Source organism: Schistocerca nitens, chromosome 3 (genome assembly GCF_023898315.1).
Source record: "Schistocerca nitens isolate TAMUIC-IGC-003100 chromosome 3, iqSchNite1.1, whole genome shotgun sequence".
Lineage (NCBI taxonomy): Eukaryota > Metazoa > Arthropoda > Insecta > Orthoptera > Acrididae > Schistocerca > Schistocerca nitens.
Window position 1 is genome coordinate 57093597 of NC_064616.1, and position 121896 is coordinate 57215492.

Genomic DNA, 121896 nt, shown 5'->3' on the forward strand with positions numbered 1-121896 from the left:
CAATCATAATGTACGCTGGGTAGAGAGTAAGGATGGCATTGTACAGTTTCTAGAAACACTGCTGAAAATATGTGATGTCATCTATATCACTGATGGAAATACTTTTTACTGAAAATATCTTATTCTTATGTTTTTATGGTGGCGAATCCAAATATGATGCTTAAAAAACTGTATCACCCACCATTTCTTCACATTTTACAGTTAAATTTATTAAATTAAGCAATTTTTTAAAGAAATTAACAGCTCTTATATAGTTAAAATAATTTAAAAAGGAGGTGTAATGAATGTAGATCATGATGGTAGCATTGCCAAAAAACATTTGTGGGCAAAAAGGGTAGATTCTATTTTTGTGTTAACAGATGGAGTTTTGTTTACTGTCAACCTAACCTCACTTTCCCGTTTCCTGTACATGTGCTCAGTACAATGTCTAATCGTGATTGTAAAAACTATCCTGACAATTTTTGTTATATTTGTGGTGTATTTGTGATTAAAAATACCAAAGAAACATTACAGACTTTGTGAAAAAGGTTTATCTATCATACTTTGGATCTAAACTTGGCAAGATAAATCTTCGGCACCACATAAGCTATGTTGTATGTGTTGATCTGAGAAAATGGTCCAAAAAGGAGAAAAAAGCCTTTAGATTTGCTGTTCCTAAGATATGGAGGAAGCCAAGAAATCATTCCAATGAGTTCTACTTTTGCAGTGATGATATTACTGGGTATAATTCAAAAAACAAGAAGGTAATAAGCTACCCTAACCTTCCACCCGCAATCCAACCAGTAGGGCATGGTGTAGATTTTCCGGTTCCTGAACCACCAGATGATTATGAATTCCACTGTAAAAGTCTAGAGCCCAAATTGTTTACTCAGGCAGAGCTTAACGATTTGGTTAGGGGTCTGGGCTTAATGAAAGAAAAAGCTGAACTGCTTGGCTCTAGATTAAAAGAAAAGCAGTTGGAACAAGCATATACATGTATAGAAAGAGAGAGCAGCAATTTTCCAAGTTTTTTCAACAAGAAGGTGATTGTGTGTGCTGCTGAGACATTCCCAGTCTGATGGAATGAGTCTGGTATTGAATACAAAAAGGGTGACTGGAGGCTGTTTATTGATTCATCCAAAAGTAGTTTAAAGGCCATTTTATTACACAATGTATGCATCTATACCTGTTGGACATTCTGTAGATATGAAAGAAAGCTATGAAAACCTAGAAATAGTGCTAAATAAAATAGGCAATTCCGCTCATGGATGGTATGTGGCAATCTAAAAGTAACATGCATGCTCCTTGGTCAGCAAGGTGGCTATACCAAATTTCCATGTTTCTTGTGTGAATGGGACAGTAGGGCTAGGGATCAACACTGGTGCAGAAAGAACTGGCCTGTGAGCGAGTCTTCAAAACCTGGTGAGGAGAACATTCTACGCAAAAACCTTGTAGATCCGAAAAACGTACTCCTACCACCTCTACATATAAAGTTATTCGTAATGAAACAGTTTGTAAAGGCTTTGCTTAAATATGGACCATGTTTTAAAGTATCTTTGCTAAACGTTTCCACACCTTTCAGAAGCTAAACTAAAAGAAGGCGTCTTTGTCGGACCCGACAGAAAATTGATGTTTGATGTTTATCATTCAAGCAAGTTGTTACAAAGTTCTTAGGACATAACAAAGACCCAGAATGTGCTTCTGTTATAGCTACAATGTTAAAGAAGTTTAAAATTTTAGGATGTTTAATGAGCCTGAAAGGTCACTTTTTGAACAGTCACCTTGATTACTTCCCAGACAATATGGCAGATGTTAGTGAGAAGCAAAGAGAGCATTTTCACCAGGACATTAAAGTGATGGTAAAACACTACCAAGGCCACTGGAACAGCAACATGATGGGGGGACTACTGTTGGTCACTTCACTAAATAGTTCAGCAAGTGAGTCATTGTAGAAAAAGCTACAGCAGAAGCTTCAATGAAAAAAGAGAAAGAAAATACAAACCAATTCCAGCTGACAAGTGAAACCTCTATTAACATGTATCATTGTTTTAAGTAGGTTACTGTAAATAGAAATCATGCTTATGTTGTAACAAAGCATTTCATCAATTTCCCCGTTTACCATATAGCATAGGATTTTTATAATATATAATAAAAAACATATTGTTACGAAACTATGGGTGATACAAAAAAAACTAAGGCTAGATTTGGATTCAGCTCATAAAAATCTATAAGACCAGCTATCAAAATGAAGTTTCAAAAAGAAAAAATTCGTTGGCCTGTGTATTTTATCATGGCAACAGCATGGCTCTGAATTCAGTATCACTGCAGTCTGCCTGGGTAATGTGTTATACAATCTTACATGCCTTACCTATTACAGGAGACCTGAAAAATTCCCATTTTCAATAAATGCAAATTAAGATGCAAATATTGCCTCAAAATTCAAAAGGGAAAATTACTCAACTGTAGCCAGATTAACTATTGTAACAGAGATAGTCTGAAATAGACTTATTTTCTGTATACAAATATTGAAAATGTAATTTGTTTTCGGTTACTGGTATGGCACACAATCTGGAGAAGTCCAATTTGGTAAGTAATGTGCGTAAGAATGTGTATGTAAAATAAATGCACAAATGCAATACCTTATCAGCAGACTCAATGCTCTGGTGCCACACCAATTGTGGCCACTAGAAGATACACAGCATGTGATGCACTACAGGACAGTAGTGGGACCTATTGTCTTACAACAAAGAAATATTAGCTAAAGATCAAAAGTTGGTAGCGTGTGGACACTAACATGGCTGTTTTAGGGTGTGTGTGTGTGTGTGTGTGTGTGTGTGTGTGTGTGTCAAATACCAGTAGAGGTTGGGCCTCAACTACCTCATTCACGACATTGCCAATACCAGCAAGCAATTATACTAGAGCCATTGCCAAATACTTTGCATTGTGCACTTCTTAGTATTCTTTTATTATTTTGATAATACTAGTTCCTTCATGTTCACAGCTGACAAAGACTTAGTATCCTCATTCAGCACTATAGCAAACCAGAAAATAAAACCTGTCAAAATACTTTGACCGCACCAAGAATTCCCATAACATGGACTGGGAGTTATTTTTGGTTCTAATTCTATACTAATTGCCTTCTCAGTTCTATCTGCAGCATTATCAAATACAGGTCGCACGGCTATGAATTACAACTGTAGCTCAAAAATCAATTCTGCTGATTTTGTGGTTATTGAATCGGATGGAGAAAGAAAAATAATACGGAGAAACTGCATAAATCAGAGAGCCACACTGTTCACTGGAGGGGAAATGCTGCTGCTGCTTCTCAACAGAAACAACATTTGTTGAAAGCTTGAGTACAGCCAAAAGAAGAAAATGAGCAAAGACCATTTTGGAAAAATGTTTCAAGTTTTGACAAAAGCAAACATTCCAGTCAAACAGCTTCCCAATCATTTCCCCCTTTTTAAAGTCAGCTTCAAAGCACTAAGTCTTCAGTCATGTAGCATGAAAACCTTTTAAATTTTTACACTTACTCATTTACAGCCAAAAAAGTTTAGATGCACATTTCACCAAAAAATAGATGCTACATTTTCAGTTTCCTACCTATTATATAAGATTACTGCTGTCTTAGGTAGTAATTATTACCAGACATACCAAGCAATATTCTTCAGTCCTCAACTAAAGATTTAAAGAAAACACTGGAATGCCATAAAAGGATCTGCCATGTTCTTATGGTAAATTACATGTGGAAATGAATAAGCACTGAACATTGTTCCTCAAGTGATATACAGAGATAAATGCCAGACCTCTCATTCCACTACAAAATATTTTTAAACATCCTTGTATGGTGTCCAGTTACAAAATTTGACCTGAAAAAGAAGCTCTTCCCAGATGTAATGAATCAGTTCATTTACTATTGTATTGCTATTGACTGATGCAGCTACCACCATGTGGGTACTGGGTGGCAAAATAGGAATGACTCATGGGGACAGATCTCCTCTGGACAGAGAACCCCTCAAAAACAAATGTGAAACTAACAAAGTGAAATCTTCAAAATGCAATGCCGTTATTATATTCTCTCATTTTTTACATATACAAAGTTAATATCCCCTTGCAAGTAAAGGTACACCTCACCTGAAATAGCACACAACAGACACAGCAGTAAAATTAGATCTTTAATTGACCAATTAATTTTTCTGTAACGTGCTTATGAGATTCTCAACACTTCGGGACCGAAGTTTATACAATCCATGGATAGGCACAGACTAAAAATACAAAGGTGAGGGATTAGAATGTCAGTCAGCCCAAGAATTTTATCCATCACTTATCACCCCTGGCAATAAATTGTTACTGACTCTGGAGGGAATATATATATATATATATATATATATATATATATATATATATATATATACAAAGATGATGTGACTGACCAAATGAAAGTGCTGGCAGGTCGACAGACACACAAACAAACAAACACAAACATACACACAAAATTCAAGCTTTCGCAACAAACTGTTGCCTCATCAGGAAAGAGGGAAGGAGAGGGAAAGACGAAAGGATGTGGGTTTTAAGGGAGAGGGTAAGGAGTCATTCCAATCCCGGGAGCGGAAAGACTTACCTTAGGGGGAAAAAAGGACGGGTACACACACACACACACACACACACACACACACACACACACACACACACACACAAGCAGACATTATATATATATATATATATATATACCACTACGAAAATAACAGTCAACACAAATGTGTTGAGGAACGAGACCACTAACCTATGTCAGCAAAAAAAATCAAGACTCTAAAATTGGTATCTCCTCAATAGATACAAAAAAGGTCCTGCATCTAGAAGTGAAATACAATGCATTTAACATCATTAGGTTGGATTATATATAGCCAATTTCCAAAACAAGAACGTATTAATGATGGGTGGGGGGTGGGGGGTGGGAATAAATAAATAAATAAAAAGAGCAGCTGTGTATATCATTCAATCATTCAGATTGCTAAATGGAGGTAGTTCCCAGAGTGTCCTAAAGTGTATGGGTGAGATAAGGACACAAGGTCTTTTTTTTTTTTAATTTTTTCTTTAATTCTTCTAAGTCATACACAGTACCACTGGGTGGTTTAAAAGGCACTTTAACACAATCTTTTATGAATTTTCTGAGGCACTGGTATAAAAAATTTTACATTAGCCTATCAGTTCTGACTATTATATCCATGTGTCAACTGCAAGCAAACAATGCTTAAGTTCTGAAATATTGTAGCAATAAATTTACATTTCTCCTTAACTTCTTCAGCTGTGAAGGACATTCCATGTGTAATTACAGCTTAGAATTTTTTGTATCACTAACGACAAAATCTCCTGAAAGTAGAAAGCTTCTCAGTTATTTTTAAAATTAAGTATCAACACCCTTTTCTCATTTTTTTTAAAAAAAATTAGAAGTCAGTCAGTGATAGAAAAAGTAATGAAAGGGAAATAATACTTCCTTATTACTGATCCTATAAAATAGAAATAATAAGTATCAAATATGAAATAAATATATCAGTCATACCTTTAAAGTATGTCAAAACACAGTGTGGTACAATGACAATAAGTAACAAAAAATACTTGCCATATGAACTTAATATTTAAAATACAAAATTAAGAATAGAGAAATAATATGTTAGATTAGGACTTTTATTCAGCACACGCAAAGAGGAATACTTCAAGACAGTATCGCTTCACCACAACCCAGAAGAAAAGCCTCCCGGAGGGACACGGCTTCGCTGTGGGGCAGTGGCAGCTCGTGCAGGAGAAGATGTAGCAGTGGAGGCAGCAGGAGCCGAAGCAGCAGGGGCCGAAGCAGCAGAAGCAGAGGCAGCAGTGTTTTCATTGTTGACATTGGCATTAATGTTGGTAGTTTCATTTGCATTATCATTGCCATTTGCAACAGATGCTTCTTTCACGCCATTGGTAGTGGTGCCCTCTCCTGTGAGAAGATTACATCTAATAAGAAATGATGAAAAATCCAACAGATCAACACATCTCAAGTGTACAAAAAATTTCTTAACATCTCTTACTTTACTGAGCTTCTGTATAAATTAACTAACAATATTCACTAACATGTGTATTTACCATTTACTATACCAGGCACTGTAAGTAAAAAATATTTGAATACTTAAACGATACTTAAAAAATGAAAGGTATAAATAAAAAGTTGCAAACTACACTGAAGAAGAATGTACTTACCCAAACTTAGGAGGGCTGTTGGGACTGACAGAACAAGAAAAATATGACCAAATTTTAGCCTTCAGAACAATTTACTTGTTTAGGTGCTGAAGAGAGAAATTAAGAAAATAAAGGGAAATGGCAAATGCTGTAGAAGGAAGGCTACAACTATCATAACATTATTCAAAGGGCACAAAGAGGTAACATAACTGACATTGCCCTTAAACCTGGGATAAATTACTTGTATCAATCACAGATCAATTTATATAGGTTTCTGTTAATTGTATGACAGCTGTTTTACACAATAAGCTGCCCTTATGATAGCGAAGTTATGTGAGAGTTTAAGTGCTTTCTAGTACCAAACACTAACCAATGTTGTAATAGTTGCGTTTGTGTATCTTGAAACAGTTACACACTATGTGATCGAAAGTATCCAAAGACCCTATGTAATGCGGAATTGCCCATTAGATGTCATGGGAGGCAGACCCACCAGTACAAAAGGATGTGAGGAGTACTGTGTTGTCAATGCAGTAGCAAAAATAGTAGAATGATTTTGTCAGGTGACCTCAGTGGCTTAAGAGTATGGATGTCACGTGAATAACAAATCCATCAAGAATACTTTAACCCCGCTAAAGCTGCCAAAGTCAACTGTTGGTGATGTGACTATGGTGGAAATGTGAAGGAACAATCATAGTTAAACCAAGACCAGGCAAAACGTCCTGTACTGATGGACAGAGTCCTTAAAGCACTAAGGAGGGTGGCTGTAACAAATCGCACGAAATCAGTCAAGGAACCATTTGAGTTCTGAAGTTCTACGAGCAGTCCACCTAGCAGAATGACTGTGCAAAAGGAGTTGAAAATAATGGGGTACAATGGTCAGTTAGCTCTTTATAAACCACAGATTTCTAATATCAGTCTGAATTGATGCATTGTAAATTGGCGATACTGGACAGTGGGCGACTGGAAAGAAGTGACTTGGAGTGACGAAACACATCATACCCAGTGCAACTCGATGGAAGAGTGGTTTGGTGAATGTCTGGAAAACTTTTACCTCCCATCATGTGTAGTGCCAACAGTGAAAACAGTGAAAGGGGGGGTGGGGGTGGAGGAGAGGAACAGTAGAGGGTATTTTTCAGTGTTAGGGCAGTTTGGGGTGCGGTCCCCTTATTGAACTCAAGGAAATGCTAAATGCAGATGGATATGATCACATTTTACATCTTTGTGTGCTTTGTGTAGTAGAGAAACAGTTCCGAGGCAACGAGTGTATCATCATGACAATATAACTTCTCATAAAACAGTATCAGCAAGGTAATGGCTTGTGGATAAGAAACTTCTTAAATGGAACGGTCAGCCCCGAGTCCAAATCTGAACCCAAGGCAACGTCTTTGGGACTGTTGGAATATCAACTTAGTGATGTTGGATGCTCGAGTCTGGAGCTATGTTCTCTGGTTTCAGTTCTTGAGAAACAATTGGCTGCCATACCTCCACAGACTTTTAGACACCTCACTGGAAGTGTCCCCAGCAGAGTTCATGCTATCAAAGGCAAAGGGTGGACAGACCCTGTATTAACGTCCACTAATGGGTGTCCAGATACTTTCAATTACATAGTGGATTATTGTAACATAGTGTTCTCACAGAGGAATATTCTGGAAAGATATTGGAGAATTTTACTGGAAGGAAGACAGAAGCAAGTTTATACTTCTGATAATTAAGAACTCTCGTACATGGAAGACAAAGAGACATGCTACGGGAGTCAGGCTCTACACAATGTTTGATCATGCTGCTCTTCTGGCCACATGTGGACTACTTATTTATCTGTAGTTGCAAACAGAGGCGGCTTTTTGCACCTCCAATTGATGGAAGTGCTTACTGTTAAATCACAGATACATCTACAGAGAAAAATCATTAATGATATTTTTATGGATGTATTCAACTACTTGCCACCAACAGATATCCTTCAAAGTTTGAAAGACCATAGTTAATAATCTCCCTCACTACAAAGGTCAGTGAAGAACATAATATACCAGCAAGAAATAAGTCACCAGATAAAGAGTCAAAATTTGTCACAAGTATACAGTGACTGAAATTGAAGGAGGAAGTGGTCCAAATAAAGCTGCTAGAAACATTATTTTTAGATACTTTTGCAAAAAGATAATAGCGAACTACAATGCATTTGGTATATTTTAATTCATCAGGGAACAGCAGGATTATATTTTGGGGAGGGGGGGGGGGGGGAGAATACATCTACACTTTTTGTTAAAGTGTAGATTCTGTACCACAGAATTTACATTATGTTACTGTTCACCAACATCAATCTTTCAATAACTTAAACAAGAAACTGGAAATAATTATAGGTTCATACTATATTAGCTCCACTAAAACCAGCTAACCATATAGCTTGAGAAAAATTATGTTAAAAAGTACAATACTAGGAGGAAATATGAGCTACACTAGTATACTATTTCACAAATTGAGCCCACAATGGCATGAAGTACAAAGCTATAAGACATTCTGATAACCTCCTCACAGAAATACAACTATCAACAGCAGCAGACATGCACTTAATTTAGATTAATATCTATTTTCTTTCCAAGTTCCAAAAGTGTGAACAAGTTCTTGTATTGGAGTAGTTAGACATGTGTAAGTGGCCAGCAAGTAATAATATTTATTCAAGCATGAAACTGTTTTACAGTTGACTCCTCCCATACTAAAACCTTTATTGTGAATGTGATTTACAAAATATTTAACCAGCAACTTGAAGATGTCACACCGTATGGAATGAGTTGGGGAATCTCATGGTCAAACCTGGTAATTTCTAAATAATGTAATAGCAATGTGTGACTGCAGTGAAATTATCATGCCATCAAGCCATTATCTGGATATGCACTTCTCTCTTTCATAATAATCATGCAATTTGTGCTCTACAAATGTACTAGTACTATATAAAGCATGCACTCACCTGAAAGGAAAAGCATGTGGTCAACTAAAGTAACTACTGAATGTAAGGCATACAGAAGTGCATGAGCAGCTTGGAGTCTGAATTGAACACAATACTTTCCAAGTAACACAGTCTAGAAAAATATACTGCAGTTGTTAATGATTATTCTATAAGATCTAACAAGTATCTATTTCTGAAAAGTATTTAGTACTGTTCAACACTGCATATGAACAACACTATTTTGAACATCAAAATAAAGTAAGACACTACACTGATATGAACTAAAAATGAGAATAATTTACACATACGTTTCCTGTATTTAGCAGTCTGTTTTGTAGAACTATGCAGTAGTTATACAAATATATTTATCTACTGTCCTGACTGCTTCACTATGTTGAGATGTGTGAAAGCTCTATGAGCCAAAGTACTACCTACGGTCACACAGCAGGCAGATTGCTAATCCAAAAACACTACTATGTTATACAACATACCAAGAAATTTATTTATCCTCCTCCGTACATTTCTGTTAAGTCCATCTGCACTCTCAATACCATCACCAGTAACAGGGTTACGACGGACTTCTGCTGAAAACGCAGAACATGCCACACCAAACATGCCATAGATTACAGCCCACAACTAAGTACACTGACACAGTATTTATAAAGCAGGCAAGAACAGTTATTTCAAACAAAGGGGTGGGCAGAAGGAAAGTAAGGTGACTGCACAAAACAACTCTAGTAGAGAATAAAGCTTCAGCAGGAAATATATAGTTTTCAAAGAACTGCAAATAACTTTCTTCAAAGACTTACAATGAAATCCACCCCCCCCATCCCCTTTTCACTCCCCCCCCCCCCCCTCTCTCTCTCTCTCTCTCTCTCTCTCTCTCTCTCTCTCTCTCTCTCTCTCTCTCCCTCCCCCCCCCCTCCACACACACACACACACACACACACACACACACACACACACACACACACACACACACACACACACACACACACACACACACATTGTGTTTTCCTCCAACATTCCCAAGTATTTCCCAGGTGTCTGAATACAAGTCTCAATAAACTGCACCATTCTCATGAGGTATATTCATGATTTATAATATACTTTATAGATGACTAATATTAACACTAAATGTGACTGCTTTTGCTTGTGAAATTTTACAAGCACAATCTGGGAAGATTTCAGAATTTAGCACACTGTAAACCCCCCCCCCCCCTTTCCAGCAACAAGCTAAATGTCAAACGAAACATGTTGAGTTCTACACTTTTTTTGATTAGAATGATTCTAGCAACTCACTCACATCAAAGCCGAGAAAAACATTTTACTATTTACAACACTGAGTTTCAACTGCAATTCTATCTTCTTCCAGAATTAATCCTTCACTTTACAGTGAGATATTCTTGTTAAACTCCCTGATAAGTCAAAACTGTGCACTGGACCAGCACTTTGCCTTGCCTTCATGGCTATGTTCTTACTGACTGAGCTATTCAGTTTGTGACCCAGAACCACAGTTTCAAATAGCAAAATTTAAGCTTGCAGGCAGATCACGAGTTACACTCAGCTTTATCAGTAAAAGCACTGCCTGTGAAAAATAAGGGACCAGGTTGGAGTCCGTGTCTGCATAGACCTAAATCTTTCTGGCTAGTAAAAACAAACAGTCTCCATTTCTCACACACTCTAACCTCTGAATGCTCACAATCCACAAATTTTTCATGTAATTACTCATACATATTTAGTATGCAGACTTTGTACTTTTGTAATTCATTTATTAAAAACATGAAAAATAATTCCCTATAAACCATAACTGAACAGCTAGATGTCTACAACTTTCCAGGAATCATGTCCACCACCGTAAGTGGCAATTATTAAAGAAAAGAAGAAAATGTACTTAACAAACATAAAGCACCCTTAGGAGGTATTGGGCAAGAACTGGAAACATGCTTTCATACCAGATACCTGTTCCAAAATAATGCATGCATGTCACTTACATTGATATCCTTTGCAGAATCAAGAGATATGCAGGAACTTTAAATTCTTTTGAACATTGCATAATGTTGTCTCAAACTGCATCTGTTAACTAAAGGTGAGAACAATCGCTCCAAAACACTATCTCAAACTGTTCAGAGAGAAAACTAGATTTTTCTCTACAGTTTTCAATTGTTTTGACAATATTCATCACAAAACTGGACCAATATTTATTGTTCACAGTCGCTAGCAGCAAGAATCTGGCTTCTAATTGTCACTGGCAAAAATGCTTAAGGTCCCTGATAGATGCCATAGAAACAGATGCAATTTTGAGACAGCCACTCACCTCTGGGAGAGTATATGTTCTTGCCATTAGCAGCAGGTGTGTTATCCAGCTCATCACCAAAGCCAAGGTTAGATTTAGATTTCAATGAATATGGAGTAACAGGTTTCGTGGTCACTTCACCAAATAATCTATTGTGGGTATCATTACCAGACTTTACACGAGCAGGTGTAGTATTAACAGATTCTGGTTCAACGAATAATGATGACTGCATATAATTGGTGCGGCGTTTGGGGCTCTGATCCACAGGTGCAGTCCCAAAAATATCACTTGATCCTCCACCTGGTGGTTTCAGTACCCTGCAATGACATAACAGACATGAATGAAAATTTCAGACTACACACAACATAATTACTTCTGCATCTAAAGGAAAATTGCTTCAATGCACTAGAAATAAAATAGAGCCATGATTTCTCTTAACACATTAATTCAAATATTTTGATTTATCTGAACACGCAAAAGGATACAGAATCCATTAATAACTGAAACTGCTGAATTTTAACAAACAGCAGTTTCAATTTTACACTGTAGTAAAAGCAATAAAATGAATTATGTCATACAAATAACTTCACACTTAAGCACACCTTTGAATTTAGTTTAAATCCTTCATTGCTTAATAATACCTGTCTGTACACTCTTAATAGCTTACACACAGTTGTGGAGTCTTACTCAGATGTCACTGCCAGGTTAAACCTAGGCGTAGAAAGTAGGTGGTCGACAAAAGCTCTTTATTACCAGATCTTTAAGCCACATACTGAACCAAAACCCAAGTCTTTTACCATGTGTCATGAAGTACGGCATGTCAGAATCGCATCTAAAGGATGGATCAGCAGCCTAAACTTTTCAAATACCTTAGTGCTATTTTAAGCTATTAGTTCACATACAGATGCCATGTTTCAGGCTCAATCTCTCTCTTTTGACCTCACTGTCAATGGAATCACATACACAGCACCATTGTATAAAAACCCAGTTTATAGTCAGTCAATTCTAAGCAGCTAAAAGAACATGCCATTTAAAGTTTTGTGCCAAGCAATGAACAACATTAAAAGTAACTAAATATAGGATGTACAGATACCATCACAACTTGGGAAAACAGCGAATGATACTTCTTATTGTTGCTGTGTTTCCACTCCAGCTATGCTTAGCTACAACCATAAATGTTTCACATGAAACTCCCAACAAAATCCTCCTCCAACAACATTGTCACCAGTTTTTTTTTCTCCTTATTATGATCCAAGTATGACATTCCACTGCCTCAAAACACAAATAAATTTTCCATTGTAATGACACATCTTAACATTTTAAAGATTTTTTTATCACACTATCTTATAGAAAGCCATACGAGGAAAGTGTCAAAATATGCTGGACTAATGAACCGAGTGAGAAGACCTGCTGAACTACAGTTTGACCCTTTTCACAAGTAATTTGTTTATAAAATCTATCACCAACTGCAAAGAAAAGCCAAAGGATTCACTTTTAGATAGTAAAAACGTTCTAACAAATCTTATCGTAGCGTTTCCAGCATTATTTTCTTAAGCATTGTACTTGCCTCAGGTGACCTGGTGATCCTTTACAATCTGCTCCAAAGAGATCATGGCATTCACCACCTGGAGGTTTCACTGACCTGGAATATTACACTATTGAAGCATATAGGAATGCAGATAAAATGGCAAATTTTTCAGCTTTATGATACTGCATCACTTGTTGAAGCAGTGTGTTCAGCTGTACCACTTCTGCCAAATTTGGTAGTTAAGCCATCTGCTGCTGCATTTTACAGGTAGTTTCAATTAAGTTTGGAATCCAAAACCTATAGGATTCCCCAGTGTCAAGGACAATACTACTATTATCAGTTGCTCCATATCCCTCTGTCAGCTAAAACTACATATTTTTGTTAAGCCATTCAACAATGTCACCCAACTGTTACTGATATTAGCTGATGAGACAACTGCCTCCAGTCCTTATTACTGTCATGCCACTGTATTATGAGTTACTGCAAGTTCAGTCACATGTGCTGCCACAGCTGTCAGTTTGATCGTGCATGTATTTAAACACACAATTACTTGTTAACAAAGTGTCATGGAAATAACACATTGCATTAATTATGACAGCCAAATGAACAAACATTTCTAAAAATAAATCAAATCATGGTATTCTATTATTGATGCAAACATCCACAATTAGGACTTCAGTCAAAACAGACAGCTGTGATATTAAAAATAGACATCGCACAATAATCGTCATCTCATTAGAAAATGACTTAGTGCTAAGATCCAAATAAGGAAGAAAAATCAAGTAAATGCGCCAAAAATAAAACTTTTACAAGTCTGAATACTTCACGGCAATATTAAGCTAGAATTAGCTAGAAGCTCAAGAGATGAAATATCCAGATGAAAAGGCTTAATGTGTATGTCCCCCCCTCCCCCTCCCCTCGCCCTCTTATTAACAAGAACACCAGCAATTCCAAAACAACTTGTTTTGCATCTGCCATGTTCATGTGCCCAAACGCGAAAACTGTACCTTCTTCTGCTGGAAAGAAATTACCAATGTAACATCTAAAATATCATCCACGTGGAGTCTCTGCAGCCCAAATGTAGCTGCTACAAAAATGTTAGCATAATATTTTGTTGGGGGAATTTGGTTCTGTGTGAAACATGTTGATCACCAGAAGTTCCACATCATAGTATTACTGTGGTTTGAAGTTTAACTACTGTATCATTGTTCGAGATTTTTTGTTCGACAATTCATCAGTAGTTTCAGAATTTTACAGACGTTACACGCCGAACTACTTCCGAGCTCAACAATGGTGTCTGTACTTCGATCCATTCCGTGAGAGACGGAAACGCTCCCCGTACTTGTTACCACTCTCCCCTACCTTGCGTGACGCGGCACCCACCCACCCTGCACCGTAATGGAAGAGGGACGTGAAGACCGGCTAGTCAATGTATTCAGTCTTGGCAACGAACACGCCTTAATGTCTACCGCGTTACGTTTATTCTCTTTGAAAAACTGCCCGCAACTCGTGGTTAGCGTTGCTGCCTCTGGATCACGGGTTCGATTCTCGGCCAGGTCGGGGATTTTCTCCTCCTGGGGGACTGAGTATTGTGTCGTCATTTCATTATTATTCGGGAAAATGGGGAGACTGGGCAGTGTAAGAATTGGCAATTTGTACGGGCTCTGATAACCGATCACCACCATCACCTGAAAAAAAATTCCAATTCTAAAAACAACACACATTAACGCCCATAAAAATAGAGCGAAAGATATTTAGTATTGTCTTGATTGATAGCGTAACAAGTCTATTTGAAAAATGCTATGAATCATCTGGAAGAAACGCTACGGCCTTAAAGAGTCAAAATCTTGTAGCAATGTCATTAGGTTAGTTTCTGAAAATTTCAGTACGAAAATGGAAAGTACATCCAGCAAGTTGCAATCGAGAGTAATGAGTAAAACAAAATCTACTAGCCAGTTGTTGTAGCAAGAATGTGCAGTGTCTACTTTATTACCAAAACCTAACACTTTCCACAGAACCTATCTGAGTAATAATACTTCAATCCAGACGCGATAAACTGACTATGTCGAGGAATTCTGCTATCTTTTAATACAAATTACTAAAGGTACCTTCTACAAAAATATATCGTACAGACATTGAAGTAGAAGGACTGATGCGCAGTCTTTGTAGTCACACCTAGTTGTGATGGTTATTTTAAGTAGAGATATTCTGAGCGATTCATCAGGACTTACGATGAGTTACCAAGATCATCATCGCAAATCAAGCCCATAACAATTGCATTTAGTTTCATTCTGATTATATGGTAGTCACCTTTAACGGTAAATTGCGGTGATGTGGCATCAGAGAATGTTAATGAGAAGTAAACCGCGAACAATTTTACAGGCTCAGAGACGAAATTACACTTAATGCGACAAAGCTGAAGATAGCTTTTTCTGTTCTGACTTTTACAATTTGTCAGGCGGCGAAACACTTCTCTAGACGCCGAAACTGACGATGAGACACGAGATGATTTGCTAACGTCTTTACCATACGTACAAGTCTCTATGGAATTCGCGATGCCGGGAAGTGTCACCATGCACCCACAAATGTAATGCGACATCTGGAAAGCGCTAAAGGTGATTAACGTTATATCACTGACAAATTGTAAGAAATTAACCAGCATTTTTCCTTTCTCTGCGGATGATGTCTGACAAGTGTACTACTGTAATACCGCCTAGCAGTACCAACCTCTGTAAAGGCGACAGGTCACAGTACCAACAGCATCTGTCTACACATCTACCACTTTAGCCATGTATTGCTGTTTCAGAGCAAACACTACCGTAACCCAACTTTCTATTCGTTAAACACTAGTAAGTGGCTTCTAAACTGGAACGAAGGACAAGAAACAAATTTCAGCGAAATTTCCTATGAACCAGCAAGGCAGGACCTTGTCGAAATGAGATTACAAGATTTTCTCTGACTTCGTAAAATTTATTAGCGCATTCTATGAACAATATGAATACAAAGCAGGTTGCGGCCATGTGGAGCTGGTCCTTAAAAGAGTGAGGGCAACGTCCGCAAAGGAAATCGACAGGTCCTACAAACCACTATGTCTACAGCAAAGGTATTTGGTAGAAGGTGACCCTTAGTTATATACTTTGTCAGCAAATCGGCATTAGCTGAGCAGCAGGGATTGAAAGTATCCACTGATCTTATTTGGCGAAAACATGACTTCTCTGCTACATTTATTGCTAAAACTAAATCAGTACGTATTGCTAAGGTAATAATCATTGCTCCCACCAGTAATGTAATGTAATCTTGCCATCATGATCGACAGTTATGTTGTGCACCGGTTGCTTGAAACATGAACTTGGCACTATATTACGAAAAGTATCCGGAGGACATGTAATGCGGAACTGGCCACTGGATGTCATGAGGTGGACCAGTCTGTGTAAAAGGAGGCGGAAAGTAGTATGTTGTCAGTGGAGAAGCACTAACAGCAGGGTGCGTCAGCCATGATAGGTCAGCAATATCGAACTTATACCACGTCCTTTAATGTCATCTGAATAACAAATCAAACAGGAACATTTCACCCCTTCTAAAGCCGCACAAGTCGCCTGCTGATGATTATAAAGTGGAAACGCAAACCAACAACCGCAACTAAACCTCAATTGGACAGACCTCTTACTGACCGAAAAGGAGCGACGAGCACTATGGCGGGTGGTTATAAAAATACGGTATGGAATCAGCACAAGAAATCACTCATCAGTTCCAAAATGCTACTAGCACTCCAGCTAGCACAATGACTCTGCGCAGAAAGTTAAAAAGAATATGATATAATATTCGGCCAGCTCCTCGTTAGCCATACGTTTACGTAGTCAATGTTATGCGACACTTAGCTAAAGGTGAAGTACGGAGGAGGAGGACGACGTGGCGTCACGGCAGGGTAGGTGTTTTTCGTGGTTAGGTTGTGGTCCCCTTACGGCGCTTAAAATGCGGAACACATTTTACCGCACTGCGCACAGTAGAGGAACAGTTAGAAGATGATTCATTGTATCAACATGAAAATGCACCCTGTAAACGCAGCATCTGTGAGGCAATGGTTTGTGGACAGTAGCCTTTCTGAAATCGACTGGCATGACCTGTTCAGAGTACTGACCTGAACCCAACAGAACACCTTTGGATCGAGGTAGAACTTAAGACTTCGTTCCAGGCACCAGCGTCCTACATAACTATCTTCTCTGGTTTTGGGTCTTGAGGAAGAATGGGCTGTCATTCTACGTCTACTTAGACACTCCGCAATTCGCACTTACGTGCCTGGCAGAAGGTTCATCGAACCACCTTCACAATAATTCTCTATTATTTCACTGTCTAATAGCGCGTGGAAAAAACGAGCACCTATAGCTTTCCGTGCGAGCTCTGATTTCCCTTACTTTATTATAATGATCATGTCTCCCTATGTAGGTCGGAGTCAACAAAATATTTTTCGCATTCGGAGGAGAAAATTGGTGATTGAAATTTCTTGAGAAGGTTCCATCGCAACGATAAACCACCGCAACTCCTGTCACGTCAGTGACACACACTCTCCCTTATTTCGCGACAATACAAAATGCGCTGCTCTTCTTTGAACTTTCTCGATTTGTTCCGTTAATCCTATATGGTAAGGATCCCAGACCGCGCAGCAGTACTCCAAAAGAGGGCCAACAAGCATCGTGTAGGCTTATTAGTAGATCTGTTGCATTTTCTAAGTGTTCCACCAGCAAAACGAAGTCTTTGGTTTGCCTTCTCCGCAATATTTTCTGCGTGTTCTTTCCAATTTAAGTTGTTCGTACTTATAATTCCTTGGAATTTAATTGAATTTATGGCCTTCAGATTTGACTGATTTATCGTGTAATCCAAGTTTAACGTATTTCCTTTTAGCACTCACATGGATGAGCTCTCACTTTTCATTGTTTAGGGTGAAGCGCCAATTGCCGCATCCCACATATCTTTTCTAAATCGTTTTACAATTTGTTTTTATCTTCTGATGACTTTGCTGATGATGCTGTCGTTCACCATCTAGTAAACAACTTAACACCGCTGCTCAGGTTGTCTCATAAATCGTTTATATATGTTGTACATAAGGAGCATCAGAGGGCCTGTAACACTACCTTGGGGAACGCCAGAAATCACTCCTGTTTTACTCTATGACTTTCCGCCAGTTACCACGAACTGTGACCTCTCTGTCAGGAATACACGAATCCAGTCACATAACTGAGGCGATATTAAATAAGCATGTAATTTCACTACAAGTAGCTTGTGTGGAAATCTAGAAATACGGAATCAATTTGAAATCCTTTGTCAATAGCACTCAACACTTCGTGTGAGTAAAGAGCTAGTCGTGTTTCACAAGAAGGATGTTTTCTAAATCCGTGTTAACCGTGTGTCAATTGACTTTTCTCTTCGATGTAATTCATTATGTTCGAACACAATATATGCTCCAAAATACTGCTGCATGTCGCCGTTTATGATACGGGCCTGTAATTTAGTGGATTACTCCTACCACCTTTCTTGAATATTGGTGTGACTTGTTCAACTTCCCAGTCCTTGGGTGTGGATCTTTCGTCGAGCAAGGGATTGTTTACAATTGTTAAGTATGAAGCTACTGCATCAGCATACTCTGCAAGGAACCTGATTGACATATAGTCTGGACCGAAGACTTATTCAGACACCTCACTGAAAGTGTCCCCAGAAGAGTTCACGCTGGCAGAAAGGCGAAGGGTGGACACATCTCACTTTAATGTCCATATACTTTTCATCAGATAGCATATATTATGCTTCTTAGAATCTATTCGTATTGCAGAGTGGAAAGTCGATCTTTAGCGTCCCAAAGTTTGAGGAGATCCACAGTAGCCTGGTGAAGAGGTCTTATCTAAGAGCAAGCACCAATGAGACGTAAAACTGTGTATGAAAATTACAGGTTATTTAATAGTTTTATACCTCCTCTTACGTATCATTCGAACTTTATGAATAGAGCCTCCCCAAATAAGTCTTCAAGTAGTAATTTAAGTTTCTCGCTAGTATTATGTATAGGTTCCAATGAACACAGTACAGACGCATGATTGATTATTTTCAGCAAATACGTACGAGTGCGTTATCAAAGCGAAACCACCACTGATTCGACACAGACAAACTGAACAGTATCGCCATTTTATTGCTGGAAACATTACGATTTTTAGTGCCACTTAAATGTAGAACTAACTAAACCAACCTGAAATTTAGCGTTAATACCACATGGTGACGTTATACATAGAGGTGAATAGTCTTTTCTGTCTGAAACAGTCATCCAGCTATTTATGGATATCTGTGGGGCTGTACTGAACCAAGGTGGAGTTGTGCAATTTTACATCGACCGTTTTCTTTCGCGCGACAGGTCACAAGCATTCAGTTACAAGCGTTTGAATATCATAACCATGGGTTAAGAACTTCACATTTCATCAAGAACAACTTTGACTCAGTAAAACACGTTTAAAGAAACTGATTTATTTATGTTGTGGGCATTTAGGATCACCAACTTAACAATAATGTACAAACTCTCAGAATATTAGTCTGTACTTCACGTTAGCGTTTCCACAGTACAACTACACGACGACCGGGCTTACATGGTGCTGCTGAAAATCCCTTATGTATAGACAAAAAAAGTTCAAATCGTACTATCTGTAGCTCCATCGTCTGCAAACTACAATCTTCTTTATACCATTCTTTTTAACAACCGCTGTGTAAACTTGGTCGAAGCCGACAAAACGTGTAAATATTGTTACTTTAGACCTTCATACTAAACATTCCTCAACGGAGCCAAGTCAACGTCCATGAGAATGACGTGGCTTAATAAACATGTCGTCTAAAAATCGCAAATCCTTAGCGACCAAATGTAGAAACAGGGATGGGATAACTTGCCTTAATATAACACTATTATATTGGTAAAGTTTAGCGCGAGGCACATGCAATAAAAACAACCACACGCACGAAAACGCATCAGGGTCAACGCAGAACACGCATAACGCGACACATGCGCTGTGTCCGTTTGTTATTTCTTTTCGGAGCGTTGCCACTTCCACTCACTGCACCAATCTAAAACACACGAGAAATGCGCTGAAGATAGGTGTACACCAACTGTGTGACTACTTGCATTGTCAAATGCGATAGGCTACGCAAATTTCGCGTTTTTTTGATTACAAAAATGGTTCAAATGGCTCTGAGCACTATGGGACTTAACATCTATGGTCATCAGTCCCCTAGAACTTAGAACTACTTAAACCTAACTAATCTAAGGACATCACACAACACCCAGTCATCACGAGGCAGAGAAAATCCCTGACCCCGCCGGGAATCAAACCCGGGAATTTGATTACAGTAACAGAAAATTTAAATAATCCGCTTTCTGTGGAAGCAGTTAAATTCTGCACTCTCCTAACTAAAATCCAGTATTTGAACGGAATTCACTAAAGAGAGGAAAAATATCTAGAACAGTAGAGTGACATTCGACGCCTTAATAATGAACCCTACGCATCCAACAGGGGCTGTTCCGGTTCTGGCGCGGAAGTCAAAACAGAATAAGAACAGACAGTCTGGTGGGACCCCTCGCCTGCTGCACTCAAAAGCGCCAACCACGCGTCGCAGCGCACCCCATTCTGCCCCCCACTCTCCCAACACACACTGTGACAATAATACCAGACATAAAAATGAAGCATATGCTGTTTCAACCAGCGTTTCGAATATATAATGGCGAAAGAAACCAACACTTTTATCTGAAAATAACTGTCCGGAAATTATTTCTCCAGTTTTTCTCGATGAACAAATCACACAATGAACTCCTGTCTCAAAAGAGTTATCACTACAGAAAAAATTAGGCTTATACTCTGGATTTAACGGAGACAAAAATTTAGGCACAACACAGCGATAAAATATTAACAATATTGTAGTGTTACATACATACCACTAGACAATCGTCAGCAATTTTTCTTTTTCTTATGACGAGGAATTCAGCGTAGGACAAGAGACGTCCATCGTAAGCACTTAAGTTTTAGTATTTTGGTGGACTAATTAAATTTTTCCTAAAGGTGTTGCAGGATAATTTGAAGTGCGAAGCCTCCCACGTATCTTTGTTGGAGGGAGGGGGGGGGGGGGCGGAATATAAGATATGCAAAAGGGAATTAACACTAGTGTCGCTAGTGGTATTTCGCGCAGTCAGACTATGTAAATTTTCTGACTAGCGCATGCTTGCAGCCTCACCTTTTTTTGCCGTAGCCCACGTTGTCGAGCTCGATATGTCGATATGCCGCGTACACCGCCATGACGCCTGGTAGCGAGCAACTGCGCGCCTGCCGCCTCCCGCGCGCTTATATAGACTGCTTCCCTTCCCTTCCCTTCTCCACCCTTCCACCTGGAAGCGGCGCGGCGCGACGCGGCGTACCGTTCGTTCACCCTACCCAGCAGGACGGCGGGGGGCTCTCGACGTCGATACGCCCAGCGCGCACCAAAACACACACTATATATAGTTAGCCACCACTCTGCCCCAAAAACTGCAAATGAAGTCCTCTGTCAAGAGATGCAATGGCACACAGTCTTTTTCGTCAGTTGCAGTATCACGCCAAAATAAATTCCTAGCGCGCTCCGAAAACGAGATACTATTTTCGTATTTCACGAGGGATGTTCCATGTGCATTCCGAATTTCGCGTAATATACTTACAAGATGCGAGTCATGAATGTGTGTCCAAATTTCATCCGACTAAGGGGCAAACCGATATGTACTTGAGAACTGCCCCAGGAAGATGTAGACATCTATCTGGCTTCATTCACACAGCTGAAGTTAGGTGATAAGCAGGTGGACTAAACAAATTTATTTACAAGAAGACATTTATGCTTCAATACGAACATCCGTGTAGTGAGAGAAGTCGCAAACAACTCTATCGGTAAACCGATTCCCAAACAGATTGGCTAATCTCTTACTTTCCTTCTCCCGACAGGACGTTAAATCTCTCCCCCTTCCTTCCTTGCTCTCGCTTCTAGTGCCGTAGGTATCGAGTTGTAATTAGACAAGAATAATTCATGGAAAGCAATTCCTGCGGCATGGGATTTACAATCCACCTGTAGTATTCCCATAAAATGTCTTGTTAATTCACAACAACCAATGAGAATGGGGTGGAGGTTACGCAGCGATTGAACAAGGAGATACAGTGTCTGTATAACGATTTGTAATTTCCAGCCATACAGAGAATTCGCTGAAAGTACTAAGCTCAACCTTCTGGAGAGGAGATTGGAGGGAGAGAGAGAGAGAGAGAGAGAGAGAGAGAGAGAGAGAGAACTGTTCTTCCATGTAGCTCTATAATTGCGACAAAACAGCTGTATCTCTGCTGAGCGTACACGTTCGTTACTATAGATCGATGCCGAGTGAAACCTACAAAAGTGTAGCAGATTTAGAGAAACCACTGAAGTATCCAGCCAATCATTTCGAAATTCCTCCCGGTATCGGGGGTAAGTAGGCATCTGCTTGCGATAGGGCATCAAAATTTTTCAGGGTTCGTCTATCGTCCACTCCTACACTAAGCAGCGAGCCACTAAAATGCACTCAGACATTCCAGAAGCCAATTCGCAGCTGTCCGCCCGGCGTCTGCATTGGAATGGTTTCTGCGCCTTTTCTCGGTGAAGGTGGCACGGCGAAAGCCGTTCACCAAGTCGCTTTTTTCACTGTTCTCACAATGCAGACGCAAATTTTATGAAATAAACATACTGGATGGACAGCGAAAGCTATAGTGAGAACACAAGAACTACAAGACGCTAACACTTTCCCCAGGGGCCATCTGTTTGCCGCGCCTATGGTACAAATCCAGTAGTCTCGCCTTTCCACTCATAACCTCAAAAATGTTAACTGTTTCAAGGAAAGTGTAAGCCAATAAAGCAAAGAAAAGTGACATTTCGAAGGTGAAAGGTTAAACATCTTATGTATTCTGGTAAAATAATCCAGTACGCAATCACCATTTACACCAACACTACAACATACTCAGACAAAAGAACGACGCACCATGAAGGAATTCATCTAATGGGACGGAAATCAGTAACTGAGATGTAAATGTATGGACAAACAAACTATTACAATTTCAGAAAAGTTGTATGATTAATTCAATAGAAAGAGCTTCACAAACTGAGCAGTTCAATGCGTTGGTCCACCTGTGGCCCTTAAGCAAGTAGAAGCAAATAGTTATTCGGTTTGAAATTAATTGACAGTTGTTGGATGTCCTCCTGAGGGACATCGTGCCAAATTCGGTGTAACTGCCCATTAGATTGTCAAAATCCCGATTTGCTTGGAGGACCCTGCCCATAATGCTCCACACGTCCTCGATTGGGGGTGCAAGGGCGGATTTATCAAGCACGAAGACAAGCAGTAGAAACTCTCGCCGTGTGCGGGTTGGTATTATCTTGCTGAAATTTAAGCGCAGGATGGCTTGTGATGAAGCGCATCGAAACGAGGCGTAGAATATCGTCGACGTACTGCTGGGCAGTAAGGGTGGCGCGGATGACAACCAGAGGGGTTCTGCTATGGATAGAAATGGCACCTGAGACCATCACTCCTGGTTGTCGGGCGACAGTCAGTTTGGTATCCCACCTCTGTCCGGTGCGTTTCCAGACAAGTTTTCGCCCTAAGATCTCGTTGACTGGAGTGGTATTGTCTTTAGTTATGAGTCCAGCTTTGACCGTGGCCCCATGACCAGCCAATAGGTGTCTGGAGACGACCTAGACAGCGGTGGGATACCAACTTGACTGTCAGCCACCACAAATTTGAATGCACAGGTACGTACCACAGTTTGAGCACACTATTTCCGAAAACTTAGGTATTTTCAAGGTCTACATTCAGTGGCCCACGTGACAGGTCTGACTTTCCATACTAGAGCTCGTCGAACCATAAAATCATATCTTGTAGAAGGTTGATACAAGTATCATCAAAGAAGGTTTTACAGTCGGTATTTGAAGCCTGACTGTCGTTCTTTATTCTGAATCAACGAAACTAAAATAGGACTTTCCGTCTGTTTTGATGAAAAATAAAAAATATCTTGATTGGCGACTCCATGGAGTGTTCTGTGCACCACGACCAGATAATGGATGCAATTGGAAGGAGAAACAGCATTGGTCATATTTTTTTTGTTTTATTATCCGCAAAATCGATTTTCGGTCACTTAGTGACCATCCTCAGTGCTGTAAGATACAATTAAAATTGGTAGGCACTAGTAAACTGAGCAAGTTTATGTGATCGCTCTAAGCTTGTTGATACCAGTGCCTACCAATTTTAATTGTATATTACAGCACTGAGGATGGTCACTAAGTGACCGAAAATCGATTTTGCGGACAATAAAACAAAACAAAAAATACGACCAATGCTGTTTCTCCTTCCAATTATATCATAATTATCTGAATGAAACATTAAAAAGGAAAATACTTCCTAATGTCTGCAGAATCTTAGGAAGTTTTTTTTCTTTTCAGTATTATCGAGCACCGACGCAAAATTCAGCCGCAGTTAAATGAAACATTTCCTGTGTTCATTTGGCGAAATGAATTAACCAACTAATGAATATTTCTTTCGGTCTGAATTTATTGTGAAGAGGGAAAAATGCCAATGCGGTTCCCTTACAATCAAAAATAGCACAGAAATCTAACACAAAAGACGGGCGTATACAGTTTAGCACTGAATGAGTGTTACCACGGAAGGACAAAGCCACCCAGACACTTAACAACGTAGTACGCGAGACCAATTGTGTTCTGGAGGGGTAGGTGAAGTTTAAGCGCACTATATGATTCGCCTTTTTAGTGCAACATCCCCGCCGTTTCGTGGGCAAAAATGTTACTGCCAGTAACTATGTTACTAAGGAATATCGCATGACGAGAGCTGAATGCACTGCTACATTATTTTGAACCTCACCCATCAAATGAAGCGTCCACTGAAACTATGCATATTTCATCACTAGTGCTTATTATGTTCTGAATTTGCTCTTTACTTTTCGATAATAGTTTTCTATAGACGATAAACCGATTACTTCTTGACCGTCAAATCGTATAGTGAGGCTCGACTTGCACTCCCATAAAAAAAGCATATAAGAAATTCTGATAAAGATCAACGTAAACATTCAAAAACCTCGACGGCAAGAAGATTAACGTGCAGTCCACGACGGCACCATTAAATACAAGCTATAATTGGTCACAGATGGTACAGGCAACAGGCCGTTTACCTTAGTTAACAAACACAAACCGCAGGAAACCTCAAACTGTCTCGTCGTTTGGTGATCTGGATGCCCCTCCTACCGAACTCTAATCCGTCTGACTGTACAGCTGATAAGAATTACTTAGCATTGAACAGTAGTCAATATCTCAGGAAACGTTCAACGCCTAAATAGTATATTCCTTCAATACAATCAATGTAATTCTGCGCTCCTTATATCCTGTGCACAATATCTAAGCTTCCTTTGTATTACAACCTACCGATTGACGATGAGTCTTCAAACGTAAGGCTGTAACAGTCGGCATAAAACTGCTGTGCACTTAAGTCACTAAAATATGGAATTTAGTCTCTAAAATATGGCAGGCAATAACTCAGCAAATTATCATTCAGTACTACGAAGGACAAGACAAAATACGAGGGTAATCCCAAACGTGTTTTTTTTTTAGGTACATAGACCTGTTTATTTCTACAATGGTTTATATCAGTTTACAGCTTGAACATTTAGCTATTTTTCGACATAATCACCTTTTCTGTAGATGCATTTTTGTAGACGCGATGGCAGTTTTTGTATGCCCGTGTCATACCAGCTCGCCGCCATGCTGTTCAAAAAGTTATGAACCTCTTCTTTCACCTCGTCGTCGGAGCTGAATCGCTTTCTGGCCAAATGTTCTTTTAACGTAGGGAACAGGTGATAGTCACTGGGCGCCAAGTCAGGACTATAGGGTGGGTGGGTGATTATGTTAAACTGAAACTGTTGCAGGAGAGCATCGGTTTGCCGAGCGATTTGTGGGCGAGCGTTGTCATGGAGAATGTGTACGCCCTTGGTCAACATTCCTCTTCTCCGGTTCTGAATTGCCAGTTTGAGTTTTTTCAGTCTCACCGTACCTGTCAGCGTTAATTGTGGTCCCAGCGATTCAGCGCCGACGACGAGGTGAAATAAGAGGTTCATAACTTTCTGAACAGCATGGCGGCGAGCTGGTATGACATGGGCATACAAAAACTGCCACAGCGTCTACAAAAATGCATCGACAGAAATGGTGATTATGTCGAAAAACAGCTAATGTTCAAGCTGTAAACTGATGCAAACCATTGTAGAAATGAAAAGGTCTATGTACTTATAAGAAAATAGGAGACCTTACTTTTGGGATTACCCTCGTATTAATTCTAATGGTTCAACGTCCGGATGGTTCCTGGAAAGCATTCATCCCGCAATCTGTCTCTATCGTGAATATTTTTCATGTACAATTAAACGCCTGTATTTTGTGCAGTACGTCGGCTAAAGCATGCTGACATGTTCTGTAGCAATGTTTGTCATACACTATATTTTGAAACAAAGCAACAGTGACTCACACAGAAATGAAATTATGTTGTCAATCAAAAACTAAATGCCGAGAATCGTAATTGTAGAAAGACATTCTTCACCTCCGAACAGTCTACACACCTACAGAAACCTCATTTATGCTTGTTACTGCAACATTTCGAAATCTGCGAGGGAACGTCAGTTGTATTTCAAAATATCAAGTAATATCCGAAACCACGTTGTACATTCCTGAACAATCACCAGTCGTGAATTTTGTCGGGAACTGTTACTGCTGCTTCTGCTAATCCAAACCGTCAGTAATTACTGATGTTTTAGCAGGACTTCTTTCTTGATCTTCTAGAAAGCTAATGGTTACGATTCTTGCAGATTAAAAAACCTAACCTGCAATACACCAGTGGATGGTGCGTGGTGCAGTGTCAATTTTTAATAAGTACGAACAGGGTTCAAATTAGGAGTCCAGTAATAACGATAATTTTTCTTCAATTTCTCAAAATCACTTCAGAGGAATACTGAGATGGCTCCTTTAACGGACCATAGTCGATTTCCTTCTGTTTCACTATCTAGCTAAGACAGTGGTCTACGACGAGGGGACATTTAATGTTAACCTTCGCCCTGTAATCTTGGGCGAATAATTTTCAAGTCTTCATGTAACAACAGAGAAGATGGCATTTTTTCTTCCTTTCCCTATTCAGACTCAGTCAAATGCACATCTTTGCGCGCATGTTGTGAGTAGGTGGGGACAGCTAAGGATACAGAGAGGAGGTAACGTAAGCAGCGAGGGAAGCCCAGCCCGAGTGATCGGTGTCGAGTTCTCATCCAATAGGAGCCGCTGTGCAAGATCGCGTTTCGCACTCTCCGGCGTCGGCTTCCACACTTAATTTGCAAGATCAACGTTACACAACTCAAGGCTACAGGAGGCGGCGGAAATTGCTTCAACGTTCAGCGCTTCCCGGAAACTCGCGTCTTGGGTGACGCTTTAGTACAGCTGACTTGTTACAAGTTAGCCTTCTTGAACACCTCACAAATTTCAACCTTAGACTTCTTTTCTTATGCTGAAAGTACGAAATATGTAAATGCAACCTTGTGCCGGCGAGTATTTCGGGGTAGCATGACTGACTGTAACCCTATCCGTTTCTATAGCTGACACCGGCATTGTCTTTAGGAGGTAAATTATTTGCGGCCGATACTGACCTGCAATGACACCTAACCATATTTTCCAACAAGGTGACGTCCATCACACTAACGTAAGCACATCCGCGACTGATGCGAGTCAACACCTAGCAGGCCGAAGTATTCGTCGAGCACTGGCCAAAGGAAACACCACCTGCACATGGCAAATCTACACACACAATCCCTTTTTGTATGCGATTTCTTATCGTTAGCTTCAGTCAAAATTTCCAGCAACAGTGTAGGAATTCAGAAGGTGGAAACGGCAGCCATCAATATCATCATGCCAGATTTACTTTAAGCTTTAAAGGATGGAAATGGCACCTGGACTCCTACAGAGTACATTTACGCTATGAGTAACGACTTCAAACTTCGTCCTCAAAGATTGAAAATATTTTTCCATTGTTTCTTTTTTACCAACACTGCTTTTATTACACTGCTCTTATTATTAGTTACAGCTCTGGAATTTAGTTTTTCTATCACAAACTGCTCTACAGTCGCTTGTTCTGTAAGTTCCCAAACCCTATACGACATCAAAAAATTAACATCTTTGGTGTTTTAAAGAAATGAGTCGATGCATCAAATTTTCGAATGGGTGATGGTTTAGATGATACTAACAAAATAGTGCTAGCAAATTTCGGTACAGGTTATTAGCAGCCGCCTCCCATGTTGGCGTTAATAAACTTGCTTTGTCCGTCGGCTAATGAGCGGCAGTCCACTTAGGAAGCGCTACTGCTGGCTAGCCGCGCCGAGCCGGTGCGGAGATTGCACGTTCCGTGGTCATGGCTACGGATGCGCACCGTTCACCGTTAGCTCAGCAACGACAACCAGGCAAGAACCATCAGCCGTGACACGCCGGTTCTGCCTGCTGCTTGTTGGTGAAAACCCTAGCAATAGCAATGCTCCAAAAACGCTGAGGGCCAAATTGCAGGACAGTTAGCATACTACTGACCACAAGCCTCCCCCCATCCACTTATCACCCGATACCGTACTTTTCAACATTAATCGCTACAGTGGTGAAAGAATTTATAGTGTGCATCGAACGATTTTTCCACTGAAAATGTGACATATAGTGTGCATTTCTCAAGATGCATTATTCCAATGACTGTGGATGCTGTAGATTTGCTCATTTTTCACTGTGTGGGACACCACACGAGGATAAAAAACCATTGGTTTCTAAGCATCTGCTGTGGTAAACATAGGCGAGAAACTATTCTATTTACGGAGAGTATTTTTTTTATATGAGCTACTAGTACAATTCTGTTTACATTCCGGTGGCGTAAATTTTAGTTATTTACTATCTGCACACACTTTTCAACCGCTGTCCGGCCTTCAAAGCGGTAGTAGTGCGCTATATGAGAAGCAGACTTCCTTTTAAAGCACCGATTTCCTAGATGGACTTCTTAAGGTCGAGCAGAGCTGAATGCTTGCCTTTGACTAAGTATTTACAGCCACACACAAGCTAAGTACACGCCAACAGTCATGGGCAGTGACAGTAATGGAGTTTTTAACAGTGACCGAGACTGTTTGTGATATCAGCAAAAAGTATTATATAAATGGAAACCCACTACGCACGGTAAAGCAAAGGGTTTTAACGAGTCTGAAACAACACTTTCCATACACAGAATTTATTATAAGCGCGCAATATGCAACAAACTTTAGATCAATATTTTTCTACGTTTAATACATAGTACTGGAATATAACATTACCCTGTCCCTACATACTTCAAAATGTATGTTACTGTTCAAACACCCTGCCGACAGCAGACAATGAGAATAGCCTCTGAAGAATAGTGCTACCCAGGAATCTACACAGGGCAATTTCAAGGACAAACTTTCAGTCACACTGATATTTTAACGTTCTCATTATGGAGATCGTGATGACGTTCTCATTATGGAAATTGTGATCAGCGCAAGATCACATGTCACTCGGTTGCGGTCAAACAGCACGAGTTTAATAGAAAGCTCGCTGGCGGGGGATTTTGCGCGGAAAGAGAGCGACAGGAGAGCGTTACGATGTGCACTTTGCGACGTACAGGCATGTTACCACGCTCATCGGCGCAAGCAACCCGATTTTCACTTTTCGTTCCTCTTCTCCACTGCATCTACCTCTACACTTCCCCACTGTGACCTGCTTGTTCACTAGCTTTCCACACAAGTACTCAGTATTTCAGTTGCACGACGCTCTTCTTCGCTCTACCCGTCAATCCCCCTCCATTAGTCATGCTATGCGAAGCAGGTACGCTGTGCTGCATTACTTTTAATATGTAATGTCCGGGACATTAACGCAGTTTTAAGGCACATTCTAAAAGACAGGAATAGTCAACGTCGAAAGTGCTAGTGCTAGTGCTATCATTTACTGGTACGTGTACATTACGAATATTCTATTACTTGAGGAGAGTAATTTCAACAACCGGGAAAACGACCACAGAACGAAATTCCCCTCCCCAGATGAGGTAAGACAAGGATACTTACGTTGAATGTGCTTGTGTATACGTGCCGTTAAAATACCAAGACAACTGCACGCCAGGCCGAAATAATTTGCTCGGGCAACGGACTGTGTCATCTGGGTCGCGCGCATATACGGCAGCAGTACCTGTACGCCAGCTGAATAACACCGGACGATAACGGTGTACGTTCGGAAGTAACTTGCAGGTCACCCTCCAATAAACAATAATTGTATCAGTGATATATTAAAGTATATATTGCATATAGTTACTACACGGCGATTTTTTGCACAAAGTTCTCTCCTTAAAAGAAACTTTGTAACAATAGTGAGACCTGAAAGAGAAGGCTCAATTTCCGACACGCGAGCTTCTTACATTTTCAGACAGGAAACCTCGAGTAATACGGAAGCCTTACTTTATAGAAGGCTTTTCTATGGACTCTGAGATCCGAGGCTTATTAATATATCTGATGAGCAAAATTTGTTACAACCTGTTAAACATATTAAGTGCAGCAATCGAATTTACACTGTAAGCTGGAGCCGAATAATCTAATCTGGTAGATAAGGAAAGTAAGTGTCATGTTACATAATTTATAGAAACATCAGTATACAGTTCTAAAAACTGAGGTTGCAGGACATGAAATAATTCAAATTTTGTTTCTGGAAATGTGAAAAAGTTAACTCAGGAAAACATTCTTTTTATACATATATCAAAGAATCCGATCGGTGTAATGGAAACGTGACATGTACTAACGTTACCCTCCGAATGTATGCCGGGCATATTTTTCTCCACATCGCACAAAAAAAAAAAAAAAAAACCTACAAGCGCTTATAAATACTGCACAGGTAATAGGGATCATATTGTTACGTTCTCTAACGGAGGGTCACGTCACATGTGAATTTCATCCCGAATATCGTGATTCACGCACGTGACTCCAGAAACTAATCATTAATTGTATGTCCTCCGCTGTGGCTGAGACAAACAGCGGAAGTAAATCTTGCATCAGCCGAGCCATTGTGTAAACGTCCAAAGAGGAAATCAGATCGAAAGATGTTCCAATCTCAATAGTCGAAGTTGCACAATAGAGCCACGCCTGAACGGATTTTAAATTACAGGGTTACACAGCTGCACGGGGAGTCCAAATTAGAGGTATTTTTTTCTCTCCCTTTACCGATGCTGCCGCCATAATTTGACAGACAAGCGGCAAACTAAACTACATGAAACAGTTACCCTGACTATTTTTCTCACAGTAAAGGAGGAGGAAAACTTCGGCATTAAATTACGAAGCTTATTTCTGTCACGTATGTTTCTCACATCCGTTTCAATATAAACATCGTAAATGCATTAACTCCGCATCGCACACATTTTCTAGGACCGGTAACTGATTTCAAGACGAGAGGACCGTAGGTTTTACGAGAACAGTACCTAACCTAGCAACGGCGAGAATTAGCCTTCAAAATAGAATTTTCTTTACAACTGAAAAATAGGGAAAAATGCGATGTGTGACTGCTGGGAACCTTCTCGCCGTCTGTGAAAAACTATAATTTCATACTAATGCGCCTTAGCAATCCGATGCCATCGCCCTCCATGTCGTACTCAAGGTCATAAGAAAATTTTATGAACTGTAACTTTGATCTTACAGTCTACACACCCAAAAGTCCTGTCTAGACACGCAGCCTTTATATCCTTAAGATAAAGAAAGTGAACTACAAAGATTCATCGGCACCAAATATACACTCCCTCGAGCAGTCGGTATTCTGTATCAGCAAAAACCAACAATGTTTTCAAATTGTGCACCACTATTATGGCATCACGTCTGATATGAAGAAGAAGAATTGCACCCAACATACATTTTGCGACGCATTCTATATTTCAGCCCTAAATATTTCTCTTGGACCACTGGTCAGAACGATCTTTAGCTCAACTTTTTTTCCCCCCCTTGTGTGACAATCAGACCGCCTGAAGGAATCAGACACGTCGGCTAGTGTGATCTTCGGAAGCCATGCATACAGGCAAATAAAGATGGCTGTATATTGCCCTAATGACTGCGCACCTCGCTCGCAGGCAGCCTCAAACACCAAGAAATGCTTACCAGACAAACAGAGCTAGGTAGCGCACTTATTACCGCACTGGACCCTCATGACGAGGGTGCAAAACAGCCTCCGGCAATCCAAATTTAGGTTTTCAGTGATTTCCTTAAATCTCTCCATGCAAATGCCTTCCCCATCCTTAACAAAAACAATCCAAGTTTGTGCTCCGCCTTCGATGATCTCGTCGCCGACGGGACGTTAAACCCTAATCTTTCTTTCTTACTTCCTTCCTTCCAAAAGACAAGAAAGGAAAGGAAGAGTAACGTCTCGTTGGCGACGAGGTCAATAGTGACTGAACACGTGTTCGTAATGAAGAAGCAAATCGACTGTGCCCTTTCAAAGTAAACATCCCGACATTCGCCTCAAGTGATTTAAGGAAATCACAAAAAAAAACTATGGTTGAATTGAGGTTTGAACTTCCGCCCTCCCGAATACGAGTCCAGTATCATAGCACTGTGCCGCATCGCTCGATGCAGGACTGCTTTACATTCAAGCAGAACTAAGAACTCATCGGAAAAGTAAGTACTGACAACGGTAATGATCCATAGGAATGTAATGGATGGTAGGTAAGTAAGAATACGTAAGTATTTCGTTTCTCACTACCGTAATTATTATGCTTACAACATTTGAGTTACACACATGGCATGTCTACACACAGAAACCCTGTTCGTATGTGATTTATTTCAGTTAGATTTCGTCAAGTTTCCTGCGACACTGTCTGAATTCGGAAAGTGCACTCTCGCAGCTAACGAGAGTATGACACCAGACTTGCACCAAGAATAATGCATAGAACTCGAGCCAGGCTCTTTACAGCGCATCTACGCTTAGAATAAGGTCTTTATGAACATCCTCCTCATAAAAGGAAAGAGGATTTTCAGTACTGTTTACCGACACTGCCTTTATAATACCGCAAAACCAGCTGTAACTGATTTACTAAACCATTAATACACTGCACTTCATATTTGGTCTCCAATGACAGCAATGATTTGTTGTGCACACTAATGTAGTTTCAAGCTGCGGTGTACGTTCAAATGATAATGAAACAAGTGTTTTGCTACAAGGTGTAAATAGTTCCTCAGCCACAGAAACGAATACCAACGGAAAAAAAACTCATCCATAAAATTTGTCAATGTTCGAATTAAGAAGCTCCTGCTGACGACAGCAACTTTTACAGGCCGATACGATTTAATCACTACAGTACAAGACTGAAAAGGAGCTCTCTCAATTGACAAGGCTGGCTGCTTTTCATTCAATAAAGAAAGTCTGTAAAAAGAGCTACTAGGTGAGCAGCAATTACACGAGACAGTAGAATCTGTCTCAATTAGTGGGCAGTGGCGGGCGTCGTCCACTGGGTGGTGGTGGTCTACGGCAACAAAGAGCTGGGAGGCCTACCGCTCGTGGGGCGCCCGTGAGGCTCTGACAATGGCGGCCCACGTCCGGCCTTTGTTACGGCGGCCCGCGTGGGCGGCGCGACGGGCTCTCCACCCGCCGCGTCTGCCGCCTATTGTCACACACGCTGCGCTCTACACACGACGCTCGAGCCCCTCCCACTGTCGATGCCGATCGATTCCAAAACTACTTCGTTTGAACGCGCTCAAACGGGAACTACGCGCAACATAATAAATAAGAGGAAGACCGTATTTGCGAGTTCCTGGTATCCATTTTACTGTGCTTGTTACTACCTGTACATTTCTGTGGTAAAGCTATGCAGTCTAGTTCATTAGCACCATCATCCTGATTTCGTATCAGCAGCGCCTAAATTTTTATATTGTCTGACATTACCCAGAGCTCAAGTTGCGCTCAAGTGCAGCACTTCTACACAGCGTCAACACACAAAATGGAATTCAAGAAAATACCAAGTCCCAACTTTGAAATACTCGTTTACAACACCCTGGTAGATCCGGAATTGCACGCACAATTTCTTAGTTAGACGATACAAAAGATTATGTGCCAGTTACGCACTGCAGGTGTCAATCATCAGCTTGAGAATATATGTTCGGCACTACGGTGCGTAATGTACATGCCACATATCAGTGATACAAGTATTACAACAATGATAAAGAAGAAGCCATCACTATTACGATCTCCCAGTTAGCAAAACAACGTTGTACCTCCACTGTTGGTGCCATTTAATTAATAATTCATGTTCGGCTGCGTATGTCACAGGGTATACATAATGGAAACGTTCCATTTTATTTATGTTTTACTACTCCAGGGCAGGAAAAAACTAAGTCATATCCGAAAGCATGGCATGATACAGAGAAGAGTTCTAGCGTCAGACTATATACAACGTTCTGAGCATAGATCTCTGGCCGGTCTTATAATTTCATTTGTCACTTATCGGTACTGTCTATTGCAGTAGCTGTGTGTATCCGATGGCGTGCTACGTTCAATGCGTTAACGCCTAATGAAACACGGTGTTCAGCGTAGATTGGTGACTGCTTTACTTTGACACACAGTTTACTATTCTACGACAATCAAGGATTAACGGAGCATTCAGACGTGCACGTAAATAATTACGTGCGCGTCTGAATGTTCCATTGATCTTTAGGTTGTCTGACGATGCAGTCAGAAGAACAGCTGTAAGCGATTGTTCACAATAGGCAGACTGTCAATACAAATATTCATTTCTCATCAAAAAATCTTTAGTGCATGTTGTGTGCATCACGAGAGTAATTTCAACATCGCTAAACGTACGTATTGTGTACTCCATGTATCCAAGAAGGTCCAGCTTGCGGTTATTTGTTCAGTAAGTTGAGAGAGCATTTATGCATTGATATTAAACACAATCTACAGTTGCCAAGACTTGTCCTAATGGTGGAAAGCCCACGTAACCATATTTTGTCAGCAGACCACTGAAACACACACACACACACACACACACACACACACACACACACACACAAATGAAAGCATTTAACGTGCGTTCCAGTCACATGTTTACCATTAAATGCTAATGCGTGCCTATCGCTGGATAAGGCTGGACTGTCGTACGAGTGACTCACGCGTGAACTGGTCTCGTTCCAATGCCTTGTTCAGTAGTGCTATACTGCGCAGCACGGAAGCTCGAGGCTTCTTAGAATAAAAACTCCAAGATAAATCGACAAAACGTAAGAGGAACTGCGTCTTTTATCCTCAACGCTGTAACTCTGGAGGACACTTCTTTAACTTCAGTCACGCATCTTCTCACACAATTGTGAAGCACTTCGGATGAGTGACACAGCCGGAACTGATATAAACAGAAGTTCCTGCCCTCACAGCTTCAGTGCAATTAGAAGAAGTGAATAGGTTTCAATGCCTAAGTTATTCACCTAGGACTCCACTACTCTCCTCACGGTGACAATGATCAACAGGTACTGCGGTTTTTTGAATGCATTCTAAAACCTGCGATGTACATAGCACATTGCGGTGTAGTTTTCCGAACAGAATCGGCAAAGTTATTAAAAACTAGCATTGCTTCTGACTTTCAGAAAGTAGAGCAATTTTGAATTTCGAGCTTGCCGGGCCGAAGATACATTCAGTATTTTTCTGTAGCCATATAGTAGTATGCTTTTGCGACCTACTTCCAATTTAAACCTGATAAATCGTGTGACCCGCATTTTTAAATATCTGACAATTTTTATACAAACGGACCACAAAGAGCAGCAGAGATTCCTAAAAACTTTATATTATGAGAGAAGTTTCCGATGTTCGGAGCACCTAGATAGCCATACTTACATCTATAGCAAGCGTGATGGATGAAGAGCGATTTACTTGTATGGTGGTGGCAATTGAAAGTTTCTTTTTCTGAAAATTAGTAACAGCAAAATGCAATTTAGCCAAAAACCAAAGGTTGCTACCGGTAAATTAAGCCAGATACATAGAAGACCAGCTCCGTCTGTAAAGTACGCAACTCCTGTTGTAGTTCAAAATAATAGCAAAACATCACAAAGATGCAAAGTGCGGAAGCATGGGGTACTTTGAATTAGAGGAACTTATAGCAGTAATATAGATTTTTCAGACTACGCGTAGTGAACAGAAAATTTCTCAGGCGACCGTACTTTCCTTTGTCTCATGTTCAGTTTCAAGTTAGGGTAAGCAATTTTGCCACTCGGGGAGTTTGGAGGAGCATGGAGAAGTGTCCGCCTCTATGAACATCGTAGTATGAGAGAGTACTAATAACACTGCTGGGGCATTTGTAACGTTTAACGGCTCGTCCTCTCCCATGCCCTGAAACTCCACACAAATGCCTCCAAGTATTCCAGTGGCAGAAAGGCTAGGCCGATTCGAACGGTCAGTAGCAATAACCGTAACTAAACGGAGCCAACAATTCTAACTGCAGACGACTGCTAAGACTTGGCTTATGAGTCATGGCGCAAGATAAACTCTTAACTAGTAACAGCACTCGCACTTTTAGACAACTATCATATCTGGAAATGAGAATGTTACTCAGCTCTGTGTAAGAGGGTCGCAGAAACGTAGCACTTGTTATAGAACACAAGAAACAATAACTGATATTCTGCTCAGAGGCAAAGCTGATTAGAAGCCCTTCTACAAAGAGTAAACAAGAAGTAGCTTTACTAAGAAGAGCGACTATCCTGAAGCTTTCCGAGAAGAATTTATCACTTTTGCTACGCCTGTGAAAATCGTTGAAAATTCATTCATCAGTGCCCCGGAGTGCTCCTATGCAAACTAAAAATTTCAGATTACTATGAGGACAGTAGGACCTACCGCGACGCTGGTTGTAGTACCAATGGTTTGCGCCCACTACACACACACACACATGCGCCCGCGGGACGCGCTTCCAGTAGGAGAAGTGTGGGGCGTGGATCCCACGCTGCGAAAACGAAGCCAGCAAGGAGAGCCGGTAACGCAACACCGCAGCTCTGTAATCGGTCTGCAGCACGTGGCCACTGCGGAAGCCCATGGCTCGGCTTTCGGAAACCAGCCAACTCCGTATTCGGTTTCTGCGATCAATACTGCTAAGCCGGATGTCAGCCTCAATGTCTATGCACTCCATGTGCCGATACCACAAATGTGAAGAGAATATACGTGTGTCACATGGCAGGTGTACGCGTGCTCGGTATAATTTATGGCGTACTTTCAACATAGTGGCCACTGCAGCGCAGGGAGCTGATGTCGCAGCTCCCATTCACTTCTCGGTGCCGGAAATGACGTGATGGTCACTGAGCTTCACGGTTCGTCGCCGTCAAAGCCACTAAATGGAAACAATGAAACTTCGTTCATATAAACGTGAAAACGGGAAGTCTATTTCAATGGTCTGCAATGGGTGAACGCCCAAAAAAGTGAAGTACTTACAGTAGCAAATGAAAGTGTACAGTGAAATTAACTTGAGAGCCGACCTCTCAGTATTAAAGATATGATTGTTGTTCTGTGACAGCAAGCCTCGCTTGCATCAGTTAGGGCAATATACAAACTTTTATGGGCTGCATTTTGCCTGCACCGTACGGTGCATGGTGGAGGGTATTACGTACCACTACTAGCTATTTCCTTTCTTATTGATTGAGTTGAGTGTGGTTATGGGAATAAACAGCGAGGTCATCAGTCCCACAATTCAAAAGGTACGTGCGTAAGAGGCGTCAGCGAAAAGTCAGAGTCAAACTATAAAGCGAGGGAGCTACACACACACACACACACACACACACACACACACACACACACACACACACACACACACACACACAGAGAGAGAGAGAGAGAGAGAGAGAGAGAGAGAGAGAGAGAGAGAGAGAGAGAGAACAAGGCATAAAAGGGCAGGTCAAATCTAAAAACTGGAGCAAAAGAAGGATAAGAGAGCACTCATGGGTCCCAGACCCAGAAAACACGAAGAAAGGCCCCGACCACAACCATCCTGTCCCTGCTCCAGGAGGAAAGCAAAACTTTATAACTGAAAATAAAAGTCACTTTCACGAAGAAAACTGAGGACCTGTTCAGTCAACTGAATTGTTCGCTAATATTGAAGACAAGGAGTTTGGAAGGCCATACTTAGCACGAGGGGCCAAAAGAAGGGGCCATTCCACCAAAATATGGGATACCGTCAGTATGGCTCCACAACATTATGGGGGTGGCTCGCTACGCAAGAAAAAACAATGGGTGACCCTAGTACGGCCGATGCGTGGACGACATAAGACGGTGGACTCCTTTCGTGAGGAATGGAAGGAAGAGCGCCAAACTGCCGTAGTCTGATTGTGCGGAGTTTGTTACCGGGAGCAGTGGCGCACCAGACGTCATTTCACGTCTGGGCAAAGAGAGATTTGATGTGTATCCGCATATCTGCACCTGGAATCATGAAAGGAAAGTGGCGGTTAGTATCTGCGTCTCTAGCTAAACGATCAGCCAGTTTATTTCCTGGGATGCCCACATGACTTGGGACCCAGAGAAAGACTAGTGAGCAGCCGGCACGGCCAACAGCAGAGAGAATGTGATGGATAGCAGAGACGATGGGGTGATGAGAGTAGCATCGGTCCATATTAAAACACTGTGGAGTGAAGCCAGAGTAAGAAAATGGAGGGCCCTGTTAATGGGTAGCAGCTCTGCTGTGAACGCACTACATAATCCCGGCAGTATATGGTGTTCCACGCCAGTAGGAGACGTGAAAGAGTATTCCGCCTTATCTGTCGTTTTAGAACCATCAGTGTAGAAGATGGTAGTACCATGGAACTCCTGAAGAGCCGAACGTACAAGACGCTGGTATAAAATGGGGCGAAAGAGACCTTAGGACCCTGAAATAGGTCGGTCCTAATCCGTGGTCGAGGCACCATACAAGGAGGGGGCGCGGGAGGAAATCGACGGGGCACATTCCAGTGACTGGAGATGGAGATCCCGACAGAGGGAATTGAGACTCATTCCCACCGGCAATCCCACCCAAGGGCGGGTGTCAGCAGGACGACATCTCTCTTGCAAAGAGGACGGGGTACGCGGGATTGTCAGGGAACCGTCGAATGGCGAATGCGTAAGAAACCGGGAGTTGGCTCCGTCGTACTTGTAGAGGGGGAATCTCCGCTTCTGCGACGAGACTGTAGACAGGACTAGTGCGAAAAAGCACTGATAGCCAGAGGCACCCCATAATGGTGAACAGGGTAAAGTAGTTTCAGAGTTGAAGGAGCAGCCTAGCCATAAACTTGGCAACCATAATCTACTCTGGACAAAACCAAAGCACGGTAAAGATGGAGAAAAGTCGCACTGTCTGCACCCAAAGATGTGGCGGTCAGGAGGTGGAGAGCATTAAGCTTCCGAATTCATGTAGTCTTCAGGTGACGAATATGGGGCATCCACGTCAGCTTTTTATCAAAAAGAAAGCCCAAGAAACGGAACTGCCCTACATACAGGCGCTGGTCACCTTAAAAGAGTCTTGGATCGGGGTGTAGTGTAGGTCTATGGCAAAAATACACAAACCGCGTCTTAACAGGTGAAAACTGGAAGCCATGGGAAAGGGCCCAAGCGGAGGTCCGTTGGATGGCGCCTTGGAGCTGGCGTTGAGCAGATGCTACCGAGTGGGAGCTGCACCAGATGCAAAAATCTGTCGACATACAACGACGGGGTAACCGGAGGCCAAACAGATGGTACAAGCCCATTTATAGCAATGAGGAAGAGTGTGACACGTAACACAGAACGCTATGGCATATCGTTCTAGGTCCAAGGGATGCTGAGTGAGTTGCCAACTCCATCCCCGAATGCCCGGTGGGATAAAAACTCGCAGGTAAAAATCGAAGAGGGAGGGGGGGGTGTCATAAACAGAGTAAGGGAAAAACCGACTGCATATAAGCCTCCATGCAAGACCGCATTTCATCTTATCTTCGTGATCCTTAGCGAAATGTACATTCGCGGCAATAGTCTGCCTCAACTGCCGGTTCTCCAAATTTCTGCAACAATGTCTCGCGAAAGAGCGTCGTCTTCCCTCCGGCGATTCCCCATTTAAGTTGACGACGTATCTACTTATGAAAAGCATGTATCTTTTCTTTTTACGAGTAAGTCGATGTGTTGTCCAAAAATGTCTACCTTTACTTCAGAAGTACATTCAATAGTTACGAACTGGTAACAGGTAGTAGGAGGAGATTGGCTGGTTGGTTTAAAAGAGGGGGGAAGGGCCCAAACAGCTAGGTCATCGGTCACTTGTTCCGCCTAAATCAATGCCACAAGGGTGAGAATAAAATAATCAAGACTGACAACACAGAATGGAGAGAAAGGAAAAACACAAGAACGACAGAAGGGCAACAAACGCAAAAAACAGGTAGAAGAAAACCACAGAAATGCAAAAAACAGGTAGAGATTAGAACGACAAAACAGATTACCATGGTTGGCTGACCATGAGAATAAAAAGGAGAAGCCAGCCACTCTGCAACACATTAAAACCTCCACCCTAAAAGCACTAGGGTGGAGGACACAGAGGGACAAAGAACATGGGCTAAAATTTAGATCAAATGATATAACCCACCCTCATGAATAAAACGTATAGCTGAATCAGTCAATGAGGCATTATCAGATAAAATTAGCGGAACGAGTCCGGTAACCGAAGATTTCGTCGCACGGCAGTCAAAGCGAGACAGTGCACCAGAATATGGGCCAATGTCAACCGGGCGCCGTATCGACACTGAGGAATGTCTTCACGGCGCAAGAGGTAGCCGTGGGTCGTCGCCCAGAGTCCCGGCGAGAGGCCTGCGTGGATGACTGCCACACATTTGTAGTCTCTTTAATGGCACGCAGTTTGTTGTGCGTACTGAGACTATGCCATTCCGTCTTCCAAAGCCGAAAAACCTGGCGAACGCAGGTCAGTTATTGCAGTGCCGAACTCCATAAGCAGTTTCCGTCTAGCCTGTATGGCCAGCCTGTCAGCAAGTTCGTTGCCTGGGATTCCGGCGTGTCCTGGGGTCCAGACACCACTTTTTTTTGTTTTGGTTTTTTTAGGGCGCAAAACTGCTATGGTTATTAGCGCCCAGCCCGTGACTTAGGAGACAGTAAAAAACCGAAATTGAAAACCAGCAGCAATGGGGACAAAGTCATAAAATTGGAGAAACTAAAAGCAGAAGGAATGCTTAAAAATCCACTACAGAAAGGGGTTGGTTGTCCCCAAAAAAGGCTTCAAATGACTGACGTCATTTCACTGTCACTAATAAACTGGAGAACGCGGTCGGCGGAGCGCGTGTCATCTGCTAAAATCGACGATAGATCAGGCGATAGCTGTAGACGGGAGCGTAACGGATTAAAATAGGGGCATTCAATTAAAAGGTGTCTTACCGTCCACAGCTGAGAGCAGTGGGGACAGAGTGGGGGAGGATCGCCGCTTAAAAGATGTCGATGGCTAAAAAGACAGTGCCCTATCCGGAGTCTAGCTAAAATTACGCGTTCGGGAGGAAGAGGTCCAAGCGCAAGGAAGGGCTTTCACTTCCCGCAATTTATTACGGGGAAGTGTTGACCAATGCGCATGCCATAAATGAGCAACTTTTCGACATAAACCGCTCCGTAGATCGGTAAAGGGAAGCGACTGAATAGCTGGCCTAGGAAGAGAGACTGCAGCCTTGGCCGCTATATCGGCCGCCTCATTCCCACAGATACCAGCGTGTCCCGGGAGCCAGAGGAACGCCACCGAGACGCCCCCCAGGTGGAGCAAGCGCAGACAGTCCTGAATCCGGTGGACCAGAGGGTGCACAGGGTAAAGAGCTTGGAGACTGAGGAGAGAGCTGAGAGAATCTGAGCAGATAACGTACTGTATCCGCCGATGGCGGCGGATGTAGTGGACAGCCTGGAGAACAGCGTAAAGCTCCGCAGTATACACCGAACACTGGTCGGGAAGCCGAAATTGATTTGGGGTGTCGCCAACAATATAGGCACTCCCTACACCTAACGATGTTTTCGAGCCGTCGGTGTAAATAAATGTGGCGTCCGTCATTTGTGCACATAGATCAGCAAATGCCCGACGATAAACAAGTGTAGGGGTACCATCCTTGGGAAATCGACAAAGGTCACGGAGCAGGCAGATCCGGGGACGGAGCCAAGGCGGTGCTGTACCCCAAGTTGTCAAGAAGGTTTTAGGAAAGCGGAAGGAAAGAGAATGGAGCAGTTGACGGAAGCGGACTCCCGGGGGTAGTAGGGAGGAGGAGCGGCCTGCATACCCTACATCAAAGGAGGCGTCGAAAAAAAGGTTATGGGCCGGATTAGCAGGCATGGAAGATAGATGGCTAGCGTAACGACTTAGAAGGACTGCTCGCCGATTGGACAGCGGAGGTTCAGCAGTCTCAGCATAAAGGCTTTCCACAGGGCTAGTGTAAAAAGCTCCAGACACTAAACGTAATCCACGGTGGTGGATAGAGTCGAGACGCCGAAGAATAGACGGCCGAGCAGAGGAGTAGACTATGCTTCCATAATCCAATTTCGAGCGCACTAAGGCGCGATAGAGGCGGAGAAGGACCACTCGGTCCGCTCCCCAGGAGGTACCATTCAGGACACGGAGGGTGTTAAGCGATCGCAGACAGCGAGCCGAAAGATAGGAAACGTGGGAGGACCAGCACAGTTTTCTGTCAAACGTAAGACCCAAGAATTTAGCGACGTCTGAAAACGGAAGGGTGACAGGTCCTAGATGTAAGGAGGGCGGAAGAAACTCCTTACGTCGCCAAAAATTAACACAAACGGTCTTACTGGGAGAGAAACGGAAGCCTGTTTCGATGCTCCAAGAGTGGAGGCGATCGAGACATCCTTGAAGACGTCGTTCAAGAAGGCTGGTCCGTTGAGAGCTGTAGTAGATCGCAAAATCATCCACAAAGAGGGAGCCCGAGACATCAGGAAGGAGACAATCCATAATTGGATTTATGGCGATGACAAACAGTACAACACTCAGCACGGAGCCTTGGGGTACCCCGTTTTCTTGGGAGAAAGTGCGGGAGAGGGTAGTGTTCACCCGCACCCTAAATGTGCGCTCTGCCATAAATTCTCGAAGAAAAAGGGGCAGCCGGCCTCGAAAGCCCCAAGAGAACAGTGTGCGGAGGATGCCTGTCCTCCAACAGGTATCGTATGCTCTCTCCAGATCAAAAAATATTGCTACCGTTTGGCGTTTCCGGAGAAAATTGTTCATGATATAAGTGGAGAGAGCAACAAGAGGGTCAACTGCAGAACGATGCTTTCGGAATCCGCATTGGGCAGGTGTTAAAAGACTGCGGGATTCCAGCAACCACGCTAAACTGTAATTCACCATACGCTCCATAACCTTACAGACACTACTCGTGAGAGAAATGGGGCGATAGCTAGAGGGGAGATGTTTGTCCTTTCCAGGTTTCGGAACAGGAACGACGATAGCTTCCCGCCATCGTCTGGGAAAAGTACTGTCGGTCCAAATTCGATTATAAAGGCGAAGGAGGTAACGCAGACTATGGGTTGATAAATGCAGCAACATTTGGACGTGGATACCATCCGGTCCTGGGGCGGAGGAGCGAGAAGAAGAGAGTGCATGTTGGAGTTCCCGCAAGGAGAAAAAAGTATTGTAGCTTTCGCGATTTTGAGAGGAGAAAGCAAGATGTCGCACTTCCGCTGCACGTTTCTTCGGGAGAAACGCTGGCGGGTAATTTGAAGAGCTCGAAATCTCGGCAAAGTGCTGACCCAACAAGTTAGAAATTGCGACGGGGTCCACTAATGTGTCATGCGCGACAGTGAGCCCAGAGACCGGGGAGAAACTAGGCGCGCCTGAGAACCGTCGAAGCCGACTCCGAACTTCCGAGGAGGGAGTGAAGGTGTTAAATGAGCTAATAAAGAATTTCCAGCTTGCCTTCTTGCTATCGCGGATGACACGACGGCATCGCGCTCGGAGCTGCTTATAGCGGATACAGTTGGCCAAAGTAGGATGGTGGCGGAAAACGCGGAGAGCACGTCGCCGCTCACGTAGTGCATCACGACATGCCTCGTTCCACCAAGGAACTGGGGGGCGCCGGGGCAATTCGGAGGTGCGCGGTATTGAATGTTCCGCAGCTGCAAGAATAACGTCGGTAATATGTGTGACCTCATCGTCGACGCTGGGAAAGGGACGGTCATCGAATGTCGCTAGAGACGAAAAAAGTGTCCAATCGGCTTGGGCAAACTTCCAGCGTCGCGGGCGCATATATTGCTGTTGAGGCTGCAGTCTAAGGACACATGGAAAGTGGTCACTCGAGTGTGTATCATCAAGGGCGAACCATTCGAAGCGCCGAGCTAGCGGAACAGTACCGACCGCAAGGTCCAAATGAGATAAATTTGTCGTGGAGGCAGACAAAAATGTAGGGACCCCAGTGTTGAGGCAAACTAGATCTGCTTGGTGGAAGACGTCTAGCAATAGTGAGCCACGTGGACAAGGATGTGGAGATCCCCAAAGCGGGTGGTGGGCATTGAAGTCCCCAACCAGCAAATATGGGGGTGGAAGCTGACCAAGAAGATGAAGGAGATCAGCTCGTGCCATTGGTGTGGACGATGGAATGTATACAGTACAAAGAGAGAACGTGTATCCGGAAAGGGAAAGACGGACGGCGACAGCTTGGAAGGAGGTGTTTAAATGGATTTGGTGATAATGGAGAGTTTCATGGAGAAGAATCATGAGTCCTCCATGTGCTGGAGTGCCTTCAACAGAGGGGAGATCATATCGGACGGACTGAAAATGAGGGAGAACAAAGCGGTCATGGGGACGCAGCTTTGTTTCCTGAAGACAGAAGATGACCGGCGAGTAGGATTGTAAGAGGATCGACAATTCATCCCGATTGGCTCGAATACCGCGGATATTCCAGTGGATAATGGACATAGGGTGAACAGAAAATGGAGGAATGTGACCAAGGTCGCTGTCAACTCAACGACTGCTCAGAGCTTGCGACCGACAGCATGGAATGGCATTCAGCCGAAGGCAGAAGATCCTGATCCATAGGTTGGTCAGGAGCAGCTCCTGCCACCAGCGACCGGCCGGTTGATCGGCCGCCAGCAGTGCGCCTCGGCGACACAGAAGACGGCCGAGGGAGGGCGACTTCCGCCAGGTGGTGCTGTAGATGGGACACGCCTTGGCGGAGAAGGAGAGGAACTGGGTTTCTTTGTAGCCTTCTTGGAAGTATGATGTTTAGAGGAAGGAGGAACCGATGGTTGGGAATTTGCCGTACGTAAAAACTGTTCACGAGTATGCTCTTTTTTCGAAGACTTGGCGTCTGACTTTTGGGCTCGAGATTTAGCAGAACCCGACGAAGGGTGACCCATAGAGTGGGCAGGCGAATGTGGTGAGGTTGAACGGGCGATCTTTGCGCTGGCCGATCTGACGACCGTGGTACTAAAGGTGAGGTCGCAAGTCTGCGTGGCCGCCTCCTTTGTTGGCCGATGAGAAGCAAGGACAGCGCTGTATTTTCCTTTCTGAGGCACGGTGGGCTGTCGACTGGCGAATAATTTTCGAGCAGCAAAGGTCGACACCTTTTCCTTCACTCTTATTTCCTGGATGAGTTTTTCGTCCTTAAAAACGGGGCAATCTCGAGAGGAAGCAGCGTGGTCACTCATACAGTTGATGCAGCGAGGGGATGGAGGTGGACAAGCACCCTCATGGGCATCTTTGCCACACGTAACACATTTGGCCGGATTGGAACAGGACTGGCTGGTGTGATTGAACCGCTGGCATCGATAGCAACGCGTAGGGTTGGGGACGTAAGGGCGAACGGAAATTATCTCATAGCCTGCTTTGATTTTCGATGGGAGTTGAACTTTGTCAAATGTCAAGAAGACAGTGCGGGTTGGAATGATGTTCGTGTCAACCCTTTTCATAACTCTATGAACAGCCGTTACGCCCTGGTCAGACAGGTAGTGCTGAATTTCTTCGTCAGACAATCCATCGAGGGAGCGTGTATAAACGACTCCACGCGAGGAATTTAAGGTACGGTGCGGTTCCACCCGGACAGGGAAGGTGTGGAGCAGAGAAGTACGCAGCAATTTTTGTGCCTGGAGGGCACTGTGTGTTTCTAACAACAGGGTGCCATTCCGTAATCTGGAACAAGACTTTACAGGACCTGCAATTGCGTCGACACCTTTCTGAATAATGAAAGGGTTGACCGTGGAGAAGTCGTGACCTTCGTCAGACCGAGAAACAACAAGGAACTGTGGCAACGATGGAAGTACCGTCTGTGGGTGAGACTCAATGAACTTACGTTGGTGAGCAGACATAGTGGAAGGTGAGGAAACCATTGCGGAAGAATCCCCCATGATTACCGGCGTCTCCGATGGCGCGCTCCTCCCTTGTGGGGGCCCTCACTGAGGGCACACCCGCCTTAGGTTATTGTTCACACCTCAGGTCACACCTCCCGACAAACAGACGGAGGGACCAATCGGCACTTTCGGAAGGTATCAGCTCGGGTAATCACCCCTCCCTGGGCCTGGCCGTTACCAGGTGGTACGTACGTGTCCTACCTGTCTACCCGGGGCGGGGAATTACGCGTTACCCCGTCAACGGCTACGCATGGGAGTGCGTGGGTCGGCCTTCAGACACGCACAGGGAGGAAAAAAGAGAAAGGGAAAGGAAAGAAGAGAGGTCTCAAACGCCGCAGCGGAGAAAAGGGTAGAGAGAAGAGGTAAGGAAAAGAGAAGGACAAAGGAAGGATGAAGACTTACAATCAAGGAAGGCGAAGAATGTAGTATATTTACAAGCGTCCGTCTCTGGACGTAGGCACAAACCAGAACCCCAGAAGGGGAGAAAGGGAAAGAAAGAGCCAGAGGAGAGGGGGGGGGGACGAAGATGGGGGATGGGGAAGGATGCGGAAAGGGAAGGTATGCAGCCCGGAAAGGAAGGAAGGCCACATCAGCTTGGGGTCCCGTGCTCGCTACACACGTATCCACAAAAGAGTTGTGGATCCCCTGGGGGGCCAGACACCACTGAACGACCGGACCGTTCCAGGGCAAAGATGGACTCCTGGATGGTCGCTACCAAAGGATGACGGGGGTAGCACTGGCCGATAGCTTGTAAGCTGCTCAAGGAGTCAGTACACAGAAGAAACGACTCCCCAGGGCATGAACGGATGTGCTCAAGAGCACGAGATATAGCCACCAGCTCTGCAGTCAAAACACTGCAGCCATCGGGCAAGTAATGCTGTTAAATAGGTCATCCATGAACATACGCGAAACCGACATGAACCTCAGCCATCGAGCCGTCGGTGTAAATCACTTCATGGCCTCGGTATTTGTCAACAGTCGAGATGAAGTGACAGCGGAGAGCCGCGGGGTGAACTGAGTCCTTTGCGCCATGTGAAAGGTCCAGGCGAAACCGCGGCCTAGGTGTACATCATGGAGGTGTACGCGACTGGACCTCGAGTATAGATGGTAAAGGCAAGGACTCCAGTTCAGTTAGAAGGGATCGGAGGCGAACTGCAATTGTAAGCCCTGACCTGGGCCGCCGATGCGGGAGATGAACCGCCGTGGGTGGGAAAAGGAGTCAGTGATGGGACGCGCATGAGAATTAAGAACGTGTGCAACGTAACTGGCGAGTAGCTCCAGCCTCCGCAAGGATGCTGGTCGCCGGACTCGTCCTAAAAATCCCGTCGCTAGTCTAACGCCACAGTGGTGCACTGGGTCGCGTAAACGCAATGCTGAGGGTGCTGTTGAACCATAAACCACACTCCCATATTCGTCTGCATACAGAGAGGGTGAGAAGGATGGCGCTACAGCTGCTGCTAGACCGTTAATTGCCACTAAAAATAGAGATACACTCAATACAGAACCCTGCGGGACCCCATTATCCTGGATATGGGGGGAACTATGGGAGGCACCAGCTTGGACACGAAAAGTACGGAGCGACAGGAAATTCGGATAAAAATCGGGAGCGGGCCTCAGATATCCAACACATATAATGTGCCAAGGATATGATGTCGTCAGGTGGTGTCATACGCTTTTCGTATATCAGAAAAGAAAGCAACAAGGTGTTTGCGTCTGGGAAAGGCTGTTCGGATGGCAGACTTGAGGGACACAAGACTGTCAGTGGTACAGCGACCCAGGCGGAAGCCGCCCTGGCACGAAAGCCAGTAGGTCACGTGACTCCAGGACCCAACCCAACCGCCGATACACCATACGTTCCAGCAGCATACAAAGAACGTTGGTGAGGCTGATGGGCTGATAGCTATCCACATCAAGCGGGTTCTTGCCGGGTTTGAGCACTGGTACGATAGTGCTCTCCCGCCATTGCGATGTAAAGACGCCATCGCACCACACCCGGTTGAAGATGACGAGATGTCGCTTGTAGACAGATGAGAGATGTTTAATCGTCTCACGGTGGATCCGATCGGGCGCAAGTGCTGTGTCGGGCACTGAGGAACTCCCACTCTGTAAGTGGGGCTTTACAGGGTTTACTGCGGCGTGTAGCGAACGAGAGGACTTTCTCTTCCGTCCGCCGTTTGAGAGTGCGAAAGGCTGGGGGGTAGTTCTCCGACGCAGAGGCTTGAGAAAAGCGCTCATGCCGCTGTAGAGCTCGCCGACGCCCCTTAATTGCTTGAGCGACTTCCGGCGACCACCAAGGGACTGTCTTTCGCCGGGGGCATCCTAAAGAACGAGGGATCGCGTTTTCCGCCGCAGAAACTATCGTTTTAGTTACCTGCTCAACCACCACATCGATGTTACCACGTGGAGGAGATTCAACGGTGACAGCAGATGTAAAAGTTTCCCAGTCCGCCTTGTTTAAAGCCCACCTGGGCAGGCGTCATTGGTCCTGACGTCGTGGCAGTGACAGGAAGATGGGAAAGTGGTTACTACCACATAGGTCGTCATGTGCTCTGCAGTGGATAGATGATAGAAGGCCAGGACGGCAAACCGAGAGATCAATGGCCGAATGTGTGCCATGTACCACACTGAAATGTGACAGCCCCAGTATTTAAGAGGCAGAGGTCGGGTTGTGACAGTAAATTTTCTACACCTCTGCCTCGGCCAGTAAGAACTGTGCCATCCCACAAGGGGGTTATGAGCGTTAAAATCTCCATAAGTAGGAAAGGTTTAGGGAGTTGATCAGTCAGTGCGGCCAATGCATTCAGGGATACTGCACCATCTGGAGGATGACAGTTATTTCCTGCGTCGTCGTTATCCTGACAGCCACAGCTTCATGAGGGGTATGAAGGGGCACAGGTTCACTGCATACTGAGTTCAGGACATAGACGCAAACTCCACCTGACCCTCTATTATAGTTGCTACGGATCCTGTAATTTCCCTTATAGTCACGGGGGAAGAAAGCAGGTGTAAGGCTTAACAGTTGCTGTAGCTCAGCCAGGTGGTGGAAAAGACCGCCGTAATTCCACTGGAGGAGGACGTTATCGTGAGGTTGGGAAGGCACGAAGTGCGCAAGGAGGCAGGTTCTGACTGAGTGTTGGTAGCCATTTCTATTGTGAATGAGGCATCAGTGAGAACCAGGTTCGCAGGGGATGCTAAGATCTCCACTGCATCCTCAGATGCAGTATTGATGGGGAGTGGTGGTGTTGGGGCCACCTGAGGGTCCTGTTTCTTAGCAGACTACTACTTAGTTTGCTTGCTCTCTCACTTCTCTTTAGCTTGCTGGGAAGATTTCTCCGAAGCATCTTCAGGCACGGAGGAAGACCGTGAAGCTCTTCGTCCAGCAGCTTTTGGCTCCTTGAGCCACTGGCGAACTTCCGCCATCGCATTAGTGGCGACCTTGGAAGAGAGGGCCCCAACGGATCCCTTCCGCACGACAGGAGCCGGAGGAGGCTGTTTCTTCTCTGACACGTGGGGGGGGGGATACCGGTGTCCCCTGCGTTGGGGGAGGCGGGGAAGGGGGGGCGCTTGCTCCCAAAGTACCTACTTTGGGAGCAACGGAGGAAGATTTACCCCCTACCACCAAGGGGGCGGATGTATTCTGGTAGCCCGGAGGGCCCACTGTTCGTGAAACAGAGTGAGGAACCATTGGCACTTGGGACAGCGATCGTGTTGTAGCTGTAGCTGCAACGTATGTTGACATCAACTGAATGGGGTGTAATCTTTCGAATTTGTGTTTAGCCTCTGTGTAAGTCAACCAGTCCAGGGTCTTTTACTCAATAATTTTCCGCTCCTTTTGGAGTACTGGGCAGTCTCCACAGCTGATGAAAGTGGGAAGTGGCGCACAATGAGTACCTGGGTGCAGTGGACGTCCGCAGTCTCGACATGTGGCGCTGGAAGTGTGGTGTCACCGCCAGACACCACACTTGCTAGGTGGTAGCCTTTAAATCGGCCGCGGTCCGTTAGTATACGTCGGACCCGCGTGTCGCCACTATCAGTGATTGCAGACCGAGCGCCGCCACACGGCAGGTCCAGAGAGATTTCCTAGCACTCGCCCCAGTTGTACAACCGACTTTGCTAGCGATGGTTCACTGACAAAATACGTTCTCATTTGCTGAGACGATAGTTAGCATAGCCTTCAACTACGTCATTTGCTACGACCTAGCAAGGCGCCATTATCAGTTGCTATTGATATTGTAAAGAATGTACAGACGAGAGCGACGTTCAACATTAATGGATTAAAGTTAAGTATTTCCACCATCTGCGTCCGTTTTTCTAAGTTCTAATTTCCTTGTCCTGTTCCAGACCTCACGCCACCCTGCGTGAGCTTAAACGCGTGCCTTTCGGTTTCCTCTATAAGGGTTGGCTCTCCTGCCAATCCACAACAGGAAGTGCAGCACAAAGACATGTGCCCGAACTTCCAGCACTGCGTAGGGGGAGGGACGTATGGTTTAACGTCACAGCGCTAAACCATCACCTTTACCTTTTCAGGCAATGAATCACCCTCAGAGGCCAAGATGACGGCACCGGTAGCAGCCCTGTTGTCTTTGGGTCCCCTGTAAACGCGCCAGATAAAATGAACACCCCGCCGTTCTAAATTGGCTCGGAGATCGTCGTCATACTGCAAGAGGTGGTCACGATGGAAAATAGTCACCTGGACCATGTTGAGGCTTTTATGGGGAACGACAAAAACAGAAATATCACCCAGCTTATCACAGGCGAGTAACACTCGGGATTGGGCTGTGGATGCTTTCTGTATCAAGACTGCGACGTTTCGCATCTTTGAGAGCGCTGTCACTTCTCCAAACTTATCCTCAAGGTGTTCAAGGAACAACTGACTTCGTTGGTAGAAAAAATTCCCCTTCAGGTCTGCTACAGACTAAAAACCAAAGCGAATATGGCTCTCTTCGTTCTGTAGCTCTACGTTCCTCCCATTGTGTAGTGCGGGTGGGAAACGATTTAGGGTCATACCTGTCGGCATTTTATTCTATCTTGTCCTTCATAAAGTCTGCTGGGTCCGTACAGTCACCAGCACCCACTCCGATCAGGGGCTCTCTCCCCACGGGCGCTACAACAAAGGCCAACTGGCATGATGGTCGTTGCCGGGAGTCCTGATGCCCCAGGAAAATAGGCATCTACTCCTTTGCATACGTGGGGAGTTTATAGTTCAGGCATCAGCAGAGCGATCCCTGTGTTGTCAGGGGGCTACCACCAAATGGGTACATGACGGCCCCACCACAACGGACTGGTTACCGTTCTGGATATTGGGTGAGGAGAAATCCAATATTGTCATGGGGCGAAAGGACAGGAGACATTGGAAGAAAATCACATACCCCAGAAAGTGTCCTCGCCCAAATAGTTGAATTGCAGGTGGAGATGCAAAGCCATGACAAGAGGTTCAGGAGATCTAATCGAAGGGCACTATGGATAAATCATGCACCACGTAAGGCATCCTTCCCCATATGGCTCGCACTTCTGTAGAGTTTGGAAAGTGGCAGGTCAAACCATAGAATGGGACCTGAAATCATAGGGCCGAAAAGTGAGAGACTTCTTTCAGTCGCCTGTTAGAACAGGCAGGAATACCTCGGGCCTATTCTAATCCCCGGACCCGCAGGGGAGCACGAGGGGACTTCAAAATGTTATACGCTACTTGGACATTATTATAGCAGGCCGATTAACTTTTATTGAATGCTGCATCACACTTCCAAATGACACGTACATGATTTTTTCACCGTAGTCAGCAGGTCTCTTAACAACTGCAAGTCGTTCCGTTTCTCGACGCTAGAAATCCGCTCCACGATCACTGAGCCATTTGAGAACCGCCGTGTGAACTTCATCACCGAAAAATTTGCTTCTGCTGCGAGTCAGTTCCTCGATTGGCCGGACTTTGTGGTCGATGTCGATGACCTTCCTTCATCCACGTCTGGGCGGCCTTAGTCACATTTTGGAACCATTTCACTACGGCTGGACGCGACACTGCCAGTGTGTGTGCGTGCGTGCAATTTAGACGTTTTGCCCACAAAAATCACACTCTCCCACCCGCGTACTTTAACTTTGGAGTAAGTTTACTGTTTCCGTGCCATTTTACTCCCCACTGCGATGCACGTTATACCTACCACAGCTGAACTGCATATGCAGGAAACCTAAGAGATGCACTCCCTGTTCTGACAACGCGCCATTCTTCTTGTGCAATAGTGCGCGGGACGCCATGTTTACTTTTTGATGTATCCTCGTACAATGGCACAACGATTTACGTTTGTAACTATTAGTCGACCACAATATTATTCCAACTGAGAGTGACGATGCTTCGGTCGAGCTACATGAATCAGCGAGTAAACGGGGCTGATAGTATTCGCACAACTGACCGTGAAAGCACTGACAGTGCGTTGCATTTTCCTTTTCCTTAGTCACCACTGTACTTGTTTATCGTAACGTCACCGCTTGTTTCCGATAACAGTGAAGTGCAATAATATCAAGGTTGATTAGTACAAGTACAAATAAATGAAGCATAATACGTTTAAAGCGATGTGAATATTCCTCAAATGTCTTCAGGTGTTCCTTCACGCCAATACCCAAACTTAACAGTTAGCATGTCTAATTTCATAACGATCAGCTTCAAGCATTGTACCGAGCTCTTCGAATGTCCGTGTCTACCTTACGGTAGAATAGCCTCTTGTCAACTTCAGAACAGTAGTTATCTCCACTTAGTTTTACCATTTTCACCGTCACATTCGTCAGTGTTGCCTTTGAAGTAGTTAATACACATCGGCAAATTAGTTCGTAAAGGCGTGGCGGTGTGACATTTCTGCAGAGGCTTGCTTGTTAACAAGTCGCATAGCCAGGCATGCTAACCCAACTTCCGTTTGCTCTATCTAAGAGAAGCAACACACCACAGAACTTTGTTGAAGTGAATAGGTAAATATACTAATGTTACCGATCAACTAGCCATGAAATGAGTCTACTATACAAATATGGCCAGCTGACATTCATCATCATGTTAGCAATCTCATCTTCAACTGTCACTCGCATTCAGTTCTATATATCACCGACGAATCTCTGTTCAGCTTAGTTCATTTTTTTTCTCGCTGTTAAATAATTAAATCGAGAGGTTCTTTGAAACGAATTTCAAGACAAAAAGACGCAGCCAAGGAAGAACAGACGGAAGATGGGAGCATCATACAAATAATAATAATATTCCGCTTAGCTACCTCTGACCCACTACAGTCGTAATTTTGATAGGCTTTGACTAGAATACCTATTTATTCATTACTATTTAAAATAATTATTCTCTGCTCTTCGCCGTTAAACACAATAGAGAATAGTTGCAAGCCCTCTGAAAGCGTACTGATCCCGGTAACGCGTAATTAGTAAAATAAATTGTTACACACTTTTACGATTCACAGTCAATCAATGGGACACAATGTCGTCGCATACAACACTTCGGTTACCTTGCTAAAAATGTTTGTAGTGTCAACCACTGCGTTCCAAAGGCCCACGACAGTGTCGTATTCCAGCTTCCGGTGGCATAAGTCTACGTCTAGACACTTGTGGTCTAAACAAGAACCAAACTAGAACATAGCAAGAGCCGAAATGTTTATCTTCCGATACCCCATTACAAACCTAAATCGCCGAAACTATTTGCAAATACTTATCTAGGATCTGCACCATTGCGCCATCGCAAGAGACGGTTTCTGACGTACATTGTTGTAAGGACTGAACGGCCCGGTTAGATTTTGGTATGGCAATGATAACTGCTGCAATAGAATTAGGCCATAGAACGGGCAAACAGATCACTGCAGTCTGAAAGCGCCTTTTGACCCCTTTGTACGTAATTTGGTATGTAGCCTAACACTGGAGATCATAATTGTAATTAACTGTAAATTATGACTTTCTTTGGATAAATTTGGAGCATTACAATGTAATGTGGTTTAGTAGCAATGCAGCTTTCCCCCCCTTTAGAGGCCTAGAGTTAAACAGAACTTTGACGCCGTTGTAATGCACCTATAAAAAACGCTCTCCACATGTTTGCAAACATAGATGTCTGCATTAGGAAGCTGTAACAACAAAAACTAACTTTTATACATTCACAACTAATGAGAAACGCTATTCTTCGTAGTGTACATAAAGTCTGTGATAGGTAATTAAATACGTTCCTCTGTGTAACAATATTAAAATCAAAGATAATAATATTAAATTACGCGCTATGTCACTAATTAAAACTGTATTTCTTTACTGAAGAGCTCTACTTCAATACAAGATAAAAATGAAACTCCCGTACCTATATTACCGGTATTTGTTGGTTATTTTACTAACACATACATAATCAGTTTTCTGTTTCGGTGCTTGTCATGTACACAACCAGAACCGCTCACGACCATCATGTCCCAGCGAGTCCCACAGCTAGGGTGTGGCTCCTAATCTGTTTTCAACGCCATCTGCAAGAGAATGCTGGTAGGTTCACCGTGTGTGTGTAGGGGGGGGGGGGCGAGGAGGCGGGGGTGGCGGGGGGGGAGGTGGGGGCCGATATCAAAGAAGAGCCGTCATAATAGGCTGTGGTTAACCCTGAATTACTAAACCCTCGTAAAATTTACGTTTGCAGTAGTGTATAGAACAGGGCATTTTGTACTTAATTTGGTATGTAACATGCCTTTGGAGATCTAATTGAACTTCACAAACGCAAAACCTATAAATTATCATTTCTTGTGAATAAAATGTGGAGCAGTAAAGTTTACGATGGTTTAGTAGCAATGAAAGTTCTCCCCCTTCAGTGCTCTAAGATTAAAGAAATGAGAGAAGGAATATTGCGGTGTAACATGTTCACTACAGACCAATTAGCAGCTTGTATTGGACACAGAACAACTCAGCCGTATAATCTTTAAAAGAACCACACCGACGTTCGCCTAACGTGATTTAGAAGAAATCATGGGAAATTGAATCTGGATGAAAAGAAAGCGTCGACAACTACATCTCGATGCATATGTATCATCTCAAAAATTTCATAGCAATAAACAAGAATAATACGAGAAAAATGTGACCTCTAACTCTTTTAAACAATTAAGAATGAAGAATACTTATTTACCAATTGAAACAGATACTGTCGTCAAACATTCATGGCGCTTACGACGAGAATATTAACTGTACCGTAACGTGTCACCCATTCGTCCCACGAACTGTTTTCCAAATGCACTTGTGATGAAGTAATGAAGAATAACACAGAAATAAAAGCTGCCTGCCTGTGCTGATCAGCTCGTAAACGTATCATTACTCTGTGGACGCTGGTTTACGGCACAAAAGAAAAGCTATCCTTACAACAGTCAGTGCAAGCATGAGCGCTACATATAATTTAATATTTCTCTTGTTTGAACCCAAAGACACGCTTCCATCGAAATGTCATGTATTAGTTTCTATGGGATGGTTTACTAAATATCAGAAGCCTTTGACCACATAAGAGGTAATTGCTTTCTAGACGACACTTCTATCTATATTTCTTTGCAGCACATGGGACACACTTGGTAATTTGCGATATGTGGCGGCAGCAGCAGCAGCAAATATGGCTTTTTCAAGTGGTTGGCTGAACACTTAACCGTACACAAACAACACATGAAACTGGGCGCACTCTGGACAGGCGGCAGTCTCAAGAATCCTCCACACAATTAAAATAGTCCAGAGAATTCCTGCCAGAAATAAAAGCAGCTACTTGGATCGCCGCGAAATACGACTGACGAAAACGAAGCTACGGTGCAGCTAGTTAAGTCTTAATGCATCCCTTACACGTTTCTTTGTACCTGTCGTGTTTTAATTACCGTTTGTTAACTAGTATAGTTGGCTAGTTATCCACTCACTGCACGTGATTCCGAGAAGTTTAGAAGAGCAAATCTCGTGAAATTATTATACAAGTTTCAGCTGCAATAAAGAACCAATACTTTTTCAGTTTCCAGGAAATTCCTGCCCGAATGCAGGTTTCCGAATTTGAGTACTTGGCCTGTAGTAAGTAAAACCACGTTGACGATCTCATCCGATTTGCTCCTAGTATTAACTGAATGTGCGGCACATATTGGGAAACACGAAATATTGGGCTAAACAACCAAAATACAACTGTTGTTAAAATTTTACTCAGTCTCGTGCAGACTTAGCATGAAAAGCCAGCACAACTAATATTTTACCTTTTTCTATACCAGATGATTATCAGCATTCACGACGAAAACCTAGCTAACGAGTACCGTCCTATCCAAAATGCGCCCGCGAAACAGCGCGCGCCCGCGAAACAGCGCGCGCGCGCGCTCACACACACACACACACACACACACACACACACACACACACACACACACACGAGAGAGAGAGAGAGAGAGAGAGAGAGAGAGAGAGAGAGAGAGAGAGAGCGGTGCCCTGTATTAAGATCGCATAGTGCTCCGACAGAACATTTCTCGCGAGTAATTAGAAAAATCTTTCTTGTTACAATTTAAAACATTTCTTCACTACACCACTGATTCTGGATTTACTTTTACACGACTCCACTGCCATCAAGTGCGCCTAGCGCACAGCGAAGGTTCGGCAGTTACGAACCGTGCTGCAAGGGCTCAGTGAACGACAAACAGCCGCAGGTGAGGAGGCGGGACGACCGGCTTGTACAAGAGGAATGTTACACATGACCCAGCTTTGTCGTCCTACGTTACCTACTAACGTAACAGAGCACCGCAGACTATACGCAGAAATAACATGCAGCGCACTTCTCGGGAAACCTCTCCTTTAACAGTCTGTGTTGTCATACTCGGTTATGAGAAGCGCTGAGGCCGAACGAGGATCAAGAGTGAGGCATAAATCACTAACTATGCGAATGAAGGATTCGTTGCCTGGCGTTCACAGAGTCGGCCTTATCCCAGCAGGCCACTGAATAACGCTACTGTATCGCTGCGGTCAGCGTTTGCAAAAAGAGGACCACAGCTAAGGAGCGCCTTCGGGCGGCTCCGACGAGAGCATCTCTCGTCTTACTCTCGAGCAACTTGTCGATAGTCGGGCGGGAAGGAGAAGGTTCTCGAGAAGCAGAACGAGGGGCGTCGCTGCATGCGGCGTGACTTACATGACTGCCGGACGGAGCGCGTGCGTGGAGGAGACTGGAAGCTGAGTCTGGTGCTGCGCGCAGGGCCAGCCGAGGCCGCCGGCACATGTGGGCAGAGGAGCCGCCAGGGTTGCCGCAGCGGACACAGCGCTGCCTAATAAGGCAGCATAGCCACCCTTAGCGCGCTTACGCAACTTCTTTGTCCAACACTAGCCAGCGACACAGGCCCGCCTATCACTGCGGAGCATTCGCACTTAGCAGCTTGACGTCGGTTCGATAATCGGCACTGCGCCACGTCTCCGCCACTGCCTGGCGCTACTGCAGATAAGCCGTTCCTCCACCCCTCTGCTCTCTCCTCACGAATGACACGTACGTATCTGCTATGCACAAATCGACAGCTAATATTATTAGCGATGTTGTCCCAGCTCGCCACTTAGTACAATGCTCGCGTTAAAAGTATTCAGGCGACCAGGGCAACGGAATGTAGCACACCCGTGACTAGCTTTCACAAAACAAAGCTTTTTACAATGATTGAAAATTTCGGCACATACGGTAGCATAAGACTGCGACCCGGTGCCACCTGACTTAATGCAGCCACGAAGACGCACTTTAGACCGAGCGACCTCCTGCCACTATCGCAGGACTTTTGGGTTGCGAGTCACCACGACTTTGAAGCAGTTTCCTGTTAGTATGGATAGTTTCTTCAAATGGTTTCTCTGAATAATTTCAGTTTCAAACATCTTTAACACGCGAATGATCATCTTTTTCAAACAGCCAAAACTTTCGGTCAACACAGATTTTATTCTTTGTCCAAGATGCTAGTAATCTGCACTATATTCCTGTGTGAGCAAAGTAAACTAATTCTGATGAGGCACAATTAGCTTTGCAGCAAAAAATCAAAACATTCAGAACGGCGAATTGTCATTTTTAAGTGAGTTTCGGGTCGGAGAGCTTCAAATCAACAACGGACCAATTAACAACACTAGGTACGTCTTCTCACGATACACTTTGAGAAAAGTAGACCCATACGAAGACAGCAAGTAATTAATTATTCATAAGACTTGACAAGAATTCGAAGTGTTGCGTGGTATTCCGTATTAAGTCAATTAGATTTCATCTAAAAGTGCGGCAACTACAGTGGGCAATAGAGTAATTCCGACGATATGACCCAATGAAGTTCCTGAAATTTACGTTTGGAATTTTGGCATGCATCGCAAAAGCTTTTACATGAAGCAATTACTGCTCGCACATTTAAAAAGCCGAGAGACGTATCTTGACACTGGACTGTAGGAACAATTGGCGATATTTGATGATAGGAATATTTTTTAATCAAACTTACAAACGACGTGTTAAGTGATCTACAATGCTGTCGTTTACAGTTCAAAGAAAAAACAAAATCATTATCATTATGAATGATTCATCACTATCGCATCCTAGGAAAAAGGAACATCACGGTTAACATCTCAATCTCACCAAGGTAATTAAAGACGAACTATTAGCTGAGTGGGACATGCTTAAAGCAGGAAATGCGCTGCACAATTCCCGCCAACCATTATGTCATTTAACGGGACCCGGGAAAAATGAGATTTCCGTTCGTCTGAATTCAAAACCAAATGTGTTAATTTTAACAGGCTCCGAAAACGTTCCCCTTCCGAATGAGCTTTATTTCTTTACTATGTTTTGTTCTGAAGGCTGCGCGGAAATCATTTACGAACGCTGGAATTTTTTCCTAACCCCCCCCCCCCTCATTTTCAGACTGACATTCATAGCAGAAACTACGACCCCCCCCCCCCCCCCGAAAAGTCATTTCGCCAGTTTATGATCCCTAGCTACAAATAATATCTTGTATTTAAATGTAAATTAGATCTGAATATGTACCGCACTTGAAATTACGGCACAACATTGCAGTGCCGACAGTACGCGGTGTGTCTGACGGTCCTTTCTATTGACAACAGTAATACCCAATCAATCTTCGCCCTCAAGCTTGCATTCCTACTGCTATGTTCCGTCTTTGGTTTCTTTTCCCGGCAGTGTTAATTATACGTTAATAGTGGTACACAGCAGTACGGATAGGTGTACTAATTGAGATTTGGTCGATATGCACAACGCGCGTAGGCCCACTGAGAGCCGTGGACGCTATCCTAAGCCGTTCCCGCAGTAATGGCATCATCAATGCCGCGGCAATGAAAGTGGTTGTATTGCTCTGTGCATTGTGTTGTACGTTTTGGTGGTTGTATACTACAGGTTTCTTCATTGTTGTTAAGTCATATTTAAAGAGAAAGGTAAGTATGGTCACAAACCGAATAAATCATAAATGTGTGATTACTCTGTACCGAGACACCGGAGATCACGGGTCCTTTGCACCGAAATACTCAATACTCTCGAACCACCTCAGAAATTTTCTCAGAGTTCTGGTTCACCTTGTATAATATGGGGAAGCGCTAAGGAAAGAAGAATCACCAACAGAATCTACGTTTTGAACGGCAGAATTCTAAGCGACAGTTCTGAAAAATTTCAAATTTCAGATTCAAGGGTCAAATGGAACAAAGTGCGACGCTTCTCATTTTTAAGATGAACAATATAAATGTTCGTCGGACAAGCCCAAAAGTTCTCTTGGCTCCCACTCAAACCTCGGATTTGACTATTACATCTTCGAATGGCTCGCTTCAGTACAGGTTGACCACCATAAAACTGGCCTGCATTGTTTTCAGCATTCCGTAGAAACGTAATGTAAACAACGAGATTATTAGAAACCTGAAGAGAGAACCGAGCGTGAGAGTAGTATGTGCAGACGCGTCACAACTTGTTCGTGTCAGAGCTGCCAGTATGGCTCGAGACGGCTGCAAGCTGTTCCGTGCCAGCACATATATACGGAAGTCCGAAACAAGTGAGCATGCAGAGCAAATATGTTTTGGATGTAATATTTAAAATTATTCTCTCCCATTTTTCCAGATTTTACTACGTCGATCAAACGATGTCGCACTTTGTGTAAATCATCTTGCCTTGAGGTTCCTGAAGACATAAAGCTGTGGAAACAGTAACCCACAAATACGTATCACTGGCATTATTGTATACGAATGTCTCTTAGCATTCAACGACTGCACAAGCGATAGTCTTTTTCGATCTGATAAAGTGATTTGCACACAGTTCTTACATGAAATCTGACTGACTGGCCTCATACACCGCATTTTAAGAGATAACAAGACGCTAAGAATTCGTCTAGATTACTTATTCATGAAAGCTCCTCTACATGTTTAAGTGAAACTCGTAATTTTGAGACTTCCTTTTCCGTATAATTTCCTCAATTTGTTTAACTAGGTTGAAGAAGCTTGGAAATCAGTTATGTTTATCTCGCTTGCAATTCAGAGGGCCCACACTCTTAGATTTACCTCGGTATCTGTACACTGCCTCACGAGCAGTCGAACGAAACCGGCTTCAAATACTGCTTAACTTTAAGCGTGTCCTCCCTATTCGTTTAAACGAAGAATTTACTGCTTTTCTTTGGGTTTGGTAGGTACTCTATTTTTCATTGGAACTTTAGTTAGCACAGCAATCATCGTTCGAACAACAATTCACGGAATCGTCAGTTATTTCCTGTTTCTAAAATGTCCCCATAATTTCGAACAAAATTTCGACACCATTCGAATGAATGTCCAGGAAATTAACTAATAACACACATGTAGATCTTCAGGAGAAGTAGGTGGTTTCGACTGCATACCATGTTTTTCAGGTTCCATCTTTGGAAGGTTGGAAACATTAACTGGATTCCACATTACTATGAAACTCTGGAACCTCCACAAAGACAGATGCTATTAGCAAACCTATACGAAGAAAACACTAAGAAATTTAATTCAGTTTTATCTCCACTGTTAACACTTAGCAATACTGCAAAGGCAACAACTAGTTATTATGGATATTGAATGAGCTGCAAATTCGAGCGAAGGGTGACTGAACAACTGAGTCACAGAAACCATCAACGGAAACATATTTCCTTTACGAACTACGATCGCGTTGTGCCGTGTTATCTGTTTACCGATGTGCAGTTAACCAATTTGCTTGCCGTGTTGTGCAAGTGCTGTTTGCAACACCGGCGGTAGGGGTGTTCCTCTAGCCGCCTAGCGAGTTACGGATCTGGCTATTTTCAACATTTTTTTTAAAAAAATATTTGCAGTATGTCTTGGCAACAAAAATTCTGATCATCTTCCTCTGTCTAAAACCATACGGCAAGGCAAGGCAAGGCAGGAAGAAATCTACGTGTCGCGTGTCACACGTAACCTCTTCGATTAATTACACGAGACGTTTATACCATAATACATAATGAGCAAGAGATCGTGGATATGTTTATAGTTCAAGGGTTAGACCACAAAGTGATACAGAGGTGTGTGTATTAGATCCTTGTCTCGTGTGTGTGTGTGTGTGTGTGTGTGTGTGTGTGTGTGTGTGTGTTTCGAGCTTACAGGCGCTCAACGGCGAGGTTATCGACGCCCTAACACAAAAGAAAGGAATGTGGATGAAAACACAAATTGTTACACAAAGGCAGGATGAAACCTAATCATGCACGCACTCTAGCCTCACTCGATTTGATCGTCTCCTGTGTCAGGAAAATTTGGCTACCGAGAAGAATGGTTTTCAACCAATTCGCATCGTCAGTAACTAGTTGCGCCACGAAGTAGTTCTATTCTTGGGCACAACCAACGCGAAGATGGTGTTACGATTTCGTGAACGAAAAACAGCCTACTTCGGTAGAAGGAAGCAGTCGTCTTACCCCCATCTTGTAAACCAGTGGTGCATGCAACAGGAAGTTATCGCTCCTGCTGCTGTTGAGCGCATCCACGCTGTATCCATTATCAGATTTCAGAGAAAAATAAAGTATTTGAAGATAGTTTACGGAAACATTGTTTAAAGGAAAGATTATGGGTAAATCAGAAGATCTCCGAGAAACGGTTCTCCAAGAAGGGCAGTCTTTTATATAGACTTATGACCAACATCTTGCATAAACCATTTTGTATCTACAACCAGAAATAACGCTTTAGACGCTACATTTGTTTACCAACGTCGAAGATGTCAAAATATTTTATTGCGATGTTATACTCTACTACAATAATCTTTGTATCCTTAACCACTCCACTTTCTCAGTAACAACTATGACTCAGGCGTCACCATTTCTAAGATGAAACATAGCAGTGTTGATTCATGGTGAATGTTTATTTCGTGAATCACACTTATCTGACACTAGCGATAGCAGGATGGGACAAGGGCAAAGATATCACATTCCTTTCATGCTTGCACGGCGTTCTGCTCTGTATCAAATGACTCAATGCAGTTAACTTGCACGAAGTAGACGAGGGAGCAGAGATTAATGAGTAACCGGCGCCGCCGCTTGACTTTGGAACTGTTAAGACGTGAGGCGTTCACTTTCAACTCACTGCCTACATAGGGAACTCGCTCGCTCTGCTGCTCAAACCTGTTAAATAAAACCTATATACACAATAAAAACCATAGAGGACATTAGTGCTGTTGAGAAACATTGCCTTTCATTTTTAATCATCATAACAACAGGAACTACCATTGGTTAACGCTGCAGTCTTTTCAGAACCGCACAAACAGATGGTACCAGCACATTGTAATTCCACGGAATTTGTAATATTAAGACGGTTTTTCTGTAATTCTACAAGCGTGCAATGTATAAATGTGTTAATTATCTCCAAAGACCTTATACACTGCAGGGAAATTACACTTTAAGTGCATTTCTTTACTTCTAATGTAATTTCCTGCAAGTAAATGTCTTAAACTGCATTTCTTTTTGTCTAATGTACGTATGCCACTTTTTTCCGCGTTGTAGCGAAACAAATATGGTTCTAAGTATGAAAGCGACTTCCTCTCGGGAAACGCACTCATCAAATACAATACGCACGAAGCCCTTGAAAAACAGTAAAGCCTCGAAACTTTTCATAAGTATCAAAACGAAACATAATTAAAAAGTTATTTATTACAAAAACAGGTCATTTCTCACAGAAAAGTTACGAACATGTACCTCCGGGTTGAGTGAAATCGTGATTCGTCAACCTATTTCAAGGAGACTGGGCTGGACACTTAAAATTATACACGATGTTCAGAAGCAGTCTGGAAAGACTAATGGTGTTATGGAGTAGGCTGTGCAGAAATTATTATTAAGAAAAAAATTTCGATAAGTCGCCGTTTCCAAGTCAATTAGCACTGAAGTTAGCTAATCAGGCCATAGCGCGCTTAAATTCAAGTGGCACGTCACCGAATGTGCATCGAAACAAGAGAGCAATATAAAAATAGGATCTGGGATACTATTAAGGCTCGAACTCGAACCAAAGGAGGAGCAGCCTTATGTGCTATCATCTACATTCTACGCTATGAGAACATCTAACTGGTGGGCGGCTTGAATTTGCGCCTGTGCAACGGTCTGGTTGGCCAATTTCAATGCTAATTAATTCTGAAACTAGGCAACGTATCGAAATTTTTATCTAAACAATTATTACTCGACGCAGCCTACGCTGCAATAACCTTAAAAGCTTCTTACACTGTTTCTGACCACCCTGTATATTACTAACGATCCACCCCGGGTTCGCTCGGGAAGAGCTAAGTTCGGACGACTTGACTGGCGTAGTGGTAATTGTGTTTACGGACCACTGTGTAGCGCTAACAAAATTCAGGGAACAACGTTAGGTAACTGAATATTAACTCCGAATTCTCTTATTACTTAAACGATTTACGCCAGCTAAGTTCTCAGGAGGCACAACTCAATCGGCACTCACCCTCAACTTGCATGGAATACTTATAAATTACGAGGTGGGGCTAGAAAAAAACCGGACTAGTACTGGTGAAACAATAAAACGAATGCAATAAGGCTGAAAGTCGCGTGGCCTGTCACGTGACTCGCTCCGCATACTGCTCGAGTTTCATCTGCCTCCTGCACTCAGTCTGCCCGTGGCGTCTGTTTTAAGTAGTTGACGTTTTGTCTGTGCGTCGGAAAATGTTGAGTGTACAGAAAGAACAGCGTGTTAACATCAAATTTTGTTTCAAACTAGGAAAATCTGCAAGTGAAACAATTGTAATGTTACAACAAGTGTACGGCGATGATTGTTTATCGCGAACACAAGTGTTTGAGTGGTTTAAACGATTTAAAGATGGCCGTGAAGACACCAGTGATGACACTCGCACTGGCAGACCATTGTCAGCAAAAACTGATGCAAACATTGAAAAAATCGGTAAACTTGTTCGACACTTTCCTTATCAACTCCTGTTAACTCAGACACTGCTCTGATTGTTAAACGGCGATCTTGTCGAACAAGTTTACCGATTTTTTCAATGTTTGCATCAGTTTTTGCTGACAATGGTCTGCCAGTGCGAGTGTCATCACTGGTGTCTTCGCGGCCATCTTTAAATAGTTTAAACCACTCAAACACTTGTGTTCGCGATAAACAATCATCGCCGTACACTTGTTGTAACATTACAATTGTTTCACTTGCAGATTTTCCTAGTTTGAAACAAAATTTGATGTTAACACGCTGTTCTTTCTGTACACTCAACATTTTCCGACGCACAGACAAAACGTCAACTACTTAAAACAGACGCCACGGGCAGACTGAGTGCAGGAGGCAGATGAAACTCGAGCAGTAGGCGGAGCGAGAGTCACGTGACAGGCCACGCGACTTTCAGCCTTATTGCATTCGTTATATTGTTTCACCAGTACTAGTCCGGTTTTTTTTTTTCTAGCCACACCTCGTATATGCATAAACCTTCCTCGTGAGTCAGTCTATTAGAGAAAACTGTATCAGAATCCCTGCAGTAGTTCCTGAGATTAGCCTTTACATAGACAGCAAATCACGACAGATGATTTTAACTTACAATATTTAGTGAAAAGGAAAAAGCCTTTATGCACATAGTCACGGCAAGAGGGTTTTCCGTAAAACACAGCAACTCTAAATTCATCCTTGTACAGGCCCCGAATAATGGCTTACATTCTACCCATGCCAATTAACTAAATGCAGTCTTAAATAAGAGCCCGGTCGGCATTACAGTGGAATAGATCACGTTAGTTCTTCCACCGTCCAACAGCAAGAACCTTTATCCTTCATTCAATGTCCATAAAGCATTAGTTTACTTAAAATTCTTGACTGATATACACAAGATGAGACGTAAGCGCAGCTTACGCGTCGAGTTTTGAGGCTGTGTTTCGCTGCAGCTACCCCAAGGTCCGAAAATGAGTCATGCCGCGGCGTCTAAATATATGGGGAAGTCATCATTTGTACAGCAGTGGGTAAAACGTTATAAAATGGTTAAAAGCGTGGATGATATTTAAGAACGCGGCTCAATCGATAAGGTGAAGAAACGTATTAACCTTGTTTCGGGAAACAAATTCTTAACACTGCGTCAAGAGCAAGCAAAATTCACTCAAACAGCTGCCAATACAAATTCGACGCACCTGGAGGTCTCTTCCACGTGAATACGCGGAAAACTGTTTCCAGCATTCCTCGGCGATGCCACGCAATTATCGACGCTGCGGGTGACTTGACGTATTATTAACTGCAATTGCATTTTTCGTTTGTTCATATACGATGTATGTATGTGTATGTGTGTTTTCCAATACATTTTTCACCTTATTAATACGACCACGATCTTACTTAACAGACCGTATGTCATTACAACGAATATTGGTATGAGCACCATAGACACAGAGATGGTATGCTGTTGCTTCCTTCTGTGAACCGCGGGTGAGCAAACCTAACTTAACGGCAAACCTAAGGGTGCAACACGTAGAACAAGTTAGGCTGCAATTTTTCACTTTTTTATCGAAGACGATAGTTGCCACAAAGTCTTAGGAGTAAATGAGAGGTACTCGTAACCTCCACGTAACAGACTGATTAAATAAACCGTACCCTCAAAACAAACACCTTAAAAGGCGGGTGACGAAATGTGGAAGACTATTCCATGTGTATTATCATGGCCTCACATCGGTCGTTATTCATTAAACCCTGCCTCAAACCTCTTTAATTTAACAGGTAAGAGATTTAGCGGCAAGGTGATTGCCCATTACACAAATTATCGCCTCTGTTGTTGCCATGATTAACAAAGTAACAGCGTCTCTGTACCAGTGAATTCTCCCTCGTAATTAAAATGGTTAAGATATTTTTGTCACGTCACTTCACTTCTGACTACTACTCCTTGTTTAGATACTGAAGTTTATCTCCTTCCCTCCATGCACAAAACGTCATTTACATTTCGGGTAAGTCAAAATTGGATACAGGGACATTAATCTCGCCATGCCACACGAAACAATCCCCATAAGTGACTTAACGGATACTAGAGTAAACAATAAGCTGACTTCCAGAGCCTTGAAAGACAACATTCACTGTCCGCAACAGGTGAACAACTCCAAGGCTCGCTAAAGCATAAAAAAAATTACAGATGTCTTCAATTCTAAGGTGTTTTAATAGGTATGATCTTATTGTATTACCGAACACTATGCTCACACCGTCAGTTACAATGGTAGCCCGAGTTTAACGCTGACTCCGAGCCACCGTGCTGTTTATTTTTCTTCTTATTATGTAGAAGATATCTTTTAGTTAACCCACAGAAAAATTCTTGCGACAATCGAGGATAGACTCACAGACCTTTGGAATTTTAATCACGATTACACAGCTATGTACAGAGTTAGATTTTCCATTTGGAGTTTCGGTGAGGGCTGCAATAATGATACGTAAATAAATTTATCTTTCTTGTCGACATTTAAAGTTAAGACACGAACTGCTATTATCAGAGATGTAGAAATTACCTTCACTCTTTGATTTAGCGTGCGATAATGGGCGTGTACTCGCGCCATTGTGGGCTCTTCGTGGACCCAATGACAACGCACAGCTTGCCAGCAATCCGTACCACTCAAGCTTCCGTAGAAAGCACGTACCAAGGTCCAGAAGAATGGCAACCATGCGCTTCCACAGAACAAAGACGGTCTGTTGCGCATTGCTGTCTTTCATGGAAGTCTAGCCCCACCAAGTACATTTGTACTAATGGTCAAATACGGTGCTGCCCGATTTTGATATTCGGGATCTTCATCACGTCATATTATGCCACGATAGCTGAAAACGGTTAATTGCATCACACATCATGTGATCTGAATAAATTAGTAATTTTGTATGACAGTGCCACACACATAATCAAAGCAGAGAGAATTATGTCTACCTTCTATCAGAAAAGAGGGAAAAAAAAACCTTTCGAACAACGACAATGTTCCCAAATGAGCCACAAGTGAACACAAAAAAAAAAATCCTGCAACAAAACAGTGTTTTACAGAAAGTTCTCGTCGTTTGGAGACATGGATACAACTGCTCGAGATGATTCTAATTAGGTACATTCATATATCGTAAAGCTCTTCCTTCCCTAATATGAACCGTTCAAGAAATGCACTATGTATTGAGCACCGCACAAATTTGGCAATTACTTCGCGATATGCAGGTTCATCCGTTCGATAGAAAGCAAATGCAGACGTTACTTACTGAAAACTATCTGGCGATAGAAGAGTGAAAAAATGTACGGTCGCTCTGACACTTGAGCGATACGCGCTGTGCACGACCTTCAAGAGTAACACTTAGAATGCAAATCGCATGTCTGAATAGGTTTGCTCCTAGGCGCGGCATTACGCTGAAGTGCTGACAGACAGTAGTTATCTCGTGCTCTAGAACAACAGGAAGCCGGAAGTCGTATCGTCTCGCCACCCAGGAGCGCCAGACTGACTAAAGCAATGTGTGTTTCCACTGCTGTCTTCCACCGTAGCTATTGTTCTACAAACATCTTTACCGAAAAAAATCATTGATAACACGACTAAATCTGATAACCAGAATGCAGATGCCTGTAATAGCCTCCGTTTAATATTTTCGAAGTAGCCTTTTTTGCTACAACTGCAGGATGTTTTCCACCTTATACCACTGAAATATGTTGTAATTGAGATAGAATAACTTTATGCTAAAATTCGAGATCTACAGTAAAAAAACTGCAGACTGCGGCACAGCAAAAAAAAAAAAAATTGATTCTCTGCTAGCATCTGAACATATCTAGAAGTTCCTGCTACCACGCTTTGGGTATTGAGAAATCAGATTTTCATCTAACATTTCGTAACAATGATACCTGTAGGTCTTCGTAAAATCTTGCGTTTCTCATTCAGTGAAACTCTACACAGCGTTCTTTGACCTTCTCGTAACCGTAATACGGTATGTAGATCTACGACAATAACCTAATGTTTCCTTCGATACCTGTCGTTTTTGAGAAATAGCTTAAAATGCACATGCCACAATCCTACCGTTAATTTTTACATATTTACGCAATACAACGTTATTTACGCTAGTTAATAAGTCTGAAAGGTAATCGGTAACCATAACTTTTGCTTTCAAGAGGAGGTACGACGGAGCTTCCACACGAAAAAATTACGCTTCCCAATTCAAAATAGAAGAACGGGATGAGTTTTAGCAGGACTTCAACTGTTCAGAGATCTGAAGCTGAATGGGAACGACGACAACACTGTGAGCCAAGTGGTGATGACTTTACATCGTCGATTACAACATACGTTTTCAATCCGCAAATGGTGAAATCCACAAACATAAGCAGCTATGACATAAGCCTGGTTGTTACATCCGCTGCGTGGGAACGACTATAACTGCGAAGCTGTTCGACTGTTCGCTTGCAAATGTCATTAACATCCATAGAAATCACGAGTCGGCGGCAAGGTGTTTTATGTCCACGTCTCATCACAGAATGTGGAGGTCGCAGGCTTGCCCACTCATTTCAAGCGGTGACCTATGGTATATCTGACGACTGACTACAATGCCGCTGTAGACAAGTGTTTCGGAGCACACCGTTCAGAGCGCATTGTCGAATATGGGGCGCAACAAACGACCACTACTTGTTCTCAACGACTTGGTCAACTACGACTGCGGCATCATAGAGATTGGAGCGTGGGAACGTGTAGCATGTTCGAATGAGTCACGTTTACTGTGACACCAGGTCTATGATCGTGTCAGATTACTTTGTCACACAAACAAAAAAGTACGCATATTTACAGGGTTAACACAAAATCGTTTGTTTTACAGTTTTTCTGGATACTTTGCTCGCCAGTTGAAATAAATCGAAAACGCTCGGCCTATAATTTACATCTTTGAAGTTCTAAATGTTAGTAGAAACATTTTATTAAATTTGCAGACTTTCCAGTTTTTCATAATATTTGGCAGTCATTTTAAATTCTTTTCAGGCACGTTAAAACCCTTTTTTTTCGTAACTGCAGTACCACTTCGCTCACACTTTTATAGGTATGAAGTAACCATTATATAGGCAGTGCGTAATAAAATTTTATTAGTGAGAAAGTGCTGACTGTAAACACAATTTGGTGACCTCATATGCCTTGCGATGACCCTAGAACCCTTGCCATGTGTTCCCTACGTCAGTTAAAACTAAATTTACGCCTCAGATCGGATATTACGTGCATTAGTATCGTAACTTTGAACCTAAATTTCGGTAACGAATAACAATATCAAATATGTTCGAGGTTCTCTGAGAACATAATTTTAAAACCTATGGTAAAAATTTCCACGATCTGCCATGAATAGAAAGTATAGAAGTGACCATCCCCACAAATAGTACCTTCAGTGCCCAGAAATCGTGGGTTTTGGAGATTTCTTCAGGAGCCAACCACGAACAGGCCACCTAAGGTTCACCGTAGAACACACACACCCCATGCAAAAGAACCAACCGATTTGCTTAATTTGCTTTGTCTGGAGGACATGTACGATGTTTAAATTTTGATCCGGTACAGCAAGATAGCTAAAGGATGCCCGTTCTCTCAATGGGTATACAATCGGTCGCTGGGCCAAAACTCGTGACCCCTTCAAATAACCTTACAGATCGGACAACCACAGCTAAAAACCTTTTACATAGTGTGAAGGACAATCAAACAATATAAAATTAGAGATGGTAAAATAGTCTACATTAAAATTGAGTCCTAACCAGCATAGTTGTTGATTGAGTTTCCACTATATGGCGACCGGCTTCATAGCCTGGAGGTATACCTTTGAGTCATATAAAACTGATACTTCATGTGCCGCGAATTCTAAGCTACAAGTGCGCGAAAACCATTTCACTCCAAGGTAAAACCTTGACGATATACCTCCAGGTTATGAAACCTGTCGTCATACAGTGGAAAAACAAACAGCTATTGCGGATTTGGACTTTCGCTCAATTTTAAGAGAGACTGTTTTACCATCTCTGATTTTAAATTGTCTTCCACATTCTGTACTTGACGCTTCACCTCCGATCACAAGAATCAGGGATATAAAACCCTCAAAAACTGCTTTTTCGCTCGCGCCATTTGGAACTTATTGGTATCATGCACAGACCAATAGGACACTTGTGGGGAGACATATTCAAAATGGCCTACAACCCACCTAAGCTACATCGCGCGAGATTTTGGCAAAAATAGTCCTTTAATATTAAAAACATTGTTATTGCATTTACAGGTTGTAAAACTGCCACTTTTCAAAATTTTACCTCAATATATTGTGAATTTTAGCAGCATAAAGTATCAAATAGTTTTGTTTGTGTGGTCAACTTACTATAAAACTGCTTTGTTTGCAAAGGATAAATTTAGATCGAATTGTAACCGTAATTTCTTTTGCATAACATTTACAAAATTCTTTTTTCATTGCCCTCACGGAAAAGATTAAATTAACAATGTTAACCCAAACAGCCGACTAAGCCGGTGACGTGAGATAGCAAGATGATATTGAAAATACTGTGCAGCGCGCATGCGCTGCGGCTTCGCAAGGTCAGTTTTTGGTTATTTTCCGGTTTGATACACAATAAGTGTCCTGTATCAAACTGTTCGTTCAAAAATGTTCAAATGTGTGTGAAATCTTATGGGACTCAAGTGCTACAGTCCCTAAGCTTACACACAACTTAACCTAAATTATCCTATCGACAAAAAAACACACACACACACACACACACACACACACACACACACGACCGAGGGAGGACTCTAAACCTCCGCCGGGACCAGCCGCACAGTACACGACTGCAGCGCCTTAGACCGCTCGGAAACTGTTCGTTTCAACTTAAACTACACCGCTGTAGTACGCTGTAAACAGTTATCGTTTACACCCTGTATGAAATCTGATTTTTGCGTGAACAATGTGGCGACGGTTCTATGTCCATCACTTATCTTGTTCTGGCGTTTTTCTTCGGACCTTTGAGGAATTTGGCGATAGAATTTTAGATCTATTGCAAGATATTCCAGTGTATATGGATTGATACCGAAAATCTTCAAGATAGGTTTAACCTGTTGCTTCCACGACTTCATAGAAACTCCACTGGGTCTAAACAGCGCCCTTTTCACTGTGAAACACCTTTCTAAGAAAAGCCTAGATCACTCACGCAATGGATACGTCCTAACCACCACAGCTGCTCTTGAACAGTAATGTTCTCTTTGTAGGTTTAATTTTGACGGCTCAGACTTTCATTTTATATTCATAATGCGAGTTTCTGCTGGTGGAAACGCAACAGCTTTTCCAAGTCTTAACAGTTACAGACAAAATTTCAGAGACGTATACCGGTGTTAACCGCTTTACACACAATGAGCTATGTGCACATCTTCAGATTTTTATTCCTGACTACTAGATGCGCCATTTTTGCAATGGTTGCACGATATGGATTAATCATCACCTTCGCTTCTTGGTCACAGGCACAGTGCTTGTATATGTTAGTAACTAGTTGTCTGTCTACTCCGATACAGTATCTAAGATACAGATGTTGAAATCTGGAAGGACTGTCCATGTTGCAAATCGTGCTGGTACCTTTATTTAATGAACATTAATGGCGATCGCCAATCAGCCACATGCGCTCCAAGGTTTACTGCATCTCCTAACTCACCTCGCGTACCAAGTGGTGTTTCAGTCGCGTGCGTACTGCAATTCAATAATCTTTGTGCCTCAGTTCTTTTTCGTAGGGATACCTACGAAAATTGGGAACCCATTTGCTAAAATGATACTTGAGCTCAACACTTCAGGTGCTTGTTGATATTTCATACAGCATAAGCACAGGAAAATGAAAGGCCTCTGGAGAAGAGAGTTCTAAGCATCTGTACGAATATCAAGCACTCCCAGGAAAACAAGAACTGAGAAAAAGGAAAGCTGAAAGATGCAAGGAGTATATACAGGGGCTATAAAAGGGAAACGAATTTTAAGGCAATATTATTGAAAGAGAAGAGGTAGTACATGAAGAGGAGATGGGAAATATACTGCGAGAAGAATTTGACAGAGCGCCGAAAGACGCGAGTCGAAAAAATGCCCCAGGAGTAAGACGACATTTCCTCAGAACTAATGATGTCCTTGGGAGAGCCACCCATGACAAAACAATTCCACCTGGTGTGCAAGATGTAAGAGAAATACGAAATACCCTCAGACTTCAAGAAGAATGTAATAATTCAAATGAATGAAAGCAGATGCTGATCGCTATCAATATTACAGAGCTATCAATTCACTACCCGTATTCCATGTTTGCCAAATACTGGCACACGAAGGGAAGATCAGTTTTGGTTACCCTACGACTTCTCTTAGAAGATAGGCGAATTCACATTTACAGGATTTGTAGACTTAGCGAAAGCTATTGCCAATTTTGACTGGAATACTCGCTTTGAAATTCTGGCGGTAGCGCGGATAAAATACAAGGACCGAAAGGCTATCTACAACTTTTACACCAACCAGACGGGAGTTATAAATGGAAGGTCAGAAAACGAAGCAGTGGTTCAAAAGGGAGTGAGACAGGGTTGCAGCCACCCCCTATGTTATTCCGTATATAATTAACGGGAATCAAAGAAAAATTTGGAGGCGGATTAAAAGTTCTGGGAGAAGAAATATAAACTTCGATGTTTGTCAATGACTTAATACTTTCAGAGACAGCAAAGGACTTTGAAGAGCAATTTAACAGAATAGACAGCGTCTTACAAGGACAATGTACGATGAACACCCACGGAAGCAAAACAAGGGTAATGGAATGTAGTCAAATCAAGTGATACTGTGGAAGTTCGATTAGGAAACGAGACACAATGAGATCAGTGTTGCTATTTGGGCAGTAAAATAAGATGAAGGCCGAAGTAGAGGAGACATAAAATGTAGACTGACAATGGCAAGAAACGCGTTTCTGAAGAGGAATTTCTTAACAATGAAGTGTTAGTAAGTATTTTCCGAAGGTATCAGTATTAGTCTTGGATGTAGCCTTGTGTGAAAGTGGAACGTGGACGATAAGTAGTTCAGACAGAACGAGAATGAAAGCTTTTGAAATGTGGTGCTACAGAAGAATAATGATTATCAGATGGGTAGATCGAGTTAACTAATAAGGAGGCTCGAATAGAATTTGGAAGGAAAGAAATGTGATGTATAACTTAAAGGAGTCTGTTGATAGGACACATTCTGAGGCAGCAAGGAATCGTGAATTTAGTATTTGAGGGAAGTGAAGGGGTAAAACTTTTACACGCAGGTCAAGAGATGAATATAGTAAAGCAGGTTCATATGGAAATAGGTTGCAGTAGTTATTCAGTAAAGTATAGTTATTGTAAAGTATAGTGCTGCATGGAGAGCTGAATCAAAACAGTTTTCGGAGTGCGACGAAGACGACGAGTGAAAGGTGAAATATGATGGCGCAAGTACACTGATATGTTTCAGTCCGTAAGTGTTTTAGTGTGTGAACCGATTTGGTAACCAGTAATTGTTTGGAAATCATAGTGCTCCCAGAACTTTGTAAGGCAATTAAGCTAGATTCAATTGAAAATATGTTGATATGACAGCGATACGCCTTTGCAAATGCCACACACTATGATCACTTTCACAATACTCTGACTTTTATACGCCACCACGTAATTTCGCAGTTTCCCACATCAAGAGAGTAGGACCCAAGAAATAAGCCGCTACTCTTGAATTTACTTCAAAGCGATGTTATCTGGATCATAAGCCTTCCCAGAGTTCAAGCACACCAGAACTTAAATCTTTATATGCTGTCTGTGCGGCCATCCTTCATTACTACGGTTTTTTAGGCACTCTGAAAAGGTCTTGCACCACAAGTTCTATTCAGAATAGTAATGAGATATTTCTTCCAATGCGCCAAGAGCTCTTGAATGGATCAAGAAGGTACAATTTTAGAGCTTTCCGAGCCCTGAATGAGCAATGGGCTGGACCAAACAATATAGTCTGGTAGCATCAGATTAGTCTTTCTAGACGTAGATCTACATAAGTACTCCGCGAGCCACCGTAAGGTGCGTGGCGGAAGGTACCCTGTACCGCAGGTAGTCTTTTCTTTTCCTATTCCACACGCAGATGGAGCGAGGGTTAAATGATTGTTTATATGCTTCGGTATGAGCCCTAATTTCTCATGTCTTGTTTTCGTGGTCCCTATGTGGTTGGCGGTAGTAGGCTCGTTCTGCAGTCAGCTGCAAATGTCGATTCTCTAAACGTTCTCACTAGTGTTCTTCGAAATGAATGTCTTCTTCCCTCCAGGGATTTTCAGCAGAGATTCCGAAGCATATCCGTAACACTTTCATACTTATAAAACCTACCGGTAACAAACCTAGCAGCTACCCTCTGAATTGCTTCGATGTCTTCTTTCAATCCGACTTGGTGCGGAACCCAAACTCGCGAGCAGTACTCAAGAATAGTTCGCACTACCGCCCTATATGCGGTCTCATTTTCAGATGAGCTACTCTTTCCTAAAATTCACCCAATAAACCGAGGTCGACCATTCGCCTTTCCCAATACAATCCTCACATGCTCGTTCCATTTCATATCGCTTAGCAATGTTACACTTAGATATTTAATTGACCTGACTGTGTCAAGCAGGACACTACTAATGCTGTATCCAAACATTACGGATTTTGTTTTTCCTACTCACCCGCATTAACTTACATTTTTCTACATTAAGAGCCAGCTGCCATTCATCATATCAACTGGAAAATTTGTCTAAATCATCTTGTATCAACCTACATGCACTTATCGACACTTTCCTGAACATCACAGCATCGTCAGGAAACAACCGCAGATTGCTGCCCACGGTCTGGCAGTTCATTTATGTATGTAGAAAATAACAACAGTCCTGTCACACTTCCCTGGGACACTCTTGATGTTCCCCCCGCCTCCAATGAACACTCGCTGTCGAAGGCAACATAGTGTGTTCTATTACTTAAGAAGTCTTTGAAATATCTGAAACTTCTGTTATCATAGTTTCTTCATGGCATTCGCTCGAGTTCCACAAATTTCCCCTCCTTAGACCTGCAATTTCGATCTCGATAGAAGGTTGCAAAAGATGACCATTTAGTACTTATTAAACTTTTTTTAAGAAAATATGCTAAAAAAGATAATTTGCAACGTCTCGCAGTCTTATTTGTGCACACTAGACAGTTAGCCAGTCGCTCTAAAAATATTCGGAACTCTACAATAAAAAATAGTCTGAAAATTAATAGCAGATCTCCTACGTACACTTTTTTTTGCGGATATGGTGGATTGTAATTCTTAGTTGACCGAAGTGACCAGCAGCTGTCCATTTTTCTTGTTCTGGTTTTCGCACTGGTGACGCGATTAGGCAGTCGAAACCTTGTGCTAAAGATCAACAGTTTCCGTTTAACGCAAAAACGGAGAGGGCGGTAATCCATTGGCGTTACGGTTCAGAGACAATTGCTGCCCTAACATTTTCCCCGCAGCCGATGTCACTACCCACTCCAGCGTTAAAGTCGGCAAGTAACAAGAGCCTTCTTCACTTCATCCACCAAACATGTTTTCGGAAAGCCTGCAACTGTGTAAATAATGACGTTACTATACCAATTAAATAATTATTACTTAAACCCACAAGAGTTATCTCTATAGGACATCTTTGCAATGCATCCAGTCAGCTGGCTGGATCCGTACTTCATATCTACACAAAATGTAGAGGCGGAAGTGCCTACGGGAGCAATTTAGGGATCAGTTTTAAGTTTAAGACGTCGTCATGATGCCTAAAATACTTGTGCTTGTAGTAAGTTTTGGAAACTTACCAAGTTTCGTTTTCAATATGAAGCCTAATCTGTCAGCACAGTGTCTCCCCCTTCTTTCTTTCTTTCCTTTTTCACGATGTAGCGATCTCAGACTGCTTGAAATTGTCTTCCGGTGTTGCTGCTTCATCTTCCCATTTGGGGGTGAGCAGCAGCTATCCTAAATACGCCTGAATTCGCAGCTGTAGGGTCCATTAGGTTGTTACCAGATGTGTGTGTGTGTGTGTGTGTGTGTGTGTGTGTGTGTGTGTGTGTGTGAGTGTGAGAGAGAGAGAGAGAGAGAGAGAGAGAGAGAGAGAGAGAGAGAGACTGTTTTCAAAGTGAGCATCGATCCAACGGGATCACTGTGCGACTCGACACGTACAGGAAAAGCCAGCACTTAACGGTTGCAGGTCAACCAGGAGAGTGTCATGGCGTCCTGCGCACGTCTCGCTCTAGCGCTTTAGTGACCAGTTTCGCCGTCAATGAGTTCCTTTAAAGGAACTGGGTTTCTGTGTCGCTTGAGACAAAAGTGTGATGAACCCTTTCACCGGCACAGCTGCATGACCTAATATTCTTGTCCTCCATACTCCAATAGTTATGTTACAACGAACGCTTAAACATAATTAGGAAGGATCAACTATTTTACAGTTCAATATGAAAGACTTAACATACTAATACGAGTGAGAGATAAAGGTAAATCAACTTTGAGAAATTTACAACTCATTAATCTAATAGATTTTAAAAAGAAACTTATTCTGCAATGTTACAACTTTTAGTGGTTGGAAATTTAAAACCCAGTAAGCTGAAAACTAGAGAAACTGCTTTGGCATATAGCTTGTAACCATATCCAACCCTCCCCCCCCCCTCTCCCCTTTTCCCCTTCAGGATGTGGGCTCGTGCACTTTTGGGGAAGTTTATTTAGTTTATATTTGACTGCTAAAGAAGATTTCACAGGCAGGTTTCAACTATTCTTGTACTTTGTCGCTTGCAATGGGTAGTCAAAAAAGCTATGCAATGTTTGTTTCTTTGAAGGTACGTTTGTATAAGTCGAACACACTGAAATCCCCGCTCCACAGTACCGCAGCATGCCTCTAGGAGCCAAATTAATATTGTGCAGCCTATGAATGAAGTAGAGTATTGTCCGGTAATTCATTTACGCTGCAGCCGAAAAGGAATGTCAGCACAATACACCAACAGGTTGCTCAATTTTGTTTTTGCTCCTCTAGCAGGATGCTACGATAATGAGATTGGGGATTTCTTCAATTTGCAACAGGACTACAGACATGTAGCTACAGAAAAATTATCTAACTATTTTTTCGGAGTCATTAAACTGCCTACACCTCGTAGGTACCCCAGTGACATTTTTTTATAAGTTATGATTTCAAAACGCAAATCGGTAAGCAAGCCCGGAGACCTCGCCGTGCTGACCGACAGTTGTGACATTACCATCAATGGCCCCATTTGGATACGGTGTAGAAGGGCAAGGAGTCAGTACAACGATCTCAGACGTCAGCTTTCCAGACCCTGGAGCCGCCACTTCTATTCATATAGCTCCTCAAACGGCACCCCGACGCTGAGTGGACCCCGTTCCAGTCCTCGCACAAGGGAAATCTCTGACAGCACCAGGAATCTAACCACTGTCCTCCACATGTCAATCCCACGTCGTGACCGCTCTTGGCCATTAGTTTATTAATAAAGAGCAAGATTCAGTATCCATTTATTCCCCTGCAGCAATAACTGGATATGCGGGGTCTTTACTTCAACATGGCTCTAAATGGCTCTGAGCACTATGGGACTTAACATCTGTGGTCAGCAGTCCCCTAGAACTTAGAACTACTTAAACCTAACTAACCGAAGGACATCACACACATCCAAGCCCGAGGCAGGATTCGAACCTGCGACCGCAGCAATCGCGCGGTTCCGGACTGAGCGCCTAGAACCGTTTACTTCATCATATCTGAGGCATCGTTCCGAAACTTGTTGACACTATTTCGGCGGACACTGGTCAATGACACGTCGATACCAAATGAGAGGAAGATGGAAAAGAGGAAGGAAGCTGCTGCATCTGCATCTACATTTATACTCCGCAAGCCACCCAACGGTGTGTGGCGGAGGGCACTTTACGTGCCACTGTCATTACCTCTCTTTTCTGTTCCAGTCGCGTATGGTTCGCGGGAAGAACGACTGTCGGAAAGCCTCCGTGCGCGCTCGAATCTCTCTAATTTTACATTCGTGATCTCCTCGGGAGGTATAAGTAGGGGGAAGCAATATATTCGATACCTTATCCAGAAACGCACCCTCTCGAAACCTGGACAGCAAGCTACGCCGCGATGCAGAGCGCCTCTCTTGAAGAGTCTGCCGCTTGAGTTTACTAAACATCTCCGTAACGCTATCACGGTTACCAAATAAACCTGTGACGAAACGCGCCGCTCTTCTTTGGATCTTCTCTATCTCCTCTGTCAACCCGATCTGGTACGGATCCCACACTGATGAGCAATACTCAAGTATAGGTCGAACGAGTGTTTTGTAAGCCACCTCCTTTGTTGATGGACTACATTTTCTAAGGACTCTCCCAATGAATCTCAACCTGGTACCCGCCTTACCAACAATTAATTTTATGTGATCATTCCACTTCAAATCGTTCCGCACGCATACTCCCTGATATTTTACATAAGTAACTGCTATCAGTGTTTGTTCCGCTATCATATAATCATACAATGAAGGATCCTTCTTTCTATGTATTCGCAATCCATTACAAGTGTCTATGTTAAGGGTCAGTTGCCACTCCCTGCACCAAGTGCGTATCCGCTGCAGATCTTCCTGCATTTCGCTACAATTTTCTAATGCTGCAACTTCTCTGTATACTACAGAATCATCCGCGAAAAGCCGCAAGGAACTTCCGACACTATCTACTAGGTCATTTATATATATTGTGAAAAGCAATTGTCCCATAACACTCCCCTGTGGCACGCCAGAGATTACTTTAACGTCTGTAGACGTCTCTCCATTGCTGCTGCTGTCCATTGGTTTCTCTTCGGGTGTACGTTTACGAGAGAGTTTTAAATAGTGCCCATGACAGATTAGCCTGTTGTGGGCAGACTTCGGCCGCAAACAAAAATTGCGCCGTGTGAACTACACATTCAAAGTAATTTTTACACTTCTGTGTGTCGCTATGAATTCACAGAGTCGAATATGTGCGCAAATAATTATGTTAGACGGCAAACTATCAAATAGAAACATTGTAAATCAACAATCTTTGAGGTCATAGAGCGAAACGAGTTTTGAAACCCTTTTACAGCCTGCTCTAATATCTAATCATCAACTTGCTGTGTGCTCTGCAAGTTATCTACACTTTAGTCGCTAACGTCTCAAGGGGTTGAGTTATCCTGTTTTCACCAATACATCGTTCACTTTCTGTAACTGGTGGGAAGAACAGCTACAATTTGAGCAGTAAATTCTTCACTAATCCATACGGCAGAACTACAATCGTTTACACACTTAGGGAAGTGAAATATAGCATTTACATCTACAAATATACTCCGCAATTTATTATACAGTGTATGGTGGAAGGAACTTCGCACAACAATTATTTTCTGTTTTATTCTATTGGCGTACTGAGAGATAGAAAAATGTATCATCCATATCCGTACTAGAACAGTTGATATTTTTGAAAATATCGGGAATCCGATAGATCGATATATCTACGGATAAATTATCGACGTACCGCCCTATGAAAATATCGGCTGCACATTGTAAATATATTGCCGTTTTTAGAGCTGTATATATAAGTAATGATTTATTATTAGATATTCTGTACATCAATAAGCTAGAAGCCTGCTTAGAGCAAGAACTGAAAGGAAAACAATGCACGTTCACGCTTGGCGATAATAACTTTGGTAACAATGGTAAGTGCATGTGAGTGGCACAATAAAAGGTGTCCGGTGGGTCAGTCGTCAGTTGTCCGAAACGCTTCTTGTCGACTCCCCTTTTTTTCCCCATTTCTGCAAACGCCAGCGACTTCGCAGTTTTACAGTAAAAAATGCGTGGCGAAGTTAAACGCTGCAGGTTTCCGTCGGTAGCACCGAGCGCCAATTACGTCAGCAATCCCTTCACGCGTCTCCACCCACAGCAAAGATGAATCTTGTCATTAAGATTTTAATTTTTTTAAAGGCAGCTGATCTGCTATTTCTTCTCATCGGAAATCTTTTTATTACATTCACTCCCCCCCGCCACCCAGTGCAATCTGACTACTACTTTGTGCCACCTATTCTCGCTTGACACAGTCAAAGAGAAATACTGGACGTGATGAAAGCTCAGAAAGTAGTAAGACACCTTCACACAGAGTGAAATCATGTTCAACCACAATTTCAAACATTTACCGAAAAACTGCAAAAAATATATAAAATAAAAATATCGGCACTCGACATTGCCATATCTACATTTGGAATGAAATTATTGTCTGTAGATATTGACATTTCTTGGAAAAAATATAGATATATCGATATTTTAACAACCCTACGTCTTTCTTCCAAGGATTCTCATTTAAGTTCCCAAACATTTCTATTACACTTTCACATGGACTATACAGACCTGTTAGGACCTTATCACGTCTCTGAATTCGTTCGATGTCTGTCATCATGCCTACTTAACAAGGACTTCTAACACTGGAACAATACTTTCTATATGGTCCAATTAGTCTTGTACACGATTTGGTTTACAGATGCTTTGCATTTTCCCAGGATAATTCTAACAAATGTAAGTACTCCATTAGTCTTCCATCATACTGATTTTACAAGATCACCTCACGTTGCTTAGTATTGCTCCCTAAATAATTATACGATGTTACATGGTCAAGATGTTCACCAATCATCTTTTAATATTATACAACCAATTTTTTCTCTTTGCTGTAAGTATTAACTTGCATTTATTCACATTTAAGGAGAGCTGTCATTCATAACACCAAGCTGAAATGTTGCCCAAAAGTTTCTGCATTTCCTTAATATAGCCCAACAACTAAACTTCCCTGTTGACAGCAGCAGCGTCAGCGAACAATCTTGTACTGCTATTGATCCTATCTGGAAGTTTATGTATACCGAGAACATTAGAGGGCCTCTTTCGCTTCCTTGGAGCGCACCCGATGTTACTTTCGTTTGTGTTGAACATTCATCCTGCAGTAAAACGAAATGGGTTCTATTAGTCAAATATTCACAAATACAATTAGGTATCTGCGAAGATACTCTGTACGGTCGTATCTTTCCCGGTAGTCTACGATGTAGTAAAAGCCTAATGCATTTTGGAAATTAAGGAAATGGAAGCCATCTGCTTCACCTGGATCGATTATTTGCAAGTAGAATGCCTACAATTTGAGCAGTAACCAGCCGTGTTTTACAGAAGTGTGTGTGTGTGTGTGTGTGTGTGTGTGTGTGTGTGTGTGTGTGTGTGTGTTTCCGAGAAGAACCTATTCATCCTTTCCTCTTCTACGATCTGAACACCCTAACCACTTTAGACATCAACCCACTCTCGATATCCAATTTGGGCTGCACATATCTCACATGTCATGCCATGTACGCGAGATCACGGCACCTGAATCCCACGCATGTCTCAAGGCCGGATACAAGACCTTGCAATTCAAAGAGCAGGCGCTCAAGGCAGTCTCGCACTGAATTCAATTGGTCCAACGGAGGCATTTCGAAATCCTATTCAACTAACAACTGCGACACCACAACTACGCAAGTAATTCGACTGACACAGTTTTGGGTGATTGATTGGGGGTTAAGGGCTAAACAGTGAGGTCATCGGTCCCTCGGTGGTTCATCTGGAGTTGGCGATTCCGCCACAAATTTGTTCAAATTATGAAAGTATGTAGGAACGATCAATTCCTTGAAAATATTTAGACCAAAATAGAGAGAGAATTTAAGGGGCTCAAAAATGGCTCTGAGCACTATGGGACTTAACATCTGAGGTCATCAGTCCCCTAGAACTTAGAACTACTTAAACCTAACTAACGTAAGGACAGCACACACATCCATGCCCGAGGTAGGATTCGAACCTGCGACCGTAGCGGTCGCGCGGTTCCAGACTGTAGCGCCTAGAACCGCTCGGCCACCCTGGCCGGCAATTCCAATTTAAGGGGAAGTAAAAGTATGTGGCTTGGGCCCATACGTAATTAAGAACAGACTAACCATAAAGACCATGAAGTGAAACAGACTTCCTACTATTAATGACTTGTTTTGAATATCGGTAAAACTACAGTGGCATGAAATTATCGAAATTCCTATTCTGACAGTACTCTCACCATTAAGTGCCCTTCCTGTTCGCACTTTCATTGACGCAGGGCGTAGACTCGTTCTGAAGTTTACAACGAAATGATATGAAGAGGTCAACCCTGTTTTTCAGGATAAATAATCTAAAACTTAAGCAGATTAGAGACAGATCACAGTCTCAGCAGCACTCAGTGAAGGCTCTGGCTTGAACTGCACGACCTAGTGAAACTGCAGATCCTTCTGTATTCCATACGACAGTATGTGTTTCACTCGGGGTAGCCAAAACGACCTACTTTATTGTGGCGTTAACGACTCAAGATTAGACAATGAATGAATGCAGGTATATGCTCTTCAGATATCCATTTTCGCTTACTGAATGATGTTCTTCGCAGTCATGCAAAAGGAAAGAGGTAGTCTGTATAATCACAAGTATACTGTGGACAGAGCCCAGTTTGATGCTGGAGGGAATGCAATATGGGGAAGCATATTGTATGGGTTTACCTTCATGTCTACATAAGTGGTTGGGGAAATAATGTAAGTGTTCAGAGATACAGAGAGGAAGCACTGAAGTTGGGTGCTCTACTTATAAGGTAGTTCACAATCTCTCTCTTCATGGACAGGACTGCCATCCTTATCGAGTTACTCTGGCGAATTTTATTTATTTATTCATTTATTTATTGTGCAGATATCCATTTTATGGAATGACCAGCGCAGTCTAATTCCAAGGCACCGCACAGGCCACAGGTATTTCTTAGAAATAGGATAACACAACCAATGGAATTCTTGAGCTACCTCCTAGAGAACTTGCCATGTCGCTGCCACACACATGTGGCAGCTATCTTTGGTCATATCCTCATAACTGTTTGTAGTTTACGAGATTTTATAGTTTATCACACTTTTAAATTTTGTCTAATGACTGTTTGTGATCCACTTTGGAATCACTTTAAACATCCGGTTTGGAGAGAAAGCTCTCCACGACTGGTTGTGTTGGGGAGGACAAGTTTATTATAAGGATGCAAGGAGAGGAAGAAAACTGCAGTGCTTCAATTTATACTGCCGAGGGACAAATGCTCTTCATCAACTTCTAATGCCCGCATATTACATCGCATTCGTCAGTCACGATGACTAGGCTGAGAGACATACGACTGAGCGTCATTTGTAGGACGATTGCTTCTGGATCATGACACCGCAGGTCATGATGATAACGTCATGTTTTAACATGTGAACTGTAACACCTAGGTTCACTATCAGTGCCCACTGCTTTTGTTAGTTTGATACCAAAATCGTTACTGGACCTACTCCAAAGAACACTATGAAAACACGAAGTAGGATTTCTGCTAGACTGCTGCAAATACAGTCTCCCAAAATAATTATTGTGGAGAGTAAGATTGCTTTACCAACAAATAAAAGATTCTGCTAAAGAAACGCGTAATACGATACTCGCAGCAGAAAAGACATTCAGTGTTGCGATTTTTTTTTTTTTTACCAGCAACAACGTATTGCGCGTCAGACTTAAAACTCCATGGCAAACATGGATGTACTCGAGTGCATGACAGTTGTGCTGCTGTTTCTGATGACAGGAATGAAACTAGAAATGAAAAGAGTAGTGAGTGAAATGCTACGCAAACGAATCATTAAGAAAATCAGACCGGTTACAAAGCAACACCCTGAAGGACAAGGTCATTTTACTGATAAGTGAGATGTCTGGTAGTTCGTCACTGAATGAGTATATGATAAATTAAGACAAAGAAAAATACATGTCACAGTAAAGAATGTCCAAACAATCTCATCCTGCCATAGTGCGCCAACCCCCACCCTCCTAGCAGCAAAGCAGTTGTGTATTCTCGCATGCAAACGATCATAAAGATGTCGAATGCCATCCTGTGATAGTCTTGAGCATCTTGTGGCTTTTGTTGCAATCCGGCAATGGTTCTTGCAGGTCCTGGAGAACGCACAAGTTCTTGCTTTATCATGTCCCATACATGTCTCAACTGGCGAGAGATCTGATCTTGCTAGTTAGGACAGTAGTAGTAAACCACGATGATCACGTTACTCCGCAGCAGCCATATCTCCTGCTGGAAAAGCACATCATTTTCCTCTCGAAGAAATAGCTGTAGCACGGGGATAACAGCCCGTGCAATGTAGCGGGCACTGGCTTCTTTACCCTGCAGAATACAAAATGTGACCGCGAGTTGTAACTAACCGCAGACCGCGCAGAATTTTGCGATTTTATTCATCCTGATTAGAAATTGGGTGCCACAATCTCTTCTAATCCATACGGGCGAAATTCGGTCAATGAGACTAAATGCCACTACGATATCATTGCGATTTAGTGACCTCAACAAAGAAGGACTGATGCCCCCCTCCCCTTAATGGATGACAATTTACAGAGGCCGACGTAAAATAATTATGTACTTAAAATGCAAAAATTTCCTTCGCTAAACACAAACGTACATGACTACTGCAACAGACAGCACAGCATGCGGCCGAAAAATGCAGAAGCAGACAAAGGTATGTCACCGTGGGCGGATGACGATCTGCTGCTATCGAAGTCATAACCAACAGCTACATTTTGTATCGTGCGCGCGCGCACACACACACACACACACACACACACACACACACACACACACACATACTGCTAAAAAATTCAACCAGTCGCCCTTTTGACATGTCAGAGGACCTTTATTTAATACTTTGCGAGTAAACAAGTTCAGAACCTCACCAGAATTAAATGTCCAGAGAAGTAAGGGATAGATCTCTTCCAGTTTCCTCCATACATGACGACCTTCAGCTTTTCGCGCACAGTAATTATTCGTATCCCACTTACACCATGTTCATTTGGACATATATCTCCAAACTGTAATACACGGTTTACATTTAGGATTAACCTAGAGGCGTAAATACAAAAAAAGCATAATTTAGTCGCGCATCACACGCAGTAGATCTGAATACTGAAAGCACAAAGTATGCCGTCCTGGAAAGAAACTCGCTCTACCTGAACGCAATGGGGCAAAAAATCAACAGTCAGCCGAGACGGAAGCTTTACGCTTGGCAGCTTATGTAGAGAAACTGGCCGCTGGAGTTGGTCGCAGGTTCAGAGGAGAAAATACACAGTTACTCTTCAACTGATGGCGAACTCTTCTTTCATTAGCAGCCTGGAAGCTGACTGTTTTTGCAAAAAAGCCACCAACCTAAAGAGAAGTCACCAGCCTAGATGTCTCAAAGACAACGTCAACAATAACGAGCAGTGCATTGAAAATGTGTGACTAGGAGAGCTCCCTAATTAATGTGTTCCAAAAGTTTTTACACAGCCCAAGCAGATATGCAGTTTTTAAGAGCTAAATTTAATGCTTTCATTTCATTAAACCTACAATGACACAGTTTTGTGTAAATGTAGAATTTGCAGCCACTGTCATCTTCAAGAAAATCTTTCCAGGTATGTAACTCCATAATGTTACAAAGACCAATATTTCACCTACTGTTGCAACAGGCGTTCCACAATCAATATAAGAGCCACCTTCAACAGTAGCCAAAAAGATGGTCCACACGACAATGAAATCACATTTTATTGAAAAGTTAAAGTTCCTTTTGTTTTCAGCTTTTGGGAATTCTGGAGTGACTTTAGTCACAAATGAGAAATGACAGATCACTCCAAAACATAGTGACCACTCACTAAATAGAACAGAGCTGCATGAAAGTGTGTAAGCATTCTTGCACAGCAGCATTTGATGAGAAAGAATCTTGTCCCGTGTGTTAACCTACTAGACACTGAAGATCATTATTGCTAAAAAGGTTCATCAGTAAACCACACTGTATATCACCTAACATGAAGCTTACTGACAAAACATTATGAGCTAGGCCACGAACTGAAGATGCATCTGACTATCATGAGCAACATTATCAACAGAATAAAGGGAAAGATTGGGGGCGAGAGTTAACAGTTTTCGGCTTTTCAGAATTTCCATATTACAACATACTGCTACAGATCAAAAGCTTCATTCTGACTCACCAGAAACAGGGTTACACAGTTGTCAACTTCCGTACAAGTTAAGCTACTGTAATTCTGCTTCCTACATGCGTAACACTGGATTGAGATTATTTAAAGAAGCATTTTGGATTTCGTTAACACGTGATTGATAAACAGTAAAAATATACAACAGGAATACTAAGCATTAACTGAAAGATCACGTGACAGTTCTCCCCTTTACACAAGTACCGATAAAAAAATGTGACAATGCCAACAGGACCACAGTCTCACTTTAGGACCCACCATCTTTCACATTTGTAGTTGTTGATGTTACGGTCTTCAGTCCAGAGACTGGTTTGATGCAGCTCTCCATGCTACTCTACCCTGTGCAAGCTGCTTCATCTTCAAGTACGTACTGCAACCTACATCCTACTGAATCTGCTTAGTGTATTCATCTCTTTGTCTCCCTCTACGATTTTTACCCTCCACACTGTCGTCCAACACTAAATTGGTGGTCACTTGATGCTTCAGAACATATCCTATCAACTTATCCCTTCTCTTAGTCAAGTTGTGCTACAAATTTCTCTTCTCCCAATTCTATTCAGTACCTCCTCATTAGTTACGTGATCTAACCATCTAATCTTCAGCGATCTTCTGTAGCACCACATATCAAAAGCTTCTATTCTCTTCTCGTCTAAATTATTTATCGTCGATGTTTACTTAATACAGGGCTACACTCCATACAAATACTTTCAGAAAAGACTTCCTGACATTTAAATCCATAGTTGATGTAAACAAATCTCTCTTCTTCAGGAACATTTTTTCCTTGCCATTGTCAGTCTACATTTATAGCCTGTCTACTCCGACCATCATCAGTTATTTTGCTTCCTAAATAGCAAAACTCATCTACTACTTTGAGTGTCTCATTTCCTAATCTACTTCCCACAGCATCACCTGATTTATTTTGACTACATTCCATTATCCCTCGTTTTGCTTTTGTTGATGTTCATCTTATATCCTCCTTTCACATTTAGAGGTACAAAACAAATTTGGAGTGTCAAAATGTGTACACTTCAGTTTCACACTTGCATAAATATGGCACTTGTTTAGCAGTTACTATTTCAAAGACCAATAGAAACAACTGAAATATATAAAAGCACACAGAAAACAGTATATGCATGATTTATCAACATTTTTATTGCTGGAAAAAAAAGAGAGAGAATTAAAAAAGAGAGAGAGAGAATTAAATATGAACTCTGGTCCTGGAATGTAAAAATAAATGATCTGGATAAAAAGACAAACATCCAGTTCAGTTATTCCACTTAATGCTTGACCTATCCACTGTGTGCTTAACTTTTTCACTTGTATGCTACAACAACAATGTAACAAATGTAAACTGAATAATTCAATATATAAAAGCAATGCACATTATCTTGCTGCTACATAGTTTTTAATTTAATAATTCCTACCCACCACTTTTTATACATTACAGTGATAGAAATTCGTCTACACCATAAGAGTTGTCAAGGAGAAACTTGACCTGTTAGCTTGTTTTCAAATCTTACTTTGCTGTCTGTCAGACATTTTATATCACTGGGTAAGTGAGAAAAATTTTGTTGCAGCACTGTGCACCATTTTCTGTCCTAAAGATAACTCGAATGTCGAGTAATGATTGTCATTTTTTCTTCTGGTATTGTAATTATGTACATCACTATTCCTTTTCCATTGTAGGGGATTATTTACAGCAAACTTCATGAGGGAATATACAAGTGAAGCTTCCACTGTCACTGATAAGAGTACACACAACTGAGTATAAAAGATGGGAAGAAATGGCAATATAACTATAAAACTATGGGCTGCAAGATATGTTACTTGCCGATATCTGCACTAGAGAATGCTTCAACCACTGTAACACTTAATAACTTGCATACAAACACCTTATGGAAGAAGGTGTGGGGTTGTAAGCAGTGAAAAGTTGTAAGAGGCTACATGAACAGAGTATAATTTTTATGTTATTAACATAACTTGTTCCAAGTACATAAAACATAAAATAAATGTATGTTGGACATAACTGAATAAAGTAGTGCAGTTTTTGAGACACTGGCCTCAGAGTCAGGAGGATCGGGACACAAACTGTGATTGTGTCATCTCAATCTGATTTTTTCCAAATCACTTTATGCAAATGCAAGGATGGTTCTTTCAACAAAATCGCAGCTGATCACCTGCCCTATCCTTTTTAAATGTGTGATTACATTCATATATCTGTATACATGGCTCGCGTTTTCCTCGTATTAAATTTACCCCATTCATTTTACAATGATCTTTTCAGCAAATACCATACTAATACTAATTTTAATTCAAATTTTTATACAGAGCACCACATAGCACATCCACAGTTGAAACAGAAGGTAGGTCCACATGTAAATTCACATCCTGCATACTATGGAACACTCAAAGTGTGCCCTGCTGAAATATGAAGCTTATTGATTGCCCCACTAATTGTGGTTAATACCCACGTAATAAGAAACGCCTTAACAGGACAGTCAAAGCTACTTTGTAGGAGATACAAGACATTGAAGTATTTAACTTCACTGATAATGGTGCAATGTCAATGTTTCTCTAACAAGACTTCAACTGACTTCTGTCTACTTACTTATTTTCATTTCCCCAGTTCTTGGGTTGCTAGTAACTAGTAGAATGACACCACAAACCAGACTTTTAGCGAAAGAATTAGGAGATTTTACTCTCTCCACAACACAAAATTTAATGTTGCACCAAATGAGTGGTCAAGGCATGCACCGAAAGTATGATAATGAGAGCTCCTAGCACTTACCACTCAGTTCAGTACCCTGGATTTATCAAACCTAAATACAAACACTACTGGGTGAACTTACATGTGATAGTCATTATTTGCCACCACCACTGAGTAGACACAGCCTGACTGAGAAACACTTCAGACAATACTCTCGACTGATCCTAAAGGGCTGACACCATAGTTTAACTTTTCATTGGAGTGGATGGTAGGAATGCAGCCCTGCGACAATTTATAATTGTAAACAACTAAGCCTCTGACTAGAAGGATGGTTTTCTTAAATTCTCCAGCTATCCGTTACAGACACCCCTTCCCATAACACCATGTTTCACGTTACATGGCCCACAGGCATGGCTGTGAGCAGTGAGAGCCTCAGTGGCCATTTACGGATGTTGCCTGCAGCGGACGGACTAGAGTACCACACCTACCACAGACGTCAACTGGAGACTACAAAAACAACCTCTAGCCAGGATGGTCAACAGGTCAGAAGCTCATTATCTCAGACAACGGCAGCTGATTGCGCAGATCCCACGTAGCCATCCGAGTGTTTTAACCTGCAACCAGAGATCGGCAAAGGCAGTTGCAGTTTTTCTCCAGATCGAATTGCAGTCACAGTTAAAAAGCAAGAGCCATGGACTACAGAGAGATGCCATAGTCTTAACACACCGTATTAGTAAGCAGACTTGCTACTGAAATCACCACAGCCATAGTTGCTGCATTGCAGGTACAGTCTTTGGAGGATATTTACTATTGTAAGTGTTAACTTCTCATGGACTAAATTTTTGTCTGTATTGTATAAATAATAGAGTTCATGTCAAGGTTGTGACAACACCTATACTTCAGTGTGACAAGGGACTTGCACATCAACTGCATTTCTCCAGATATTTGGCAAATTTATGGACAGCCACTGCAGCTGTCATACTTCGGTGGGCAGTATGTGGACCTCACCAACAACTCATTCTGTGTAGCAAAGTCATACAGTACAGGGTACTTCTCCAGGTTTTCTATCTCTTAATATTGTCTTCAGAACAGTCAGTGTTTGTTGTGGACATATTTGTCACCAGATTTTCTCTCTGAATTGGTTTTGCTCATGTAGGACTTTATTATATTTTTGGTTATTTGGTGGACGTTCTGGACTAGGATTCTGCCTCTTGTAGCCTTAGTAGGTGATTAAGTATTTAATTGTGTCTCATCTGTCCTAGGTGGTGCAAGCACTTGGCCTTATGAACATACCGCTGGCAGTCAATGCCTCTGTGGAAAAATTTAATGCCGCTCAGAACTTGGTACACCAGCTGGAGAATCAGAAACGACGACAAGTGTTCGGCTAATAACACCAGCATTCCACCCATTTGATGCGGCACAGGAACTGTGGGCCAGTTACATGGAGAGATCGACAACATTTTAATGCACACAGAACTTCCAGTGATGTAACTAAAGACACTTTTGTCTAGTGGTGGTGCTGATGTGTATGGACCGGTTCATCAACTTTTCCCATACACAAACCTGAGGGTTACAGTAGTGCTGAGGACATGTTAGGTGGATATTTTCAGAGTAAATTTCTAGTTGCAGCAGCATACCACAAGTTTTACAGTACACATAAGAGGGGGGGGGTGGGGGGGAGGGGGGGCGAGTAGAGAGGGAGGGGGGGGCGAGTAGAGAGGGAGGGGGGGGCGGGTAGAGAGGGAGGGGGGGCGGGTAGAGAGGGAGGGGGGGCGGGTAGAGAGGGAGGGGGGGCGGGTAGAGAGGGAGGGGGGGCGGGTAGAGAGGGAGGGGGGGCGGGTAGAGAGGGAGGAGGGGCGGGTAGAGAGGGAGGAGGGGCGGGTAGAGAGGGAGGGGCGGGTAGAGAGGGAGGGGCGGGTAGAGAGGGAGGGGCGGGTAGAGAGGGAGGGGCGGGTAGAGAGGGAGGGGCGGGTAGAGAGGGAGGGGCGGGTAGAGAGGGAGGGGCGAGTGAGTGAGTGAGTGAGTGAGTGAGTGAGTGTGTGTGTGTGTGTGTTTTTTAAGATGCTGTCTCAAAGCAGCCAAATTAGGGCAGTTTGTGAGTAAATAGGCCAGCATCAGGAGGTCTCCGCATCAGCAGACAGGGCGATTCTCAACATCTGAGAATGTGGAAATGAGTCAGCCAAGTGTGGCCAATGCGGAGTCTACAGCAGACAGTGGGTTCCCTGCAAGAAGCACACAGGGAAGACTGCCAGATGGTCATGATCCCCTTAACGGTCCTCAGTTTGTTTGGGGAGACCAGGGCAGACCTTTCTGAGTTCACGACTTCCAGCAATCTATGGCATATTAATGACTTAAGGTCCGGTTCTGGCACCGCCATTTCCAGAATCAGCATCCTGGTAGCCAGCATGGTCATCCAGTCAGCTCATTAATTTTCCAAATCCCAACATGACCAGGGGTCCAAACGAAAACAACTCGCCACACAGCTTGATGGAGGCCGAGACAAGATCCTGCACAGCCGTAACCAGCGGGAGAGCAGAGTAGCAGTGGTCTACAGACTGAAGGCTGCTAAGGGCGTCACTGCAAAGTAGAATATTCTTATTAGTGCACTAACATGACCACGGGCTAATTTAATGGCCATCAATTCAGCTGTGAAGACACTGCAGCCGTTTGGCAAAGAATGGAGTTCACTACATTGTGCATTTGTGTATGCAAAGCCTGTTTGTCTGTCGCCTGGTGAGCCATCAGTGAGTACTTCAAGAACAGTCAAGAACAGGCAGCGAAAAATCGTGGGGTTGACAGAATCTTTTGGACCAAAGGAGACTGAGGCAAATTTGAGGTTGGGGCAGAAGCCACGGGGGCAGATGCGATGTCTCCCTGACCAGAGGGAACAGTGGAAAAAGTTGCAATTCTGAACAGACACATTGGAGGAGTTCGGCACTTGTAACCCAGTTCTGGGTTGCCGTTGTGGGAGGTGGACCTCCCTTACTGAGAAAAGGACACGGTAGTTGGGATGTTCAAGGAAGCTAGGAATGCATGTAATTTAATTCAGCAGCTCTTGTCGATGCCTGAAGGGTAATGGAGGGACTCCAGCCTGGACTAGTAGGCTATTCACAGGGCTAGTTTGGAAAGCTCCTGTCGCAAGTCAGACCCCACAATGACTAATAGGGTCCAGTATCCGCAATGCCGAGGGTGATGTTGAACCACATGCAAGACCCCCATAATGAAGACGAGACTGAATCAGGGCTTTGTAGAGCCACAAAAGGGTAGAGCGATCTGTACCCCAGTTGTGTGACTGAGGCAGTGAAGTGTACTGAGGTGTCGCCAGCACTTTCACTTAAGTTGGCGAAGATGGGGAAGGCCAATCAGCTGGAATTGAAGCCTAGTTCTGGAAAGCAGTGTGCCTGAACTACAAGAAGTAATTTATCGTCTAGGCAAAGCTCTGGGTGCGGGTGGGCAGCATGATGGTGACAGAAATGCACAACACGAGTCTTGGCAGCTGGAAACTGAAAGCCATGGGTGGGAGCCCATGACTGCACCTTTCATACAGTGCCCTGCAGGTGATGCTCAGCAACATCATACTAGAGGAGCAATAATAAAAGCAAAAACTGTCGGCATATAAGGAGGATGATACCAAAGATCCCACAGCTGCTGCCAGACCATTGATGGCCACCAGAAAGAGGTGACACTCAGTACTGAGTGTGCAGAACATCATTCTCTCAGATATGAGGGAAGTGAGTGAAGCACCCACTTGAACCCAGAAGTAAGGAGTGACGTGAAGTTCTTGACAAAAATTTGAAGCGGAGACCAGAAACACCAATCATGTTATGTAGTAAGGAAATGGTAACGCCACGTTGTGTACAAGCCTCCTGTAAGTCGAAAAAGACAGCAATGAGGTGCTGACGAAATGAGAAGGTTGTCCGGATGGTGGACTCCAGGACCAGCAGTAGAGTGGCCTTTGCAAAAACTGCCCTTAGATACAGCCAAAAGGCCCCAAGACTCGGGGAACCAACACAGCTGCTTGCTCGCCATGCATTTAAGCAACTTACAGAGAATTGGGTGATAAGTGTCCATCTCATGGGGGTTCTTACCTGGTTTCGGTACCAGAACTATCGCACTTTCTCGCCACTGGGATGGGAACTCACCCTCATTCCCGTTGTGATTAAAGAGGGCAAGGACGTGATGCTCACAATCCACAGAGATGTTTCAGCACTTGGTTGTGAGTGCAGTCTGGCACTGAGGCCATATAAGGGCAATGGGGTAGGGCACTGGAGAGTTCCCATTTACTGAATGGAGCATTATATGGCTCCTGGTGTTGGGTAGTAAAAGATAAGCTCATTTGCTCATCCCACTGTTTTATGAACCGACAGGCAGGGTGGTAGTTCTCAGACACAGATGCACGAGCGTAATGCTCAGCTAGAGCATCTGGATCAGTATAAATGATGCCATCTAAGGAAATACTTTGTATACCTGCAGCAGACTGGAAACTGTTGAGTCGTCTGATCTTGGGCCATATCTGTGATGGAGAGGTACGTGATGTACCGTTCCCATAATAATTGTTTTCATCTTTTTATGAGGTAGCGAACATAGGCATCAAGACGTTTAAAGGCAATTTAGGTGCTCCATTGAAGGGTGCCACTTGTGACACTGGAAAGCCTGCCCACAATCTCAAATGGTCGCAATGATCTCTGAGGTCCTCCACGAGGGTACCATCTTACAACAGGGGGATCCTGAGGAAGAGGGGATGGCTTGGTTGGCTGCCAAAAGAATTACTGCCATAGTATGCTGAACAGCTGCATAGATACTGCCTTGCAAGGGGGGAACTACGGACGACAGCAGAGGTGAACCCACCCCAGTCAGCATTAAGGAGAACAGATCTTGGTGGGTGTCCAGGGGAGCAACGCTGAGGGAGGGACAGAAAGATTGTGAAGTGGTCACTTCACACAGGTCATCATGGGTCCTCCAGTGAATAGAGGTAGAAGACCACAAAAATCAAGTTGTGCAAGTAGAGTTTCAATGTCTGTACCATGGTCAGTTATCATTGTTCCACCCCACAGAGGATTATGGGCACTGAAGTTGCTCAAGACTAGGAATGATGGGAGTAGCTGAGAGAGTAATGCATACAGTACATCCTAGACATGGCATAATTGGGAGGGAGATGAACATTATAGATGGTAAAATCCTGATGTACGCATACCCGAAGAGCCACAGCCTCCAATGGAGCATCAGGAGGCACTAGGTCACAGTATATTGAGTCCAGCACATACGTACAACCTTCACCTGGTACCCTCTCTTAGTCTGTACGATTCTTAATGGCCAAATTGAGCAAGACCTAGCCTTCTCCCACATCAACTTAAACGATGCGTATCTACAGCTATCTCTCGACAAAGAGTGTCATCATCTCTACATTTTGTCATTAACTTGGCCCCAGCATTATTTCAGCTGTATCTCAAAGTTGAACCATGTGGCTCCAGGAATGGCATACTATCTTGGTTATACCATCATCACTGGCAACACTGCTGATGAGCGCAAACAGTATCTAGGTTTTAGCATCCTATCCAGCAGACTTGGAGATGGACACAGATGAGCTGCCATGGTCATCACAGCAAAATAGTACCAAATGCTGCCACAGAGGGTACAGACAAAGTATGGCATAGACAAAGCCACTGACCCATGTGTTTACCTGCTGGCAGCAATCAGCCTGGCCCAGCAGTTCTAATGTCGATTTGAACTGCTGTAGGCCAAGCCCTCGCCTTGCACAATGCTCTGATTTTGTGTGCTCAGTTGCCAGTTGCCCATGCTGGTTGCATGATGTTTTCCTTCGTGCTTGTTCCATATGCCTTGTTTGGACACACTGCTCCCCATAGATTGATTCTCACGTCAAGTTTCATTCTTTCTTCCATGTTTCAGAACCTGGCTTCTTGTCATGCCACCACCAGGTCATTTAGTTTACATTTGTGCTAACAGTGATGCATTGCAGCATTTTGTACGGATGTTAAATGGGTCACATCCTCTCTGCAGACAGCATCTGTCCCACTGAGAAAAACCTCCAGACTATCATCCTACTCCCAGGTCCTGCTAACATGAAACAGCTCCAGTATGTTTTAGAGTAAATCGTATATTACCAGAAGTTTATATTGGCAGCAGCCAGAACAGTGAAGCCGCGTCACAAATTACTAAGAAAAGCCAAACACTACGAATGGTCCCCCGAGTGTCACCACGTGTTCAATAGACTAAAAGACGGCACTCCTGTGTTCCAAATGCTTCGTCCATTATGACATCTGCAAGCCTTTGATTGTGGCCACAGATGCTTCTGACATTGGGATTGAGGCAGTGTTGTCTGACAGAACAGGCACAGTGCACAAGACAATAGTTTTCGTGATCAAAACACTGAACAGGGCTCAGTCCAGCTACCGCAGTTGAAAAACAGGTCCTTGCCCTCAGTTTTCACTGTCGAAAAATTCCATAACTACATCTACAGACGCAAATTTCTGCTGCAGATAGATCACAAGAACCTGGTAATGCATTTTCACCTGGCAGCCCAAACCCCTGATAAGACGCAAAAGCACCTGAAACCTTGACAGTTGGTCACACTATCAGCCTGTAACTGAGATTGAGTCCCGTACACAATCCATCCTTGATAAAGCTTTGTTCTGTCACAGCTACTGGCAAGCAGGGCTGCTTCTTTTAATGCATATGTCTAAATATGTTTCAGGTTCAATACTGACTATGGCAGATTCATGACAGGAACAAGTCAAACACTTCTTGCAAATGCAGTGTCTTTCATCAAAGATAGCCTAGCCATCATCAAAGACAGTCTTGACACAGAAACTCATGCATGTTTGGAGTTTCTGAATGGCTCTGTCAGACTACCAAGGGGTCATCATCTACACTATGGTGGGCAACGCATGGGTCATTATTCCAGCAGGATGTCCTCAAGCTGTTGCATCAATGCCACTGGGATACTGTAACTACTAAGTGTGTGGCTCGATAACATGTGTACTGGAAGGTAATGGAGAAACACAGAGTCCCTACTTTGAACCTGTGAACTCTGCTTCAAGTACCAAGTGGCACCCCTAAGATGATATTTCCCCTGGCTTGTGCCACGGAGCCTTGGAGATGGCTGCATCTGGACTTCGCAGGTCCCTTTCTAGGAGTGAATTGGCTCATCATGGTAAACGCGTCCACTTATTACCCTTATTTGTACAAATGCACAGTACTGGTACATCCCAAACAGAGTACTGAAGCATATTTTCATTGTGAAAGGACTTCCACTCACCATCATGATGAATAATGGTACACAGTTCACAGCTTTCAGTCCTCCTGCACAACCAGTACCTCCACAGTGCAACCGTCCATCCTGAATTGAATGGGGTTGTTGAGCAGTTGGTGTAGACTTAAGGAGCAAATGCAGAAGTTTGCACATGACTATGTTCTGAAGAACACCTTACTATTGTTTCTCATGTATTACAGGAGTATCCCCCCTCCCCGCATGGTGACACGCCACCAGCACAATTGTTGCACGGTCGATAGATGCAGAATCACTTGATCCTTATAGAGCCCCACCACCAGAACAACACTCACCACCGGTTTTGGCAATAGGGAAAAACGGTTTGCTGTCAACACCAAGGTCTCATATTCAAAAGCACAAGTTGGTAAAAATGAATGATTGAAAGGGACGGTAATTTGTCGAATGGGCAACGCCATGTTCTTTATCTTGACTACTGATAGTGACGAGAGGTGGAAGCATCAACCAACTCCAACTAGGTATATAGGCATCCCTGCCTTCCAGCAATCTTAGCCCTCTCTCAGTTACAGGTGCCACTAACATGCCTTTCCAGGTGGAGGACACGGGGAGACTTCAAAATCACAGCAGCCCACCAAAGCCAATGTCCTGCCATTTCCTGAGACAATGAGCACAGAACCCATCAGTGTCAACATGGAGGTCGAGATGCAGATTGACATCACCCTCCACTAACAGTACCAGCCAGCGAAGATTTGGCTTCGACTTTCCCTCCCGTGGGATAGGTGTTGAGTCCTCAGCCTGCCCCTGCTGGATAGACATCCCTTCCTACAGCATGGTGTTCTGGGTTGCATGCACCAAAGTCAAGGCTGTGAGCAGTGCAAACATAGGTGGCCATTCACAGAGGGCACTTGCAGCAGAGATTATGATGGCATCATACGGACAGGAGAACCCACAAGTGAGGAACTCATCTCCGACAGCAGCAGCCAATCATATGACCCCAATGTAGCAATTCACGTGTTGTTATAACCTGAGGCTTGAGACCTGTAGGGTCAGCTGAAGTTGTTCTCTGGAGTACTGTTATGAAGTTATTAACAAGTGCTGTGGACTATTGACAGACTTCACATTGGTATACACTTTGTTAGTAAACACATTTGTTATTGAGATTACTACAGCCATAGTACTGCATCGCAGATACTGACTGTCTCTGGAGGATATTTATTACTGGGGGTGATAACATGGGCAAAGATTCCACCAGTATTACATACTGGTGCACAAAAGTCCATTTCAAGTTATTTTGTGAGTTATAATAAATAAGACTTCTTTTACTTTGAACAATTTATTTGTGTAGTAGTTTCAGAACACTACACTGCCGAGTAAAGAGTGACAACAGTGACATGGCCTAACAGTAGTAGAAAGCCTATCATAACAGTTTATTTCCATTTTGAATTATCGATTCTGGTACTTCCAGCTATATCTTCAGATACACCTATTCATACAGCAAAATCTTCCATCAAGAACAAAAATTCTACGTTGTGTTGCAAAAATTGAACATTTAGTTTTCTTTCCCAAAGTCAGTTCTCACTGCAACAGAAAAGCATTTGAACTACGAGACACCGGTTTTCCCATATATAATTTTACACGAACATTGGATACACAACAGTGTGCTGTTTTATTTTCTTCCTTGCAGCTGATTGTAACAGCAAAAAGTAAAGTTTCATTTATGGCTAACTTTGTAATCCAACCAGTTCACAGATTAAAACTATGGTATATACTGAAGCTACCATCCTAACAGATCCAGCAGCTGGTGAGGAGTCTCATACCCCGTACACCAACAATCCCAACTGATTTAGCCATTCATTTTAAGCAACTTCCATTCCCAATCGGGGCTTCGTTTCCGACAACAATAAACAAAGCTAAGGTCAGAAGGTCAGAGAGAGTGGAAGATGAGCTGTATTTTTTTTTTGGGGGGGGGGGGGGAGGGGGTGGTTTGGACAGAAGAGGAAGAGGACTGGGAGGGGGGGGGATAGGAGAAGGTAGTTATTCCAGTTCTTATAAGTATTTAGCAATTGCAAAGCACTGCCAGGATCACTAGCGTTACTCGTACACTGTACGTTACAAGTTGTCAATTTTACCAGACATAAGATCAGATTAATATTCTTGTGCTCAAGTCAGATTATACATGAAAATGTTAGTACTCTTAGCCATAGACTAAATATTCGGGCAATAATGGTTTGTATCTTATTTGTGTTATAATATTTTGTGTCTTAAGTGTGTTAAAAGTCATAATATAATGTTGGAAACCAATTTGAATTACAACCATTTACTCTGGGAACGTGTGTGCCACTTCACTTCATCTGATCTTATGACCAGTAGGTTTGACAACTTTTGACATGAACTATATGGGTAAGGCTGTCATGTTGTGTAAGCACTGCCGTGATGTAATTTCTGGGACAGGTTGCTATGTGAACAGCTGTATCTGAAAATGGGGCTGGCAATCCTGAAATCAATTATTTAATAACGAAATTAAAAACCATCCTTGCAGCTACAAGTTAATTTCTTTATATTTCCTGGCCAACACTGCCCTTTAATCATAATTAGATAAAAAAATTTCTCTCATTATGTATAAAATCTCTTATAATCATCATTTGTGTTTAGAAATGCCTTTTATGAAATATAAGACAAAGTACCGAGTGAAAGAGGGATGTTTTAATGATACCAGAGTGCAGATCCCCTGACGGCAAAAATCTATTTTCTAGATAAACAAAACAATGAAATCACTGAAATTATGCCAAATGAAAAGAAATTTCAGGTAAAATGTAACTTGACAGGCCCATAAATGGGTTTACCTGCTTTCTTCAACAGTTAACAATCCCCCCCCCAAAAAAAAAAAAAAAAAAAAAAAAAAATTGAAATGAGTTCTGGTGGGGGGAAAAAATGCAGAAGAAAACAGATGGTGTGTAACAAATGGTTGCCATCAAACTTTACATAATTTAACATATAAGAGAAACAGGAAAAACAAGCATGATTAGTAGAGTGAAATTTGTGTGTGGAGATAAACATTTGAGGCCACAAAGTATATGAAAAATCAAAACAAAGAAATCTTTAAATAAAAAGAAAACATGTAGGTAGAAAATAAAGACACTGTTCAGACTTGTCCGATAGGTCTCACGGACTGGAAAAAGCACTCGCAAAAATTACAGGGCTGAAATGTGTGTGAAAAGTTGTTAGTACCCTTAACATAACTACAGTTTCAATCCCTACACCATTTTGTTCCCTACATACCCTTGGGTCCAGTAGACTGACACTGCTGGATACTGACTTAGTAAGCAGACAATATTCCCCGGACACTATGGAATATTCTCTTGTTCACAGACAAAATGAATAGACTTTTATCTAGGTTTGACACTAACAAATCATGAGACTGTCTTGTCAAAATGATTACACTGGACACCACACCTTACTTCCTAAAATACTGGATTTTGCAATTTGATGGCATGAAGTACAAATTAGCTTATATTATACCATAGCTCAAGATGCCAAATGTCTTACAATTTATCTATTTGAATGTTGAAAGTAGTTGTCTCTTGCCATTTTGCAAACAAATGAATAAGTGTTGAAAAAGCTTGTTATGATTCAATTAACAACATGTGTAAAAGTGATGAGGTGTTTTATTTATCCATTTTAAAATTAACAGCCTCAAGAGCACTTGGACATGAGCTTTTATCGTAGACTTAAGTTCCTCATTGATTCCACTTCCTTTCAAACTGTCTAACTCAAGCCTCAAGAGCTGTGTAAACCTTCAGCATACATCAGTAAAGGACATCATTTAAGACTTATCAGTGAAATATACTTCATGTGATTCTTACTACAATTTATTTCAATGAGTTGACGACTATGTGGTCCATATCAGTTATGCCGTATTTGACATCAAATGTCAGTGGGTAGCTCAAACTGGGCACATGCACTATATATACATATGGTTTGTTCTAAACGAGCAAGCAACAAACAAAAATATCTTATGATAAATTGCATGAAAGACTTGCAACAGCAAAACTATCTAAACCATGTGTGGCCCTTCATTAAGCTCACTGGGATCACATAAAATTTGTATACTTACTGCTTTACATTACTTAACTGTAACTGTTATGAATTGAGGAGAGATAGATTGATTGATCAATATACATAATTAAAGCAATGAAAATCTTTTTAGGCACCACTGTAAATCAGTGATGTTTCTTATCCTGCCCCCTTCTTTCCAGATAAGTGGTGAGCTTGAAACATGGGAGGAAATTTTTCCACCAGCTTCACAACCAAATCTTTGCACTGTCATACCAACATGTTTATTTAACTAGTTTGATTCCTCAATCCGATTTTTACTGTACTTTTCTCGTGTATGGAAATGTGTACTTGCAAGTATGGTAGTGCAACAGTTTTATGTACAAAGGGCTCAGTTTTAAGTATCAAATAAGGCTGCACACGTAATCTCATATTTGAATCGGTATGTCCACACACATCATCAATGTATGACAAAACTACTACTGCTTCTTACTTCTTTATAACAACAACCACTGGGATTAAAGAGTTGTGCAATGTAACTATCACAGGAAAGTAGTTGAATGGCTATTGGAATCCAGTAGTAATTAACCTGGTAAACAGTTAATGACCAAGAGTAGACAAATTCAATATTTTCAAAAGATTTTCAAAGGCTTCAATTTTTTTTACTAGCCTGCAGTTTTTTTATTCATTACAACTTCCAAGGGAAAGTTGTTATAAATCATAGTAATTTAAAAAATCTCTACAGAGAGTTAAAGGTAATCAGATTTCTGCTGACATACATTGTTTGAATAAGATGCTTTATTCAAAACTAACAGCAAATTTCCATAACACTCCTTTTTATACAGTGTAGAATGAAAAAGGAAACATTGCCTGTAGGCAGGTAGTACATTTGCTATTAGCAGATCACACTTCAAGTCAAAAAAAGAGAGATAAATTTTGAAAGCATGTTCTAAATCCTATCAGTGAATGAAATATACCGCACAAATTTGTCATCCTGTACTTATGTAGGTAAAAAAAAAAAAAAACTATAGAGAGGTATGGAAACCCTACAGAGATTCACTAGATGTTCTAGTCTACAACAAAGTGTTACCAGCACATGCTTGGAAGGGGAGGGGGGGGGGGGGGGGAAGCATCAAAAGGATAGATTCAATCATCAAAACATGTGGCCAACATTGGTTACCAGAGCACTTATTTTAGACTCATATGAGGATGTCTTCAGTTAAATAGATCTTAACTGTCATTCCAAGCCAGGTGGTCTGGAGGTTCCCACATGATCATGACAGATTTTGCTGAAATTTTGTCTGAACATTCATTCACACATGTTCCCGGTGAACATTGGTAAGGTTTTACTTTTTCCTATATAATAGTTCCCGAGATGACGTCATATGTTTGACCCCATAGGACAACTATGGAAAGTACATCACCAAGATTTCAGCAACTTTGAGATATGATATCTCCAACAACATTATTGAAAGAAACAAAACCAGGCCACCTAGTGCAACCTTTTGTGCTCTCCTAAGCAAAATAATTAAAAAAGAGATATCTTGAGCAATTTTCATTTGAATAATTTGAATCAGAATTGGCCCAAGAACAGATGCTAAAAAAAATGTGAATGTAGCTCTTTATATCTGCATAAATAATTGCAGGATAAACCTGAAACATTTCATTTCATGCGATAACTTACCCATACAAGGTTTTAGAATACAAAATTTCATTCTCTACAGCTTTCCATTAGTTTAGAAACTGAGAGCAAATTTGACATTTTTGTAAAATTGTGAAGAATAGGTATTTGTAGCCCACCTAAAAAATGTGTCTTCTGCAAAATCTTTTAAACCATTTTCACTCCAAACGCCATGTTCTAAACCCACTAAAAAACTAGATTTGGTTTTGCAATGCTAGCATATATGGCACTAAAACAATGGCAAGGAGGAGGTTCATTGAAAATTCTCCCATATTTAGCTAGTACTCAAATCTGACATCTTCATTATGTTCTACAATTGTTTAATACTCCCTGGGGAAGGTAATATAGGAAGTCCTGACGACTAGGAAATGAGACCCAATTTGTTTTTTAAGGGGGGGGGGGGAGAGGGGGGGGGGAGGGAGAGAGAGAGAGAGAGAGAGAGAGAGAGAGAGAGAGAAAGGGGTGTTCTGTCATGACTCATCACAACAAATTTCAGTTTGTTTTTCTGCTACAGTAACTACAAAATCGAACTAGTTACAGTATTCTTCAAAATTTAACTGTGAAATGTGAAGGCACTGGACATCATGGTACTAAAACTGTAGTGTAAACACTGGAACAAACACTGTATAAAATGCCTTGAAATTTTACATCACTGTCAGATTGTGTAAGTTTGGGGAAGTTTCTCAGAAGTTTTCCTGACACTTTTTTTGTTGTTGAAAGGGCTCATGTTATAGAGAATTTTGAATATGCCTGATTGTCCAATGATGTTAACACACTACTTTAATTTCAGTTTGAAGTTAAAGGTATAGCACACATTACATCTGCATAGTTTGCAGTTTATGTGAGCCGATGAAAAATTATGTAAATGTGTTGCTATGGCCCATGGTGGCTTAACCAGTGCCAATTTCTTTTCGAGTAAAAACCCAGTATCCCCATTACCAAAGGGACCACACACAATGGCTATGGAACAGCAGCCATAGGTGGGTTTCTTTACACAGGATTCCCAGCCTGATACATTTCTTTAAGTGTCAGAACAAAGCTAGAGGAGGTCTCTTAAGGCCCTAAGCAAATGTTTCCTTCAATTTACTTGAATTTTTTTTTACAGGTTTCATTAATTTTCTGTAGAACTTTCAAATGATACAGCACAGCAATCACTCGTCCTTTTCTTGCAGGTTTTATTCAGCAATTCTAGATTTCGGCTAGTGCATAGCCATTATCAATGTACCGTTTCATAGTATCAATGCATGTTCTAGTACGTCAGTCTGCTGTTGTTCATGATTCTCACCCATCATCTTCCCACTTACCTGAGATGCCCAAACAGGGGAATGAGGTACTAGAACATACATTGATACTACGAAATGGTGCTCGATAATGGATAGGCACTAGTTGAAACCTAGATTTGCCGAATAAAACCTGCAAGAAAAGGACAATTGATTGTTGTGCTGTATCATTTGAAAGTCTTGACACAGTCGCTGAGTGCAGCCCCATTCCTAATGGAAGGTAACCTGTTGCTGTAGAAGGTCGGGAGAAAAAAATATACTGCCACCCAGATGACGTCACTGAGGGTGCTGGAATAACTGCAATAATGACTGTTGTGGAATCCAGCTTTTGTGACTCCTTGATGGGCAATAAAGTGAATTTGTTGGACCACGTGGGTGCATAAAGCTTACTGACGCACCCTTCTCCTCAGTACAAGGATCACAGATATATCCAATCCACCACTCTCTTTCATAAATGCATACAATGTCTAAAATATAATAACCTAGGAAGGTGGTCTCACCAATACAGAAACTTAACAATTACTGGACTTTGTCGTAGCTGTAGGTGAGTGGAGGAGGACTTCACCTCATAGTGGCTGAAAGGAGGTATGTCATAGTTGAGGAATCTAACAGCTGCCACTTTGTCTCATTTCCACCCATCTTCTTCCCACCTACTCAACAGCAGGTTGGTAGTATTTAGTGGAATGGATCCTTAAGCCACAGGACTTTCAATATGTGCTTTCTTGGCTGCCACTTCATCTAATTTGTTTCTCTGAATTCCCACATGCCTTGCTATCCAGCAGAACGACACCATGACAAGTCTTTTGCAGTTACCTGCAGGCAGAGAATTGTGCCCTGAATAGTCTGCTTAGCATTTATGCTCTGTATCCTAGCAGGTCATGCAGCCTGAGCGCACTGCGTACTGCACTGCACAAACTTATCTTGTTTGTTCCAGTGTCTCATGACAAACACTGCACCACATTACATTCATCTGGTGAGTGGTTTTGTGAACAAGCCCAGGAAAAAATTTCGTATCAGTCAAGGAAGTCACCACAGCTTAGACCCACATCCGAATACCACCATTTTAGTTTTAGCAACCACTTAAAAATTCACAAAATGTAGAATTAAAAATATATACTGCAGTACTGCCATTCTCATACATCAGGAATAATTCTGGAAGTCTTCGGTAATGTGGACGGCAGTCAACTCCAACCTCGAGTTCATGTTAGTGCACATCCCATTCCAAACACAACTAAGCTTTGCTTTCCACAGATCCTGAATCATCTTGTGGCTTCTGGTATATTTTTGAAAATCATTTCAGTCATGCAGAGGAGCTATGATTTGAAAGTCAATTATTCTGGCACAGTGAAGAACCTGTAAGTCTGACACCACAGGGAGCTGCTGTTAGATGACAAGTGATGGCTCTCCAGCCTCAGTGTTGAGGCCGAGTTTGGGGCCAGTGCTGTAGGCACCCATTACACAGTGTTCTGAATCTTGAGGTATGTAGGTTTTGGCTTTCCATATACTATAATCTAGTTGTGATCTGTAAGGGCTGTATACAACTGGAGAAGACATCTTATTTTGACAAGTACTGTAAATAAGGCACTTCAGGTTGTTCAGCTGCTTTTGGAGACTTTTCTTCAGGTGCCTTAGTTGTGCTAAACATAATAAATGACTGACCCACAAGCATTAGCTTATAACTTAACACTTTTGAGACCAAACCCTGAGCACAGCTCTAACTGTAATGTGTTAGATTGACAACACCCAAGTACAGGGCAGGCCGCAATTTTCTTGGCATGTGAGCCACCTATCTCTCGAAAACTGGACTCCACATTTGCTGGGTGAGCAAGAAAGTTCGGAAACTCAAGAGGAAGAAACTGTTCAAAAATTCATAATCTATCTAAGAACTAAAGTAAATTTGCAATATAAATCTTGAAGCTTGGCCCTTTTTTAGCCTGTATTACACATTAAGATGAATCAATTACATATGTGCCAGTGATTATTTAAATAAAGACACAAATGCCCAGTTTCCTAGGCCCTATATTCTTGTAAGTGGCCAGTCTCCAAATTGTTAATAACATCCCTCACATGTAGATCTGGGAAATTTAAGAAAGACTAAGAAGAATTAAATTCAATATAATTGTAAACACAGTATTTTCAGCCCAATACGACTAAGTGACTGGCTGCTGCAACAACTGGAGATTTGAGGGGGGGTGGGCAGAAGAACCTGAAAAATCTTCCACAAATGAGAGAAATGCACAGGATTTACTTACATTGGAATATATCATGCATAGTAATTGTATCATAATTTATTTTTAGAAAATACAGTACGCTGCCTGTAAGCTGTCCACTTAAGTTACAAGCTCCCAACAGCATATTATTATGCAAGTTTGCTTATAAAGTTGACAAAACTACACACATTTTAACTACTTTACATGAACAATTTTGTTTGGTTCCACATTTTACAGCTAAATAACACAAAAAAATCTGCATCTCCCATGGTCCATATTCAGATAATGGCCAATACTGTCAACTGGCACAGAAGCTACTAGCTTATTTTCTTCTAAGCTGGTTGTGCATCCAATGACTGTCTTCTAGGTCAGTACAACTTAACAAGTGGACTGGTCTTTCACATTACATCATTAGCACCTACTGCCAATTCACTGTACTACGATGTGTGGTTTTTTTTTTTACAAAGATCCAAGAAATATTTCACACTCATAACACTCAAAATTGTGTATCCTGTTTCTATCCAGTAATTGGTGTAAGAATCCATACTGACAATACCCACGTGTGTATACTGTAAAGGCTACAACAGAATCATTCCTCTTCTTTCACTGTTCGCAGATTTAGTCATCTGTTGCATTGAATGGAGATTAGTTGCTTTATTGTATTCACAAGATAGTTGGCAGAAAATATCCTAAAATATTGTAATGTTATGAAGTTGTAATTACCATGTTCAAAAGAGACAACTTACAGATAACATTCAATGTCTACCATCCCTCACACCTATGTTACAACTACTAAGAGCAGTGTCGCTTACAAACTGTTTTTCATACACCACTTTATGTACCTCAGACTATGAATCTTCAATGTGTTTTACATGAAATCTCACATTTAATCCTTATTTTAATGTTAATTTCTTTTCATAACTGGGCACAAAATACTGACAACAACAATTAATGACATATGATTCAGACATTGTGATTAGCATGCATAACCTGCTATGCAAAAAATCACTGTTCAAGTTATTTGGCCATGGAGACAATATTGCTGGATCACAAATTTCAAAGGTTGCTGAAGAGCATCACTGCAAGAGCAATGATCAGCAAGAACATATGCCACTGAAAGAACAGTTTTATTTTGATGTTTCTTCAGAACAACATTGCCAAATAGAAAGTTGAATATTTCTGAGTGACATGATTCTCCTTTTACAACCTGTAAGACGTAGCTTTACAAACTTTGAATTAAAAGTTTTGAGCGAGATAAGAACTTACGAACATTGGTAGACAACCACAGAACCCCCAGTGATGGTGCTAGGAATATTTCCTTCAGTTCATTCCAGAGTGACTGTAGTGTACAATACTCTGGATATAATCGTTATCAGTCACTATCACTATCTCAGACACTTTTGAATCCAGCTACCATCTGGAGAAGCAGCAATTATACAAGCCATTTGGGTTGAATTTGAAGCCCACACCTGAAGTCTATCGACAGAGAGGAGATGGAACACTACATCCTAGCAGGTGGTTTTTGTACTTTGTGAAATGATCAACATAATCTGAGCAGTGTCCACGTTTATACATTCATCCCTATTTTGGTAAAGCTGCTATAGGTGGATGTATGTATTTACCAGAAATCAAGTCAAACTCTCCTTGAGTTAACAGAAAGATTGAACCACTCCAAAAACATTTTCCACAATCTCCCCATGCTCTTAAGTAACTATTATGAAGTCTTGATAACTCAAGCATTTGTCATCACTTTACACATTTTGATATATTCACTATCAGAATATCAACTAGAAGAAAATGAAACCTTAACAAGTCCAGCTAGCATGAAACACTCCCACAAAGAATACAGAATATAATTTAAATGTTGAACGTGCATGACATTTTCTACATGACACTGCCAGAACCTATGAATTATTAAGTTGCATTCTCCAATAACTGGAAGGAAAAAAAAAAAAAAAAAAAAAAAAAAAAAAAAAAAAAAAAAAAAAAAAAAACATGTTGAGTAACACCTCTCTTTAAGTGCGTTGAAGTTGAACCCCAGTCCATAGAGCACATTAAGGTCTTAATTTCAAGGAAATCTTTCAGATCTTTAATACCTATACATGGTAACTAAAACACCAAACTGTCACATTGATGGTGAAACGATTCGAAAACAAATTACCAACGTGCGTGACAGAAAACAGTGACATCACCACCAGTAACAACTCGACCCACAATCCCACGTCAGGAAAGACTGTCACCCTTGCAGAATTTTTAATTCACTTCGTACAATCGTGTTATTTGCTTTCCAATGGGTTTTTAGTGAACATACACTGATTTCTTCCGCCAGAAGCTAAAATTCCTAGGCTGTAATCATTCATATCGTTTTAAGACAATCATGAGGTTTCCTTTTCTTTCTTTTTCTTCTGGCGAGGTGTACAGCCTGCAACATTTATATGAGGGATTTCTGGGCTCAGAGTCCAGCAGCCTTAATGGGAAATTTCTGGTAATGAGTAGTAAATTTTTTCTTTTTTCTTTTTGCAGCTTTTGTTTCTCTTTGATCGTCACTACTGGCTTGCACTACGTATGTTTAAAGAGTTGAAGCAGACAGTCTTATGAATGTAGATGGTTATTTTTCACTCCGACAATACTTATTTCCCTCAACTGTCAGAACTCTATACCTTCATATGCAAATATTGCATACCAACAGACTACACCTTTACTAAAAATAAAAGCAACACGTCTTAGTAACTACTGAGTATGCCACATGTGCTTTGATGCTAAGAATAGCTGATGCTCGGCACACTCTAGCTACCTCCAACAGAAGCATATCATTTGTTCACTTTACTGACTTTGCATTCACCACAATTATATACCAACACATGAAGGATTTGCTGTCGAAGTTTCTTTTTCTGTTGCAAATCTGACATGGTCATCAAATGCCGTGACCTAGTGCAATCTGTGTGTCACCTGACTGACTTAGTAATCATTCAGCATGTATGCCAAAAAACTAAAAAAACAATAACAATATTAAAACACACTTGCTAACAGTCACTAGTTTACAGCCCAACTCAAGTTACATTGGCTTCTCTACTGAATGTTGCAGTTTATCATCAATACTTACCGCTTGTTACTCCATTGAACTACTATTTTTCCCCTCTCTTCCTTTACATATTATCTAAATCCATCTCATTCCCTTACCTAAATAAATGAGACTATGAGACTGGAATCTGGTGTAACGAATAAAGGAAAAATAGTAGTAGAATATGGACTGGAGGGGGGGGGGGGGTGGAGGAGAATGGGATTGCACACACTTGGTTCAAGAATTATGTAAGAAGGTTGGAAACACCGAGTTTTCAGACTAATTATATAATGATAAGGCACAGATTTTGAAATCTTATTTTAAACTGTGTGGCAACCAATTTATTGGTTATGAATTGTAGACTAAAAATGAAGAAATTGCAAAAAGGTATGAAATTACAGAGATGGTACATGGATAAGTTGAAAGCACTAGAGATAAAGTTTCAATGGGAGCATTAGGTGATGTTTGACTAAAACGGGAGAAGGTAATACAGTAGAAGATGAATGGGTAGCATCGAGAGATGAAAGTGAAGGCAGCAGATGTTCACATTGCTAACAAGACAAGGCCTCTTAGAAATCATCGGATAACACAGGCAATACTGAGTTTGACCAAAAAGAGAAAATACTGAAATGCAGCAAACATACCTGGCACACCAAAATACAGAAAAACTAAAAAATGAAGTTGGTAAAAAGAGCATAATGGTTAAGTGCCAATGGCTAGAGGACAAATGCAAGACTGTAGAAGCATGTTTATCTAGAAGAAATATAGACAGACAATAGAAAGACTAAACAGATATAAGGGGGAAAAAAACCAACTGCATACCAAGCATCGATCGATTGGTCTGTCTGTTCTTGTATGAATATTTTACACATCATGAATGAAATACACACAACACTCAACATTCCACAATATTTATTATTTGTTACAGGAACTGGAGTTTCAGCTGTTACGCCATCACCATGAACAAGGATAAGCAGGTGGTGCAGACATTTTGTTGGATCCTAGATTTTAAAATACTGCATGTACGGAGTATCTCCATTTCCTGAGATGGTAATATTAATGTTACAGTTATGAATAAAAGTTCTTTTAATGCAATGAGAGAAATTATAGTAACTGAAATAAAGGAAATGGGGCATGTGAGTAAAAGGGGTAATTTACAATTTGGCCTGGAGGGCATTATGAATAGTACCTGCAGTTAGAGGTTGTGAGAAAGAGAACTGTGTGTGGTTTTTCAGTACCAAGCTTCAGTTAATGGACATGTCTTTATTAATTTCCATTAATTCAAGACAGTTCACCATCCTTCCTTCCTTCATGGATGTGATGTAATACTTCGTGTTTCACCTTTTAACTATGGCCTTCTTTAAGCAGGTGGTCTGGAAAATTAGTCTCTTTTTCTAAGTGTTCCTTCAAGCAGCTTCATACTGCCCTGCCAGACTGGACGATATGGAATTTGCCACAGTTAAGTAATTTTATATATTCCACTCTTTTACAAAGCCGAAATGCTGTCTTTACCATTGGGCTAAAAGTGTACAACAGTGTGTGCACATTAAATGATGTTTTTATGTTCCTGGATTTAATTTTTCTGGCTCCATCCAGTGAGACTTTTCCTAAATATGGAATTGTGCATCATTTACTGCATTCTTGATGTGAGGGTCAAGGACAGGGTAAAGAAGAAGGTACACCTGGTGTTTCTGCTTTTTGTGCATTACGGAGTCTACTAAGGTAAGAGGATATCTATTGTTTGATGCTATTTGTCTGGTTGCATTTAATTCCATTTGAAAGTTGTCTTCCCCCTTGGGGGTGGATATTAGCCGATGTATCATAGAATGAAAGGTAAAATGTATATGGGTCATCAAATGTTGAGGATTGGCCTGCATTACTGCAGCTTTGGTGGTAGGTTTTCTATACATCTTGAAAGTACAGATACAGTCAATGATGTCTATGGTTAAATCTAAATAATCTATGCAGTTACCCCCTAACTCTGTTGTGAATTTTGTATACTGTGTTTAGAATTTAACTGTTTGAGAAATTTTTGAAGTTAGGTAGCATCTGCTCATTGGCATAACACATCAACATACCTAAACCAGCATTTAACCTTGGAATGGAGCAGATTATTTTCTGAAAACTGTTTCAAAATTGCCCATGAAGGACTGGACTGTGCGGCGATCTCACAACTAGACCATTCAACTGTTAGTATACCCTGTTACTGAAACAGAAATAATTTCTTATTCGACAAGTTTCTGTAGCTAATCTTAAGTCACCTATGACAACCATATTAACTACTGAGTTATCTAGTAAACCTGTGAGAATTTAAGGCACTCCTGAACAGGTGAATAAATTGAAAACATCAAAACAAACCAGCTTAGAAGTAGGTGGCATTTTCATGTCTCAACTTTTTCAGTAAGTCAACAGAATTAAGGATACCATGACTATGTTTGAGCTTGGATTCAGTTGACTTAGTGAACTAAACAGAGAACACATGCAAACCCCCTAGCGCCCAGTTGGTTTCTTTTGATGTTGACAACTTATTCACCTGTTCGGGAGAGCCTTAACATTCTCACATAGTTATTAGATATGTTATCACAGATAACATAACGTTAACTACAGAAACTAGTCTAATACAAACATTTGGATGGTCTAGCTACGTGATAACCAAATTCCAGTCCTTGCTGGAAATTCATGGAACATTTTTAAACAGTTTTTAGAAAGTAATTCACCCCCTTTCAAGGTTAGATACTGGTTTAGACATGTTGACAATGTGGTGTGCTTATGGACAGATGCTACCAGGCAGCTTCAAAAATTCCGTAAACAACTAAATGCTAAAAAATATATAAAATTCACAATGGAGCTTGGTGGTAACTGCATAAATTATGATACATTGGTTAATATTCATCCCTAAGGGTGAAGACAACTTTCAAATGGAATTAAATGCAACCAAACAAATAGCATCAAACAATTGATATCCTCATACCTTAGTGGACTCCATAATGCACAAAAAGCAGAAACACCAGGTGTACTGTCTTCTTTACCCTGTCCTTGATCCCACCTCATGAATGCCATAAATGATGCACAATTCCATACTTAGGAAAGTCTCACTGGATTGAGCCAGAAAAATTAAATCCAGGAACATAAAAACATTCATCAGTAAACACTTCCGGGCTAAGTTGCCGTGGTCGATCTGTAGAACTACTTCTCCCTGACGTTTCATTCTCAACTACGGAGAACATCTTCCGAGGTGAGTCAATCGACCACGGCAACTTGGCCCGGAAGTGTTTACTGATGAAGATGCCGGCCGTGAAAGCCTACATGGAATGATAAAAACATTATTTAATGAGCACAACACTGTTGTACACTTTTAGCCCAATGGTAAAGACAGCATTCCAGCTTTGTAAAAAGTGTGAGATATATAAAATTACTTGTAACTGTGATAAATTCCGTATAGTTCAGTCTGGCAGAGCAGAATGTGGCTGCTTGAAGGATGTCTGCTTGTGTCTGTATGTGTGGATGGATATGTGTGTGTGTGCGAGTGTATACCTGTCCTTTTTTCCCCCTAAGGTAAGTCTTTCCGCTCCCGGGATTGGAATGACTCCTTACCCTCTCCCTTAAAACCCACATCCTTTCGTCTTTCCCTCTCCTTCCCTCTTTCCTGATGAGGCAACAGTTTGTTGCGAAAGCTTGAATTTTGTGTGTATATTTGTGTTTGTTTGTGTGTCTATCGGCCTGCCAGCGCTTTTGTTTGGTAAGTCTCATCATCTTTCTTTTTAGATATGTTTATGTAATAAATACTACATATTGTAGAATATTACACCAGTTGCTATTTTGTCAAAAATGGACATTCTGAGCCCGTGGCTGTGTACAAAATATAGGTTGACTCTTACAGAGAGGACAACAGCAACAATACTATTTATTTATTTAAACAGCACCATTAACAGTTTCGAACCAAAAGGTTCATCTTCAGATGGCTGGTTCATATTACGACACATTTTACATTAGCTTTCACTATGTTTTCCCAAATGACGAAATTTCCTTTTATGGTGGTGTCCTACAACGAAAACAAGATGCAAGAATGTTAATTTTTTTTAAAACTGTAATTGTGCTTCACAACAATTTTAAACGACACACTAATTACTGTTTTGGTTGTAGGACACCACCACCCAAAATTCCATAATTTGAGAAAACAAAGATTGAAAGCTAATGTAAAATTTATCTTAACATGAACTAAACATCTGAAAATGAACCTTTCTGTTCGAAATGAGTAAAGGCGCGGTTTAAATAAATGAATGGCGCTGCAAAAAGTGGCTGGTTGCTGTTGCCTTCTCAGTAAGAGTCAACTTGTATTACACCAGTGTTGGGTGTATGTTTCATTCATTCATAATCTATATCAAGAGCTCAGATGACAAGCCAGCTAATCAAAGAAGGGAAAGTGGAGAGATGGAGGAAATATAACAAGGGGCTCTACAAGGGAAGTTAACTTTATAATAGGTTAGTACTTCATTCATTCTCAGCAAATGTATGTTATAGAAAGGAATGAGGAAGGAGACAAAGATGAGATGGGATAAACAAATACACGATACTGCAAGAATAATATATGACAGAGCAGTGAAACACCTAAGACACAAGAGGACCCCTGGAGTAAACAATGATCCCCAGAGTTACTCACATCCTTGGGAGAGCACACCATAATAAAACTTTCCAACTGGCGTGTAGTAAGATATATGAGACAGGTGAAATACCCTCAGACTACAAGAAGAAAGTAATAATTCTAATTCCAAAGAAAGTGGGTCCTGACAGGTATTAATATTATCTATCAGTTTAGTATGTCATAGTTGCAACATACTAACTCAAATTATTTACAGAAGGATGGGAAACCTGGCAAAAGCCAACCTCGGGGATGATCAGTTCAGGGTGTTGAGAAATGTAGGAACACATGATGCAATACTGACCCTGTGACTACTATGAGAAGATAAGCTACATAAAGACAAACTCATTTTATAACATTTGTAAACTTAGAGAAAGCTTTTGACAATGTTGGCTGGAACAGAGTCTTTGAAATTCTGAAGGTAACAGGAGTAAAATATAGGGCATGAAAGATTATATACAGCTCATACAGCAACCACACGGCGTTTGTAAGTGTCTAAGGGGATAAAAATGAAGCAGTGGTTAAGCAGGGAGTGAGACAAGATTGTAGCCTATTCCTGATGTTATTCAATATGTGTATTGAGCAAGCTGTAACTGAAACCAAAGAAAAATTTGTAGACAGATTTCAAGTTCAGGGAGAAGAAATATAAAAACTCTGGAGTTTGTCAGTCACATTGTGACTCTGTCACAGACAGCAAAGGACTTGGAAGAGTTGTTGAACAGAATGGATAATATCTTGAAAAGAGATAATAAAATGAGCACCAACAAAAGTAAAACAAGGGTAACAGAAAATAGTCTAACTAAATCAGACAGTGCTGCAAGCATGGATTATAAAATGACACACTAATGTAATAGCTGAGTTTTGCTACTTGGTCGGCAAAATAACTGATGGTAGTCAAAACAGAGCTGACAAGACTGGTTACAGAGCAAGGAAAGAATTTCTGAAAAAGAGGAACTGTTAACATGGTGGATGATAAGCAGTTGGACAAAAGAACAGCTTTTGAAATGTGGTGTTATAAAGGAATGCTGAAGATTAGATGGGTGGATCATGTAACTAATAGGGTGGTACTGAGTTGAACTGGGGAGAAAAGAAATTTATGCCACAACTTGACAGAAAGAAGGGATCCACTGATTGGACACAGTATGAGACATCAAGGAACTGTCAATTTTGGAGGAAAGTGTGGGAGGTAAAGATTATAGAGAGAAACCAAGGGATGAATCTGGTAAGCAGATTCGAATGGATATAGGTTTCACTGGAGTTGTTCAGAGATGATACAGCTTGCTCAGGACACACACTAGAGTGGATAACTACATCAAACCAGACTTTGGACTGAAGACACCAACAACTCCTTTTAATTTTGTGGGGATAGACACCACTAAGCAAGAACTTATCCATTCCTTCACAAGTGGGAAGAATACCTTCCAGGCTGAGTGCAGGTTCTCACAAGTTTCTGCACAGATTTTAATGAAACATTAGCTCTTGCTCTCACCATGCAGGTACAATTGCCGTTTGTGTTAAGTTAGTTTTGTTATCTATATGTATTCACATTACTGGGCAGGTGGAGAAAGATTATGTGGAGCTGAGTATTTTACTACTTCTTTATGTCACATGTGTAGGGGCAATTGGTACACTCAGACAAGAATGACGACAAACCACGAAAGATTTATGCAAATTGGTCACAAACTGGTATTCAATGGGTGGTTACAAATTGATATTCATACAGGTGTCAAAGGAAAACATAAAATTGTAAACTCTGTCAGCCAGCAGATGAATGCTTGACACTGCAGCATAATTTCATCCCATAGCTGGCAAGGATAGTAAACAGCTGACATGCTCATACCAGGGCATGAAGTCTCTGAGAATTTCATTCTGTGTACTCAGAGGGACAGTAACTATGCCTCACGGACAGGCACACGGACAACGTACACAGATATCAGCATTTGAGACAATGAAATGCAGTTGGGCTAAAAGAAGCTGATTGGAGTAATTGGTGAATCACTTTACCTTTGAACAGGAGCAATGCCACTTTCGGACAATGTTTGCAGAAATGAGTGAACCATGGCCAAACACAGTGCCAAGAAGATAGCGTTCAGCCTAGAGAGACGACAGAATGTGAAAACCAAGCAGTCATAAGAAGTACTCAAAGCCCCGCATGATTTTTTATTATTGATTTTCATCGCTCCAATGTACAACTGATGCTTCAGTGATCACAAGGATCATTAATAGGCGGCTCATGGATAGTGGGCAGAGCTCACGATATCCCTTGTGCCAACTACCATTGACCTCCCATATACCAACAAACCCGTTTGCCATGGTGCCTGGCACATTCATCCTGAAATCTCACTGACTAGAGTAGAACTGTCTTCAGTTATAAGTCCTGAGTCAAACTGGGCCCCAATGACCATTGATGATGTGTCTTGAGATGCCTCTGACAGTGGTGGGAAACCAACCTGCGACCTGCCATATGGCCCCACTACCAGGAGTGATGGTCATAGGTGCTATTTCATTTCATAGCAGGACCCCTTCGGTTGTCATCCTTGGCACCCTTACAGCACAGCGGTATGTTGACAATATTCTACACACACTTTTGTTGCAAGCCATTCTGGGCTTACATTTCAACAGATAATGCCCACCCACATACAGTGAGAGTTTCTGCTGCTTGTCTTTGTGCTTGGCAAACTATCTTTGTCAGCAAGATCGCTGGATCACTCCCCAATTTAGAACTGTTGGAGCATTATAGGCAGGGCCCTCCAACGAGCTCGGGATTTTGACAATCTAATGTGCCAACTGAACAGAATTAGGTATGATATCCCTCACAAGGACATCTGACAAATATCAATGCCAAGCACTGCATAACTGCTTGCATAAGGGCCAAAGGTGGACCTACGCATTATTAACTTGCTCGAGTTGTGAATCTCTTTCTCCTGAATAAACAATCCACTTTTTCTGAAGTTGTAATCATTTATTTGTCTTTACATGTACATCACATCTACATATTTCTGTCCAATTCAGATAATTACTTCGCAGTGTATCTGCTTTTTTGTCTTGAAGGGTATTTTGCTTTGAAAGCTGAGCTGGTTGTGAGGTAGGAGGACAGTCCACTAACATCAGAACTGAAAACATATACTACAATGTAGTAAAGGCAAGTGCTGGGATGCTTTCAGGAATCAGTTCTTGTGCCCCATTCAAATCACTGGGAGCAGTTGTCTGTCTATCTGCAGATAACTCAGAAATAGGTTAATATTATAAGTGAATACATTTCTGATTTTCAAGGATTTAAGATTTCACTATACATTAAAGAAATTCTACACAGGGCTCTACATTGAGATCAGCCGATTTCTGTACAATGGATTCAACGAGAAAAATGAAAGCAGCACTTTAGCCCTCTTAAAGAAAGCTAGATTTACACAAGGTTTCACATTTTTAAAAATATGTTACCATGGCATTTACTACCTTCATTTTGAGAAATACATTGTTTTGTATATGTCCTCAGACTGTTTTGGATTCAAAGTGTTTCCACAATATTATCTGACCCACAAGGTGGTAAACTTTGGAAGACAGGTCACCTACTCTTAGCAAAAGTTAAAAAGTTGTGATGGCTATAGTGAGGGCACATCTTACTGTGTTTCTATTTTACGAAGCGTAATAAAATGAACTAATGTGCTTATGTTTTCAAAAGTGTAATATAACCAAGTTTCCATGTTCTAGTTATACCACGGATTCTACTACTAATGCTTGATGTCAGCTTCTTGTTTATGAGACATTCTCTTTCCTTCTTTCCATATTACACAGTGAGCAAACATACTGGACTTGCATTTGACAGGAGTGATGTTCATACCTAGTCCTGTCATCCCGATGGGCTTTCAATGGTTTTCCTACGTTGCTAAGGTGAATGCAGGAATGGGTCCTTTGATGTAAGGAATGGCCAATTTTCTGTCCTCACCTAATCCTAGTCTGCTTTGTATTGTATATGTTTATACACATATATATTATTTTAGCAATGTAACAGACATTACCTATACGGCTGTGCTGAAGAGTCAAAGGACAAATAAATAACAGCCTCTATTTAAATTTATTTTTGCTCACCCTTTCCCATTTGTTTACAAATTGCTGTGGTTAAAACAGTCCATTTATTTCACTACATGACACTAGTTTTAAAACAAAAAAATCCACACACTTTTTAGAATAGTTTGAATTAAACTTTATTAGCTAGTTTTTTACACTGTACTGTCTAATGACAGTGCGCCAAAAACCGTTTTATGTTGTGTGACCATTTATTGAATCAGCAGCTTCAGGAAATAAAACAGGCACACTGACAACAATTTAGTCTTTTCCTTGTGTTATGATTCTGTTTTACCCTAAATGGAGAGATTTGCAGTTTGAACACAATCACCAACAATTTTCAGTTCGGATTTCAGTACAAGGGCACAAGATGTATCAACATTTATTCGACAATGAGTGCTGGATTACACAAACATAAAGACTTCTTTTATGTGTATTCTGTCTGTCCATTTCAAATTGGAGAAGTATTTTACAGTATTATAAGTACATCAATAATTTAAGTGCAGTTTTATCTGCAGTCATTCAGCAGTCAATATACTTAGTAAATCTGCCGAACACCGCATTTCTATCATACCTCTGCATTTCTTTCTTAAAATCTGTCAACGAATGGTAGCAAAAGGTCATATTTTTGCGTTATATACATGTCCAAAACCCCATATGTGTCAGTCTTTGCAGAGTAATTGTGCGTCGAGAGGATGTGTTCCTACGTAATGCTTCCCATGATGATTTATAAATGATGCATGGTACGAAAATCTGTTGCAAATCGATGCGCTGCCATTGCGACTTTAAACAACTGTCACTTGAACCGCCTACTGTGGCAGGATAGGAGTCATCACGTTTTACAATTACAAAGAACTTAACTTTATACAAGTGGTTAATCTGACATTCTAAAACGAGTCAATGGCTAAATTCTCAATCCATACTAATCACGAAAGAAATCAATAATTTTTCCGCAGAGCAGAGCCACTGCAGTCACAAGATTTCAACACTCCACAACTATGCTAGAAGAACATACCATAAATGGGGATTCAATTACGCTATAAAAGAGAACTAACTGCTGTTATAGCTAGCTAATGCATCAAAGGCATTTTCACAAAAACATGACAAAATACCAATATTTGTAAACTAAGTACAACAACAAAAAAAATAACAACAACGATTCAGTGAATATTACACAAAACGTTGTTCAAAACAGTTTATACTTACTTGCTGGAATTACGGCTCGAGCCGTCAAGCCCGACGTTAAAGCTTGTGGACGTCATTTTCTCCAGTCTCTTTGTGGTTTGCGGGTTTCTAGGGTGGATCTGTCTGAACGCTAACCGGCGTAAACCGAATCCGAGCGCACCTCCTATTGGTCCGTCAGAGTATGTAGGCAGCACAGCTCTGAATTTCAAAACTGTTCAAAACGAATGGTAGTGCATCTATGGAATCAGACGTTAGAACAACGAAACGGAGAGATGACAAATTTCGGCAGAGAACAGCTAACCTTGCCGACGTCTTTTAAAGTCTATTTTTCCTCAAGCAGTCACCACACGTTAGTTAGACATGGACACAGATGTGCGTAACGTTTTATTAAGATGTAAATATCGTAACAACCACGTTGACTGCAGGAACGTAGCACAGCAGCTGAAACCAAAGTTTAAAAATTATGATTATATTACTATATTCAGTCGAGTAAATTGTAATTTAAGGCATTAATATGAAAAGCAGCCACAAACCTGTAAGTTTTCAAAAAGGACTTCAGCCACTCCAAGTTACTGTGCGCACTATAAGCGTTAAAGATTGTTCCAAATAAGTGTCAATAGACTTATCGTGAATAAACATATGAAAAGACGTTTTTACAAAGAACACTCGCAAAACAAAAAGGTGGGCGTCGTTACTGGCTGTGTAGTAAATTATATTCGTTCAGACGTAATTTGAAGTTCTCATTGTAGCTAATGAGATACGGTGATCGCATGGTTGCCGGCCTTTTGTGGCCCAGCGGTTCTAGGCGCTTCAGTCTGGGACTGCGCGACCGCTAAGTTCGCAGGTTCGAATCCTGTCTCGGGCATGGATGTGTGTGATGTTCTTAGGTTAGTTAGGTTTAAGTAGTTCTAAGATCTAGGGGAGTGATGACCTCAGATGTTAAGTCCCAAAGTGCTCAGAGCCATTTGAACCATCACATAGTGCACAAAACATCTTTCGCTGTATTTCCAGCTCGTAGGCCTACTCGAGGTTTTGTAACGAAAGAGAAAAGGTGGACTTCCATAACAGTAGACTATGATACATCCATAACAAGAAAAATCAGTTATCTGTACCGGTACAGAAAATATTTACTGCGGTGTTCCTAGGTTGGGTATACGCACGGCTTGAAGGAGTTTTCGTGTTTGATCTCGGTAGCCTGTGTACTAACAAAAGCGGCCATGGATTGAGCAACACATCGTTATCTTCACCTCGAATATATTTTTCTTGCGTGTCTAGTAACTGGCCTGCTATCATTGATTTTACGTTAAATTGTAACTTTCTGTGTCAAAGTGGTAAATTGATAAGCTTAATTTTGCCGTAGATCCTCGCTAGAATGGTTCTACATTCATTTCTGCACCGCTTATACTTTCCTTTCCGCATCATGTGCCCACAACGCCACCAAACAGCAGTCAGTCTCGCGCTGGGGTCATAATGTTTGGATCATAAGTGTGTGTTCCTCCATACACTTCATAGTATCAGTTGTTTTGTTCGTATGACAATTTAACTAAATATAGATGAGAATCCGTGTCCAGTTCGCAGTGCTGCCTCAGATGGTCTTGGTGGGAGAACTGGAATGGCTGCACTCAGCCTCGATATGCAAATTGAGAAATAGCGGCTCCAAGGTCAGAGAAGCCGACTACGACTAGGAGGTTCCACACCTAGGAGGATTTATGGGTCTGTGGGCTTTAAGCCACTACATACCTCATCCCAGTGACAAAAAGGACACCACCTTGGTTTCTACTCCGTCTGATTTCTGTACAAAAACATGTCATATGTTTTTGCTTTTTTTTGTAGAGGGGAAATAAGTAGCCAGATGTTACAGATTCTACACTATTGGTGAATCACTACTTCACTTTGTGCCTGAAATCACCATTTCACTTGTTATTCCTTGCCTCAAATATCAGTGCCTTCAGAATATTCATAGCTCTTGGATAACAAATGAGAACATACATGTGTTGTATACTGTGCAGTGATGGGTATGGCCATGAACTAACTATCCTACTAAATAGTCACAGCTAATTTATGATGAAGAGCCTTTGAACCACCCATTTGCATATTTCGTACCACAATGTAATGTGATTATCTGATTATGAACCTGATCCATCTTGGTTCTCCAACACAAACAAATACTAGAATTCTTGAATTGCTCAGGTAGCAACACTCTATGCAACATTTCCTTCATTCCTACTACCTTCACTCAATGTCTATTGTCTGCTGAACACAATTTGCCTACATCCCATGCTTTTCCCAGCACATTCCACTCACCTGCCTCAACATTGGCTGCACTCTCCCACTTTTACCTTTCTTTTTCAGGCTAACTCGTACATTAAAGGCGTACTGAGAAATAAGCTTAATAAAATATTTGGTGAAATGGCAGTAATCCTTTCTACACATTCAACAAGTATTATTATATAGAAATATACATTGCTGAAAAGCCACAGCTACACATTAGCTACAAAATTTTGCTTTTTCCGTGCTGTAATGGTCATATGGAATGCAGGAAAATGATTGTGCACTCTCTCTCAAAAATATGTTAACTGATCTTGAATGAAGCATTGATGTTGCTGTTATAGCTGTGTAAGCAAGCACACCTCACATGCATGACTGCCACCTCCAGCAGCTCCGACAATAATGCTGGGGACGGCAGTCGTGCCTGTGAGGTGTGCTTGCTTGTGCAAATGAATGTGTGTGTTTCCTTTTCTGATGAAGGCTTTGGCCAAAAGCCAATGTATAAGCATCTTTTCATTGCGCCTGTATGCAACTTAATGTGTCATCCTTACGATAAGCAGCAATTTGTCCTTTCATTGTATTATTGTTATTCCAACCTGCAGTTTCTATTATTTGATTTTGTGTAACTTTGGCCAGGCTTGAAAGGTGCTTTAAGAGTCAGACACACTGTATCAGA

The 121896-nt window shown here is 42.0% G+C and overlaps 1 protein-coding gene across 5 annotated transcripts; it reads right to left on the reverse strand.

The window, feature by feature from the left end:
• Positions 1 to 5646: 5646 nt before the first annotated feature.
• On the reverse strand, positions 5647 to 119154 carry LOC126248020 (microtubule-associated protein Jupiter-like). Of its 5 annotated transcripts, XM_049948604.1 has the most exons (5): positions 57506 to 57737; positions 12997 to 13071; positions 11451 to 11746; positions 9625 to 9714; positions 5647 to 5956 (listed from the first exon to the last, which is right to left on the reverse strand). In XM_049948604.1, coding segments are annotated over exons 1-5 (711 nt in total). In that variant the 5' UTR covers positions 57508 to 57737; the 3' UTR covers positions 5647 to 5708. The 5 variants fall into 5 exon arrangements, with proteins under 5 accessions (XP_049804561.1, XP_049804563.1, XP_049804564.1 ...); XM_049948606.1 differs by lacking the exons at positions 12997 to 13071; positions 57506 to 57737 and adding an exon at positions 118974 to 119154; XM_049948607.1 differs by lacking the exon at positions 12997 to 13071 and having other exon boundaries at positions 57506 to 57740.
• Positions 119155 to 121896: the final 2742 nt, after the last annotated feature.

What these genes read in the sequence shown, in the direction of transcription:
- LOC126248020 (XM_049948604.1), bottom strand. An exon ending in GGATCACCAGGTCACCTGAG is followed by an intron (nt 11,747 to 12,996) that starts GCAAGTACAATG and finishes ATGTCATTGCAG; the next exon opens with GGTACTGAAACCACCAGGTG. An exon ending in GAACATATACTCTCCCAGAG is followed by an intron (nt 9,715 to 11,450) that starts GTGAGTGGCTGT and finishes CGTTTTCAGCAG; the next exon opens with AAGTCCGTCGTAACCCTGTT.